At 47.2% G+C, this 144,179-nt stretch overlaps 1 protein-coding gene and 1 non-coding gene across 2 annotated transcripts; one reads left to right on the forward strand and one right to left on the reverse strand.

Annotated features, from left to right (window-relative positions):
• Nucleotides 1-274: 274 nt before the first annotated feature.
• LOC144159198 (uncharacterized) lies at nucleotides 275-110,415 on the reverse strand. The gene is made up of 5 exons (XM_077690536.1): nucleotides 110,298-110,415; nucleotides 100,056-100,173; nucleotides 53,972-54,279; nucleotides 17,348-17,529; nucleotides 275-4,437 (listed from the first exon to the last, which is right to left on the reverse strand). The coding sequence occupies exons 1-5, from the start codon at nucleotides 110,413-110,415 to the stop codon at nucleotides 4,231-4,233; spliced, it is 933 nt and encodes a 310-aa protein (XP_077546662.1). The 3' UTR covers nucleotides 275-4,230.
• Nucleotides 57,696-57,784, forward strand: Trnay-gua (transfer RNA tyrosine (anticodon GUA)). The gene is given in 2 exon segments: nucleotides 57,696-57,732; nucleotides 57,749-57,784. It is a non-coding gene; the product is annotated as a tRNA-Tyr (tRNA).
• Nucleotides 110,416-144,179: the final 33,764 nt, after the last annotated feature.

The following is a 144,179-nucleotide window of genomic DNA, read 5'->3' on the forward strand; positions in this document are numbered from 1 at the left end:
GGGATAAAAGTTTCGGTGAGTTTAATTTCCGAGTATGACCCTTCCCCCACTTTTAATTGGCCGTGGATCTTTCTACTGGCGTACCAGTCAGCGAAGCGTCGCATGTGCGCTTGTGTGGAGCTACTTGGACTTCGAGCTTGACACAGTCTACAAGCTAACAAACTAAAGGCACATTCTTCCAGGCTCAAGCGTGTCATGGCTTATTTTCAACTGAGTGAACGAACTGCGACGACCCGCCGGCGGTTCGCCGACTAAACGCTGGGCCGACTGATTCTGTCGGAGGATCGGCGAGCCGTCCAGTAGCGCAGTCAAGCCAAGTCATCTCGTTTGGACGTCATACGAAACGTCTGGGAAATCGGCAAGGAGGATGCAGAGAGGAGGACAGCCCTTTCGATTTGATTTTTATTCTCAATAAAATCGCGTAAACGCAACGAGAGTGGTCGAAACATGGCCTAGAGACTCCCCAATACAATTTCCGCTAATAATCCGGCAATATTTACAGATCACTTCAGAGTCCCTTTAACACAGCTGTAGCGCTCAGCACACGTTCGCCTCTTCAAATACTGCAGCATCTATATAACTATCACTCCAGGAAACTCGATCTCTTTCAACGTCCCCTTCGGGAGTTTTCGGCCGGGTTCTTAGCTGTGGCAAACTAATTTCATTTTGGCTGTGCTCTTTTTCTTCACTTATCATCCTCATCTGGGCATTGATTTCATAGAGCTTGTTCTTGCTTATTCGTATATGATGTTGATTCTGCGGCGTTAATTGTTGTATGTACACTTATGGCTCACTCTTGTGCGCTACTCGCCTTACGTCGGACTTTTTTAAGGTTCCCGGGCAAGCCAGAGTACCACATTTTTCTAGAATTTTTCGTTTTCTGTCTTTAATATTCACAAATACACAAATAATTTTCTGTATTTGTTTCATGCATTCATGCGCAATTGAAGCATCATGTTACCCCATACTTGTGAAGACATTCTTCTTCCCACTTACTCTATTGCGATGCTTATTGTTAAACGTATTTTGCAAGGGACCAGACATTGCAGTTTTTATTGATTGCGTAATGTTTATGGGAGGACATTAGTTTATTTTCATTCTTGTTCTGTAGTTTCTATAGTTTTTACTGTTTTTTACTCACCATGATTGTTTATTTTTCAGCTGTTGATGTATCTCGCTGCTGCCTTTTTTCCCTCTCAGTGCGCCAGCACTAAGGCTTCGGCTGTTCCTGGGCACTTTAATAAACATTGATTGATTGATTGATTGTATTCCGGATATATTAGGTGTTGAATAACCGCTCGCAGGGACACGGCAGTTCCCGGGATGCAGCAGGGGGAAGAGAAATGCAATGAAGTCGACAATTTCATGGTCCATAAGCTTTTCCTCGTGACTGTGCGTTGGGGTCCTAGATGTGATCAAGGCCTGTTTTTATGCTCTATACTGCAGTGGTGAAGTTCCGAAAGTCCCCATGTACGGAGGTCAACACACTCCCCTGTAAATACAGTGAGCTCTATTTCAGCTGACATTAGCTGTTCTGGCGTATTGACCTCGATTTATACACCACGCACCATGGAGCCGCCTGTGTGTAACTTCACCATCAGGATTCCCATTTATGTCATCTGCTCCACTGCGCATAACTGTGTGGTCAGGGGCCTTATGTTGTAACCTCCGCACATGCTATCCGCACGGTTTGAATGCAGAGGAATAAAAAATGAGCCTTCCCACAACCGTGAAGATGGAAGCCAGCTAAGCTGCATTTATGGATAACTATAATGAGTTATGTATGGTGACTTGCTATATTGATCGAATAAGGGCGCACATAACAGCGCAATTCGAGAATTTGCGTTGTTGCCCCTGAGCATATTCTATCTTTTACTCTAATCGCAGGCTGGGAATCGCCGCTCAGCAAGTTCGCAACCTTGGTCACGCTGATTTAGCGTTCTGTAACGTGGTGAGGTCTACCTGCGGGAATTTATTAGAGTGTAGATTATAAATTTCGAGCGGAAGCTTTTCACTTCTCGTTGTTTACACAAGAATCGCACTTCTGGCGTTAATTGCCAGAAATATTCTGTGACACTCGAGAAAAAATTTCCGGCTCGTAAATGTGCGCGGAGAAATGTTCAATCGTCCTATTGCATAGCTTGTGAAGTAACTGTAAGGCAATCCCGTGGTTCACCTTCACCGCAATGCACTCGGGTTACGAATACATGTCGCCAATACATCAAATTCGCTGAATGACTGCACCGTGCACCATTGAAGTAAAAAAATTGTCTCCAATCCACGCTATGGAAGAGGTTGGTAATCAAAGCTTTAAACGACACCCACAACAATTGCCCAAGCGACGTTACTTCAATTCATTCACGTGGCTCTACAAAGAGTGAAACCAGAGATTCTGCCAGCCTTTACCTGGAATTCGCGGGGGCCCCGCACGAATGCAGCAGCGTCGGGCACGGCCCAACTAGAGCAGCGCACGCCGCTGCTGTAGCCCGGCCGTGCGTCGTCAGAAAGAAAACAGGTAGGAGCGTCTTTCGAACGGTGAAACAGCGCAACCTAGCCATCCTGATGTGCTAGCTCGGGGCTACACCACCGCGCGACACAAGCGAGACACCAAAACAATTTGGCATGTGAGCTTAGTGATTCCCATTTATACCGATTTAAGCTAGTTAGTTTAGTAAGTTTGAGAATTGCGAGAAAGCTGAGGGAGCTTTTATAATCGCTATTTATAGATCTAGTTGTTCCTTTCGCCTTTTGTAATATTTGTTAAAACACAACCGAATTGGTATTCACCAATTTAGAAAACGGAGTCTCATTCGTGGCAAGCAGTGCGCAAAAGGTAGCGTTTCCCTAGCGGCCAGATGCCTGTATGTGGTCTCTACATTTTGTTTTCCCGTGCTGCAAACCAATCATTAACGTATCTTTGCGGTACGCTCACTTAATTCCGTCGGGTCCGGGTTACCCAGCAGGTGCTGTCGAAGAATTTAATAAAGCCGTTCGAAGAAAGCGCGCAACGGACGTGAAGCAGCGCCAAAACAGGCCAAAACAACTGTCGCTAAAGCAGACGACAAAGCCGTCCCGCCAACGCGCCCGCCGGTGCGAGCAGTCCCCTGCGTACGGGGAACGCTGGGTAATAGCGCCCTGCCGCCGCGCCATCTACACTGCGCTCCGTGAGTGAAAAGCGCCCTCCCCAACACCAGCCGCGTTGGGAGTTTCTTGTCCCGCACGCCACGAAATAACCGTTGGTAGGTAGATGTAGAAAGCTTTGCGTTAAAATGCGATTTGCGTTGTGGCGTGCGCAATGCAGAACGTCGTCATGCTTGCATTGCCTGGTACCGCAGCGCATACCGAACTTTTGAGTCAAATCGTATGCTCGACATCGTTATTTGCCGAAATTGTATTGTTAACGGCATGGAGTTAACGGCATGGTCCATCGAGCGCATTGTGGTGAAGCTCGACCACAGGATTGCCGTAGTGTGTATAAACAAGAGCTTATAAAAAGTGACGAACCGCCAACCAGCGCACCTTGCGTCATACAGCCCGTTCCGTGCTGGCACTGTACAAGGCCAGACGAATAAAAAAGGCAGCGCAATCTTCATTATGGACCGTGCGCTTTTCGACCTCAAGAAATGGTCCACAGCAAGCAGTAGCCATGACAAGACTGCCATTTGCTGTGTCGTTTGTCGTGTACTTATTTGTGTCCTTCACCGGTGGCCCTGTCCATTTTTAAGACAACAAACAGCACGGTAAGTGTATGGTGGCCACGCAAGCACAGGGCATGATTCGCCATGAGCGCCGCAGCTTTGGCCGAGCAACCACACGTGTGGTCATGCCCGGTGGGTGTGCCATCACGTTCTGCTCCCAACCTGAGCATCAGGCCTCTGCTTTGTATAGCCGATGTGAGACATTACACAAAACCGCTCGTTATCCCACTAGGCTGCACGTTACGTAATGTGTGCAGATGAGCGCCCACAGCTAGGCGGCCCTTCGTGCTGTGTTCTAAATGTAGCCGGCCGTTGCACGCGCACGATTCTCCACCACCGACGTAAGACACTCTTATTTATTGACGCTTCGAGCCAGTCGTGACCTCTGACGATGGCGGAATAAAGAGCTCCCAGAGGCGATTCTGCCCCTCCTCGCGCGGCTGTAATGTCCAAAGGCACTGAACACTCTTTCTAGTCCTTGGCAGCGCACACGGGTGAGCTGTCGTCGAGCGCTGGTTGCCGGGTGCCTCGTTCAGCACCAGCGGGTCGGGCCGTGCAGCGCCGGGTGCGGCAGCAGTGAGGCGGCGCAGTGCTGCCACGAAGAGGGCGGCATCCGCGCCTGCTGTGCGGCCGGTGGAGGCGCAGCCAGCACGGGCTGCTCGCCGGCGTCGCCGCGCGCCACGCGCTGGGCGCTGCGCTCGTTGCGACGGAACTTGGCTCGCCGGTTTTGGAACCACACCTGCGCGCCACACACATTACACCAGGAATCAGCTCCGCTCCGAAAATTTCTTAAAGAGGCCATGAAGAAAAATACAAATTTGGTTCACAAGAAATACTGCTTTGTCCCGATAACAGTGATGATAGTTTCACCACAAACTTTGAACGAATTATCGAGATATTAAAGAAAATATCTGAAACAGTGCCGACTCCCAGCCACTTTCCGGCGATTTTCTATGACGTCACAGGATCTTGTTTGTGCAAATCCCGGCCGCCGACTTACGCCACCGCCAAGAAACAAATGACTGGGGGATCAAAAGTTCCATCAAAATGAGATCAAAAGTTCCATTTGATCTCATTACTTCAATGCTAACGTGCAGATAACAGCGCACTGATAACTGGTTTTATTTATCGCTCATACTAGGTCCCTTAAGTTTAAAGAGAAAAGCGGCGCTAAAGACAGGACAAAGGGAAAACTGGACACACACCCTTTGTCCTGTTTTTAGCGCTGTTTTTCGCTTTAAACATGGTGTACCAACTGGCCCGCGTTACCCCCCTTTGACAGCCCATATTACGTCACTGTAGCGTGAAATATCAGTTATTAATATTTCTTACGATTTTTTTTTTCTGTAAAAAAAATCCTGCACTCCTCCGTCTAACGACGACGGTGGTTGAACCATGCAGGTTGAACGCGAAGCTTTCTCGTGAGGGATTCCTCGGTTGTCGTCTGAGTTTGGACTTTCACTCGCAGACGGTTTGAACTTTGACTCTCTCAGCTTTTACTTTGACCCGCACGCAGTTCGGACTTTTGATCGCAGCGGCTTTGTCTTTGACCCTTCCCCATTTGATTCCGCACGAAGAAAGCCCCGCGTTCAACCATCGTCGTAGTTAGACGAAGGGCTGCATGATTTTTCTGTCTAATTTTGCACGTCCATGCACCCCTCTCCAAATCCAAACTGCTTTGGCCGTGTAGGAATGACGTAATCGAATAGACGTCGGCTTTATAGTGCGAGGGACCAAGGTTCGATTCTGACCACGGGAAGCGTTTTTTCTTACCTTCACCCAAGATCATCATCATCGTCAGAAAAAGTTGGCTTTCCTGCAGTGCGTTTTTGGCGCTCACGGATGAATCAGTGAGGCTTCGAAAGCTTCGATTTAAAGAAAAATTCTTTCGTGGCCGGAATGGAGTTGAGTGGGTCACCAAAGGCTATAGTTCTTTTAAATTAAACAAAGTTGTATTTTGTCTTTATGGAAACCATGACCCCTTTAAAGACCTGAGAAGACAAGAGCTACTGAAGTACTGAAGTCCTTCTGGGCCTTTCCTGTTTAGCCTTTATTCCCTGACAAATTTTCGAAGCATTATGCACCAACTGGTCCATCCACACTCAGTCTGCCCAGTTACTCCTAGCAACATGCCCCGTCAAAGGGCAGCTCCGGCCATTCTCTGATGTCAACATTTCTGGACAAAAGATTGCGTAACATGTTGTTCATCGTCCTGGCGGTTATCCCAGCAAGTAGCACAGATGGGTAAATATTTTTAATGCATAAGCATTTTTTGCTGAGTGCAGCAACGGGAACAAATTGCCTTGTGTTTGAAGAAAGATACGCAATTAGCCAATTTGTGTCATTCATCGGTATAATAATGTAAATTTCATTACAATAAAAAACATGAAACTAAGCAAAAAACAAAGAAAAACAAAATATCACCAAGCAGAACGAAGTCATACGATTTGGCTCTTGATAGCCAAGGGCCCCAGGGCCCTATTCTCGACTGCACAAAGTCCCAGGCAATTCGCCATGTTTTTTTGCGTAAGCACGACGTAAGCAATCAGTGACGTGTTGCACATATAGCTATGACGACGTGCAGTGTAATTTAACGCTTCACTCATAAAGATCGCAACCAAGGTATCTAATATTGCGCATAAAAGATATAAAAACACGCACGTACTATGAAAATTAAGGCGGTAGCTGAGGCTGACAAGAGAAACACATTTCTGCAGGTCAAATTTGGCGTCAACACCACAAGGCGGTCGAGTAACGTTGATCCAAAAGCGACCGAAAGGCAGATGTTGAGCTAAAAAATATCAAACAATTTTTTTACCCTATCTATTTATTTCTTTTAGTAACATAGTTGAGTTCTCTGCTTCAATACAAGCTTTGTTGCGTTGTCACCTTCCCGGCCGCCACCGCCGCCACGCTATCTTCTGCTGCTATGTTATAAGTTATGGCGTTATCACAGAAAAGCGTTATCGCTTGAATTCAAGCGTATTCAAGCGTTATCGCTTGAATGACACACAAGAGCAGCGAAGCGCTACGCCTGATAACCGCGGAGCGCACCGATGTCTCCGATTCACTCATTCGTCAAGCTGGACTTCAATATGCGCTGTAATAAACAAAAGACTCACTTTTCTTTGTTATTTTTCTCTTGAGTTCGATCATGTGACCCGGCAGCGCCATGCATCGGGTTCTCTTTGTCATGGAGAGGCTTCTGGCCTCTTATGTTGCGGTTACGCAAAACAAATGATTTTTATTTTATTGCCAAACATAAAAGCAAAATACTGCATGCCATTTGTATGCTCCGTGATCGCTGACTTGGAAACAGTCAAAACTATTAATTCTTTCGGTAGAAAACACGCTTTAAACCGCGCGTCATGCGAAACTGCGCCTGCTGCAAATTCCCAGACATTTCGCGGCGCCGAAGGTCGGATAAATTTTTTGCCCTATTTCGCGGCAAAAGCAGCCGCCATTTTCAAGCGGTTACGTAACATTACTTTTACGCAAGCTGAAGTTGCCAATGTGTGACGTGACCGTTCCCGCCAACTGTTTAAATTACGTCACGCCTTCTCAGCCAATCACAGAGAGAGCGTGTATTACAAGCATCATTCTTGTTGAATAGCAAAGACAGGCCTACGTTGTCATGTCCAGTGCATTTAGTCTAGTTTTTCATTGCCGGCCAAGAATAATGCGTTTTCAGTAAAGAGAAATAAGGCAAACTTTAGAACTGTTGACAGTAAACGTCGTGAAACGTCAAAATGACGAAACCACACACAACCGCTTTGTCAACCGGAAGCACGTGACCAAAATTGAAAACCAATCAGAAAAGACTTCGTGCCAGATGGGTAAACGCTGTCCGGAATGAAAACTTATCTCCGAGTATACAAAGAGCTTGATTTTTTTGGAACCACACTTTTCCATGGCTGTGGGCCATGTTTGTAGCCGAGCAACATTTTTTTTTTGGAGACACGGAAACACCCGTTTGGGAAGCGCGCGAGCAAACAAATCCCGTAAAAAATAATCGCCATCCCGCCCTGCGAAAGTGGATGTCCAGCGAAGTTGTTGTAAACCACTGCAAATGATGATTGGGGAGAGTATGAAATGTTTTAAATGCAGAGTATTTCTTAGCCTCGCCTCTTCCTGCGTCGGACAGCGTCCACAGCTCCGCGTCCGCAGCAGGTGCGCCTCTCCTCCTTCCCTCCTCTCTCTCAACAGCAGCTGGCGCGCGCATGCGTCGTAGTCAGCCCGTTACGCCGAGACCGTCGCGGTCTCGGCGTAACCGGTGCGTGATAGCAGCGCGGTGGGGCGTGGAAGGGCGCGCGCTGCTTGCGCATGCGCGCTCTCCCCCATCGTACTGCTCTCCCTCTACTGCGCGCGCTGCAAATATAAAGCGGCTAGCGGTCGCTCGTGCTTCAGTCACTGCGTTGCTCCTTCCTTCCTTGGTTGACGCTCGCTCTACCCTAACGCGACTTTACTCTCCTCTCTCTACCCCAAACCAACACCAACGCAACTACGACCCAACTACCCAGCCTAACGCGACTTTACGCGGCGTTAACGACCCCCAATGCTCTGCATTTACTCGTATTCCCCTCGCGGGAAGGCGCGGGAATTTTTCGTGTTTTAGGCATCATTCAGCTGTGGAAGCTGGCTTATAGTTTCAGATCCCTTCTATATTTCGATTCTCGATGTGCAGCAAGGCGAAAAATCTTGTGCTGAAATTCACGATGCTGTTTGCATTGATTGATCTCCGCCCGCATGCGGTTTGTTCCCTTCAAAGAGAGCGATGTGATAGCCGAGACGCTGGCTAACCAAAGCTGTTTTTCGATATCGTACGAGCAGGTAGCTTTTTCGTCGTCTCAGCGGGCTTTTCGCTTGCGCTCGGCTTCTGTGTCGGCAAATGCTGGGTCCAGCTGCCTAGCCTGACGCATGCGCTTGGCGTCTTGGGCAAGAACTGCTTTATTTAGGGACACTAGTACTGCCTAGCCTTCAAAGATAATCTGCAAACATAACCTTTACTAGGAACACATGGAGGGAGGGGGGTGCTGTTCACAGGCGCCTGATCATCCATAATGCGGTTTCGTGGCTTGTTTTGTGGTTTCCTTAAACGCATTACGAGCTCCATGCTGTATGCCTGATCAGCCTGACGCATGCACTCGGCATCTTAGGTGAGAACTGCTGGGTCCTGCCTGGGATTTTTTGTTTACGACACGAAATTATCCGACACTCTAGAGGCTAACAGCTTCGCTGTAAAAGATAAACCTGTTATCTGAGCGGTGCAGCTACCAACCCTGCAGCTACCAACCCTGCTACCAACCCTACCAACCCTGCTGCCACAATGCACTCGAGTAACCAATTCTTGCCGCCAATGCAGCAACTTCGCCGAGGGATGGTGCCCATTTGGCAGAGAAGTTCTGTCTGCATTGCGGCGTCACGCAATGGAAGCGTTACGTTCCTCATTTTGCAAAATGTGGCCCACAAAACATGGTGTAAGTTTTCTAAATTATTATTTGAAAACACCTGGTATTTTGGCAAGCAGTTTGAATTCACGTGATGTAAAATTCGTCAATAATTGAAGCAACTTAAAAAAGAAGCATAATAATAATATTAATATAATAATAATAATCTTAATTACAGAAAAAGTACGTATGACATTCCAGTCTACTTAAGCAGTGATGCTTGCGAGCGGGCTGGGTAGCCCAACTTCGTTCACGGGGCCCATGCCTATGCCCTTTACAAAATATACAAAGATAAAGAGGAGGGGGGAATTTCTTCTGGCAGAACATTATCGTATGCTATACTCAGTTCATTCTGGCTTGCCTGCCCCTATGTGAACCCGTCTTTTTACGTGAAGTTCATGGCCCGTGATCATCTTCAGGCATTGCATGACGCGCAACAAATGCTCCGCTAGTATTTCTTCGGCACCCTGTACTTGATTACACACTGTAACGACTTCATATGTGGTAGTTTTGTCTGAACGTGCGTGCGTGTTTGTGTATGTGTGAGTGAGTGAGTGAGTGAGTGAGTGAGTGAGTGAACTCCTAGGAAGTGCTGGGACTTTTCATGTCACCTTCACCCCCATCTGGCGTAGCAATCGGGCATTTATCCTGGCTAACCACTCCGGCTTATTATGCAGCTCTCTCTCTCTCTCTCTCTCTCTCTCTCTCTCTCTCTCTCTCTCTCTCTCTCTCTCTCTCTCTCTCTCTCTCTCATAAATTACCAGTTGTCATCCACGTGGGCTTTTAGTCAACGCACCTAAGTGGCCAATAATAGTGATCAAACGAGAAAATTAAGAAACGATGACGGCCAGCATGCGAAGTAAAGGTCTCGGATCTCCTTTAACCCCCGCTCCACTATCTGCGCTGGTGGCTGATTGTTTGATCTTTCCTCTCCTTTCTCTTTGTTTACAGTATGTACTTTCCCCTTACGCCCTTGCAAGGTGTCCTCGCAAGGAGCAACAGTTATTGCCTGGGTCAAATCATAAACCTTCCACTAAATAAAACTATATGCTATTAGACTCTATTAGAGTCTAATAGCATATAGTTTTTAATTAGTTTTCTTTATATAGTTTCTAATAGCATAAGTTTTTAGTTTTTAATTAGACTCGAAAAAACTGGGATCGACGCTGTGACATTACGCAATGCAAACATAACTGTTTCAACTGCGCGATTTCAGAGCGCAGTTCACCTTTTGCGTCAGATGGTTTATCTGTCATCGCAATAGGGAGAATTCGTTCTCTAGACGAAGCGATCGGTTACTAAGGTGCAATCTGGCGAAGCAGACGCTAAGCGATATTTTAGAATGTATAGCGCTCAAAACCCACTGTACGGAAGTCTATGCATTTTCCGTTGCGTGAAGGTCCAAAAAACTGACGTACTGCACAAAACGTAAAGTAAATAGATTTTCTGTTAGTTGTCTTATTCTTTGAAAACGCATTTTAGTTTGAAACACAGTCAAAATCTGAGTGGCGTAAGAAGGTGATTTATGTTTACTTATCAGCACGCACTTATAAAAATGTGTGTCTCTTCACCCCCATGCACAATGGAGGGCTGTCACTGCGATTTAAGGCGGTCACTCTTAATAAAAAAAAGGACGTAAAAGTGTAGTAACGGCCGTATTTACTAACTCATTACGAACCTACCCCGCGGTACGGTACGCTCTGCCACTAGCAACTGCATGGTTAGGAAATTAACTGGGTGTAGGAAGTAGTATACACTAGATTAAGGTCGTGCTTATGACTAGATTGTGCATGGCCAGTTAGTAAACGCATGTAGCTCAGAAGGGTGCTATTTCTAAGACTTTACTAGTGAAGGTAGTGGTGATTACTGCCTGCCTCAGTCAGTAACCCTGACTAGTGCTGCATTTACTACCTCCAGTTACTAAATGCCTAGTGTATACTGGGACGAGTAACTTGTTAGTGTTCTGTTAGTAAAGGCCACAACCTTTTTTTTAAGAGTGTAAAACAGGCAAATGGCGACAGCCAGCAAAAGATCTGACTTTAAAAATATTGGCCAGCACTGTGACATCGCGCAAAGCAAGCATGGCGATTTGTATGGCGCGTTGTCAGCGCGCAGACCACATTTTTTTGAGCCAGATCATATGTAGTCCTCCTTTATTTTCCAAACACTCTTAATAAAAAAGGTCGTAAAAAGGTAGTAACGGCCGTATTTACTAACTCCTTACGAACCTTACTACCCCGCGGCTTTGTACGTAGGCTCTGCCACTAACAATTGCATGGTCAGTAATTTAACTGAGTGTAGAAAGTAGTATGCACTAATTTAAGGTCGTGCTAGTGACTAGGTTATGCATGGCCAGTTAGTAAACGCATGTAGCTCAGAAGGGTGTTATCACTAGGACTTTACCAGTGAAAGTAGTGGTGCTTACTGCCTGCTTCAGTTAGAAACCGTGCCTAGTACTAAATTTACTACCTCCAGTTACTAAGAACCTAGTGTACTGGGACAAGTAACTTGTTAGTATTTCATTAGTGAATGCCCCGACCTTTTTTTTAAGAGTGAATTTGTTCCCTTGGACGCCGCGATTGCTCATGCAGGTGCACTGTGACAAAGCAGATCCACGGACAATTTTAGAGTGCACACTATTGCCGCAATTGAAGTGGGGATCGAACGGAGGCGAAAGGCATGACCAAGAACATTCATGCAGCTGATAATACAAAAGGCAAGAAACCATGGGATAACTATTACGCCGCGCGCGAACAAACTCCAAAAACAATGCACTGTAAATGGCATACGCTTGAAAATACGTATGTCTGTTTCGCCACACCGAACCTGAATGACCAGTCATCCAGGTCAAGGGAGCAAGTAAACCAACGGCGAGGCGTTGCAGATGACTTAACCCGAAAAGCGGGGTCTGCGCGTTGACATTAAGCTATCCAAAATGACCTTTTGCATTGCGTGATGTCGCAGCGCAGATCACATTTGGGCCAACTCGCATGTGGTGCGTCGTTACTCGTCAAATGATTGACCTCTGAAGTGCACTGCGGTGAATTAGACCCACGGAGTAGAGTGTAATTTACTCAGGGAAATGTCTCAAGCATGCAGTGCCTCAATGTACATTGGGCGGTATTCGACGTGTCACGCATTCGAGAATAGAGCACTGTTAATATGCTCTCTCTATGTATTTTTGATTTTTTGTTATTTTTAGCCTGACCGTGGCGTACATATAATCAGAATACACAAACAATATCAGTATCAGGTGCAATATCATCAGAATGCACAAACGTCTGTTCCTACATAACTTTGCGCTAAAGCAAGGAGTGAAAATCATTTGCATTTTTATGGTGGAATGGCGTCTAATCAGCTAGTATTTGGATAGAATAGGTAACCCCTCATTCGAGCATTATTTTTGCCTGAATTAGACTGCAAACATGGGCTATGAGCAAACCAGTGCTGCGTGGGGTTTAAGAGTCCGTCCTCCCGCCGTGGTGGTTTGGTGCGCCTGAGGCGCTATGCTGCTGAGCTTGAGAACGGATGTTCTCGAGCTCAGCAGGCAAGAAATCTGAGCCCGAGAACCTGAGAAAGCTGAGGGCGAAAGCTGAGCCCTGATCCTGATCGCGGCGGCCGTTTTTTCTTTTTTTTTTTTATGGAGGCGAAAAACAAAAACGCCCGTATGTCCAGATTTCGGTGCACGTTAAAGATCCCGAAGAGGTAGAAATCAATCCTAAATTCTCCACTACGGCGTGCCTCATAGCCTATAGGTGTGTAGCTCGGGCGCGTAAAACCCTCAAAACTGAAAAAAAAAAAAATGGGTCCAGGAATCTCATCGAACGCAGTTTCATGGAACGAACTTTCAAGGGACGTAGTTTCAACGAACGTCGTTTCATCGAAGCCGTTTCATCGAATGCCGCTTCATCAAATCCCGTTACATCGAACGCGATTTCATCAAAGCAGTTTTATCGGACGCCATTTCTACGAACGCTATTTTATCGAACGCCAATTCATCGAACGGATTAAGCGCTTTCATCAGTGCTTCAGAAGCCTTATCTCGCAAACATCTGCCTGATTTCGAGGTGCTCTAACCGAATTGCTGACAGCATTTCTCCCTGCACACGGAGCACACAATTACTCTCAGAATCACAAAAACAGCGCTAAGAGTCATGACATGTTTTTATAGGGGCCTCGAGTGCGCTCAAAATAATTGGGAAATATTGCCTTCGACTGGAAAGGCTGCAGGAAAACTGCATGGATATAATATCCGTCGCGCAAATGCTAAATCTTAAAAAAAGAGAGAAAACTTCTGGAGCAGCAGGGGCAGGCTCACTGGCGGCAGTCCTCTGCAGCGCAATAAAGAATTTTTACTCACTCATTGCAAAGACTTGCTGTCAGTGGCACTGTTTCAGAAGGGTTCTTATGTTGTTTTTATGCAGCGACATTTTTGTTTACCGCTGCCCTGGCTGTTCATTTTCACCATTCTGCACAGTTAGCGGAATTTCAATATTTTCGTAATTTATTTCTTTTTAGCCCCCTGTCTTTCCTCATACTTGCGCTTTATTATAAACCACGTGACTTCAGTTTTTACCAATAGTTTCTGACGCCTAAGTATTATTCCCGCTACATTAGTGTTTCTCTTATCACGAATTCTGTACGTTCTTTTCGACTAAATGAATCTTAAGGATTTACGAAAAAAAAGTCTGGGCGTGGTTGTCCCGCTTCTTCCCGGATGAAAATCTGTACGCCACATTGAAGGGTGACTTGTACCTGCTGGAACACCCGCTGATGGAGGGCAAGCTCGAGGCGATGTCGCATTAGTTAGGAACTCCACTTTCTATCTTTTATGTCTATCCTCCTCCGAGTCTCAGTCTTGATCGAGGGGCCCTCAACCCGAGAGGCAGTTTTCGGCTCGGTCATTTCACCTTTCTCTTTCAATGTAGCAACACCCGCACACACCTTGCCAAAAGGGAGCCACGGCGGCCAGGAAAGTCAAGATTCCGGTGACAGATGGCTGTTCAATACACTGCGTAAGGGCCATTGTTCGCCGCTTCAGGCCCAACAGGCGTACTCGCGCAACGACGCAAACTGGCCTAAGCGCGTAAGGAACCGCGGCGTACTCAGGCGTTCGCCGAATACATTGCTACGCGCTTGTTACGCCCAAGCCAGAGCCCGCCAGACATCGACGCAAACTTTCGGGCGCACGGTGTTGACGTAGACCCCTGGCGGTGATGTTATCTGGCGGTCAGGTCGCATAACAAGACAGCAAATTGATAAATAAGCTAACTTTATAAATAAGCTAAACAAGTAAGCACACTAATTCTTAACGTTTTTCGATGTCCCAACAACTGTTTTAGTTTCCGTATTATATATACGCACTTTTGTGAGAATAAGCATTGTTTGTTTTATTTCAGTTAAACTGTAGTTGAATTGGTAGCCACAAAGCTGAGTTCGCGGTAGTCTAGCCACACTGCGCGGCGCATTGGTGTACGCTGGGTTTGCGCGCGCGTTTTACTCGCCCTCTCCGGCTGCGGCGTACGTCGTTGCGCGAGTATGTGGATTTTACGCGTGCATGGGGTTGGGCCATCACTGAACTACAATAAGACAGTAGATGAATTCACAGGTTTCTGTAAACGAGTGAGTAAATTTACCGTGAAAAGTGAACGCAAAGCGTTGTGAGTGGGGCAGCGGGGGAAAGTATGCTAGATTTAGGGAAGTGTCCCCGAGGTCTGTCCTCACTGATTTTTGCGAGTGCCGGCTTCTAGCGACTTCCTCTGTTGGGGACCCCCTTCCATGTCTAGATATGAAGGGCTGTTAATCCCGCACGGGCCCAACACCCTTTTAATAGGCGTTACTAGCATGTATTAGTATTATTGTCTATTCCTCACGCCAAAAGCTTACAGTGTCCAGTCAGTGTGTGGCCGCCGATAAAACTTGGGCCATCAAATGCAGCCATCAGCCACAGACTAAATCTGTAGTGGAGCAAGTATCAGACACCCCCAGTGGGGTCTTCGAATTTTCTCCGGTGGGACGCAGAACTCCGCTCACCCTTAATTGTAAATCCCCTGGATTCAGCACGTCCCTTTGCAAAACACAGTAGCATTCCGACCTGTACTCAGGCAAGCGGTTCCGGAATGCCCCCCCCCCCCTCCACACACACACACACACACACACACACGCACATACACACACTTTCAGGTGCAGCAGCATTTTGTTGCCCACAACAACGATGATTTGTTGCCGCAGTTTCGTGAACCGGAAGTCGATGAACGGGAACCCTTAAAACGGAGGAATCCCCCGTCCCCTTGGAAGAACATCCTGGCAATTCTATCCGGTTAATTTTTTTTTTTTTTTTTACGCCGGTTTGCTGGGAAACTGCGAAAGGTTATACGCGCATTGCCACTTCAGTGTGGGTCGGTTTTAGGAACAACGCAGGGGCTGGGGAATAAACCGAGAGCGCATGTCCCGACATCTCCGTAATCGGCGGCCCGAGGACTTCCGGTGGCTGCAACCGCGCGCCAGCCGTAAGAGCACGTACAGAGGGCATAGCGCCAGCCGAACTGCGGGCCGACGGCGCCCCAACCCCGGCAGAGCCCTGCTTCGTAGCCGGGAGGGGAACGCGCTGCTGCCAGGGCGTCGGCGATGCTTATCTCCCCGCTCGGCACCGACGAGGTCCGACGGCGACAACGAGGCGTCAGCCACGGCTCGGGACCTCAACCGCGGGACCAACCCGAGCCGCAGTATTTGTGGCGCTTCGCTCCTACATATCGGGTTGCAGCCGTGAAAATGCGGGGGGAAAACGAAACCACACTCCCGCGCTGTTTGCGCTACGTTGCGGATAGGGTGGCTGACTTCGGGGACGTCGGCGGTTGTGTCAGCGGACTCTTGCGCCCATCGCGCTGTGTCACGGCTCGTTTCCGCTCTCGGGACGGAACGATGCTGGAAGGAGGCCTGCTGGTGGGACAGGCCCGGACAGATGGAGTGCCCGACACAAATGGGCCATTTGGCCGCGTCACGTGCATGTTGTCAGCTGATAGACGGTCCTTGGATGGCAGCGAGGGCGTATGGTGGACCTATTCCTGAATTTCTAATCGACCAATTAAAGTGACACTGATCTGTAATGCATTTTTTGCATGACACGGAATTGTGCATGCCTTGATCTGGGGCTATTTACATTACGAATTAGTCTAGGATAATTACCGCCAGTTTTTAAACGTAGTAATGAAAAATAGCGGACTTGTCAGAGTGCTAAAAAAGTAAACTGTGTGTATTCTCATTACACGCAAAATCAAGAAAGATAAGCGTGGTGATCGCTGCTCTTCTCGCCACATGTTCTTTTCTACCACGTGCCGTTGCTTGCTGTTCCGCGCGATAATAGACAGCGTTGGCCTGTAGACTTCCTATTATTTTTGTTGTTGAATGATGATCTGTGCACGCGAAAAACAAAGCACCAAAGATAAGAGACCAGTTGGTGCATATGAACGATAATTTTCAGATAGACTTGTTGAACCATAAAAAGATGATAACATAAATAAGGGTATCGTAAGGCCATTTCCCGCCCTGTGATTTCTGACGTCACACTACAGGAAAATGAATTTCCGATGCTTGTAAAATTCCGAAAAGAATCGGCGTATGTGCTCGCAAATGGAGATAGGTACTGGTAGGTTGCATCATGCAACTTCTTGTAGGTTGCATCACGACTACTGCTAGAATGTGCCTATTCACAACATGATATCAAGACAACACGGGTCGCAAAGGGGGAGAGGGATGCCCTCTGTATTTGCCTTTTTGGAAGTGCATTTACTTACCGCATGAACGCAGCTCCAGGCTTAAATTTACCTTTGGTCTATGCATACGTCACAACCATCTTTTCATGCACTTTTTAACTTTGTTTTTTTAAATTATCTGTGCTGCTATTTCGATCAATTTTTTGGGTTTTTTTTTTTTTTTTTGCAATGGCTCTCCCTATCCTTTCTTAACTGTTGGAAGGCACGTGACCAGATGCAGCACGGAAAACAAGCGGATGGGCGTTTTAAAAACGTGCCAGGATAATCGGTGTGGCTTTTGTTAATAATTGCGAGACCTGTCTTGGTATATTGACTGCTTGATGAATTCTTTTGTTTGGAAGAGGAGGACCGAGGGTTGGTGGTGCGGGAAGAGGGCGCCTTTTGCTGGAGGCAGTCGGCGCGCAGGGCGCGCGCGGGGTAAGCGGCTCACCTGGACGCGGGCCTCGCTAAGGTTAACCCTTGCGGCCAGCTCCTCGCGGGCAAAGGCATCCGGGTAGTGGCTGCGCTCGAAGGCCTTCTCCAGAGCGCTCAGCTGCTGCGCGCTGAATGCAGTGCGGCTGCGGCGGGCCGCATCCGCCCTGGCCCCATCAGCCGCCTCGGCGCGGACGGCCACTGCGAGCGCAGCCGGGAAAAGGCTTTGGAACTTGGCGAGGGTAGTTCGGTAGTTTTTCGCCCAAACATGCGATGACTCCCTCCGCCCAATTTTTAGTTGGTCTACAAAAAGAGCCCTCGTTTTAAACCACGACGGCCAACGCCAAGATAGACAGAAGGGCAGGGTAACGCCTGTTGCCACTTTTGTCAGAATGAGGAGGAGGGGGAGGAGGAGGTAGTTGGTCGGAAGGAGGATCACCGCAGCTAGATCTCAGCGGAGGGAGATAAACACAAGGGAAATCGGTATTGGCAGTGGTAAAACTTTATGTATGATGGGTAGCGGTATAATGGATAATATATGCGCAAATTTCTTTTTTGTGGTACAGTGAGGCGTTATAATTTGTTTTAGTTGCGGTCTTCCGTACCAAAATCCCGTAGCATAGTTTCAAATAAATGGGGCACTATATAAATTTTGCTTAAACCATAGTGGTATTAAATGGCCGATTCTATACAAGATACCCATACTGTTAGAGAGTTTAGTGGAAACGTGAGCAATATGGGTATTTCCAGGAAAGTTATTCCGGAAACCAGACACCTAAAAACTTCTGTTCTCTCACTCGGGTTAACTTGGTTCCATTAATCGGAATTGTTTTCTCGACTTTTTTATTGTACGGTCTAAATATCATGTAAGCTGTCTTTGTGGTGTTTAAGTTGTAATTTGTTATCCAATAGCCATTTTGACAATTGTTCCAAATAAACAGTTACCACGGAGTGAAGTTTAATTATGTCATCAAATGAGAAGAATACGTTATTGTCGTCCGCACACAAAACAAGTTCTTGCGGACCTTCTATATTTATGATGTCATTTACATAAACAATAAACAATAATGGGCGTAACCTAGCCTCCTTGTGGAACGCCTGGTTTTAGCTCCAATATGTCATGAGAAAGGCAGTTTAGTTGAACAAGCTGTTTTCTCTTAGTCAAATAGCTTTTTACAAGGTTACCTACCACACCACGTATTCCATATCTCGCCAATTTATTTGGCAAAATATTACGATTGATCGAATCAACCACTCTTTTAAGGTATAAAAACATCTCAATTGTGAACTGCCGCCTGTTTTCAGTATTCACTATTAAAGCGAAGCTTTAGTGTCCTTACTGATGCCGTTGTACGCCAATATGCCCTGCATGAAAACCACCTTTCTCTGACGAGGGTGATGAATGATCGTGGGTGAACCGTGAAGTGAAAGAAACAAACAAACGCTTCCCGTGGCCGGAGTAGAAGCTGGGTCCCTCGCGTTACGAAGCCGGCATCTATCCGATTGCACCTTTTTTTTTCTTTATTACATCGGAGAATACGCTTAGACGTGCCAGTAAAAAGGACTAGTCAAGCAAGCAAAAGAATACACTGAAGTTAGGGGAAGCACAAATACATCGAAATGCAGGCAAACACACACCAGCGTTCAAAAGAGGGAACCAGACGGGTGGTTGGTCAAAATAATTATACACACTATGTACAAACGCCACAGTTTCTCGGAAATATGACTTTGTTGATCTTGATGGCTCAGCATGCCTATCACGTAAGCGACATCGTCACAGACTGTACAAACCAATCAACACAAACATGTCACAGGGTGGCTCGCCAGGATTGCCGAATGGCAAAAATCGGATTGAGAAAGGCGTGATATTCATGTCTTTTCTAAGCATTCGCTGCAAAATTTCCCAGAAAAAGGCAGCATCTCTGCAATCTACAAAACAGTGATCAATTGTCTCTGGTCGAGAACAGAGGCGGCAATCTGTCGACCAAGCTATAAACAGACCCCGGTCGTTCATCCAAGTTTCAACAGGGAGCGTACCAGTGTGTAATTTAAAGAAAAATGTTTTAACACCTGGCGGAACACACATTTTACACACACTATTGAGAACATCCTGGTACGGACACTGGAGGTACGGTACACGGTATAATGGCGTAGGAAAAATCTCAGAAACCTGGGCATCGAAAATACTCGCGCGAAACATTAAATATGTACTCAAGGCTAAACTGAGCCTGTAAGAAGCGAAACGTGTCAACCATTTCTTTGAGGAAACCCTGCAAACTTCGGACTGGTTCCACAGACACCGAAGACACAATAATATCAGAGAGACAACGTGCAAGACATGTTTGCATTACAGCTTTCAAAAAACGGATGTTGAACATCTCGAAAGTAGAATAAACGAGAAACGAGCTGCCAAACAGAAAGATGAACCAGCCCAAGGCGCTCTCGCACAACCGGAAGAAAAAGGTTATCTCGACGCATAACCTTTCGCTCACTACGCGAACACCAAATGAAGGTTGCGAAAATCCGGTGATAAGTCTTTATCCCGAGGCGAGAGCAATGTAACGCCTATTAGACGGGTCACAAGAAATGTGTTACACGCCCGAGCACGAGAAAAGATGGACAGCTGCCGTCTACCATTCACTTGGCGCTGTACCTTCACCGCTTGCTCCGGCCAATGCGAGTCAGTATTGAGAAACTGTGAGAGGGGAACTCCTAAATACGTCAGGTCACTATTCCATTTGATTCCGGCGAAGCAATCGGGCGTCGTTCCCCATTCTCCCAACCAAAAGCCGCAGCTTTTCTCGAAACTCAGGGCCGCACCTGAAACCTCAAAAAATTCTCGTGTAATGACAAAAGCATTCTCCACACTTGCCTTGTCAGTACAAAAGAAAGCGACATCATCGGAAAATGCTAAGATTTTCACGTCGAAGGACGATAGCATTAATTCTCTAACAGTATTGTCCTGTATTATGCGCATACATAATGGTTCCAGTTATAAGCAAAACAGGAGTGGTGATAAACGTCACCCTTGACGAACCGATGAAAGGAGGTGAATTGGTTGGGTTAGTCGATTGTTGGCTATCACTCTTGTCGAGCCATTTGCATAACAAATCTGAATACCTTCGGTAAGCCAAGATCCTGCGTTCACATTCTGTACAGCACGAAACAGGAATTAGTGACTGACACGATCGAATGCCTTTGCAAAATATAGTTGTACTAAGGCTACTTGGGCTGAAGTACCCGAAATACACTCAAGTATAGACCTTGCTATGTGAATTTTAGTTTGAATACATCACCCACTGATGCCACATGTCTGATGGTCACCAACTAGTAGCTCAATTACATATTGAAGACGGTTGGCCAAAATCCTAGCGAAGACTTTATAATCTACATTACATAAGGAAATGGGACGATATCCTTCTACTTTACGCAGTTTGTCAGGATCATTACTTTTGGGGATTAGAGCAGTGTGGCCTTCGTACAGCGTAGGTGGAAGAAACCCAGTCTTGTAAGCCTCGCGGTAAACCTCAAGTAAAAAAAAATTGGCTAGCGATTACTATACTCCCTAATGCGATATTTGGGCGCAGTTGTTTAGCTTTTTTGACTGTGCAAAATGTGTTGAGGCAAAAAATTTCTGACGGACATATTTGTATGGTTACAGAGAACTTATTGTATTTGCAGAGACTGACGAAGCACATGCACCGCTGGCCTCACTCATTGTTCAGCACTCGCTCGGGGTTCTGGCGTCGGCGGTGCTGAGCCTCCACTCTGGCAACTCGTTTAGCTGCAGCGGCTGACGAAGCGCACGACCGGTTGCCTCACTCGCAGTTCAGCACTCACTCCTGATGGCTGCAGTGCGCTGAGGCAGCACTCACTCGTGGGTTCTCTCGACGGCAGCTATGGTGAGCCTCTGCGTCGGCGGCGCGAAGTGCGGCTCAGGAAGGGACCGCGAACGCACATCATCGTCAAGCGCACGCCCCCCTCACGTTTTCGCCAAGCGTCGCGCCGTCGAGCGTCTCGTACGCGCACAGCATACTGCCACCCCCCCCCCCCCTCTCCCCGCACACTTTCGGAGAAGCGCCTCGCGCCGCCACGGTGAACCGCCCTCCCCTCACAATTTCTCGAAAGTCTCCTCCTCTGCTTTCTTTCACTCTTCGGACTTGCCATCGTTCACTCGATGACACCGAGGGTAACGCCCCTCTGCCCACGAACGGGCGCCAAAAGGCTGCGCTTTAAAATAGAGCCAGCAAAGAACAGAGTATACCTGGTAAAATTCTGCGGTGAGACCATCAGGTCCTCGGGTTTTGCCTTTCGCGAATGATTCAATGCCAAACACCAATTCTTGAATGCCCATCTCCTGGTCAGTAGATTCACACTCGTCCTGGTTTATTTTGGGCAGAATAACTAATGAATTAGTAAGTCTACCCCTCGCTCGCCGCTTTTTCGGGAGCTTGGAATAGAGCTCCATAATAATCGGCGAATGCCATAATTATTACATTAGTGTCATGAGTAATGTTTTCTTTGTACTCAATTTCAAGTACTTGTTTAGAGAATACATGACGGCGCTCATCGCCTAGAGACCGGCGACAGGGTTGCGCTTCAGCAAAGCGCAGTGATCTCGCCCGTAGTGCTCCCCAGTATTTCTCAACATCAAACGCCCGTAGTTGCGCCTTCACATTCCGAATGTCATCCATTATTAGCCAGGAAATCGGCTTTCAAGTTCATAAAGGTCTCTAAACAATTTATTCAAGTGATTTATGCTTTTTTTTTCTTTTCAAACGCCATCACTGTAGCCTCTTCAGTCGCATTGACTTTCACTTCTTGCTTAAATAATTCCCACCGTGCGATCATAAGCAGATCACAGCGGTTTCTTGCATTTTGCATAATTTCTGGCACACGATTTAAGAATGGATGATGGGATAGTAAAGAATTATTAAATTTTTACAATTCCCAGTGCAGCCGACGACTCCGACACTGCTGGCTACGATGCGCAGCAGATGCAAGGTAATGGTCGCTAAAAACACCGGATGCACAGAATAGCTAGAGAGAGAGAGAACACTCTTTAATGAAAACTGGCGATGTCAGCCCAGCTAAGATGTCTGACTTGCTACGCCAGATGAATGCGATGACGATGATGATTATAATGATGAAGAGGAATACATATGATTTTAACTAATTACAGAGTCTGATCAAGGCTTGTGTCTTTTAGGTATGCCAATAAGGCTTTCGTTGCACGAGCGACACGTTTGGAAGAGTTCCAAGGACCTAATACGTCCCTCAGTTCTAGTTTTGCGGACAGCGGCCGGCCCAGGGACACTGCGAGAGACACTCTTTGTGTAGTAAAGCGCACACAGTCACATATTAGGTGTTGGAGGTCTTCACGCACACCACACTGTGGGCACAGAGGCGAGGAGGACTGGTTGATTTTGTAGCAGTAGTATCGCGTGTAGGCGACGTTCAACCGCATGCGGTGCAGTACTGCTTCATCATGCTTGGATAGTCCAGGTGGCAGCTTAAAATTACAATGCGGGTCGATAGAGTAGAGGGCGCGTAATGGCGGGATGCGTCTGCCCAAAGCGATCGCTGCATGCTCCATGCCACACTGGATGCAAGGGCTGAAGCATCTTTGCGAGAAAATGGCACCGGTATTTTTGATCCGCGTTGGTCATGCGCTGTGGATGCGGCAACGTCCGCCCAGTTATCCCACAATGGGCAGGGAGCCTCTGAAGTGCTATTTGATGGTGCGTAGTCGCACAGTAGTGTATCTAAAGAAACATAAATACGATCTAGCCTAGCGTGAGAGGCCCCCTGAAAATGTGTAAAGCGATTTTGCCGTGGGACATTTTCTCCGGTGTCAGAAAGGTGAAAGTCACGAACAATATTTTGCAATTTTATTGCACTAAAGTCTGATCTTTGGTGCTCACACGACCTGTCACACGGGTTACACACACAGTTAAAGTCCCTTAAGACCATTTAGTGGCGCTCACTACATAGGTGAGTCCGCAATGACAGGAAATAGTCTTCCCGTTCACGAGGTTGAGATGGTGTGTAAACGACAATAAACCTCCATAAATGGCTCGGGATCATTAGGTCACCTACGATTAGCGCCCCTCCCGATCAGTGACTACAAATTTTACACCGCCTTGGAGGAGCTTGTTCAGAAAGAGCATGCACCCAGCAGATAACCCTCTCACGTGACTAACGCACACTTCGTACTCTGATTAAAAAGGAGCTGCAGCTTTCGCAGTCCCTTCATCCGACTCAATTTTGGTTTCTTGAATGGCCAACACGTCAAGCCTCAAACCCCTGCATGAAGTGATGAAGCAAGCCTTGACGCCTATTGTTACGTAAGCCACGGAGATTTAACGTTCAAAACTGAACGGAAAGAGCGCCCACCATGCATGGAACCGTACAGCAGTGTACCGTCTCTCCCTCGCCTACCCACAGTTCCACCAGGATCTGGAGGCCAGGCAGCTGGACGGCGACCAGTAGTTGCCCTACCTTCAGCCGGGGAGGCAGCCAAAGCTGCCCCTGGTGATGATGCAGGGTCGACAACTAGAGGCGCCTCTGAGCCCATCAGGCCTGTACCAGAGGCGGACGTGGCGCCCAGCGTCAAAGCCGTGGATGGCACCACCGAAGCAGCAGGAACAGGATCCGAAGCATCCCTGACAGGAAACGCCTTCGCCTGATTCATCTCCGTGACCTCTGGTTTGTCACCCGAAGCCTCCACTTCATCAAGGGGCGCAGGTCGCTTTTTGGTACAAGTGTCAAGTTACATGTCTTCCTTCTCCATCGACGGTGGTCGATCCCATTAAGATGGCGACTCGGCCCATGTTGCAGACAAAAGCGCAACGTTAGCGCCACCTCCATGGTCCTCGGGTGGTACCAAACGCATGGAATACACGGTAGACGGTGAAGACATCGACCCCAACGAGCTCGCTACTCCAGGATGGCTCGATGTGAGACGGAAACCATCTTCGTTTATGGCTGCCAACCAAGCGCCAGTCACTGCTGCAATCTCCCAACGGTCGACCTCAGGCTCCAGTCCCAAGCATGGCCAGCGCTCTCCTAAACGTCGAACCGCGACGGCTCCATTACCAGCGACCGATGTGAAAATAATTCTTCGACCACGCGGAGGCCTCGCCCTTGCTACAGTATCTGCAGCGGTTTTGGCCGGCACCATTCAACGGCAGGCTGCATTACCAATGATCCCAGACGTCCAAGTGCGAATACACCCGGTCTCCAACTTTATCGTTGTGAGTACGCCCTCTGAGGACCGAGCACGATCCTACGAGAAGCTCGAAACCCTCCTCCTCAATGGGAAACAGTATCCCGTGAGCACACACATTGCCGTACCGGCGAACACCGTCACCGGCATCCCGGCGCAAATAATGGACCCTGATAATAACCCTGACCTCCAAATACTAGACGCCAAGCGTCTAAACACTTCGAACATCACTCAAATTCTCTTCCATGGCACTCGAGTTCATTTTTGGATCCGCTACCGCTCCACCACCTACCGCTGCAGACCCTTTCGCCGCAAAACAGAGGCCAGCACGACATGCTGGCGGACAGGCCATCACCAAGATGTGTGTCCTAACACGAAGAAAACCCCACGCTGCCCCACGTGCGGACTTCCCAACGCCCCAGAAGGCCACCCCTGCTCTCCCAAGTGCATTGTATGTGAGGGCCCACATGTCACCGACACAGCTGAGTGCCCCCGCCGCTATCAACCTCGATGCCAGCCTCCTACTACGTACGCCCAAGCCGCCGCCCGGTAGACTCACTGCATCGGATGTGACTGGCACCCCGTCTGCTGATATTCCTGCCCTGCCGACCTGTCAGTCGCAGTTGAAACGTCCCCCTGACGGCAACAACCAAGTGAAAACGAAAACGCAAGCCGTTAATTAGTCGACCAATGTGCAACACCATCAGCAGGTGAGCACCCAGCGTTTCTCGCCCGGTGGGGCACCGTCTCGATCCTCCTATCCACCCCTTTCCCCAGACCCTTTGTTTGAAGTAATGAAGGAGCTTCGGGCCCTCTGCGCACAGGTCGCAACCCTGAGCCAAGGAAATGCTGCCTTTAAGCGGGAGCTCCAGCTTGCTAAGCTTCTTCCCTCTCATACCCATAACAACCCGCCTGATGCCTGCGAACCAGCCGGTACTCCCCCTACTCCTCACACAGTTGACAACTCCGACTCTCCTCCCCCTGAGCGCATAGCGGTCTCTATCAATGACTCACGATGTGCGATCGCATGTGATGAGAAATTTGGTATTCTGGAACGTTCCCTAGCTATAGTCAGAGGGAGGAATACTTGCACGTACATAACACCCTCCTAGCCAACCAAACGGTGATGCAATGCACTTTGGAAACGATCAACAATTACCTTCGGCATTTCTTCCGAGCCCTGGACACCGCTCACAATGTCCCCCTTCCCTGTAACGATGGCAACGATGAATAGGCATGGCAACCCCCTTGTCGCGTGGCAGTGGAATTGCCACGGTTTCGTCTGTAAGCGCCAAAATCTTCAACACCTAATTTCTGCTGAACCCTTACCTCCAGCTGTTATTGCCCTGCAAGAGCCTGGAAGAGAGGTCAAGCTCACTGGGTATCAAGATTTCCATACTCCTGGTCGTAACTCAACGGCGGTTCTGGTACAGCGTAACATTCCCGCTGAGCCCCACACATTTGCCGATATTGCGATACCACATGACATCGTCACCCTGTATCCACAAAAACGCTCTGCCTCTTTCCTTCATGTACTTAACGTTTATAGTGGCCCTAAAGCTTCCAATTATACATTTAGCACCCTTCTGACTCGGTCCACAAAAGCGGCAACTGGCCACCCCCTTCTTATACTTCGGGACTTTAACGCTTTTCACACAGCCTGGGCTACAATCGCGTCACTAAGAAAGGCCGCTTACTTTGGGAAGCAATTCAGACTCGACGTTTAACAGTAGAATCGGAACCCTGTATTCCTACCAGAATAGGCAACAGTGTACATGCAGATACCTCTCCTGACCTCACACTTTCCTTGCGCGTTACTGACATGAAATGGCAATGTACTCCCCACAACCCAGGAAGCGATCACTTCATTATTCAGTCCACTTTGTGACTGCATTGGGCATTTACTCCAAAACTGCGGCAGTCTCACATCCCAAATTGGCCAGCCTTTCGGCTCTCGTGTCAAGAACAAGCACCCCCTACCGATCATACTCCGGTTCAGGATTGGCATAAACACCTACTCGAGATTAAGAAGGCCCACGATTCGTCCCTAGACCCCGACATTCATTCGGAAACTGTTGACACTCGCCTTCAGCATCTTTGGACAGCGTACCAGGGCCTTCAGAAACGCTGGCACCGTTAAAAGCACAATCGTCGTCTTCGACTGCGCATTGCTCATCTCGCACCACTATTGAGAACTAAGTGGCGGAACTGGCTCGTGCGCAATGGGGTCAGTTCTGCGACAGCATGCGTGGTAACCTTAGCATGCGGCGCACCTGGGCCATTCTTCGCCATGTGATTGATCCTTCTCATTCGAAATCAACCAGTCGCAATCGCCTTACCACCTTCTTACATAAATTTCCCGGTACAAGCGATCAGGTTCTCGCCCGTCTAGGGGAGCTTTACCTTGTCCAGGGCCCGCAGGAGCCCCTTTCACCATACACCGGCCAGCCCAATGAGAATGGATCGACCTATCTCCACAGTTGAGGTTCACGCAGCCCTCTTAAAATTCGCCCAAACTCAGCGCCAGGAGAGGATGGAACAACCAACAAGCTCCTTCGAAATTTAGACGATCAGTCAATAGCGGTCCTAACAAACTATTATAACAGCCACTGGAAGTCTGGGGAGCTCCCACCCGAATGGAAGCATGCTAAAGTCTCTTTCATTCCCAAGCCGGGTAAACCGCTCGCTCTTGAACAGCTTAGACCCATTTCCCTCACATCGTGTGCACGTAAGGTCCTCGAGCAAATCGTAGATGCCCGTTTGATCCAATATCTGGAGAGCAAGCAACATTACCCGCACACAATGTTCGGATTTCGAGCCGGCCTTTCCACCCAAGACGTCTTACTGCAGCTCAAGCATGATCTTCTCCTTGCTCCCCCTACTGCCGACTCGTCAGCTGTTCTAGCGCTAGACCTCCAAAAGGCCGTTGATCGGGTCTCCCACCACGCCATTCTGCGCCATTTGGCTGCTCTGTTACCTGGAGCACGCACCTACGGCTTTTCTCGCTAATCGCGCGGCCATCATTCAGATTAATGATCTCCGCTCCGACGTCATTCCGCTCCCCTCCGTAGGCACCCCACAAGGAGCAGTTCTCTCCCCACTGCTCTTCAATATCGCTATGATAAATCTCCCTCCTCTTCTTGCAATATCCCCTTGCTTCGCCACCGTTTTTATGCCGACGATGTCACGCCGTGGGTTCCAGGCGGCAGTGACGCACATATTGAAACCACCCTCCAGCAGGGGGCAGATTGTGTTGCTGCCTATGCTCGTGATGTCGGTTTGACTTGTTCGCCCAAGAAGGCCGAGCTGCTGCTTCTCTTGCCCAACAGTCTCAAACGCGCCCGCGCAGCTCCGAACATTACCATCCGGCTGGATGATCACCTTGTTCCCGAGTGCCACGCCTTAAAGTCCTAGGCCTCAATATCCAATAGAACTGCGCCAATACCACATTACTCGCCCACCTAACATCCCTAGTCAATCAAACCATCAACCTCCCCCGTTGCATCATCACCCGCCACGAAGGGCTCAAAGAGGCAGAGCGATTGCGGCTGATACAGGCTTTCGTCATAAGTCACATCACTTTACTCTCTTCCTTATCTGGCACCGTCCTCCAAGGAACTCAAAAAGGTGGATTGCCTAATTCGAAAAGTGTACAAGACGGCGCTGAGGATTCCGCAGAGCGCTGCCACCGCTCGTATAGAATCGCTTGGTGTCTACAACACAGCATATGAGCTCCTCGAAGCTCATCTTGTTAGCCAGTACGCCCGCCTTACAACGACCTCAACAGGTCAATCTCTCCTCCGGCGACTTCCACTCAACTTTCATTTCGCTACAGAATCCTCTCTTGCCATCCCTAGCAATATCCATGACCGTTCGGGCCAATATAGTTCGGCCCATTCCCCGTAACATGCACCCGACGCACAGTCCAGCCCACCGGGAGCAGCGTGCGCGGGCCCTTACGAAGCGATACCCAGTACATCCGGCAACTGTTTATGGTGACGCGGCTAGCTACAGGCACCACGACGCGTACGCGGTCGCAATCATCAACGGTCCCAGCAGTCCCCCTCTTACCACCCTCACCCTTCGCACTTCTTCCCCCGCGACTGCGGAAGAGGTGGCTATTGCTCTTGCATTCAACACTACGGCCTTCACCTGCGATTATAATCTCCGATTCGAAGGCGGGCATTCGGAATTTCGCCCGGGGCCGCATTTCTCCACTGGCACTCAAAACCCTTCTTCGAAATCACCCTGACTCCCCCACCGAGCTGGTGTGGACCCCAGCCCACACGGGTGTGGGAAGGAACGAGGCAGCACACAGAGCCGCTCGAGAGCTCACCTTCCGAGCAGGTCTCAGCCTTGATCCTCCCTTCCATGGAGCCCTGTCAGCTCGAGATCAGCTCCTTTCCTTTCATGAGATTACGTCTCATTACCGCCTCTTCCGCCGTCTACTGCCCCCTGCACACCCGGCGCTCTCTCACGCCGAAGAACGCCTATGGCGCTTAGTGCAAACGTATACCCTTCCTTGCCGCTCCCGCCTGCACCGCATGTACCCCGCTCTGTACTCTTCACCCCACTGCCACGCTTGTGGGGTGGTCCAAACCATGGATCACCTCCTCTGGCAATGCCCCCACAACCCATTCCCTCCATATCGAGACGGTTATCACTGGGCGAGGGCGTTGGGCAGCTCGGATTCGGCGGTGCAAGATGCCATCGTCGCCCGGGCTGCCAAAAGTCACCCGGCACCTTCCGCCCTCGGTCACCACCCCTACCCCGAATTAGCTATTGCGGCAATAAAAGTTTTCTCTTTCTCTCTGTCTGCTGGCCATCTGCCAAGCCTCCATGCCATCACAACGCCACATTTCTCTTGTGATAGACTGAACCGTGCCATACGGTTCCAGTGCTTCTACAATTCGTCGTTGCTCCTTGTGCAGGGAAAGCCAAAGAAGCTTCATTTTGGTGTTTCTGCTCTCAGGATCAGTGACCAGGCATTTGAGGCGTTTGACCGCAAGCTCGCCTCGGTCTACTAGCTTTTGTTTCGCTGCACCGTTGACGCACGTGGCAAGCCACACGTGATTCATCTGATATTGACCACAAGCGAGAATGTCCTTGTTCTTGGTGTCTAGAACGGTAATCAAAGCATCACGAAAGTCCGGGCACGATACGGTCGGCCAGAAAGGTCAGCCTGCAATACGAAGTTTAGACCGCTGTTACCAGGAGGCAAGGGGGAAGTACGACCTTGTAGGTTCCGGATTCATAAGATGACGCAACTTGAGTTCCTCGGTCCAAGGTCGATGCGCTGTTCCCGGCAGAATTCATGGCAAGCGTGGCCGTACACGGCTGTCGTCTTCTTCATCCGAGTGCTCCATTTCGACAAGGTCGAAGCGAACGCCAAGCAGCAGGTACCGATTCGCGCCGTACACACCAAACCCAAACGTTTGGCCTACAGTGTGCACACCCGAGAGTTGCTGTGCGTATTCTAAAAAAGTGGTGCGTACCTCCAGAGTACTAGCACATACTCGCAGTGGGGAATTGGCCAACCAAAGAATCCATCACGAGAAAGCTTCGCGTTCAACCGTCGTCGTCGTTAGACGGAGGGGAGCATGATTTTGTTGATTCAGATTTTTGGAAAGCATGTTGATATTTCGAAATTACATTGTGTTTGAGAAAGACGGTCGATAGTCTATTATAAATTACTTCCTAAAATACATTGGAAAAAACTGTCGGGACCGATACTGGCCTGTAATTTGATACATGGTCCTGTGTTCCACCTTTATAAATCGGCGTCACTCCAGCAACTTTTAGTTCATGTGGAAAAAAACACCGGTGGACATACATAAATTAATAATGTACGCTAACACCTCACTTACTTCTCACTCACATTCTATAAAAGTCCGTCAACTTCTGCCGCGGCATTATTATTTATTTTTCCGATCAGATCCCGTACTTCGGCATCGTTCGTAGGTTTCAAAAAGGTAGAACTGGACAATCGCGGAATGCTAGCCACGCCGCGGCCGCTTTTATCAGTGTGGGTTGGGTGCGCGCCGGCATGAATAAAATGAGCTGCATGCTTCCTACCGACTCTCCATATAAATGCGTGAATTGCGGCTTTGCTACTGCTTTCCTACTTGTTATTTTGTTAACAGTATCCTATATTTTCTTAGGCTGGTCTCGTAAGTTAAAAAATATGCGTTCGTAATATTCTCCTTTCGCTTTCTTTAAATCGCTTTGTAGCTCGTTCGTGAACTTTTAGTACGCCTCGCGGATTTCAGGATCCTTTGTTTTTATAAAACTGTGGAACACATTTTTTTTTCTTTTTTATGTGCTTATACAGATCTGAATTCACCCAGGGTTTACGCACCTTTTTAGTTCTTTTGCTTAAAAGGGCCCTGCAACCCTTCTTTCAACTTTTTTTTTGAAATCTTAAATGCTTGCAGAACGTAGTCACCCAACACACCCAGTACTTAAATTAGGGGGTCGCAAAGTACCTCAGCCAAAAATTACTGCTCTATGCCCGTCAGATAACTTTGAAACTCGCTCAAAAGGTTTTTCTCTCTCTTTCCCGGGCTTGACCTTCTTCGACCGCTCGAATTACGTCACTGAGGCCATGTAGCGGCTGTTGGCCGGTTTTCCTTCAGTTGCAGCAATGAACGCTTTTCGATGGCAACTTTAAAAATAAAGCCGTAAGAACAAAGCAGAAATGGAAGGCGTATCTGGTGCTACGAGCAAATCACACAGTGCCGATCCGTACTGGCGATAACTATAGCTTTCGCAGTGGTTCCAGACGCGAAGGAAAGAGTAAAAGCGCTTATCGAAAGTGTTGCAGGGTCCCTTTAAAATTTAGAGAGGAAAGAGTGCATGGTCGCATTATCTTATGGATTGTAGGAATACATTACACGCGGCATTCACATCGCTTGCTTGGTAAAAGAAGAGCTGCCTCTTCCAAGTTTATATCTATTTTCAAATCACCCATTATAATGCACGATTCATTGCGCGAACAAGCATATACGTCAGTAATCGTTCTAAGAAGATGTAAAATGTTCTTTTGTTACCGGATGGAGGCCTATAAATAACGCACGTAGTCATTTTTCGTGCATGAATGCTAAGCATTCGGAATCACTGGCAATCTCCGACAATGTCCGACGCCTCCGATAATCTCCGACGCCTCTTTTTCACTGGCCAGTTCTCGCTGCGCCCGATACTAGCTGCAGGTGGGCGCTCGCTTCTCGCTTTCGCTGTCGTCGTTTGCGGTTGGCGGGAATGACGCCGTTTCTGCGGACGCCCGAACAATATGGCTGAGGATCCCGGCAGCTGCGGACTCTTAGTGCCCAAAAAGAATAGCTCAATGAACCCAGTAGCGCTATCATTAAAACATTGCAGAGGACATCTACGTTCAGGACTTGAGACGTGAGACGAGATAGCGTTGTTTCGTCGGTGAGAGAGAGTCTTGGAAAGGGACTGCTGCGTATTCACGCCCCTTGGCTCTCCAAGCTCCGAATGTCGGCTGAGAGGGTGAGACTAGCGGCAACGGTTTCACGCGCCGCGGCACACGAAAACCATGACTTATCGGCGTGAGCGCGGACCTGGGGGGAAGAAACTCTCTTTTTATTCTCCCTTTCTTCTATTATAGTCGGTAGGCCTACCGTCGTGCCTCCTCCTTTCCACGCTACAGGTTTGCACTGCATAAAATTTCCCCAATATGGAGTTATGGCCCATTTTTTTGCCATAACGCTGCGAAAATCTTCGTGTGTAGCGAGCAATGCTTGTACGATTTGCAGAGGCTCTATACTTAAAAGCGCAACGGAAATTAAGCCTACCAGATAAACGTGTATGAACTCCAGTATGGTAAGGAATCGGTCAATATATAGTTAATTTTGCATGTTGATCGACTACGCCTTAAGGCCCGTTCACACTGCGACGAAAGCGACGTGAATTCTGTCGCTTTGTCGCGCGACGACAAGAATTGGTCCCTACCATTCGCCAAAAACGGTCGTCGCGCGACAAAGCGACGGAATTCCCGTCGCTTCGCTCGCTTTCGTCGCTAGTGTGAACGGGCCTTTAGGCTACAAGAGGCACAATTTAAAGACAAACGGACGGTGTTGTTGTTGTTCCTGGTGACTTGGCACATACCCACGGGGGGGATTGGCCAGGGATAGGGCGTGAGAAGGGCTAATGCGCCCGCTTAAAACACCGGAAAATTATAAACCTAGAGATTTATAAGCAGAAAGAGAGAAAATAGAATTGGTTGAAAGTTATAAGTAGAGTTTGGGAAAGAACAACTGCAGCTTTTTGGACCGAAAAAAAGTCCATGCAAGAAGCAAAGCTAACAGGGCAGGCACCTGGTCTCGGAAACGTATGCATGAATGGCTGCAGCCACCCCTCGGTGACAATATCCCAGTGATGTGGCCCCAAAAGATAGTAGTACGGACATGGAAATAGGCAGACCAATTCGTCGCAATGGCGTGGCAAGATGACGCTGCCTCAAGTACACAGCACGAGCGCAATGCTCGTGCTGTCCACTTTGTCCATCTCTCTTCTTCAAATTGTGTCCCTCGTGCTGTCCACTTCGTCCGTTTGGCTTCTTTAAATTGTGTCCAAGACGCAATCGATACCTAAAGCGCAATCGATTAACGTGTTTGGACTGCATCTCACGTCGGCGAGCTTTCGCTATCTGAAGCTGTCACGCTTTGGAGGAACGTACCAGTGAGCCGTAGCATCCCGTTATAACGAACAGGGATATAACAAATTAATGCTGAATTTGAATGGCAGTAGCGCTGTTAATATTGAAAGGGTATCGGTTATAACAAATAAATTTTGCTGACCGAGTAGCTAAAAATAGCATACAAACTTGCGTGCGGAGTCAAAGCCTCTCCAAAAAAATCGCCTTTTGACTGAAAAGTAGCATTACACGGTTGATTATGCGGGAACTATATGGGAATACTTTTGTTTTTCTATGAGGGTGCTACATGGGGGTGGGTTATTCAAGGGGCGGGTTATTCGCCAAAAATACAGTATACATTTATAATGTAGCACATATCTTAAAAATAGCGTTATTAAGTTCAATTACATCGTGCACGGTAAGCGCCTGCAGCGTGCAGGGCTCATCTCCCGTTCTATATACAGCAATTTAGGTGCCTACTTTTGTAACGAATGTCGGGAATAACGAATGAATTGTCGCTTTCTGTTTGATTCCGTTATAACGAAGTTTGACTGTAGATGGGGACTTAGCGTTCATCTGCAATCACCATGTACAATCAAAATCACACCAACGTTACTTAGGGTACTTGACGTTAAGCGTTAAGGCTTAGCGTTAGTATATAGCTTTAACGCTGAGCCTCACGACGGGCCAAGCAACGTCGAACTCATTGTACGTCAAGCTGTGGGTACCGGTTGGCGACATTAGATCTCAAAGCGTAACTAGCTTTTACTTAAAACACCAGGCCGGCACCAACGCTTGTGCATACCCGCATTCACCAAGGGACCTTGGCGTTCACACTGCTCGCGCTCCATCTGCTGTGACAGCACCGTAGAATCACAAGTTTGGAGTGGGTCCCGCACGACGGCGTTACTGACGCTGGGACGACACTTCCCCGCGTAGCTTCGTCAATTAAAGATGACGTTTAGCGAAAACGAACTTTGCTACTCAGCTAATTGCTACTTCTGTAATTAGCATGCTCAAATTACTCCTGTAGGCATCATTACATGTCTCTAATACAAGTTCCTAAGTTGAAGGCCACGACGCATTTATTAGTTCAATTTTTAGACAGCCAAAGACAAGCCGTGATGGTGTTGCGGATGTCGGCTAGCCTCGCATTCCTGACGCCCTGGGTTCCATCCCCCCAGTCCAAAATTTACCCAATTTTTCTTTCCAACTCCGCCAGTTTACTTGTACTCCCTCTGCGCTGCCAGCCATTTTGTTTGTCATCTCTCGGTTATGCCGGATTTTGGACATACCGAACCAACCGACGCTTTCCCATTAAAACATTCAGGCTTGTGCCGTAGGGATTGGCAAGAACATATAATGCGCTGGAGATGGGCGTGCTCGTGCACGCAGGCAAACACAAAACAATCCATCCTCCTCCCCCTCCTCCATCTACTCCACGCATTTATTGGCCAATGGAAAAGAGGGGCAATGTTCCCTTTAAGGAACTCATTCCAGTGGATGTCCCTCTCTCATGAGGAGAGGGGTAACGACTCATGATCCACACCGAGAATGAGCGGCGTGCCATACTGCGCTAGTTTCACACACTGCATTCAATGGGGATTGATTTGCTTCTCCCCGACCCTAGGAACGGAGTGGGACGATTGCTCACCGTCGCCTGTTGTGGGGCAACATTCCCGCCCGTCATTTCGCCCTTCACAAACTGGGGGAGCGGCCACTGAGAAAGCACGCTGACCAGTTTTAAATCATTAGTTTTATCGGGAAGAAATAGGCTTTTCATCATATCCGCACCGACATCGACGACATCATCATCATCATCATCTTGGAGTGGGACTCGCTTGCGGAAGTCATTATTGCTTTCCCTCTGCAAACAAGTCCGTTATTATCAACAGCCATAAGAATTGCCATAAATGGGCCACGAAGACCAAACATGACTGTTTAATTTGAAAGAACTAGCCTTTGGCAATTACCTCAGCTCCGTTACGAAAGGCGTTTTTTAACAAAAAAAAAACAAAAAAAAATATTGAAAAACATACAAATTTGGCGCTGTAGTAACGTAATCTCGACAGAAGAGACGACATATGGGCCAGCACTAAAAACACGGTTGTCGGAACGTTAACTGCACGTTAGCATTCCAGCGATGCGACCAGCTGGAGCTGGAGGCCCTGTTGCAATCTCCCAGTCGTGTTTCCTGGCGGTAGCTTAGTTTAGGCTAGCGGCCGCCACACTAGCAAGATTTTCTGACGTAAGATTTTCTGGCGGACTACCGACACAAACGGCAAATTTTCCCCATTCCACACCACCAACTCACAAGGGATGAAGCAACAACGTTCAGACGACTTCAAACTAACACGTATCCACACCGTACCCTTCTTCATGCCATTTATCCGACAGACTATCCAGCCACCTGCCACTACTGCCCAGCGCCCGGTACCCTATACCATCAGGTGTGGGAGTGCCAAAAGACACCGGACCTGCATCCAATCCCCAACCCCTCTATACAACAGTGGACGGCGCGGTTGACCAGCAAGGACCCTACGTTCCAGCTTGACCTGGTGCAAAGGGCCCGCGCAGCCAGCCGCAGCCAGGGGATCCCGGACTAGGGATCCCCTCCACCGGGCGGGTGCCCTAACAACTGCACCTGTTGTTTTTAATAAAGATTTGTTTCATTCATTCTGACGTAATAAAAATGCGCATGTAAGGACGGGACAAGTGAAGGGAGGCAACACACAACACTTGTCCCGTCCTCACATGCGCATTTTTATTACACCATGTCAATACACCAACTAACCCCTCAGATCGCTTTGATGAAGATTTTCTGACGGCACAAAGAAATAGTCAGAAGCTGGCTGGGGAGTCGCCACTGCTTCATATGTTTCCTTTAATAGCTATTATTGTTATCGGGAATAAGCATTCTTTTTATGAACCAAACTTGTATTTTTCTTCATGGCCCCTTACGGGACATTACGGGCGTCTAATCGCCTGGCGATGTTTTAAAGGCGATAGCCTTTCTTGAGCTACTTAAACGCTGAAATTTTGGTCTCTGTCTGTCTGTCTGTCTGTGTGTCCTGGATTTATCCGCCCGGCCAAAAGCTAGAATTTTTGAACGAGATGTTTATATAGGCAAAACAGTTCCAAACTACTGAATCTAATGGCAGTGTTCATACTTGTCAAATTGTTGAGCAAAAATAAAACATTAGGCATGTTTGAGGCACGACATCAATACATAAGCGGTATTTGCAGTGCTCTTTTAATTAAATACACGTGACTGCCTAATTTTTGTGATAGTAAATAACAAAAATACGCGTTGAAAGGGATATTTTTTTGCCACCAAAATACAAAGAGAGCACGCGGCGAGTCTGGACCACGTGGCGGTGTTCCAAGTTCAAGTAACGAAAGGCTCCAATGGATAGCACGCGAGCAGTGGAAAGCGCGAAAATTGCATTGAGTTTAGCAAATCTCCCCCAAAGCTTGTTGTGGGAGGTGCGAAAGAGGAGGGGACGAGCGGGCGGGGGAGAGAAGAGGGTCATGTACGTGGCACGGGCGGCAGAAGACTATCGTCATTCGTCGGCATTTGTAGCGAAGTGAGCAGATACGCGGACAATTTTTTTTACACTTCTTCGGCCCATGACAGATGATTTACTTCCCCGTGATATATGATAAGCTCAACTGCAATATTCGAGAAGCTTACGAACAGTCGGTTGACATTTAATTGCTTACGGAACATCCTATCCAAGTCTGAAATCCGACGAAATCACCAAGCTCAATGTACTAATACGACAAGCATTCAAAACATCTGGGACTTCCTCCGAAAACCTCGACGAAGTAACTCCAATTAGGACTATTTAGCACCTGGGAAGAAATATGTGAGGCACATCAGACTTGCCAACTCCGCAGCCTACGCCGAACCCCCGCCGGCCGCTCCATTTTATCTCAACTTGGCTATCCTGTTCCTTCCTAGCAAGACCAGAAAACACGCTTCTCACCCATCATCCGACAGAACATACGGGTAGCACCCATCCCCCGTAATATGCACCTTGAATACGACAAAGCAAGACGCCAGGCGTGAACCGGATACATCCGCAAACGGCATCAACACCTGCTGACCACTAGATACACAGACGCATCGCCCTACCAGGACTAGCCAGCTCACTCGGCCAGCGTAATCGACGCAGCAGGCAAAGAACTATATATGCGCAGCGACCGTACTAACAAAATCAACAGAAACGGCAGAAGCCGCCGCAATTGCCCTCGCGGGCACCACTGAAAAAGAGTACATAACCACCATCACGAACTCACAGACGCCTGCCAAATACTGCCCGTAGACAGGCACCCTATACCATATCGTTTGGGAGTGCCCCGACGCGCCGCAACTCAACAAACCCCAACCCATCCTCACAGCAGTGGGAGGGGCTGCTGACCAGCCCTTACCTCACCGACCAGCAAACGTTAGTGGAGAGAGCGAAGAAGGCCGGTAAACTCTAAGGGGCCCTGGACTGAGGACCCCTCTCACCGGTTGGGTGCCCCTGACACCAGCACCTTGCTGTTTAATATAAGTTTACTCCCCCTCCCCCGTCACCACATTTACTGAATGTTTCGAAGCAATCGGTATACACAACAACCCCGAAGAGCTTCTGGAGGCCATCGCCTTCCAGAGGAGAAACGAGTGTTCTACGCCGACGCCGCAGAATACCCAGACCGAGCGGCCATGGTCATAGTGGCAGTGGACCAGCAGAGTATAATTCTACTGCCTCTGGGTCAGCTTGAACAATTCACGCAAACACGGGGGAACGGGGAATGAAGTATCCATTGCGCTTGCCATATCCCCCACGCCCGCAAAAATAATTGTGACAGACCCAAAAAGAGCGATTAGGAACTTTGAGAAGGGTAGAATTTCACCCCAAGCGCAGCGCCTTCTTTAACTGTTTGCTGGGTCAAAACTCCGCGAGGTCGTCGTTATATGGACGCCAGCACATTCGCTCTTGCCAGGTAGCAAGCATGCTCACGAAGCGACCCGAGGTTTCATCTACCGAGACCGCCTTGATGTTGATGAGCAATCGCTTCATATGGGGGCAGGGACCGGCTTATGACATATGGGGACATAACCGCTCACTCCCGCTTGGGCCGCCTCATGGCGATACTTGCAGCCGAACACCTTTCTTAACCCCGTAGCCTATAGCCGGCTACATCCATACCTTTACAAATAGCAATGTAGATGGTGCCCGGAGCGAGCTAACCTGCAGCATATCGTATGGGACCGTCACAACACACATTAAAGACGATATCGATAAGGACCCTGTAGAGAAATGGGAGGCCGTACTTGCAGCTCAGCTCCGACCAGGAGACTCAGCGTAGCCTTGTCCAACGTGGCCGGAGCTCACAGGCTCCTGGCTGCCACCTGACTCACTCTCTTCGTACCTTTGCCTAACCAAGCTTTGGCAAAATAAAGCTTCATTATCATGACTGGAACTGCGCACAAAAAAACTGGACCAAGGGAAGAGAACACACACAACGCAGTTTTCAACTAAATTTACTATCAGAAAAAACACATATATAAAGGCTATGTCACATGATTTCTTGGGGCACACATGCGCACGGGGACTCCGAATACATGTTAAACGTGCGTTGCTAACAGGCCTATATATATGTGTTTTTCCTGATAATAAATTTAGTTGAAAACTGCGTTGTGTGTGTTCTCTTCCCTTGGTCCAGTTTTTTGTGCGCAGTTCCAGTCATGAACCATTTTCAACTAGCCCGGCTTTCCACTTTGCTTCATTATCATCATCATTATCCACGTGATATGAAACCAACTAGTGCATGCGGCGCGCGTGTTTGTGCGTGCAGTCGTGTGTGTGCGAGTGTGTGTGTCAGACGCGCTGCTTTCAAACGAGCAAATCTGATGAATTCGGCATTTATCAAAGATGTGACCTGCGCTTTAACGTCTTGTAATCCAAAGCATCATACTAGCATTTCTTTAATGTAACATCGCAGACCACATTTTTTCAATCATACCGTAAGGTGAAGTTCGTCATTAGCTTACTTTGCCACTTTGATCCCAGTTATTACTGATTCTGGTTGTCATGGTGAAGCACGCTCACGCATGTTTGCTAGGGTGGTTTGTTCATTTATTTCTCCTTTATTTCTGCGGCTGGTTTGTTTTCAATGAAATCTATTCATTTCTATACAGGACTGCGCTAACACTCGAGTAATGTATGCGGTGCTTAGTTATTGGTGAAGTTTGCGCCGTCGGACAAGTTAGCTGGTTAGGTGTGCTGGGCTGTAGCTATGCCTATTGAGTCATGGAAGTTCAAAACATGGAGTAGAAGGAAAGAAACAAGTAGACAGGAAGGAAGGAAGGAAGGAAGGAAGGAAGGAAGGAAGGAATGAAGGAAGGAAGGAAGGAAGGAAGGAAGGAAGGAAGGACTCAGATGAGAGGAAGAAACAGAGATAAAAATTCAATTTAACGCCCCCCCCCCCCCCGCCTAGATTGCCGTCTAACGTATAATGACAAGTTGAACTGGCGCTTTAAAAAAGGCATTGTAAAAATACTTGAAGGAAGAAAAAAACGGCCGAAGATTTAAAAAATGGTAGAAATTCGCGCGTTAGAATTGTCAGATATTGCGAAAGCATTCTTCCCAGGGACTAAAATCTTCCCACTTGCTTATCTCTACGTAGGTTTGCCTTGGATGGTCTAAAGCCTTATTATTAAATACCTCATATGACTCATGTATAGATTTGTAGCGCATCGTGTCACGGTTTGCGGACTGACGGAAGGAGGGACGCCAAAGAATTCTTAGGCATAGAAATTAGCAAACAGCTATTCAGAAAACTACAGGCCTTGTTTGACACGTTGCCAAAGTACCTGCAATGCGATTAGTATAGGATGTAATATGGTGCCGATCTTAGACACAGCACTCTCGTCTACGGTAAATAGAGTAACACGTAATCTATGCGGCTCATTAATATTGCATATTTTCCTATCACCGCCGTCTGCGTCGCCCGTGCCTATAGACTTTTTCCGTCCGTCTCTCTGCCAAGCTCGGAAGCTTCTTGCACGACATACTCACCCAAACACGCAAGTTTTAATAGCGTCTAGTCATGAGAGTGGTGACGTGCAGAGCCGAACAACTGCGATCACCTCATCGCCTAACAGGAAGTCCAGTCTCTGGGGATTATTTTTTAAAGCTTATGCGGTGTTTATGGGCACTTTTTGTGGTCGTCTTTCAACTACGGTATCAGTTTGGCAAGCAGCCACTATACTGCTTCAAGGTAAGACGTGGCATTGACGTCAATGACAATGACGCCACGACGACCACAAGGGTAACAGAATGGCCACCAGCAGCTGCTTTGTGGTGAGCTCCTTTAAACCTGCGGGTCGGAGGGTCCTATTTGCAAGTCCGAATTGCACGCCTTGCTGCGGCCGGTCTCGGGAGCGCGTGCTCGAGAACCTCGGGGAGGGGGACGAGACCGGCCTTGGCCGCATCATCCGATCGCCCATAACGGACACAAGCAGGTAACATCGAAGTGCCCTTGCAATGGCCTTTAAGCACTAAGGCCTCACGAGGCAGAGCTAACGTGATCTATAGATGGCAATCGCATTAAAAAAAAAAAAAAAAAAAAACTGGCGAAGCTTGTACTAAGTCGCGCAAGGATTGAACCATAACGAAGCTGCAGGATTTCTTTCTACCTGAGCCCTCGACGACACATCGCGACGCATTGGTATAAGTTTGAAATTGTTTATTTACTTGTTCCGTCGTCGCTTTGCTAGTCACCGTCATACGCATCGATATCGCCGTGATCCTCATGCCAAGCATTACATGCGCGGTAGCGCTTGACGACAGCTGGGGAGCAGCGGCGGCGCGTATGTGCACGACGCGTGCGCGGCGTTCCTGGAGTCGCGTCGAGGTTCCGTGGAGCAGGTGTTGCGCCAGTTGCGGCGTTACTGGTTGCTAGGCGCCTTGAAAAGCTCCTCGGGTTTTTCGCCAGATATTTATTTTTTGCTAAAGCCACTGCGCGAGCCGGGGACACTCGGTGGTCACCGTGAGGCACGCGCTCACGGGCGCTCGGTATTTTCTTGGTATTTATAACACGTTACCCGCCACACATTACGGCCAGCTACAACAGCTCCACTGTTAAAAAATTGGCCGCATTTATTTGTTTGTTTCGCTGGAAATGACGACAGCGTTCCTGGCCCACATGCCAGGTAACACCCCTGTTCTTAATTCGGTTGTCTATTTCGCATAATTCGCAGACCATTCGAGGATACGAAACCCGATGTGGTGGCTCAGTGCCTAGGGCATTGTGCAGCTGAGCCCAAGGATGCGAGTTCGATTCCCGGCCGCGCAGCCGCTTTTCTGATGGAGGAGAAAAGCGAGAACGCCCGGGTGTTCGAGATTTATGAGCACGTTAAAGATCCCCAGGTGGTCAAAATTAATCCGGAGCCCGCCACTACGGTGCGCCTCATCACCTGTGTAGCGTCGGCGTGTTAAACCTCACAATCAATCAATCAATCAATCAATCAATCAATCAATCAATCAATCAATCAATCAATCAATCAATCAATCAATCAATCAATCAATCAATCAATCAGTCAGTCAACTAATCGAGAATTCAGGCTACGTGCTGCCGCAGTGGGCCCCAGTGCGACAGCTCTGCAAGGACCGCAGCGAACTCTGCATAACGTAGGCACGCTCGCTGGTCGGTGCTTGTACTTCTGCAGGACATTCACCAGTGGCTTTGCTGCTTACCCACTAGTCACCGATCCGGCCGTAGCACATCTGTAAGTCTCCGGATGGCCACCACTGGCGGCCCGACCAATTGCCAGTGAGTCATCAACAACCATAACCCCCAGTGGCACACACACGCACGCACGTACGAACGAACGCGCAGTCGTGTGTGGGTAAGACTAAAGCACATACACCAAACACAGACCGACAGACAGACAGACATACAGACAGACAGACAGACAGACAGACAGACAGACAGACAGACAGACAGACAGACGGACGGACTTTACGGCGTAGCTCAAGAAAGACTGCCGTATTTTAAATTTGGAAGAGATCGACACCAAACACACCTGAAGTTAATTTAGTATGGCGTGCTGCAGCTAGTTCGTTTAACAGGGCGCGATACAACTAGTAACCCGACGTTTGCACTGACGACGAAGAGATCGGAAACCAAGACAAGCGGTCTAGGCGCAAGAGACTTCGCCGATCTGAACTGTTACAGATTGCTGGCAAGGTAATCGGGGTTCCGCGTGAGTGATCTGAAATTGCGATAGTAATATGAAATTGCGAGGAAATTGTTTAGCCTACGTCTGTTCCATTTAGTGTAATGGAAAACTTTGTTGGGTCCTGTCTACATCCCATCAAGCAAAACCTGGGACTATTGCTTTCCAGAAATTCGCATTGTAGGCGCCTTTTATTACCGTTTACACGAGCCCGGTGGGGAGAGGTGGCGTGATGTCATTCAGCTGGCTGCTGTTAGGCTTATCATTGTAATAAATGCGATAAAATTCACCGCGGCTCTAGGGACTACTTCGTAGGGGAAAACGTGGTGCGATTTGTTTTGAACTGCTTATATAAAAACGCGAACTACAGGCGTTTTATGTAACAGTACTTGACCTTTACGAACTCACAAATGCAAAACTGTGGAACGCACAGCGATTTCCAGCTGCTTTAAAAAATCCACTGTGGAGTAATAACCATAAGCAAGTGACCCTCGTCGGCACTGTTGTGGAACAGTCTCAGCGGCAAAACGTTGTAGTCTTTATTAAAGAACAGGCGCAAAGGCTCGAGTAACACCACCTTCCTGGCTAATCTTGAAAGCATGTATATAAGCGCTATCCAGCATTCTACCATCATTTCTCAACTTCATCGAGAAATAGCGGTCAAGACTAATTATGTGGTACACACCTAGTTCATGCTGTCTTCCTATAGCAGAAAAAAACATGATTTATTTTAAGACAGCTGCCCTACAATACAAGCTCTTAAAGCGGCTTCGCAGCCGGGTCCACGAAACCCAACTCAAGATAACAGCACTAGGTTCAGCAGTATTTAAATCTCAGATAACCAAAAAGTAAGTAGGGAACGGTATTGCCTGCTACGTATTCTAGAGCGGTTAAGACACTAAAGAAAAAAATGCAAAGCAGATTGGTTTTCTTGGGCTGCTTTGCCAAGTTCGAATGCTTCGTCAAGGATGACATGAAATAGTAACGTACAGTACGCCCTTATGCGCTCTAAAACTATTTGATAGGATGTAAAGGCCAAAGCCAAGGACCATGAGTTCTCAGCATTGATATTGCTTTCCTTTGTTGCCCGATATTTAGCAAACAAGAATTCATTCTTGTAAATTTCGGTGGGCGTTACGCGCCGAACCGACAGCTGGATTACGAGGCGCGTGGAAGAAGAGGGTATGCATAACGTGCGCCGAAATCTCGATACACAGGCACTTTTGTATTTCGCCTTCTCCAGAAAAGCGGGCGTCGCGGCCGGGATCGAAGCTGCGTCCTCGTGCTCAGCAGCACAACGCGTTAGCCACTCACGGGCCCACCGGGGCGGGTAAAAGGTGGAGCTAAAGGAACAGCTGGAAACCATTTTTGCGCGCTAATGTAACAATCATCCTCCGAGGGATGAGGAGGGGCATTCGATGTTACAGAATTGGTTAGTTAGTCTGGCCCGGGATGGCAGCAGTAGCCTCGGGCCTAGGGTAATTCTGACGAGCGGGCGCCATTCTCTCGCCGCTTGCTTACATTAGTGAGTTTGGACCTGGCGGCATCCTGCCCGTGGCACGGGCGTTGGCGCCTTCTTTTGTCTTTTATTTTTCCAAGCGGAGAGAGAGAGAGAAAGGAGAGGGGGAATACGTATATCTCGGGCAATCGAAGGGAAGCGAAAGCAAACAATAAGGAGAGAGACATCCTAGGACTACTCAGGAAATGCGAAACACACAGCAGTCGCCTAAGACGTCTGCGGTGGATGGTCACTACTGTCCTTTACTAAAAGAAGACCATGTGATATGAGAAGGTGGTCACTACTGTCATTTTCTAAAAGAAGTCCGTGTGATATGAGTAGTATGAGTTTGTTACCACTAGCTTCACCTCACGTCGCGGCATCCCTGAGCAAAACGAACGCAGACTCATGGGCGAGTAGAATACAAGTAAACGGAGGACCGACTGTATGCGTATAGCAAACCGCCTAACGGTGCGCCGCAGTCACTATAGAAGCAGCGCAGTGGTCACGCAGCCTAGCTGGGCCACGTCAGCAGCACTGCTTATGCCGGCGGCAGCAACGCACAGAAGTTCCTCTTTTCATTTTTTCTCTTTTCATTTTATCTGTTGTCTAGCTAAACCACACAATCGCCGTTATCGGCACTGCTACAGCCGACAGAGCGATATCTTTTTCTTTTTTTGTGTGTGTTGTCCTTATGTTGTGTTACCCCTACTTTTTGTGTTACGTGTTATGTGTTTTGCCAGTTTTTTATTCGTTTTCGTAATAACTCACCAGACGTGTACTTTCCATAAAAAACACGGTGGTATTCTCGGTTGTATACTTTTGTTTCGCCCCAAATATGCCGAGGGCTTACTTTGTATTAAACAATGTTGTCATGTAGAGCAGTGTACCCCACCAGTGGCAGTAGTAGGAAAATGTCTTGCCTCTATACATCCGTGTCTATGCCCTTTTTGCAACGCTATACGTTCTCCCGAAGCTGAAAACGGCTTAAAAAAAGCGATGCCAAAAGATCGAGGCCATATAACCCGCCGGAGATCGCCAAGACGTGCTGATTGATTGATTGTAGGGTTTAACGCGCCGACGCAACGCAGGCGATGAGGTGCGCCGTAGTGGAGGGCTCCGGATTAATTTTGACCACCTGGGGATCTTTAACGTGCGCCGAAATCTCGTGCACACGGGCGTTTTTGCTTTTCGCCTCCATCAGAAAAGCGGCCGCCGCGGCCGGGAATCGAACCCGCGACCTCGTGCTCAGCAGCGCAACGCCTTAGCCACTGAGCCACCGCGGCGGGTGCCAAGACGTGCTTCCCATGTAATAATGTAACCAATGTGAAACTACGAATAAGAAGCCATGTGTTATGAAATTAGCCCGTACGTGCGTGTATGCTTCAGTACTCATTCTCAACGTTGAACTCAAACTCACACTCCAAACAGTCTTAAATCATTGTTTTGAGGAGCTAGGAAGGAAGTCCCCGTTGCTCACCTATATATATATGCGAAGCGCGTGGTCACCTTCGCGGGGTGTGTGGACGAAAGACAAGCACGGAAGAGCAAAACGCCGCCTTTGGTTACCGACTCTGCGGGCTCGTAAAAATCCCGACGCACTCCCGACATCTGAAGCCCAGCTTTCTGGGAACGGATCGGCGACAGCGGTACGCCTGCTATTCCGCGCAGGCGGAGTACGACCTCTGTGTTGGCCTAAAGAGGCTGGGAGCTAGGTTTTCCTTAGCTGCACGCACACTCTGTTCCGTAGAGGTCTGTAAGGTCTGTTCCGAGCCCATTTTCAGAGTTTTTTCGCCGTGCGCACACGCCGTCAGGAACGAAAAAAAAAAAAAAAAAAAATAGAGAGAAAGAAGACAGCAAGAAAGTACCGTCTCTCTTGCACCATCCTCAAACGTCGACCGTGGCGGCAAACACGCAGGTCCGCAGTTTTACAGGCTATGAGCGTTTTTGTCTATTTATTTCAAAATACTGCAGATAATATTTTGCGGACCAGACATGCAGGACAATGCACTCACCCGTAAACAGTAGCAAGGGCATACAAAATGAATGTTACCGAGTTTACGGCAATAAAAACACGGTATAACTATTTAAGGCCTAGTAATCAAGCCATCGAAGTTAGGTGTAAGTTTTTAACAAATGGTGTTCAAGAGGTTCAGTGATATTTGTGGCCTAGAAAACAGCTTCCGGAAGTAAATTCACATTTAGTATTGCAAAAGGGAACAAAATTGGTTTGAATGTTTTTGTCTTCGCAAAAACTGGTTGTAAAAAAGTGACAGTATCTAATGTGGATGGAAGTTTTTGCGTTTTTATTGATATTTAAGACAAATTATCAGCAGGCGAGCTTTCTGTGGGCCTCTGGAAGTAGAATTTGGTTATGTCATCAACCTAGACACGTATGGTTGGCTAAAACAATACAAAATGTTTTTCCGTGAAGAATCTCTAGTATACTTGTGTGTGTGGATTCCAATGGCTGGGGAATACTCAAACTTAGGTTTTATGTGCGCCACACTGGAAATTTCATATGAACGGCCGCATGTCTCATTTTCTTTTGAGAGGTACGACCTTTGGAAAGGTTCATCAGCAAGTACCTGAGACGTCATGTTAAATAGTTGGTTTACGTGAGACCTTAACATTTATATTTTGAACCATTTGAAATAATAGTATTCGTAGACGATAATTACATAGACTCAGATGTCTTTCCACATGAATTTCAATTCAAAAGTGTAATTCAGTTCTAGGTCCTAATGTTTGCAAAATACATCGATTTCTGTATTAGACAATGTTTATAGTGCGGCATTGTATTCTTTTAAAGCTGTGTACTCGTTTGTGAAGAACAGTAAGTACACACCAGATCAGAAATCACCATTGATAAGTCGTTGTCACTGGGCAAAAAAAAAAAAAACAACAAAGCGCGCATGCTGCCCTTATTACCAGCGGCAAGACCCGACACACACACTGGTCGACAAATGGTTCTGTGTGTTTTAAATGTAGAGTTATCTATTTTACGACAGAGATGACAGAGTATGTAATTTTTAAACTGGTTTCTGATGCCGTAGTTCATCGATAACTTTACACAAGTCTAAGAACATATGTCTGTTTCCATAAGTTATACAGGAAGGTGAAACGCGTGTGTTATTGTAAACGCCCGTAGTTGAATCATGAAAAATGGAGAAAGTGAGCTGGTTTAGTGCCTCAGCAAAGTTTTGTTTACTCGAGAAATCTAGCATCGCACAATGGGAAAGCAAAAAAAAAAAGCACTGACGATTGCTCTGCTCCCTGATGCGAAATTGGTGCGCAGAGCTGCTGCGTCTCAGGAAGTGATCGTGTGATCTGTTATCTGCTGTTATATCGCAGCGCGTCGCCGCCGCCGAGCATGTTGTTGCAAATAGTGTTTGAACCTGCCGCGCAAATGCCACGTGGTTCAGATGAGCCACAAACGCAGGAGCAGCGTCTGGAGAAAGTGTGAAGGGGAAACAGTGAAAAAGATGACGCCATAGTAGCGCGTGCCACCCTCCCCCTCACGCTTTCTCCAGGCGCTCCGACGAGCGTCTCGTGCGGGTTCAACATACTGCCCTCCCCCTCACACTTTGGCCACACTTTCCTCCGCCGTTTTATTTCCGTCTTCCCATCGTTCTCTCGTTTACGTCGCCGACGCCGGTGTCAAACCACAGTAGCGGCCGCCGAAGGGCTGCGCACTAAAAACAAGTTTCGGAGCCAAATGTTGTGCCTGCATGGCCTCGTTACTCACTTCATTTGCTTCCTTAGAAAGGGTGACTGGTCATTATATACTGCAGGTGCACTATGGCGAAGCTGATAGGAGCTGTTGTTTCAGCGACGACATTCAAGCCGGGGTATAAAGTCCAGGTTTCGGCAGTCGCGGCGTGTCTATACGTGTGTGCCCCCTTTAGCTGGCGTAGCTACAGGGAGCAGTTAAGTGCCACTTCGGGCAATCGCCAGCGGTGCGAACAAGCCGGTAGGGTGCTCGATAGCAGCGTGGATCGCAATCGCGCGAGCATCTCGTAGTCAAGGAACTTTGTGGAAGTTGACCAAGGGACCAAATCATGCATCACAAAAGAAAGTTGCAAAATGCGAGACTCAATGAGTCACATCAATACTATACCAAAAATACTACTAAGAAGGCTCACTGCTGTCTGAGCGTTTCTATTTGCTCGACTTTTTAGCTTATAACATTTTTTCAAGGTAAGTTTAGAAACTAATGATAATATCCTTCCCAGGTGCACGTCAAAATCATCTGTTGATCCTGCCTTGTACGTCACACATTTGCATAATCCTCAATAATAATTACAAGCAGGGAAGTTCACATGTCCGCCATCTAAAAGACAACCTTGATTCCGCCACAAGCCATCTAGCAGCGCCGGTGGTTGTTTCTTGATGTCCGGTGGTCTCTTTTACGCTGCAGTCTCCCTGTACTGGTCTCCTCTTAAAAAGAAATGCTAGAGTTCTGGAAAGTATGCAAGTGCAAATCCTCAAGGCCTGTATTGGCGTTTAGAAGGCAACATCTACTGTGAAAATTCCGGCACGCAGAGGCGAGCTGCTTCGTTCGCTACTGGGGATTGTGGTAAGACAGCGCGGTTGTTAATATCCCTGCCCTAAGTACTTCGCCGTAGAACTAGTCATAAAAATATAGAGCCCACACTCATCTGTACACCGATGGCTCTGTGTCAGCCACCTTATCTACAATAGGGATGTGCCTTTCTTAATCGTGCACCCCCTTCAGCGCTACGCTAAGCCACAGCTAGGACATCTACGACTACTGAACTTGCCGCACTGCCTACCTGCTCCTTTAGCATTTTTTACCGAGAAACCAGCACGCCAGTGGGCTATCTTTGCAGATTCTCGGGCAACACCTCTGTGTTTGGCGTCTCACCCGAAAGGCTAGCTCATTTTCTCCAAAATGTCTTGCAGCTACAAGCTTCACAGGCGCACCGTCATACACAAGTTCGGTGGCTCCCCGTTCACTGTGGTATAATTGGAAACGTCAACACAGACGTATCGGCATCGATCGATCATAGCCTACACATACCGGAATTACCCATCACATTCACCAGAAAAGTTGCGTCATTTCTTGCACCAAACGGTAGCCTAGACAATTTAGCGATCTACTTTGCCTGTCGCGCCATATCTGTGCGCGCCCTTTCAGGCATACTTTCTATAATTAGACACGTCGTCCAGAACTTGCAACAAAATTTTGGAAAAGAATTGTGTAAATAGACCGAAGTAATATCGATAGAGTGCTTGGTAGGGCCGAATGAACCAATATCATTAAAATTTAAACGCTCAAGACGTTCCTATAAATCATATTTCAAAACTAGTATGCAAGGCTACAAAATCTTCATAGGGAAATGTAGCTAATGCACCGGTATATAGCAAATGTAAGTTTGCAATGAAATAGGTTAATGAATCTTCCTACTAAAATATGGTATGTTACTTTAATTGGTAAGGGGCGGTACACAGAACGTCAATGCGAAGCATTAGTCGAACACCTTTGAAAGAATATTGGATGAGCCTCTGGCTGGGATTTATACACCCCCCCCCCCCCCCCCAAAGGACTTGGACACCACCCTAAAAAGGTTCCATAACCACGAGCACCCCACCCAGGAATTTATACACAGCCCCCCAACATCCACACCTCAACACCCCCCAGAAGAATTTCGACACTCTTCCTCAACATCTAAATTCTGGATAAACCCCTGGCCTTTGGTTGTGCGTCTCAGCCATATTCTCTTGAGGCAGAGGGAGGTAGGACTCCGCCACAGCCTCTTATGCCGGGATTCCTCTCCTCAGTCTGCTCGTACCTCTTACGAGGAGGTCTACAACAACAAAATCCCGCCGTCAACAGCAATATTAAGGACGCACATTCATTAGGCCTCACCGCTGCCCCCAAATCCTTCTCATACCTTAGCGACTGAACATTAGAAGCAGAATCGGGTTTAATGGATGACGCCTGGTCCTCAATAACCTGCTCTCTAAGAGAGATTCATAAGAGAAAACCCCTCAACAGTCTTCATTGCTTTTTAGCCTCGGCAGCCAGAGCCACCAAGGAGGGTGAAGAAGCGGGGTGAATTGTGGTAGAGGGGAGGTTAGTGTCGTATGCACGTGGGGACAGATTATTCGTTGGAGGCATTCGACGCATTCTAACAAACAAAAAGTCGCAGATGGTCTCACAGGGCGATGGTATTAGCCTAAATCGTCTCAGCGACACTGATGTTGTGGGGGTCATCAAACAATGCGGCTGAGGTGAGGGAGACAGACATGGCCCAAGAAGTGCGAGTTGGGAAACTGCGGTTGAGGCACTCGATCTTCTGTGAGAGGTCGTTTCTTGCCTGGTTGTATACAGGGCACTCCACTAAGATGCGCTCAACGGTTCCCGGCAGTCCGCCGTTGTCACAGTAGGGGTTCGAGACCACAACATTCTTATGCGGCTATACGCGTCTAAAGTTATTTCTGCTTGAATAGGAAATTGTTTCAACTTTCGTTAAAGAGTAACCGTATACACACGCTTCGATAAGAGACCGATGCACCCTGTTCTGTGCTCTACGCTAAGCTGCTTCATGTAACTCTATGCGGTAATGTGTACGCGGCGAATCCTATATACTCGCTTTCATAGAGGTAAAGCTAAGTGTAACTAAAAATAAACGTCCGCGGCAACTGCTTGTAGAAGATCATGGTAAATTGGTTGCTCAGTTGCACAAAAAGACCTCGCTTAATTTGACTGATATTTAGGCCACCTTTCACTAATTCAGACAGCAAATCGTCTGAGGAAATGCAGAGTGAAAAAGGAACAATGTACGCGTGCTAAAAATTTTAGGGCGAAACCTTTAAATGGCCCATTGAGCGAAAAAGCCCGTGTCTGAATTCGGCGTCCGTAACAGAAAACCGGCCACTTCACGAAGCGTTCCAAAGCGCGAGCTTCAAATTCATGACAAAAGCGAGAGGCGGTCGTCCACTCCCGTACACCGCATAGGAAAAAAAGCGGAACAACAAGCAGCGAAATTCACCATCGCGGTCAACCCTCTCATTACACAGTGGAATGCGAACAGCGGCGCAACGTGTAGGAGACAGATAGAAGCCATTCAAAATCGGTAAGGTGGGTCCCAAAGCAGAGCGTATCAAGAGGCAAGATTACAAAGCCCTTTGACAACGCGAGGGGGAAGCAAGGCATATCAGGTCTTCTCGAGGTGTTCAATCGTTCAAGGCGTTAAAGAGCTCAATCACAACCCATAAGAAGTGCTTAGGTGTTTTCAGATTTCTTTCAATCGTTCAAGGCGTTCAAGAGCTCAATTAAACACAAAGGAAGTACTTAGGTGTTTTCGGATTCCTTGGATGTCACACATACTTCTTAAAGAAAAAGCGGTAGCCATGGTTCAGGCGACGCACCTTAATTAAAAACTGGCGACATTATCGTTATACAGCCACGGGAAATAATTACGGCTGCAACAAATGTTTGTTACATTTTATTTTGCTTTTTTGGTAGCGATTGCACACCTTTTGTGACATAAGAAAAATAGCAATCATCAACAAGACCGGCACATTTTGTCTTCGAGCCGTGCTATGAAAGCTTTAAAAAACTAGCATGCCAAAAAAGATAGCATGCACAAATAGCATGCAGAAAAAAATTTTTGAATCACTGGCTGACGCACCAAAAACGAAAATGTTCGGTGTCGCAAAATTGTTTGTGCAGTCAAACAAAGGCGAGACATGCTAGTAAAAGAAAATATGGTGAGTTTCGCTATAGAAGATGGTGAATTTGACTCTTATGCTCGCATAGGTTGTACAAGTTAGTCCGGGATATATTTGATGCTTCTGCAACTCCGTCTAGCATCATAAGTAGCCGTGTTACAAACCTAGAAAGTCACTCAGTAGTAGCCAAAGCGACGTCGGCACCCAAACTAACCGACCACTGGAATTTTCCGTCTCGCGATAAAATGCTTAAACATCCTGCATGCACCAACACCGGCAGGCCGCAAAGCATTCATGCGGATATACAAAATCACAAAAGGGCTACGAATGCACGACGGCTAGGGCAAGTAGATTCAAGAATATCTGCTACACACACACACACACACACACACACACACACACACACACACACACACACACACACACACACACACACACACACACACACACACACACACACACACACACACACACACACACACACACACACACACGCACGCACGCACGCACGCACGCACGACACACACAATTCGTATGTTTGAATGTTTCCTTTTTTCATTTTTTTCGCCCGTTATCATGCTTATAAAAACAGTAAATCCTTCGAAATTCTACGGGGTATTTTCTCAATCACATCCTTCAGAATTCAGTTGTCTCTTACTGAGACTGGATAGAGCTAATTTAACTATTTGTAATTGCTTCAAGGATATGAATTTTGGATGAATTGGATGGCAAACTTTCCTTCAAAGAATGAACTTTGCAGCATGCTGCATGGTCGCCCTGTTGTCTCATCTCACACCTGAAGCGTTTATGCGCCATATTTACTGTTCCGCTGGAGAATATTGCAGGCAGTTGTGGTCGATAAAGTTGCTTGGGTAGCCGGGGTAGGCTACATAAAGGACACTATAGCAGTGCGAGGAAAATGCTATACGACATCAACCCCCCCCCCCCCCCCCAACCCCCGCCCAGCTACTCTTAAGCAAAATGCAGCATATCTACTCTCTTTAACTTTGTATGCCCCTATCATCTTCGGGTAAGCTAGGCGCAGCAATCCAAATTGTTGGCTTAGTCAACAACCCAAATGGGCTCATAGCGGAACAAATGAATTGAAGAGGGGATACGCGGCATTCGTATTGAAATGTTAGACAAAAGATGTGACCGTGGCACGTGGTCACCATGAACAGTGTGCTCCTTAATAGTATGCCAGAATCCTTCATAGAGTTCATATATCTAAAAGATCCTTAATTACAGCTCAACGGGAGCACAAAAAAGTTCTGGTTGGACGAAGTTGGAAATTTTCCAGCTTAAAAAGTAGGCACCGCTTTGAAATATAGCAAAGATATACATCTGCTAGCATAGTTCAAGCGTCCGATCTCAAAACTGATCCACGCCACTGTTTGCTCATTGTTCAAGTGTGGTGATAGACACATATTTGCGTATTGTGCAAAATCAGAAGCAATAAAAGGGGTGATATGGAATTATTTAAAAGAGTCCTAACTCTGATGGCAGAAGCATTTCCGCTACTTTGTCTCGTCGTAAGTTTATGCGCAATAAGGCTTTCACCAGCTACTTCTCCGATAGTGTCTGAGCATGTCCAAGCAGAACCTCCCTCTTGCAGAACCTCCCTCAAGGCTGATGCACGTTCCAGGGTGCATCAGCCTTGCAAGCTAAGAGAACCTCGGATCAGCATCACTCCACAGGCCTCGAATTTCATCAAAACACGTCGTGGTCCTGCGACTTTATTCCAGGCGCACGAATATTCTTTAAGTGAGGAGATTAATACAGGCTTTCAGTCCTCTGCGAAACATTATCCTTTCGGCCACTTACGTTCGCTGGCGGCTTTGGTGTTTCTTCTCCACTCCAAACGCACTAATCAAACAATGGCCGTCGAAGTGCGTCCGTTCACTGTAATGCGCAGTTCAAATTATCCGCACCGGAACAAAGTTTCGTGCGAGAGAGATGGGTTTTCAGTGCATGGACCCCTAAAGAGGCGTGACCCGACCGCGGTTGCCATTTCAAGTTGTCTAGTATATCGAACTAACCAGATGTGAATTGACGACTATCCACTTATCGTCGTTCGAGAGCGTACGCATCTACTATAATCCTGGCGACGAAGTCTGAGTTTGGCCAACTGATTGTGCGCAACCCAGCTTGCCTGCGTAATCGAATGTCTGACGTTACTGCAGCTTAACCATGAGCAATCGCGGTTTCGCGTAATGCCTTTAGGCAGGGGCAGTTGAGAAGCGTAGTGCAAAAGACGGCGGACCGTGGGCAGCCGAAGGTGAAGGTCGACTCGGCGGCGTTCACTCTCGTGCCCGACCGGCCGCTCACCTTGGGGAGGCCTGGCGTTGCGCTGCGCGCTGGGCGCCTGGTCGAGTAGGCGCTGCACGGAGAAGCCCTGTGCTGCGGCCTGGTGCTCGGGTCCCATGGAGGAGCTCTGGGTCTCGCTGGCGGCCCAGCGGCAGACGGCCCCGCCCGTTTCCGTCTCTGGTAGGCCAGGGAGGAGGGGCCTCCGGAGCCGACGCCGCCAGCCCGGCGCCCGCGGCCAGGAGGCCCCGCCGCCCAGCAGGCACCTCCCGGAAGCCGCCGAGGAGGCTCCTTTCGGCTGGCCCCGCGCCTCGACGCTGGGCGACGCAGCGCTGCTCAGGTCGGATGCGATTGTGTGCCGCGTACGGTTTCGCTTTGGCCCACCACAGCTCTCGACGAGCGGTGGAGATATCCAGTGGTGTCACTCACGGCCGTAGCCGGAAATTTTTTTTCGGGGCGGTTGTGGTTTACCGAAGGGAGGAGTTTTGCCGAAAGGACCACTAAATCTCCCATATGCGCTGCCTGGAAAAAATTTCGGAGGGGGTTGAAACCCCCAAACCTTACCTCTGGCTACGCCCCTGATGTCACTTGTACTCCCACTTAGCATTACGAGGCGAAATTCGGCGCGTACGACACCTTTGCAACAGTCTTGTCCTTAGTGACGCATAAAATGTACACCTGACATTCCACGCGAACCTCATTACCACAGACGAAACTTGAATTCTAAGAATTCCCGATGCTAAAAACTAACGCCCTCGTAACTCGTATCCATTATATATATATATATATATATATATATATATATATATATATATATATATATATATATATATATATATATATATATATATATATATATATATATATATATAGGCAAATAAAGGCCGGAAGTCTACAACGCCAAAGGAGGCACAGGGGAAGCGGGTGTTTTCATGCGAAGCGTATGTGGCTAGGGTCCCACGTACTTTTTAAGTCCCAAAACAAAGACTCTCGAGGTTCCCCGTGTCTTCGAAGCGCAAGGCGTCGGAAAGCAAACAAGCCTGCGGTCCCCACAAAAGACACACACCGTTCAAACTATGACTTTCACCGTTCAAACCCCAAGCTTATACGACTTATCACTTGGATTTGCATCTTGAGTAGATTTAGTTGATAATTGGCACAATTTGAAAGATCAAAACATGACTGAGGCCTCAAGCTTATACTACTCATCCCTTGGATATGCATTTTGAATATATCAGTTATCAACAGACAGCATTTTCAAGATCAGTATACGGAGTTAAAATTAAAGTGCGTCCATTTATGTGTCTTTCTCAGGGCTGACCGCCGTCAACGAGCAAGCGAAATAGAATTCACTCATACCTTTTACCTAAATTCTGCGTCGCCACTATGTCGGGTGCTAACACGCTTCGCTGGTCTTCCACTTTCGCAAAATGAAACGGCTCATTATTTTGAATTCATCTTTATCATGTTCCAGAACTTTTGTTCAACATTTTTTCCTAAGACTTCAAAAATGTTATCTTGATTGGAAAAACATCATAAGTATCCCCCTCCATGGTTTCCTTTGCATCCTAGACATGCTGGCTTAACATTTTTGTGTTTATTGAACGAGCCCCTCATTACTAATTATTTGGGGTGGGCGATTGATCGATTAACCTTCCGATTAATTGATTAATACTTAAATTGCAATTAACTTTTTTAAACGGTTAATCAGTCACCGCATGTGAGCAAAACGAAGCGGGAGTTTCATGTTGAAATTGTGCACAAACGTGTCGAGGATCATATTCGCGTTCAAATAACCACCCTTATAGCGTCACAACAGAAAATGATGCAAGCATGGTCAGAGATGACAGTGATCAAATCCACAAGCTGATAGCCAAGACAGACGAGAAATTTTGTGCACACCGTGTATTTTAGTAAAAATGTACGGTGTGCAGAAAACGGCAAACGGGAAGTAACAATGTTTTACCGTTGTATAAACTCACTGTGGCGTAAATAGACCACTATTAATTGGCAGTCGTGCAATGACGGTGAGTACCGATGTTCCTTATTATATAAGTAGTGCGAGTGACGAACGCGGTGATAAGCGCCTCACCCTCATCAGCGCCATAATGATGATCTGCTTACCTGATCTGGAATGTCTGTGACCAGACCGACGAGCATATTGATATTACTTTTTAATATTGTATAGCTATGATTATGATTAAAATATTATTTTTATCTTTTTTTCTCAAACCAAAGCAACCAAATAATGGATCAATTTACCGATTAAAGGGTGCCGATTAATCGGCTTAAAATTTTAATTGACGCCCAGCGGTAGTAATTATATTAAGCTACATGCATAGAGAGCGCCCAGGTTCTGGTAGCCTTGGTTGGTGGAATAAGAGAGTTACTCGCAAATTGACTGCTCTTGCTAGGCTTTGCACGTGCAAACGCACCGAGGTTAAAAAAAAAGGTCCTTGTCACCCCAAGCTGTCGGAGTGGGACTGGCTATCACTGAAAACCGTAGGATGCAGTTATGTATACATAAATACCCCCCCCAAAGTGGCGGAGAATACAGCCAAATCGGCAGCCGAATCGGGAAGGCATCGGACGCGCAATTGGAAGGCTGTGGGGTCGGTTCCTAGCAAGGTCGGTGTATTTTCTCCCCTTTGTTTCCTAACATTTAAAAAATGGTTACCTTCATTCCGATCGAAAAACAGTCCTCGTCTTATCTTATTTCTTCGTCTGTCATGAACCAGCTAGACAGCAACCAAGTCCTATTTAGTCGTAACTGCTCTTCCCTTATGCTTTCATTTGAGCTGCAGATTGCTGGATTTCCTCTTTTTGTTATCAAGAGGGCCCCTCACTCGTAAACACACACACACACACACACACACACACACACACACACACACACACACACACACACACACACACACACACACACACACACACACACACACACACACACACACACACACACACACACACACACACACACACACACACACACACGCATGCACACAAACGCACACGCGCATGCACACACGCACACAACCACACACGGACGCAGTGTATGTTGCAAAACATTCAGCGTATCTCAAGGGTTTTCGAGTTGCTGTTAAGGGCCTGCAGAACAGGATACGAAAAATATCCAGAAATACTGCGTGCTATATATTCTGTTCAGTTCTCTCCTTTTGAGTAGCCCGAAAATTATTTCGGGTTTAAAACAGCCTCGTGAGCAGTTACGCTGCGCTAGCTGCACACACTTTTCCGTAGCCCGGAAGGAAGAGACGCAAATACGATGTAGCCTTCTTCTTCTTCTTCTTCTTCTTCTTCTTCTCTGCTGACTTCTGAAAAAAAAGCCTCCTTTTTTTTCAGAAGTAATATTTCACAAGTAGTTTTATTCTTCAGATAAACGGATTGCAAACATGGTGTATAAAAATGGAGGTTCCATAGTAAAAGGTCATCGGGATGCATCGCCAGGCTTTCGCTTCCAAAGTACGTAAGCAGAATTAAGTGCCCGAGTAATTTTACGATAACACTAAAGGGCGTGCGTTGCTTTTCGGCGCCCGGGCTGGCTGCTTGAGCACAAAGACCTATATTAGTAAAATATTTCCCACAGGATGTGGCGTGTACATGCTCGTTTTTGTTCTTCTAAACAGAATAACACAAAATTTAAAAAAAAAGCTGTAAGCTGAAACAGCGCAGGATTGCAACATCGGCGATGGATTTCAATTCCACGGGTAGCATTCATCCAAAGCTCGTCCCGTCGATAGCTCAGTTGGTAGAGCGGTGGACTGTAGAGGCTACGCTGTGGATATCCATAGGTCGCTGGTTCGAATCCGGCTCGACGGAGTGTTTATTTTTCGTGATCTATATTAGCATTGGACGGGAACGTCGGCAAAAGTTCGCGCCAGTGATCCGTGGCCAGATAGTGACAAAAAAACTGACAACCGCAGAGTGAGTACGGAGAAGGGTGACGTCCAGCCGAACCCCGAGCCGGCGGCGGCGGCATGGGCAGCAGTGGCGCTGAATTGTCACCTCTGGCGCTGCGCGCTCCAAAGTGTCTTTAAGACTCTATAGCCTAGGCAAACAGGAGTTGGAAGAAAATTTTTACAGTGACAGTAAATGGAGTGCGTTGGTGTCAAGGCCCGAGCTGGCTGCCTAGGGCGACGACTGATGTTAGCAATCACTCACCACACGACGAGGCATGTCTATGCAGCGGAGGAGATACGGAAACAATCGAACACAAAGTAATGGAATGCCAAAGTATCCATCGAGCTTGAAATGGATGGAAAGTCCACCTTCCCGACGCACTGGGTTTTGCGGCCGAGGGAAGCATTAAAGCAAAAATTAAAGCCGTTCCACTCAATGTGAAAGCTGTCGGAAGTGCAGCGCAGTGATTCGCCATAATGGGCTGTACCGCCGTTATCCGCTTACTGCTACCACCCCATGCAATTCAAATTTCCCGCCTTCGCAGTGATCGCGCGCCCCCTCCCTGAAACTGTGCCAGCGGGAGTTCTGTTATCTTTGTGCTTTTCTACCCCCCCGTGCCGGCGTTGCTCTGCCACATTTTGCGTTTACTATCGTAAAAACCAACCCAACTAAAGGAACGCGGGCGCTGCCGGTTAATTACGTATAGTATTTTCCCTCAAATGTACCTATAGTTTTCTTTGCGCTAAACAACGGGAAGATGTATGACAAGCTCCAGCGTTTCACGAGTTTCGAACGCTTATGTCTATATAAACCGCTTGGCTTTCGAAGCCTCTGGGGTACGCCGCGAACAACAGCGTTACTTCGGGACGCCGCCTTGGTGCTCTATATACTTGGGTCGAGCGAGCGAGCTAGGACGACAAGGCGAGCGACTAAAGTGCTCTGCACTTAAAAAAAGCACGACACGAAACGTTTAGAGTACTGGTGGAGGAAGAAACAGGGAAGGGGCCGCCCGAGGGCAGTTAATCACGACCACAGTTAGCATTAGAGCTTAATCTAAAGCGAAGTATGAGTCAGAGTTCACACGAAGTTGCAGATGCGTACCTTACACAGGTGAGATACGTCACACCAACCCAAATGGGAAGCCTTGAGTCATCGCCATCAGTTAACATTACTTTAGATTTATCCTTACTTATTTTAACCCCGAGAATATGCTTCCTGAGTATATTCTCTGAGACATCCTTTGTAGGTCTCCCAATTCACTGAACAAGACGATACCATCGGGAAATTTAAAGTGGTTCAAATATTATTCGTTTACTCGCCTCCTGGACTTCTATCAAGGAAGCTTCCTATATATTCCCCGTAGACTGAAGAGAAAAACTTCGGCAAGGTGGTGGCCCCTTTTTGGCGCTCCTCCTGATAGGGAACTTCCCTCTCGCCTTCTGAAGGGTTCTGGGCCCGTGCATTCGGTGTATCTGCCCTTCAAGTCCCTTACTCCCTGTTCTGTCAATGCTTGCATCACTGCGGCAATTCCTACTGAATCATTCACTTTTCCGTGATCATTCACTTTTCCATGTCCTGTAAAGGGGTTTATTACACTCCGCGGATTTTTTGTTGCCGGGTTGGGGGCATGAAATTCACCAATTGTTGAGCAGACTTTCCTAAATGTAGCCTGTTTCCTCAGTTGTTCGAAGTATTCAGGGTGTCACACTCATGCGCTTAAAGGGGCCCTGAAAGGCGTTTTGAGCACACTAAATGAACTAGCGCAATCGTTAGATTGGGTCGTCAACGTCATCTGTGCCAAGTATTACTCTTTTACGCGCAGCGGAAAGCTCACACTTTTGTTGCAAAGTTTGTCGCTTTTTTCTCACCCTTCCCTTCGTGTTTTTGGACGCCGCCATCTTCACATGTCTACATTATCGATTCCCAGATGTTCGTCATGAGCTAGACGTCCTGCTATTGGGCGGCTTTTTCACGCACTTCCGGCAAAGAGTTGAGTCATCTGCACAGCGTCGGCTCGCCGGCTGATCTGCCAGCGGAGTGCCGAAGTGCTTGGACATTTTATGACAAACGAAACAAGTGTAAACAAACGCTTAACCGTTTGTATTGAATGCAACACGGCCATAACACGACATAGATATTCTCTTACCTGAGTACGTTCCATAAAGAAAGCGTTGAAGCCCCGTGGCACTTCTTTCGTGCAATCGCAGAGAACGCCCTGAGCCGAATGCCCGGGTTTGACGCATACATTTTATTCAACTTCAAAACAATCCAGAGATGCGTTTCGAACGAACACAACGTCACAACATGCGTTGAAAGTCTGAACCGCGATTGACAGACGATGGGTTGCCTCCTCCTGCCCGTCGTAAATTCGGCACTCACCTGGCGCGCGGTTTGCGGGGACGAACAGCAAGTCACTTAACTCTGGCGCACAATCCGAGATGGCTTTTAGCCACGCACACTGCACATACCCCATGCGAGGTTTAGTCGTATGTCGCTCGAGAAAGATAATCCAGACCATGGGAAGCACTATCCACCCGCAGTAGCACAACGTTGCATTTCATCGCAAAACAAAAGTGTCCACGACACACACACCATCGCCTCCTGTAATGCCAAACGCATCTCGCACTTCCCAATGGGAGTGAGTGGTACGCCTGCAGTGCCCACATGTCGCGAGGTGGGGCCCCAAGCTGAACCGGGATCACGCAACCGTAACTGACTTCTGGAGCGGTTTGTGCCTTGTTGCCAAGGCAACCGATGTTTGAAACTGTCAAAGAAATGACGCTCTCTCTAGCGCTAGAAAGCTCAGAGCCGCGCGGAGCATGTTGTGCCAATGTTGCCGCTCTCCACCACGCGTCGCCCCAAGCTGAACTAGTCACATGATTGAAGAGTTTTGTGCACGGGTTCTGTATCGGTTTAAAATGTCTTTTTCACATACCACCGGCAGGAATTACCACCGCCGCAAAATAAGACCCGGCCGCTAGCGGGGCCACATCCGATACGTCGCTTTTCGGATAAACAGTGCGCGGAGCATCGAAGGGAACGAGCGCACGATCCTCCCCGTGCGGCTGCGAGTTCGCCGCCGATAAAAAGTCACGTGCCGCCGATAGCAACTGCAGCAACGTACACCGCGAAAGGGCAAGGCCAGGCCGCCGCACACATGCGGCGAGATTTTTCGTTCGCTTTTCCAGCCTTGAGCGGAGTGCGGAATTCATGGTGTCAACAAAGCTTGCCCGTAGCAGACGGCAGTCTGAGCAGCGCAATAGCGGAAGTACGTCACCGCTGAGGAGCGCAGCATCATGGTAGGAAGGCTAACGCGCCGTCAACAGCGGAGAGTAAGTTGAAAGAAGGAGGAAAAGGGGCACGACGACAATGCGCGGTTTTTCATTTACGATTTCTCAGCTAATACTCATCGCTTTAACAAAATTCTTGCGGGAGGATATTGCTAAAACATTGCTTTATTTGGTTGCATGTACATCCATGCATCGGCGGAAGGTATTTCAGGACCCCTTTAACTTCAATCTTGGTAAACAACTTGCACATAACAGAGAGTATTGTGGGTTTGGAATTCTTAAGCTCCTTTCAATCATCGCTCTCGCAAATGAGAATTTGGCCGGCATTTCTCCGGCTAGGGGAGGAGAAGGTGTTCTCTTCCCGTCTTCTCGCCCCCCTTCCTCAGTCGTCGGAAGAAGTCCTTTGATTCTAGCTGCGGCCTCGGCCGTCCGGGCGACCCAAAGTTGTACTTCCGGGTCGGGACTGAGCAAAGCTGTCTCCCCCAGCTTCGTATTCGCCACATGAAATGATGAAATGGTGCAAATTATTTAGCTGTAACGTTGAGCGTACGGGAACGCCCCGTGTCTCTCCTCTTTCCGGCCAGAAAGTTGAAAAGCTGAACAAAAGCGGTATAAGCCCTTCTTTTGTTTGTTTTCAGAAAGAAAAGAATAAAAGAGGCTGCCCTAACTGTCTCACCAATTCAAAAAGAGGAGGCTGTAGTGGGGAGGGGGGGGGGGCGGGCTGCAAAAAAAAGTGTTTGAAAAATTCGAAATAGCATAAAATGCATTATTCGTTAGTTCCGATAGTGAGGGTTTAAATCCGAGGGGGGGGGGGGGTGGGGGGAGGGGGCTTTCCTTTACTGAAAACCTGTCGATGGTTATCGCAGTGAGATGCGTGACCTTACAACAGTACCTGGTGTACAATAAAGTAAGTATCCCAGATGCGCAGTAAGAAGTTTTCGGGGAATTTAGCCATGAACGTGAAGGAGAATCAGTGCTTGCTTGCAATGTCTTTCCCCCAAAAAATGTCTAAGGGGAATTTAGACCTTCCACCTCACCGCCACTTTCTGTCACGGCCTTTCAGGATGTCTGTCGCGGCCTCCCCAGTTTTGGCGCGTTGAATTGTTGCGATTCTGGGATTAAATAACACAGCTCTACTTCGGTGGACATCATTTGATCAATGGTAAACGTGCACCATTTTTTATGACACGGTACGCGATTTGTCGCTCGCACGGGGGATTTCAAACGGGTGCAAAGCAGTGTGTTATATCTGTCTTTAAAACAGTTGCGGCATTGGATGCTGCGTTACCGTGGCCTTTGCAGCACGAGTACTAGAGAGGGTTTTTTCTCAGAAATGAATTGGCCTTATATGACCCTCATGGAATCGTAATTAGACTAGTGTATTAGAGTATTTTTTGGTACAAAATTAGCGCGCACGTATAGGTACATAATTTTGGGCCCCAAATTAGGCGGTTGTTGAGGCTTCGTTCGTGCAGCACCCACATTTAAGCATTTCAGGAACTTCATTAATGTATTAACATTGTACGGTTGACGCCTCAGGATTTTTCCTTTGGTGTGGGTCCCAAAACTGTCCTCAACAATGTGGCAGAGCGTAAAATACCTGCTCAGGTGGGCTGGCTGAAGTGTGCTGGCCCGGGATGCTTTTTTTTCTGTGTTGCACCGGTGAGGGAGGTGTGTGTCTGAGTGTGTGTGTGTGGGGGGGGGGGGGGGGGGGGGCGGGGTGATGGCCTGACGTTAGGCTTAACGCTACGGTCTGAGGCCTGACGACGTTAACAGGCACCCGCAGTTTGACATATAATTAGTTTGACGTTGATTTGCACGTCGTAACGCTGAATATCAGGACTACACACTAAACTTTTTTACACCCTTTTAGCCAAAAAGGGTGTAGCATAAGTGAAAAAAGAGTGTTGGGAGGCCTTTACACCCTTTTTCTTGAATCTCAACATCCTTTTCAAATCAAATCAAATCAAATCAAATTTTATTTTCAACAATACAATGTTGAAGGTCACCCTGGCATAAAAGCTGCTAGACGCAGCTTGACGGGGCCAGGGGGCCCAATATAGCTAGCTCTACACCCTTTTGTCTTAAAAAAAGGGTGTTGATCAACTTCAACACCCTTGGTTTTTCTTAGGGTGTTGATTGGGTGTGGAAAAGTTGTTCAGCTGTTCATTGAATAAGGCCATGTTTGGATGCATACTAGCACTGTAAAGAACAAGACATCCCCTCATATACACCTCTACTCGCAAATAATTTTCAAACGCAAAAAAACCAAATAATTTCTCGTATGCAATGATCGGTCGTTTCGATATGCGGTGCACCTCATGCCCCAAGTCTAGCTTTGGCACGTAAAACACCAATTGGTACCTTCAAAATTAAAAAAAGACTATAGTCGTGCGGCGAAAAGGGTGTTTACCGACTGCAACGCGCTTGGCTTCTGTAGGTTGTTGAAACAGTGTGAAATTGAATTGAATTGAATGAAATTTATTAAGATGGGGCGGTGTTCAGTTGCAGGTGTTCAGTTCAGAACACCTGTTCAGAACAGGTGTTCAGTTCAGGTGTTCAGAAGTAGGTGTTCAGTTGCAAAAAAAGAGCAGCGGAGCTGGGGGTCGACCTAGTTTCTTCTGGTGTTGCTATGTTTCGTTTGTTAAGTTTGCTAAGCTTTGCAATGTTCTTGCTAAGCTAGGCTGGCCGCTGAGGGGTGAGGCCAAGTTTAACCGGATTTTACAAGGCTGTTCCAGTGTGTCCCCCCCCCCCCACTGCTCGGGGATCCAAGGGGGAAACAAGCTAGGTCGTCCCCCAGCTATGCTGTTTCTCCAGCCTTGCGCCACTATTGCAAGCTGCGCCAATTTTTCTGCCTTTTAGAATCCAAAAAACACTTGTACCTTTGAAATGGTGCGTACGCCCCTTGTGCTCATACTCTAACAAGCTCGATAGCCGACTTCGCTGTTATAATACCTATTATAATACCTTTCGCTATTATAATACCCTATCTGCGGTGGTGCACCTTTTACAGATGCCGCAGTTCTTTTTCTTTGTATTTTTTCGATAACGCCACCGAAACTGTCTCAAGCTTAAAGAGCTTCACTGGCAATACATTACGCCAATTCATATTGCTTTAAACATCGTGAGGTACAAAACACCCCCCGCTTGTAGAAAATGTTCAGTCCACCCGTGTGAACAGGTACAAAATGCCTCCAAAGTTGGAGGTCTCTTCACCGTTTTTCGTAACTGGTGGTCTTTTCTTACACCCTTTTTTACACCCTTTTTTTTACGCCCTTTTTCTTAGTTTCGAACACCCTAATTTGTAGCTTTACACCCTTCTCTAAAAAAGGGTGTTTAAATAATGAACACCCTTTTTTAATTAAGTGTGTTGAGGTGGCGGGAAAGATTTCTTTGCTATTTAGTAAAATTCTATAAATTATGGAACACAAAAACTACCTCGGGAATAAAGAGGTTTTCAAATCCGCGTGTTGATTTGTATATTCCCAAAATAAAATCCATACTTCCAAAATCAGCGCTGAAATATGTTTTTTGCGACAAGCCCACCGAGTCGATCGAGGGGCTTTCCTCTGCTGGATATAAAAGCAAGAACAGCACATGTATTACTAAGCAAGTATGCACTCCCTGTACCGCTTGCATGCCGTTGGTTTTCTGGCTCAATTCATTAGTCTTCCAACTGTAACTTGTGCGTATTTGACTGTGTTGAATGCTGCGCGCTCCGCCGATTCACATTGACACTGCACATGCCATCACTTTAAAAAAAGAGTGTGAGGCTCAACACCTTTTTTTAGGGTGTTGAGCATCCTCAACACACTTTTTAAAGGGTGTTGAGCTCAACACCCTTTTTTCGTCCGTACACCCTTTTTTTGCCAAAACACCTTTTAAGGGTGTTAGCCATGGGACAAATTTTTTACACCCTTTTCGGCCAAAAAGGGTGTAAAAAAGTTTAGTGTGTACCTGAAGTTGCGCTAAGCCTGTTAAAGGTGCCCTGCAACACTGGCGACAAAGGCTTTCTTTCTTTCCTTCGTGCTTGGAAGCACTTTCAAAGCTGTAGTTACCCAGCAGCAGTTAATGATTTGTTCGTCGCAGCAGATGCCTCTTGTTGTCTCTGCTTTGCTCTAATTGGGTTTGAAGTGGCTACCGAATGCGTTTATTCCTGCAACTGAAGGAATCCGGCAAATTGTCGCGATATGGTTTCAGTGACGTACTCAAGAACGCAGACAATCCCGCACTAAGAAATAGAGAAACAACATTGTGCATAGAGAGTAATAGTTGGCTGGGGTACTTCGTGGCCACCCAACTTAAGGGATTGCTTTGCTTGTGATTGATTGTTTGAAGGGTTTAACGTGCCGACGCAACGCAGGCGATGAGGCGCGCCGTAGTGGAGGGCTCCGGATTAATTTTGACCACCTGGGGATCTTTAACGTGCGCCGAAATCTCGTACACACGGGCGTTTTTGCTTTTCGCCTCCATCAGAAAAGCGGCCGCCGCGGCCGGGAGTCGAACCCGCGACCTCTTGCTTTGCTTGTGGACCACGCTTTAAAAACACTTCAGATATTTAAAAAGTTGAAAAAAAACTATTCAAAAGACCCCTTTCTTGAGAAGTATTAGGTAATTCCTTGCGCCACGGCCGCGATTCACTACCGCTATGGAATAAGACACATTTATTGCACTATTTCTCACATTGGCCCGAGCTCGTTTTGAGAACCGCTGTCTTCGCCACGCCCGACTGGCAGGCACCGCAACCTAGTATTCAAGAATGGTACTAGAACTCTATAAACGCGGCTCCGTCACCAGCGCGGATAGCGTGGCAAACTCCAGTGACGTCACCTTTTCGAAGTCAATGTTTTGTCCAGAAAATTCGAGGGCTGATTCGAGATTGCTCCCTACACCTGGCATCTCGTTCTACGGTTTTCAACGAACGGTACTCAAATCGAGCAAAGGCGGAGTAGAGCCCCTGGCTATCATTGTGTCAACCTTCGCGCACATGTGGTGAACGACGCGTGACGGGACACGGCCAACGGCGACGACAGCTTCATTTTCGCACTACCTCACCCTGCACGGTTGCTATGATGACCGCCGAAAATATTCCCCACGCCATCTGTCGACAGCTAACGCTGTTAAACAACATGGCGCCGATCTGGCGCAGATTCATTCTAGGTGTGCAAGCGAGACTCACCTGGTTCAGTTTCGTCATTAAGCTGGCGCAAAGGGATGTTGCTTGTTCTTTAAAAGTGTGTGCATCAGATTTAGCACCAATGAATTCCGCCTTAGCGTTGGCCGTATATATCTCTGCTGATATATGCTACTCTGTAGGTATGTAATAGGCTTCAGAGTACGCACACGGCTTTCTTGTGGGGGACACTCCTGATTATTGCGCACTAATTTATAAAGCGATTGGCTGAACCTGTTGACTGGCTGAAATTATTGAGCGTTGTATAATACACCTCTGGGGGCATGCGCTTCCCCTGGGCGCGTGTAACACTGTGTACGCTTCATATTGCGCGTACTAAAAGGTTTCGCCTGAAGCCATGTGTGAGGAAACAATGTCGAGCAATGGAGTCCTTAAAAAAAGCATTTTCGTCACCGTAGTACCGCACGGCGCCGCAGCAACGCATGCAGCAACGCAGCAACGCAACGAAGCAACGCAGCAACACGCCGAATAGATTGATTGTGGGGGTTTAACGCGCCGACGCAGCACAGGCGATGAGGCGCGCCGTAGTGGAGGGCTCCGGATTAATTTTGACCACCTGGGGATCTTTAACGTGCGCCGAAATCTCGTACACACGGGCGTTTTTGCTTTTCGCCTCCATCAGAAAAGCGGCCGCCGCGGCCGGGAATCGAACCCGCGACCTCGTGCTGAGCAGCGCAACGCCTTAGCCACTGAGCCACCGCGGCGGGTCAACACGCCGAATAACGTCTTTCAGAAGAAAAGGGACGCGTGATTCGCGGTAGCATGGCGAGCAAATGCAGAAATCAATCTACGTGGTCGTAAGCTATTTGCGAGGAGCTCTAAGCTAATCTTCGAGCGAAATACGCGTGCTACAAGGGTACAGGTGCCCCCAAAAGTAAACGGAGCCCGAATTGGAGGTTTTGAGGGGATTTCTCCGCCATGTAAGTGACTTTTCAAGAAAGTCATTCTAAAATAAAATCGGGTCGCACATATCCTATTTGTGCTGGGAGCCGCATAAAATAGAAATTATTATGATTTCACGAAGCCGTGCTCGGTTTACGTTTTCGGGCACCTGTACACATCGTAGGCTACAAATATGCTCGTTCCTACCCCCTCGTGCATGTAATACTTTATATTAAATCATTTTCGTCGTTCCTTGCCGCTCACTTGAATATTTCTTGGCTTGTGAAGTAAGCACACTTCAAACCCATGTATTTACAGCAGGCAGTGGACTTTTCCTGCACAAAAACCGCAAGCTCCACCATAACGTGCAAGCCTACTGAAAGTGCGTTGGTTGTGCATTCCAGAATTTTTTTATGTTCGAAATTACCGATACAAATACGCATGCAGAAGTGTCTGTTCTTGTTATTTTTCATTAAAATGAAAATGTAAATTGCACGGTCAATACGTATGTCATTCGCAACAACTGTTAAGGTTATTTTAAGTTCTATAGTGTTCCACAAACAGTAACTTGTTAATTGGGGTAAAACAGGGGAGCTATGCTTATAAGGTATAACGCATCTTCTGGGGGAATTCCAGGGAGGCAAACACGTTATACCAGTGAAAAAACCGTAAAAATACAGGCTGCGTTGAAAAAAAAAAAGACACAGAAGGCCGGAACCCAAGTTACCTCTCTGCGAATAGCACCCGGGAATCCCATGCAACGACAGATATAGTACACTGAAGGCGTCGACAAGGTTGTAGTTGAAGGCTGCCACGCTTCCTTCTGCAATGAAATAGCTGACGGCGACAGGGCTTCCTTTTGCAATAAATCCTCAAGGGCTTCTAAAACGCTGACGCACACGTTTACTGCCTCAAACTTTCATAAACGGGTTGGGGTCCGAGTGCTTCTCTGCGCATTAAAGTAACGGAGGTGGGGTTGCGTTTAACAGACATACTTACTGCATTGACGTCAGTCTCGTGGAAAATTTGTTAATGCCTCTTTTGTTGAATAACGTGTATCGCTATGTACAGTGCTCAGCGATTGAAACGCGATACTCGGAGCGCGTGGCTGCCGGTGCCTGTTGCGCCACAGGTGAGCGCTTGTGAAAGCTTGCTGGCGCATTGTGGTATACGATGAGGGTGAGAGCGTCCGTGGCGCATGCTTAGTGCATCCAGAAGACAGCCCTTCAGTGTGTGGTCCTTGGCCGCGCCATAGGGGTGCTACATGCCATGGCTTCAAAACGCTGCGCCTGCGTGCCGCGCCGCGCGAAGCTGGGTGAGCTGGAACCGCGCGTTATGAAGAATTTGAATACGCATTTATCGCGATGTGTTATCGTGGCGCGGACGGCACGCAGGCGCAGCGTTTTGAAGCCATGGCATGTAGCACCCTTATGGCGCCGCCAAGAACCACACACTGAAGGGCTGTCTCCCGGATGCACTAAGCATGCGTCACGAACGCTCTCACCCTCATCGTATACCACAATGCGCCAGCTCGCTTTCACAAGCGCTCACCTGTGGCGCAACAGGCACCGGCAGCCACGCGCTCCGAGTATCGCGTTTCAATCGCTGAGCACTGTACCTACAGGACTGTTGATACTGATATTTTTTACTCAAAACACCATGTTAATCGAAGAACAATGTGGGTTTCGCAAGAATTCCTCTGGCACTCTTCCCTTGCAAGAATTTCTCCTGAGCTTCTTTTACGATTTGGCATCTCATGTATATGAAGGCGGGAACATAGATGGCAGCTTTAACAGTGAAGCTGTTCTTAGTCGAAGACTTCATGGGACGAAACGTGGTAACGCGGTCGCAGCCATGTGAAGATGGCATAGCCCAGCGCGGAAGAGAGCAAGCGCCAAGCACACACGCAGCAAGTTAAAAACATTCTTGAACGAGGCGTTTATATAGGCAAAGCTTTTCTAAACTACTACTAAATGTGGTGGCAATGTTTACACTTATCAACATTGTTGATAAAAGGAAAACACTAGACATAGTTGAGGCACGACATCATTACATAAGTGATATTTGCATTGTTCTCCTAATTAAAAATACATGGCTGCTCGATTTTTGCAATAAAAAAAATAAAAAATACACAGTAAGAAAACAAAAGGCACGCGCGGCGCTCCCTCGTGGCAGTGGTCCAAGTTCAAAAGTAACAAAAGGTTCCAGTAGATGGCGCAAGAAGCGGAAAACAGCAAAAATGATTTGGTGCGAACGAAAGTCGGTTTGCTGGCTTTGGAAAGTTCTATGACGCCTAGCCTTGCGATTAGGGAACACCAGACAGACTCACTGTTAACATCAGCGTTCGAGATGTTAAGTCAGTGAAGCTGGACTCTTTTTTTAGATTTTTCAAAAGCTCTTCGATACCGTTTCACAGGGACCTCAACTCAGCGAGCTTGAGTCTTTAAACCTGGATCAGCATGCTCTATAAAGATCAAACACGCAAAAAATATCATTAGAAATGTCTAAATTACATTATCCAGCAACTGTTGAAGTCAATAAATAAAATTAACAAAGCTAATCCTGTTTTTAATATACAGTAATAATTGTTGTTGATTCGTTTAACAAAGTCTATGGAAAAAGAAACTGACTTCGTTATAAGCGGAATTTTTTTGTCAAAATCGGGAGTGATTTGAGGTCCATGCACCGGAAGGCTAGAAAAGACTTCGAATAAGGCGAGAATAAGAATAAAACAATTTTGTTATAACGATGGTGTACGGTGTTTAAGAAGTGTTGTCCTAACCGAATGGTAGCTACAGTCAAATCCCGTTATTGCAAACCTCAGATTAACGATTTTTCAGATTAACGAACATTTTGAAAATCCCCCACCAATTCGTCTGCCAGCCATCCGCATGCATCCCGATAGCCTTATCATCAGTGAACAGAACCGGCCTGGTCCCCCCGGTTTTTTGCCAAGATACCCTCGTTCTCAGCATCCCAGCCTCAACGTCATCGTTTCCTTGCTTGGCGGACCACATAAAAGGGCACCCTAGCGGCCACCACGCCAGTGGGCATGGATGCACGACAACAGCAATGTACTCACCGTTATTGTTCGTTGCGCAGGTAACAATGGCTTGTCTGGCCCATGTATTGTCTGACGCGCCTCAACAGAGCGCTGTACACCACACCCGTTTTGCGCTGCACGAACGGTGCTTTGTGGCCTACCCCGCAGCCCTTACGTCTGCTTCGTAATGAAACGTTTTTTCTTTCCCCATCCGGACAGACAGCACTTAGCTTGATGGGCACTGAAAGAACAACATCAACGCCGTATCGCTTCTCACCCTTCTTCAGCCCGTGTGACGTATACGGTGCCCACTTGTGCACGATCGTCTGCCACGGGCAACTCGGTTGGTGTTAGTACTGTCGAACCCCTTTAATTTGAACTCGCTTAATTCGTCCTTCTGGTTTATTCTAACTGACGTTGCGGTCCCGGCAAAGTTGTGAGTATTTAAATAGCTTTCGTTAATTCGAACTTCTTTTAATTCGAACCAATTTTTGGGCCCCTTCGAGTTTGAATTAACGAGGATCGACTGTATATGTGTATTCAATGTATTCTTCAATAAAATTTTAGTTGTGCGTCCGTGGTCGTCCTGTTGTTTCTTTCTTCGTCGTTAGTCCGCGAGCACGGTTAGGATAGACATGAAGCAACACCCACTTGCCCAGTTGTCCTTTATATTTATTGATTGATTTGTTTTTGAAATCGCTGCCGGAATATTCCCAGCCCGCACGCGGAGAAATTTTAAGGCGGGTTTGGTGCTGCTACGGGCGTGTTATGTCTTTAAAAACCGAACAAGAAAATACGCAAGTACGCGCGGGGGCACTTAAATATAAGGGAGCCTAAGAAAATCAGAAGCGATCCCTACGGGGGTTGCTCAGGTGACACGAAGCATATAAATAATCGCGTAAACACACTTTCCGAGAATGATTATTAGTCTGTTTTAACAAAACTAGCCTGTGTGAGATGACAACTGTGAGTTTATTTCTACGAGCCCCATCTTACGTCGAGGCTTGCTTCAACCAACCGAATGCGTACGCATAGGCATGTAAAATACAGTCAAACAGAGGAACGACCGTCGCTCCTTCGCGTAGACAACGCATCCGCTTACACGGCATGGATACAAGGCCCCATCATCGTTCCCTCCTAGACTTCACCAGCGAAGCGAACATTTGCATGAAATATAATAAACGTTTCTCATCATCCACTCATACCCTCTCATCTGTGCCCTGCGACAAAATAAACGCTCTAAAAAATTTGGCAGACTATTACGATACTACCTAATGCTAAATCTGTGCGCAGGGTGAGCTGCAGTCCTCTGGGTAACGGCGCATACCCGCTGCGTCTCACGAAGTGATCGCCGCATCAGCGAACGCACGAAGGCACGCGATAACTGTCGCGTTGTCTCGTAACACGTCGCTGCGGGGGACCATGTCTCGTGCCTTTCGCCATACTTTCATCCTCCGCTTTCCTGCTCGCTCTGTCTTCGGTGGCCTCCTCGTTCTCTCGGTAGCATGCGCTGGAGAGAATAGTGTGTTTTAGCATGCCGTGAGCTCCGCCCGTTCCGTTCGCACCGTCAGTACCGGGACCCGACTGCGCCTGCGCGCGAGGGCACGGCGAGCAGGACGCACCCCACCGTAACGAATGCGCGGGCATGGCGAGGGCCGGCCCGCGGAACTAATCCATTCTAGCGGAACGAATGCGCAAGTGCCCTGTCGCGTCGCGCTCAACACGGTACGTACGGAAGACACAGAGCCTACGGGGTGCTAAAGCTCTCTAATGTCTCGCACCGTCTCGGCATACCGCCCTCCCCTCACACTTTCGCCATACTTTCCTCCTCCGCTCCTGCTCGTTCTATCTCGTTTGTCTCCGGTTTCCCCTTCGTTCGCTCGGTTACAACGAGGTACGACGGCACCGTGAAACCACAGGAGCCGGCGCTTAAGTGCTGCGCACTTGAAACCGTCGCTACCAAAACCGTCGAATGGTTTGCTATAGTCACTAGCAGCAGCGCAGTGGGCCACGTAGCGTGGGCCATGTCCGCAGGGTCGCCCATACGGTGATCGGCCGTGGTAGGGCGCGGAAGTTTCTCTTTTCTGTCGTTTTATTCTAAAAAACGGGGGCGGGGCGGGGTTGACCGGATCTGTGCGTTCGAGCCGACACCGTGGGCCGGGGTCCTTTTCTTTTTTGGTTATTATTTTGGTTTGGACGCCGTTTTGAGCACTCCTATTTAATACTTCCGAGTAAAAACAAATATAACGTGCATTTTTAATTAAAAAAAATTACACCATCTCCCCGAAGGGAACTATGTGGTGATGCAAAGCAGAATTGTTGGTGTCCATTCAGCTCATCGGACGGTGCAGCGTGTCTCAACCGAAGCAGCAACTGAGGAAGCGGCGCGCGGACAATCAAAGATTGCAACGAACCGACTGCCGCGTGAGCCGCGCTCGTGCTCCCGCTGGCTGCGCTCGTGGCGCGCTTTGTTATCTTTATTCAACACACTCCAGCGGACTCCAAGTTGTGCAGGCACTTGTTTCAGAAAACATCCGCTGCGCCGGTCGCTGTATCTTAAGTTCTGATGACAGGCGGAGTGAACACGATCGCGCAACTTCGTCGCGTCCGGCAAACAGGTGAAGAAAGCGGGCAAGCTGCTGGAAGGCAGGAAGCGAATTGTCCTTAAAAAAGACGCCGTCTCCTACTCTGACCTTGTTTGGCTGCTGCGCTGTCGTTTCGCGAGCGAATAGAAGCAGCAGGAGGTATTCCCGTTTCGGACGGTGCCAAAGACGACACTCCTCCATGGCTTGACGGTGGTGTGCGTGTAGGCACAGATCGCTACCTGTCAACAAGACCTCTGGAAGGCTGAGTTTCTGCGGGAGGCACGTGTTTATTTTGCGTAGCCATAAATGCGCTGGGGCAAGCGGGCACGGCTCCGCTCTTTGTCACAGGCTTTTCCGATGCGAACGTGGTGACATTGTCCGCACTCAGGACGACGCCGTCTGAGCGTTTCCACTGCGTACCGAGCACTTTCATGATGTATGGGTCACCTTCTTCCTTTTCGACAGCAAGTTTCTCTTTCTTGAACGGATCTCGCAAGGGCGAAAGGTTGGAGATGTCAAGTTCTGGCTCATGATTGAGGATGATCACTTGCTTCCGGTCGTTTTGCCTGCGAATCCCACGTTCGAACTGTTGTACGGCGAGGTCGTTGAACACGAAGTTTCCCGAAGTGCCCTGAATTTCGATAGGTTCCTGGCGGAGCGTGGACGAGACAACGCCTGCGGTGGTATCCTCGGAGGACGATTTCTCAAGCTAATTGGGGGGCGAAAGGGAACGAGGAAACCAGACAAAAGATGGCAACGAACCGCCTGCCGCGTCAGCCGCACTCGTGGAGCGAGCTCCCGCTGGCTGCGCTCGTGGCGCGCTTCGTTCTCTTTATTCAACAGTGCTCTCAGTTATGTACCTGCTTTGTTTCGAATGTGCCCAAGGTTGACTTAGCTAAGGCAGAAGTGCTTTTTGCAACGATTATGTTTCTACGGGAATGGGAGCTGAAAACAGCTTAAAAAATACTACGCCAGAAAATGGACGCCAAAAAACTTGCCCGGGTTCGCCAAGACGTGCTTCGCATATGCCCAGTCGGGTCCCGGTCAACACGGTACGCACGGAAGACGCGGAGCATACGGAATGCTAAAATTCTCAAATTTAAAACTCAAATCGTAAACTGTATCAGCGTTAGTTAAGCAAAATATCCATAATTTGCCTTACATGCAGTGTTGGCAAGGCTAGGCGGAGAAGAATGCGTTGGTCCGTCTGCAGCGAGCGCAAACAGCCCTCGTGCAATTTTGACAAGCGAGGAGTCAACGACGTCAGCAGCGCCTCTTCTTCGTTTTACTTTCGTTGTTATACTTTTTTTTTTCACTCGACGAAGGCAAGACGTTTACGAAGGCTGGCATTCATTCCATCTCCCACCTCCGTTTCTGAACCCCCGTCCCCATGCCACCGTCTGCCCCGCCTCCGAACTCCCCCCCAGAAAAATCTTTTAATCTCTTTTGTGTTTCTAGTTCTCAGACGCTGCCAGCTACTGTTTGTGCTGCCTCGCTAGGCAAACAGAAGCCAGCAAAGAGCAACAGCCGCTTGGCAGGCTTCGGGCATCAGCGACTAATCTGCGTGACAGTTACGCGTCGCTCTGCGGCAGTTGTGCGAGCTGTGGTAAGGCTAAGGCGAACGTCGCTGACGTTTTGTTTGGTATGTTGTCAGCAGCGCACTGCCCCTCACAGGCGTGGCTCAAATCGCAAACACCAAGCGGCTTCTGTCATGCACCCTTCTCCGGAAATGCGCTTCGTTTGCCCCCAGCTTGACAGCAATGAAGCACCGACAGCAGAGTTTTCTTCTCTGCTTTGTAGCTGAACATAGCAGTGAAGCCTCACTTTATAGAAAAATGCGACGTGTTTACGATAACGTGTAGATAGTGACGACCTCTTGTCGTACTCGTTGTCAATTGGTAGTATTCGTACTGGGGCATGTTACCTTTCTCCATGGTTAAAGTGTACGATTAAAGACAGATACAGCAGAGGTGGCTGATTAACAAACATGATGTTTTAGCTTTCGTGCAAAACTATATGGTGTACTTAGATGGGCGACAAGCGAGCGGCCTATTGAAACCTGACCGCCTTGTGGTTGCTGAAGACTCCGAGGCACTTCTCTCTGAAAGGCAGGTTCCATACTTTGGGTTGCGTGCAACGTGCCGAACGATACCACCAAATCCATGGCCTAGAAGGACGCCATGAGGCGAGGGGGAGGGCCTCAGGTGAGTGGGTGGTTGGATTTAACACCTGACGGCACCGATGGGGAGCTCGAGTTAAACGGGTCCTTGAGTTCCTGTATATATATATCTCAAGGGGAGAAGAGTTTCGCTTTTCTCCCTAATCTTGAGTTCCAAATTCCAGGGTGCTAACATATTTGCCACCTCGTTTGATTTCTTCATGGCCTACTTATTTTCAACCCTGTGACTGGACGTTCTCTATACACTCCCTGGCTGCTTCTTTGCAGGCCTTGTCCGAACTCACTCGTCCGAAAATATCAAGTGACTGAAACATTCTCCCTGTAGTTGTTTTCCTAACTTCTCCCAATCAACCCTCCTGAATAATAACTCATCTAGACAAGAGTGATGTTACCTAACAGGTAACGTCTCACCCTAGTTATGAACGATTATCGTGCCCGTACGTGGTGCATATATTTCCTCTAAGAGCCCCAGGAAATCTCCTCAACACACTTGTCTCTCAATTCTCTCTTTACTGCGGCAATTTTCACCGAAGCAAACATTCGGAACCCGAAAAGGCCACTTACACAGGTTTGTTATACTCCCAAGATTTCTCGATTAACTGGTTATGTAACCTTTTTTTCAACCTTTTACGATTTCCGCCGGTTTTCTCGGCTTATGGAAATCCAGGAAGTCGCTTTTACGGTTAATTACTTTCCGTTTAGCGAAGAAGGTAAAATCGAGGAGTGATCAGCTGTTTTAGCCGCGTCATATAGACACCTGCACGAGGAGATCTTTGGCGTTGCAGTTATTGTGATAAGGGCACACCACGGTGCAAGAGAGCAAGTGTTCGTTCTCCTGGCGTGTCGTATGTGTGTTGTGAATCATTAAAAACGTGGTTGGCGTGCCAGGGAATCCGCCCAAGGTGGACCAGCGAGCAGTGTTCCGGTGCCTAGCTATTGAAGGGTGTCGACCAGTCGAAATTAAGGATATAATATAATGGAGACTGCACGTATAGTAACAAATGTGCATTAACTGAATGGGTGTGAGTGCTTAGGTAAGGACGTGAGAAAACAATAGAGCTCCCGCGGCCGGGCCAGGTTCATGTTACTGCGAAAGACGGAGCCATCGATACAAGTGATTAGTTCAGCAATACGAGACGAGCTTCCGTTGGAATAAGAGGAGGGAAAACTTTATTGAAACAATAAATATTTTTTGAGGGTGCGGTTCTCCATCCATGCAAAACTTCGTTGGCCATAGCGAACATCTTCGACCTTTTAACCAGGCGTATATAACTGCCCGTCCAAGCACAAGGCTGACTACCCCCCCCCTCCCCCCCCATACCCCACTGCTCGATCGTCGGGTTGGGAAGTAGGTCTAGTTCTGTGTAGCATTGGCGGCCCACACCGTGTGATATAAGGTGAATGGTAGACCAGAATATTTTCACATAAAGACGTAGATCGCATGGTCTGTAGTATTTTTTAATATCTCGGTAGGTGGTGAGAGGCTGCGCGACCCCTGCGGAACCCGGCTGGCGAGATATCGGGCTTACATTGGGATACGAGATTTCCACGAAAGGGTGAATGAGCTGGCGTCCAGACTATCGCCCCCTTAGGACGCGAGCTCGATTCCCGGCTGTGGCGGTGGCTTTTCTGATGGAGGTGAAAAGCAAAAATGCCCGTGTGTACGAGATTTCGGCGCACGTTAAAGATTCCCAGGTGGTCAAAATTAATCCGGAGCCCTCCACTACGGCGCGCCTCATCGTCTGCGTTCAGTCGGCGCGTTAAACCCTGCCATCAGTCAAATAAACTATCACCCCCTTCCTCTTGGCAGATGCTGAATGAGGAAGAGTGCGGCCTTGGATTCTTCCTGAGATGTATGAGTGGCATGCATAATGATTGTTGTTGATTTAGTCTAGAATATAGTTAGCACTATATAGTATACCTCTTGCGCCGCGTGGTGGGTAGTAAACTTGGGAAGCGTGACGCCTGAAACCAAATATGTTTGCGTGGCAGCGACTGCAGACGTGGCGTGTGACCGTGCGAAGTCAGCGGTGTCCGTGTGGACTGTGCTTGAATCCTGTCCCTATCGCGTTTCCAGCGCCCGGACTGGGAGCAAGCGGCGGCTCTCACGGTATTGTGGATGCATGTTTCTTGGAAGCAGGGGAACCCAGTGTCTGGCTCTGATTTCATTCGATACGTCTGATTATCGACCATCTCGGGGAGTGGACTATCCAAGTCTTTGTAGTTGTAGGCCATTTGGGGCGTTAGCGAGGCGGACTCATAGGGCTGGGACTTGGGCTTCCACTAGCTCATCCATGGCGTCGTGGAGGCCTGCTGCGAGATGGCATTCTGTCGAGGGGCTTGCTGGAGGGTCTAGAGCTTGTTTATACGCTCGTCTATGTCGAGGGTAAACACAACACAATAAGTGAACTGGTGGAAGCCCACCTGTCCAACCAAAGAGTCAGGCTCAGTCAAACCAATGCGGGAAGAGCCGTCCTAGCCAAGATAGGATGGCAGGAAGCTTATCAATAAAGGAATGGCCCCATACCCAAGAATTGGGCCGAAGTAATTGAAGCCAAACCACTACCCCGGAATATGAAACCGGACCGCAACGAGGGACGAAGAGGGGCCAGAGCGAAAGCCCTAGCCAAAACTCTGGAAGAAGAAGGCGGAATCTTGTATACGGACGCCTCGCTGCCCAAGTTTTCAACGAAGGCAATGATCGCCGTCACGAAACTAGACAAACTAGTCACGTGTGCATCCATTGCGTCACCCTCCCCCGAGGAGGCCGAAGAAACAGCGATAGCCATTGCCCTAACCCAACCTGGCACAAAGAAGATAATCACGGACTCCCAGGAGGCCTACAGAAACTTCAGGAAAGGATGGGTGTCTCTAGCGGCGCTGAGAATCGTCAAAAAGAAAACGCCCCCAAATCATAAGACAAAGCTAGTATGGGTACCGGCACACTCAGCGGTGGAGGGCAATGAATTTGCCCACCAACAGGCCCGAGAAATCAATCTCCGGGCTGAGGGGCCAGAGCAACAACCCATCACGAGCTACAAAGATATCCTAACTCATTACAGGGACGGCAGAAAACGCTTCCCCGAACCACACCGCTCCTTTAGTAGAACCAGAGGTAGAACCCAGCAAGCCATTTATAGACAGATCCAAGCCGGATCCTTCCCGCATCCATACCTCCAGAACAAAATGTATCCAGAGAGACACAAAAAGGAATGCAACTTTTGCAAACAACCTGGCACACTCCGACATGTCATAGGAGAGTGCAATTTCTCGAAAACTTTCCTACCGCCCCTCCCCCTACCCAATAATGCCCTTACCGAGCGATGGGAGATCTTGCTGTCCAGCCCCGCCTTGGAAGACCAGCAAACACTGATCACCAGGGGCCAGGATGCACTGGAAGCATATGGGGTACCCGAGAAGAGGGAACCACCCCATCTAGCGCTTAAGCGCTACTATTAAATGCTCAATAAAGTTGTTCCTCCTCCTCTATGTCGAGCATCTTGAGGTAGGAGAATGGCGCTCGGGGCAACGCACACTATCGTCGAGATGACGAAAGGCTGGAGAGAGAGAGAGAGAGAGAGAGAGAGAGAGAGAGAGAGAGAGAGAGAGAGAGAGAGAGAGAGAGAGAGAGAGAGAGAGAGAACAACTTAATTTTGTTCATTGGGTATTGCCCCTAATCCAGGGCTCCAGTCTCTAGGGCGCCGGTGGCTGCTCTAGCGATCGTTCGGCTCGGCTCGCCGTAGTCAACGCTAGACAGTGCCTCACTCCACTGCTCATCTGTTCATCTGTTAGGGTATTTGTGAATTTTAGATGCCACGCATCTCATTCACCCGCCTTGTCCCTGCATCCGGCGTCGGCGTCGTCGTCGTTGTTGTCGGCGTCCACCCCTCCCCCATTCTCCTCGCCGCGCCAGCTTCGCTCTCCGCCGCTCACCCCCTCTCCTCTCCGATAGCGAACGCTCTCTCGCGAGGGGCATTGGATTGGATTCGATTGGATTGGATTCGATTGGATTGGATTGGATTAGCTTGGATTGGCTTGGATTGGATTGGATTGGATTAAAGTGGATTGTGTTGGATTGTGTTGCGTCATAGCCGTGGCAGACGCACTGGCGCCGGCGCGTCCCCTCACCGTTATGCGCGCTATAAAACGCGGTGCCTGCGCCGCTCCGCTCCATCGTTCCAGCGCCGTTCCTCCGCTGTCCAACGCTGCAACGTGAACACCTTATGCGTCGCATCTGCACAAGGGTTCCCGCGAGGGGAGGTGGGAGTTTTTGTGGCACCTTGCTGCCGTATGGTAGAGGGTGGCTACTTGGTTGCACTTGGGGCACAGCTTCGGGTATTGGGTTAGATAAAGTTTGTGTAGTCGGGAGAGGGGAAAGAAGGTGTTCGTTTGGATTGAGCAGAGTGCTGTTTGATCCTGTCTGCAACTTGGGATGAGGAGGCGGGAATTTAATACGGGGTGCTTTGTATTAGCTTAAAATTTCAGAATATATGGGCATAACAGGAACAGGAAACTCTACTTGGGGGCTGTCAGCTCGGGGAAGGGAGGCGCGAGCCCAGGCGTGAGCCTGTTGATTACCCCCTAGAGTTTCATGGCCAGGGGCCCATATGATTTTGATCGGAATATTTGATTTGTAGCCGACTGCTAACCTGTGGGCTGTTTTGCCGCTGCGCACTCCCGCCCATTGCCCGCAGGTGTTTCTGGAGTCGGAAACAATGTGCATTCGTGCATCCTGTTGACCTGAAATGATAGCTAGAGTGATTGCCGTTTCTTCTGCTTCAAGAGATGATGATGTCCGCACGCTAGCAGTTATGGTACCTATGCTGTATTGAATTGTACGCACAGATGGCGGCTATGCCACCGGTACGCGTAATGGCAGCATCTGTGCACCACGTGTACGGTGAATTCCCGTATGTTCTTTCGATATTACGGCATCTCTCTAACCTTCTGCCGATATCCGCGTAGTATCCTGTTCCCTCGTTCCTTTTTGACGATTTGATTTTCCGCGGGGTATGCGCATGGTTTTCTAGCCTTGCCTCTAGTTTCTCCGTGGTCAGTGCACTTCGAGTGTTTGCTAAGGGGGTCACGCCAAGGACATTGATTATCTGTGGCAAGTATACAGTCAAACCCTGTTATAGCGAACTGCAATATGCACCACGATTAGCTCGATATACCCAATAGTTCGATATAGCCAAGCCCGACTATAACGAGTTTATTGTTACGAGTTCGCAATACGCAGGAATCCCCCCGCCATGCCCACAGGCAGAAACGAACAAAATAAAGTATGCCATTACCATACTAAAAAAATCGATTTATTGCAAATAATAAAGCTACTTTCCGCCTTAACTGCTTAGTTCCAAAAAAAGCGGTGATTTTTGTTTTCCTTTTCGTTTCGACAGCGTCAACTAGCGCAGCATTCTTTACACGAGACATTGTTTGCACCAGTTCGAGCCCGTGTCCTTCAATATCGAAGAAATATTGGCGAAGGACATCGACTGCCGAAAGCACTTCATTAAGCGTCGGACGGCTTTCACTCGCGACATCCTCGGCCTCCTCGGTGCTTTTCATCAGCATTACGACGGTGCTTGTGACGGTTTCCGCGTCCGAGGGGCTTACAGTGACGGTAACGTCGTCGTCGACACTAAGGAAATCTTCGAAGAGCACTCCTTTCGGCACAGCGTCGGGAAGGTTGGCGAGCTGCCGTCTTGGTCCAGACTCACTGACTGGGCGGGTTCCGTCGTGAGTTCCGCGCGTCGGAAACAGTTACGAAAGTGTCGGGTGTCATGTCGCTCCATACGAGGCGCAATGTCTGAGTCGCGGCCTTTGCTGAGTGGTCGCGCCCAATCAGCATCTCAATCACCGCTCCGAGACCATGCATTTTGGCGGCCATTCTAGGCACGCCGAGTTCGATATATCAGACGTGAAGTTCGTTATACGGAATATTTTTCGCGTGTATTTCCGTAACTGATTTATATTTGTTCGATGTATAACAGAATTCGCTCTATCCGGGTTCCTTATAGTCGGGTTTTACTGTATATCGGGACTGCATCCGAGGCGATAGCAGTGATGACTTCTCAGTTTCATGCTCTCTTCTCTACCGGGAGTTCCGATTTTTCAGGGGCGCCAGCAAGGTGGTATTGTCGTGCATGGGTGGGAACAATGTCTGCTGCTTGCGCTCGTTAGCGCAGGAGTTGGCGACGGCGTTTGGAACTGTTCAAGCTATTGTTAATGAATAACTAAATTATGGAAGGTGGGCTAGGAATAGATCCCACCGGTAATTAGTGACTCCCCTGAGGCAGACCGACGCAATGGTTCAAGGAACTACTACTGCCCTTTTTCGCGAACGGTATACACTTTCTCAAGCAGCCAGATACATGTCTGAAGGCGTTCGGTGACTTCCTTAAAAAAAAAAAAAACATTGGTGCATCTTGCTTCCTTGAATAAGACTTTAGTTATACCGCTTTTGCGGATACACTATTTTGTTCGTCTTAATAAAGGCACACGAACGAGTTTCATTTAATCCCACCTCGTATTTCCCCCTGCAAATTCATCGATCAGCAATCCACACAATTCCATAGTTCTCCTACTTGCTTCTTTAGCGTTAGCCTCGATTCACGATTGAATACCGGGTGTTCTTTTTGTTCAGTAGCGATTGACACCCTTTTCGAAACTGTCAACAGCGTCATCTTCGTGGCTAGCCGTACTATAGGTTTGCACTACCGTTACCTCTTGTTTAGAAATGATCGCAACGGTCGTCGACATTTCCAGTCATCTCTTTGCAGATCAAGAATCCCACCTCCCGCTCTTTCCTGCCAGGTTGCCCCCAGTAACACAGAACATACCCACTGTTCAAAGCTCTATTTCCTTCACCTGTCCTTCTAATTTGGTTTGTCCCTAGGACATCCCATTTGATTTCCGAGAGGTCCACTGACAGCACAGCTAGGCTGTCCTCAATCGACATAGTTATAGCGTTAAACGTCGCTAGGTCCAAATTCCAGCTCTCGACCAAAACAGTCAGTGACAACTTCAGCATGCAGAGGCACATAGCTCTCAAAAGGAATTGTATACACATCGGGCGAGCCTTTGGTATGTTTTAGTTTCTGTGGCATCGTTGACGTAACGCTACATGGGAACAGCCGCTTTCAATATTGCGGCACTCGCCGCATCGAATACTAGTGATGTCGAGGTCTAAAAATGATAACCGCGTTTTTTTCAGCGAAGCTGTTATGGCTAAGCTTACGTGGATTTTTCGTGTGCGCAAGAAAAACTCCTGCAGCTCCACGTGTGTTTGCCGCGCGAGGCGTTCGTGTGTGCGCGTTTGTCTTTCAAGCGCGAGGCATTCGTGTGTATGCGTTTGCTTGTCTGTTACTTTGCGTGCTTGCTTACTTTTATTTGGATCCTTCACGCCTGTCCTCCCCACCAGATGAAAGTGTCACTGACTGTGCCGGTGTCTGCGCCGTTCGAACGATGAACTAAATTGTGGTATACACTTCTTCATTTATTTCTGCGCCAGAAAAAAAAATATACATTCAGAAAAACAAAAGAAAGCCCCAGCCCGTGCCTACTACTGTGTAACCGGTGAATGTTAACATAGTCACTGCGCATAGAATGCTATAAAGTATATGTAGATATCTCTGAGTACTACATTCAAGAGCGAGATCCAGATGGCCATGTCAACACGCCCCGATTGGGTCAGGGATGGCAACACCGCGCCAGTCACCGTCGTTGGTGATTTTGACACGGAAATCTCCATACCGGACAAAAAGTGGTTTACGCGATTTCTGTTCGAGTGCTTTGGTTTTATGCGGCCTATAAGTTACATGAACCCCACCACTCACCACCGGCCGTGCATAGTTTTTACTGTGGTTAAGAACGTGCCTAAGGTTGTTTCCAAGCCGATCAGAGTGTACCACAGAAACCGCAAGGTCATCGTCACCACTACGACGACTGGAATAATAATGATTCACAAACCAAGAAAATAAACGTGTGTGCGCATCTTTCGTCATGGTGACCCCCAATCAGGACTATAAATGAGTTCTGTACACCTTTGTTCAAAATTCTGTCACCTTAGCTTTGCTGGTATCATCCATCTTCACAGAGGGGATTGGTTCAGTTTTTCTCACCTACTGTGGTCGTGCATCAAGAACATAAAGACGCCCCTATTTTAAAACCCTCCCCTTATGCTGCAGGACATTTTTTTGGCATAAAAAGGTGCACAACAGCCGTTTGTTCTATATACGTGTTGCTGAGTGGTACACGCCGTCGCTTAGTTAAACGTGTAATCGTAGAATAGGCCACTGCGTCTCTTTAAAGCATACCGTTATTCCTACCAATTCGTGGTAAAGTCATCACCCGAGCTGCAACTATCAGAATAAGGGGTCTACAGGAGAGAGCCAAAGACATTTATTCTGCTAAGAATTTCTTTTGCTTTTGAACCTAGTTGTAAATAGGGTGAAATATTTTTCTGGGGGTCTAAATATTACTGCCTCTGATTTCTTTCAATATGTTTTCAAACCGGCCGCTGGTAAGACATCCCGTTTGTATCTTGCCTGGCTCTACTTGCTTCCGGTACTATGTATGTAGGGTTGTTGGTTTTCGGGTGGTATAGTTTTTTTTTAAATCGGAGGGGGGGGGGGGGAGTAAAAATCAGGTGTTATTTTTCGAACTGATAATCAGGGAGAAATCCTGTTTTTTTTCCTAAAACCATTCCGAAATCCGGGTTGTTTTGGGTTCAATCTACAGATGTATTAAGTAATTACTCAGTTTATTTTAGGAGGTATCATAAGCTTCTTACCTCTAACGCGTTGAAATTGGTGTTTGTTTGTTTCAAGCTAGTAATCGATGGGACATCGGGGTTTTGTAGCAAATACTCTCCGAAATTGGGCGTTTGTTCGGAAATGAATCAGTAATGATGACAGTAAAGAGCATTCATAACTTCTAAAAAAATGAAACATTTTATTCACGCAAAGCTGGTCATCGATGTTTCACACATCCTTGTTTACAGTATCATATGCATGCGCAACATGTCGGTCTCCATTCGAGACCTGTCCGATCGTTGAACGTCACCAAGCTGGGCGAAGGTTATCTCGACATCACAGCATCCGTTAGCTAGGCACAACAATGCCATTGCAGCATTTCCCATCCTTGGGTAGCGAGCGGCAGAGTCATGCCAAACTCAATGAGTTCGGAAGCTGTGTTTGGGGGGCTTGGCTCCGCAAGTGCTGGCGGACAATGGCGGACCGTCAGCGCACAATTGTGCAGATCGCTACTTTGAAAAAGTCCATTTCGGGAGAAATTGGGTTTTACCCGATTCTCCCCGATTTTCGGGGAGAATCGCTGTTCGATGTTCGGGGTTTTACCAGAAAATCGGGTTTTACCCGAAAACGAACAACCCTATATATAGTAGCCGACCGATTTTTCGGACCTGCGGGGGAACGAAAAATACTCCGAATGAAAGAGCAGTAAAATTCCGACTACAATTTCCGACTACACGTAAAATTATGGCCTTCACGATCAAAGCTTGTTACCCCGGCGGGAGTCAAGCCAATCCCCATCCATCCAAAGCTAGCCAGGTAGATCAAAGTTCAAAATAACGTCGTCCTGCCACGGAACAGTGGCTCTGTCGCGGAAAGTTTTGTCCGGAAAATCAAACTTTTGGTTTTATTTTGTCCGAAATATCCTTTTTTTATATACATTACTCCTATGGGACAACTGGCAGTTCCTCGAGAAGATCCGGAATATCCAGCAAGTCTGAATTTTTGGAGTCCGGAAAAACGGTCGGCTACTGTATATGTTGTAGAATCAGAGGAAAATTAGGAAGGATCTATCATCTACATATACTGAATAATTCTCAAATTCACAATATCATTGACACTAGGTGAATTCAAGAGAACAACGCCAAGAATGCTGCCGTGGGGTAGACCGGCTTTAATTAAACTGCCGAAGAAAGGCTGGCACTCGTTTACTTTGACTGAGCAATGAATGAGTAATGAATGAGTAATGAATGAGTCATTACTATGAAAACGTAGTTAAGTTTCATGAAGTATCATGATTTATACTGTCCAAAGCCCGAGAAAAATCAATGAATACACCCTAAAGTATTTTATTTTTAAAGCAGTGGAAAGTAATTTTTTCTGGCTAAGTACCGTGATGTAAGTTTATTTATGTCTAGTGAAATGAAATTTGACATCGTAGAGTAACCGACGGGCTTCACAGAACGAAGCCATGCCGATCTAAGGCAGCTTCTTGAGGCGCTTAGAAATTACCGGTAGTACGCGGAGGCCGGCCTATATTTCGAGGCGCATTTTCGTCGCCTTTCTCCAAAAGCATCGAGACTTTAGCGATTTGAATAACGGCGCGGGAATTCGCTTGTCGGGATTCGTAGAGTATAAGTTAGTCAACACCGCGACTGAGATATCTGTTTCGTCTTTTACTGGGGTAATCTGCACATCATCACGGTCATGGGATCTGCTATTTCTCATCCTGGCAAGTACAGGGAGTCCGCCACAGCTAGGCGCTCTGCTTATGCACCTGTTATGATGATTATAAAAAAATATTGTTCTTAGTGAGTGGTATATAGTATTGGTTGATTGACGGATACAAAATAGTCTTTTAATGCATCCCAAGTTTTTGTCCAGTCAAGATTTCCCCCTGTAATTACTTCTTCAGCAAGGGTCACGCAGTTGGGGCTGAGGATGTGTGTATTTATTTTTACCCGCAATTATATTTTACCCGCAATTGTTTTAAATCTTCGACGCAAGAGTAAAAAATTTGAATGGATGTACTTTCTTTCCTTCCTTAATTAGAAGTTTTATTTATTTTCTGTATCATAATTCACTGCCAACGCCCGATGTAATCGCCCTACAGGAAACAGAAGTTCCGGCCAAACTCTCAGGGTATAAAGCGTATCACTCGACCGCAGCTGACACAGCCGCCCCACAGAAGCAGCGGGTAACAACATTGCTGCACAGAAACATCCCCGCCAAACAACTGTATGTCAACAGCCCTGGCCCTGAATACGTATTTTTAGAAATTCTTCCTACGTCTGCTCGGCACGTCCAGAGATTGTACATTTTAAATGTGTACAGCGCACCTAAACAGTCGCGCAACCTCACGCAGCTACTACACCAAGCCCTCCACACGTCCCGTGGACACCCGTTGGCCATTTTGGGAGACTTTAATGCTCCACACCCCGCCTGGGGCTACACAAGGCCAACTAAAAAAGGGCAGAAAGTGTGGGAAGCCATACAACAACTCAATTTGAGACTTCTGACGGATCCGGCACACCCAACGAGGCGAGGCAACAGTGTCCAACGAAACACCGCACCTGATCTCACACTCGTATATAATGCTCCGAGCGCTACGTGGACAAACACCTTTAAAGACTTGGGCAGTGACCAGTTCATCTTGGCGACTACGCTTACAGCAGGACCGTCTAAATCCACCGGCCGGAAGCACAAGATAGTAAACCGGGACACGTTCCGTAAACTAAGGCGGGTGCAGGACACAGAAGAAGAGGACCCTACCATCGATGACTTGGGCACATGGGTGCAAAGTTTACAAAATGACGTTGACCTGTCCACACACGTAGTACCGGAAGAGGCTAGTCTTGAACATATAGACTCACGACCTCTGCACATGTGGGAGGCCAAAGACAGTATACAGAAGAGGCTCCGCACGAAGCGGCATAACCGCTCCTTGCGGAGAAGGCTCGCTAGACTCAATAAGGAAATCGAAAAACACGCCGCGTACCTTACCAACCAACAATGGAACACTCTGTGTGATCGGATGGAGGTGCAGATGAATGCCCCCAAAACATGGCACCCCATCCTCTGCCTATTAAACCCAGACAGATGACGCGTTGCTCAGCGTAACAACCTACCGAGTATTCTACACGAGGATCAAGGAGATGAAACCGCATTACTGCAAAAGCTGCGGGACCTCTACATTCAGACTGCCCGCTCAGAACCAGCTAGGCCATATGCCGGTAAACCCAACCTCGAGCTGGGCAGACCCATCACCAAAGCAGAAGTGTATGAGGCCATCTCTCATCTCAACACGCGATCTGCACCAGGCCCTGACGATATTACCAATCGTGCAATCCCCAACCTTGATGACTCGTCCATACAGGCTCTTCCCGCCTACATGAACAAGGTGTGGGACACGGGGAACCTTCCCCGCACGTGGAAAAGCGCCCTGATTAAGCTCATTCCCAAACCTGGAAAGGCTCTAAAGCTAGAGAACTTGAGGCCTATTTCACTGACTTCTTGCCTCGGGAAGCTGATGGAGCACGTGGTTTTGACCCGTCTCAACCGCCACATGGACACACATAAGCTATGGTTTCCGGTATTCCCTATCTACGCAAGACGTGATGTTACAACTTCAACATCAAATAATCGACAACCCGGGCGTGTCCCCACTTGATTCTCGAGTCATAATGGGGCTTGACTTGACTAAAGCCTTTAACTGTGTGGCCCACAGTGCTATCCTTAATCTCAGTGACTTAAATGTGGGCAACAAGGCGTACAACTACATCGCCGACTTTCTGTCCCAACGGACCGCCCGAATAGCGGTACAGGACCTTAAATCTGACCTTATAAGTCTGGGTAGCCGTGGCACCCCACAGGGGTCGGTCGATCTTATCGCCATTTTTATTTAATGTGGCCATGATTAAATTACCTCCCCTACTACAACAAATCCCTGACGTGCATCACAGCCTCTATGCTGATGATATAACAATCTGGACCACAGGAGGCAAGGACGAAGACATTCAAGAAAGACTTCAAGAGGCTGCCACGATTGTTGAAAACTACGTCTCCTCACGCGGACTCACGTGTTCGCCTCATAAGTCAGAGATCCTCTTCTTCAGACCCACCACAGCCGGTCGGTGGCCAAGAAATGATCCGGATATACAGGTTCAGCTACAGGGAAGATGCATACATTGAACAGAGTGTATACGGATTCTCAGTCTACGCATACAGGAAACGGGGACCAATACGGTCACAATGCAGGCCCTGCAAAACACGGCTACTCAAATTAGTAGGCTAATTGCAAGAATAGCCAACAGACACCATGGACTCAAAGAGGGCAACATCCTACGTCTTGTGCATGCTTTCATTATAAGCAGAATTACCTACGTCACTTTGTACCTCAAGCTCACTCCAACAGAGAAAGAAAACGTTGAGCGTATAATACGCAAAGCCATCAAGTTGGCAGTGGGCATCCCAATCTCGGCCTCTAACGAACGACTGATGGAGATGGGCATACACAACACCCTAGACGAACTCGTCGAAGCCCAGCGCTCAGCACAGTACAACAGACTAGCCGGAAGCGCCACCGGAAGAGCGATCTTAGATCTTCTCCGCATCTTCTACGCAGACCAACACGGAACAAAAATTTTGCTTGGGGACGAGTTACGCGCGCACCTCAGTGTGGCCCCTTTACCAAAAAATATGCATCCGGAGCATCATCAAGAGAGACGGCTGGCCCGAGCCACGGCACTTCACAAGCAGTACCACTCCGACTCAGAGGTCTGCTACGTTGACGCGGTGGACTACCCCAGACGACGAGCGGCAGTGGCTGCTGTAGTAAACCAGCAGGGCAATGCTCCGTCACAGAGGCTAATCCCGAAATTGGGGAAGAGGTAGCCATCGCTCTGGCCGTTGCGGGCACGTCGGCCATGGCCAGTATCTCCGACTCCAAGGCCGCACTACGAAATTATGCACGAGGAAGAATATCCAAAGCTGCAGCCAAGATAATTCAAAGTAAACCAATCCTGCCCTCACGACATATCCGTTTGATATGGACACCAGCACACTCGTATCTCCCGGGAAACGAGATGGCACACGAAGCGACCCGAGGATTCAGCTACCAGGCCGACTTCGAAGACAACGTGCCGTCATCGACGGGGGGACAGGCTGGCTACATATCAAGAAATTACCCAGCATTATAGATTGGGCCTACGGGGCAGAAACTATAAAGATTCACTATATATAGATTCACCTACTACTATATAGATTCACCTACGGGGCAGAAACCTGGAGGCTCACTAAGAGGGTTCAACTTAAATTGAGAACGACTCAGCGTGCAATGGAGCGAAAAATGATAGGTGTAACATTAAGGGACAAGAAGAGAGCGGAGTGGGTCAGGGAACAAACACGTGTTAAGGACATATTAGTGGAGAGTAAGAAAAAGAAATGGACGTGGGCAGGGCATGTAATGCGAAGGCAAGATAACCGCTGGTCATTAAGGGTAACAGAGTGGATCCCTAGAGAAGGCAAGCGTTGCAGGGGGCGGCAGAAAGTTAGATGGGCAGATGAGATCAAGAAGTTTGCGGGGATAAATTGGTCACAGTTGGCACAGGACCGAAGTAATTGGAGAATAATGGGAGAGGCCCTTGCCCGGCAGTGGGCGTAGATAGGCTGCTGCTGCTGATGACGATGATAGATTGGGCCGACGCACACTTCCAGCCGCTCCTCGTACACTTAGCAGAAGGCAATCGGTGGCATGGCGCAGAATACAATCGAACACCTTCCCACACCCCGCCCTGTGCCACCGCAACTTTCCAGAAACATAAACAGATAAGTGCAAGTGGTGCGGCGCCGCAGCCGCCACGCCCCAACACATGGCTTTGGCGTGTCCCAGTAAACCGGAGACACCCACACCAGGTGTACGCATTACGAGGCACGAGCAATGGGAGGCCGCGCTGCTTAGCTCCCAACCCGACGTATAAACAGCAGGTCGTCCAGCTGGCGGAAGACGCCGCCAGGGCCCATGGGTTTTCCTGACCGCCGTCTGAAGGGACGAGGACACTGCCACTCCCAAGCAGTGATTCCGTCTTAACAGAGACGACTATAATAATGGTTTTTCATAATCATTTCTTTCCATGGCCGATAAGTTGCTCAACATGTTGGTGCGCCGCGTACGAAGAAAGGACCTATACATCCGGTCTTTGTGTTGCGTTCTCAGGACTATAGGCTTGGCGTATAGACGGTATTCGTTGAAAAGTTTCGACGCAAAAAACTCGACGCAATACTTTGTGTTCGGCGAAGACTTCGTAACGTGAAACACAGCCATGTGTTTCACAGTCGTGCTTAGCACGAACAAGTGCCGCCATCCCGCGGAGCCCGACGGAACGAGTGACGGCGCACTCACACGGTTGCATGGACGAGAAGAGGGGGTGCCTGATCTTCGGGCCGTGCGCACAACGTCGCCTAGCAACAGACGCTTGGCCACAGATATGGCGGCGCACACTTAGTTGCGTGCATGCATTCCACGCAATTGAATACCGAGGATATAGTGCCTTCTTTTCTCGCTTTTCTAGGTCGAGCATGACGCCAAACACGACTGATCAAATCCCCCAAATAACGAATTATGCGCCTCATTCACACCAGTCATGTCTATATTGCTGCCCCTATATTGCTATACCTATATTGCTATAGGGACCGAGCAGCTGGACGGGTGGCGCCACCACTCGGCGCACCCCTCGTCAGTGGAATGAGCCGGTGCATTGGACTACACAGCCTCCCGTTGTTTTTGTCGTGTTTGCTTCGGTGCTTTGTATGTTTTGGTGGCGTTGTGAGCAGACATGTGAGATTAAACGAAGTCTAAACAGATGTGTTGGGTTCTTAGATGCAGTAATGACTACGTAAACTTGTCGGACGCGTCTAAAGTTGGGTATCGGCTGCAATGGCATAAGCGCTTTTTGCAGCGATCTGCGATTGTCTCCGCCTGTTCTGAGTACGAATAAAACTACTATTATTAGTATTATTTTCTTCTTAAATGCACTCACGGCTGCGCAAACTTATTGGATGCTTGTAAGGCTGGGGAAGGGCTACATTGACACGAGCGCTTTTGCAGCGCTCTGCACCTGGCTCCGCGCGATCTGAGTAGGAATCAAACTATTAGCAATATTAGAATTCATTTCTACCACTTTAAATTATCTTCTCTGGTTTGAATGACTACGGTTTCCACGCCAGCCTTAGCGCTGGAATACCTCGATACGTGTGCTTTAAATAGAAAGGCACCTGCATACGAGATGGATTACCGTGTAGCCGTAGAAATGTTGCGGTAGTTTACACTTTCTGTAACCGTGAGCTTTGTACCTTCGGTTTTGGTGAGCGACACGGTGACAGTATGGGAGCCTGAAAGCCGAAGTGGAAAACCCACGTTTCTGGTGGTCATTTTATCAAGAGCCAAAGTTATTCACCAACTCAACAGCCCAAGCTACAAACCATCCCTCCTCCCCTTCGCGTTTTACCCCCTGCGTAGAATAAAGGCTGGCCCCGATAGTTAAAAAATGTGGCAGTGTTAACGTCAGCCGGTGTTTTTTAATGCTTAAGTATTCTTTACAGAGTACCTAAAAAATCGTATAATGCCTGGTGAAGACACCAAAAACGCGCGATTAGTTGCCTCAAATATGGGTGCATGAGCGCGAGTCCTCAACCACAGACACATTTCCGACACGCTGGAAAAAGTTTAGATTTGGAGAGGGGGCATGGAAGTTCAAAATTGAACAGCAAAATCATCTAATGATTATGATGGTTGAACAAAAAGCTTTCGTCGTGTGAAATCGAATGGGAAATGGTCGAAGTCAAAGACGCTGCGACCAAAAGACCAAACTGCGTGCTGGTCAAATTCGACGCTTAACTAGTCAAAGTTTAAATCCAGAAGGCAACCAAGGAAACCCATACGATAGAGCTTTGCGATAAACCATCATCGTCGTTAGACGGAGGGGTGCATAATTTTTTAAGCGTATACGTGGCAGCTTGTAAACCGACCGCAGCATTCAGTTGTGAAGCTGAGTACAGGTTTCGGGCACCCTCCTGTCTTGCGTTCTTCAGTCACGCAGGAATTGGTTTTTGAAAAACCATTTACCAACTAGCCAGAAACCATTGCAATTCTTGTAAAGCAATGCTTCTCCACGACAAGTAATAACATTCTACTATCATGCGGTATTTATTCTATCAACGATTCCCGATGACTGTAGTAAGAGCATTTCTGTGAAATTAAACACGTTTCAGCCGTAGGTAATGAAGATACGGAAGCGTCATCCGTCACAATATCTGTTTTGAGGTAAATCTTCGAAGACACCCTCCAACTTTGTCTTTCGCTTGTGCACGACGTCGGCGCCGTTTCGTCATCAACTGCCAAAGGCCTGCGCCGCAGCATTCATAGATCGGTTGCACACACCGGCTTTGTGGGAGCATTTAGCGGGAATATACTTCTCGATTCGCAAAACTGCATGCAGGCATGAAAAAATTGCATGAAGCAACGAACTTTCACTTCCAGCTTGACTTCCAGCTTGGCGCATTGAGCGTCGTCTGCTATTTGTAAATACTGAGTATGGGCGTAAATAACACACATGGCATACCTTGTAAATGTCACATCCACACTCAAGATTTACCGATCTGAAAAATGCACGTGGGTTTACGTTCGCTTTGCAAGCCGCACCGCAGAAAAACGACAGAAAGCCATGCACAACTACGCTGCGCTGACCGCCACCGGCATTCCACTGACGAGCGGTTCGCCACGGGCGGCGCTGTTCGCTGAAACGACGGTGGTGCCATACAACGGCCGCCCGGTCCCTATACCTATATTGCTTCCCCTACAACAAACTATATAAAGAGAAAGCTGTCAATAGCTCATTGAGGGGACTTTTTCTCGCCGTTTGCGCACGTCACGGTGTACGCGCCGCGGTGGGTCAGTCGCGATGGGCATCAGTTTGTAGTACAGAGCCTCGGCACAGCACCACGTAGCAAGAAATCCTTGCACGTTCCACGCACTTAGAACGTTGCCACGTCAGTCTTGTCAGCCTGTGCTTGCGTGCAAATTTTTTACGAAGAACTTCTCAGCTCAACTCTACGACACTTATTTTAAGTTATTTATATTCCTTAAATTATATTCCTTAAATTCCTTAAATTCCTTCCCTCACCCCTAACCCCAACCCTACCTATGAGCAGTAAGTGGAGCTGCTGACCAGCTCCGACCTTCCACACCAGCGACGATTGGCGGAGAGGGCACGGGTGGCCAGCATAGCCCAAGGCATCCCGGACTAAGGAAGCCTCCCACCGGGCGGGTGCCCTAACATCAGCACCTGGTCTCCAATAAAGTTTATTCATCATCATCATCCTTAAATGATTGAATTTTGTAACAATTGTTCCAAAGTTTCTCAACGGAGCTGTATTAGGCTACCCTCTCACAGATATTTCATGTCCGTGGCCCAAAGCTCCCAGCGCCCAAAGAGAATCAAAGCGCCTGGAGTTAGTGCCTGTCCTCGTATATCGCGTCCTTTGTATGAAAATTTTTGCACTTATCGGTGGTTGATCATGGAATATCAAGGAGCTACACAAATAATAAATAAATCTAATGCATTCAACTAATGGGTCCCTGAAAATAACAGTATAGTATAAATTTCTGGCGCCTTGTGGTCACCTCATTATAGGGAGGAAAGAAAAAATAATTGAACCTTCAAGGAAAAAAATAACGGAAAAGTAGCCAGAATTAACGAAGCAGTTTGGTGCAACTGTTTTTGTGCCCATATGTTGAATATCGGTATTTGATTTTTATTAGCCCTACTAATTTCTGGCATATCATGCGCACCTCCTTTAAAAGGGGAAGCTACGTTATCCGAAATTTTAAGAGGAAAAAGAATAGGCAAATATCGATAATAAAGGCATAATCCGACGCAAATGTTCTCCGTTCATATACGCTTAAAACGACCTTCCGGCTTTTTTGTTTCTACTTGCACAGTAGAATTAGGCAAGGCCAACCTAAAAAGAAACAGGGACAGTTGTAACGAAACGTAACAATTTAGAAAGTTTAATAACTTTAAATAATTTTTTTAGTCGAGCTGGGAATGAAATAGTAAAAAATTGGCACACAAACACTACAAAAAAACTGCCGTGGCAACGTTCAAGGTGCGCCGAACGTGTAAGGATTTCTTGCTATACGCGGTGCTGTGCGGCGGCTCCGTTGTACAAACGGATGTGTGTACGCCCCCGGATGTTATGCAACTCCGCTGCTCACCCACCTTCGCAGGGCGGAATGGCCTCAACGTAAACATATTTCCAAGCCTCATCTTCAGGTGAACTCAATTCTGTCTGCTAAAAAAAATGGAAGAGGTAATTGTGAGGGCAGAAATGCAAACCATATGATGTCACACTGATTCCAGTTTTGCTTTCCAATCTGGAAGACGACGGTTACAGCGAAGATGCAGCACTCTAAGAAATCGGCGCAAGTGGGCTTCACGACAACGCCCCAGAACGACCATTCAAGGGACCCCGAAAAGCTTTGTGAAGGTGGCAATCAAATGTATTCAGGTGGGAGAACACATAACGGGGGATTTTTGAGCCAAGTGTGAGCCCCATACGTTGTACAGATAATTTGTAAACAATTTTTGAAGATCGCCTTTCTCAGCCGATGAGCGCGACGCCGCAGCGAGCCGACCGCGGGTGACGCAACGGCGACCGCGGGTGACGCAACGGCGATCGCTGCTGACGCAACGGCGAAGGCGCCCCCTGATTCGCCCAATCGCCGGCAAGGTCGGCCGCCGGCGGCGTCACTGCCATTGGCTTTCGGCTGCTCTTCCTCCTTCCTGCGCGATCCCGAGGCAAAGGCGGGTCCGCAGTGATTGACGCGAGCCTAGGCGCAGGAATGTAGCTAGCTGCTTTGAAGGAGGCAGAGAGGGAGGAGGAGTCGATCGGCAAGTGGGGAGAGGTGCATTTAATTGCTTCTGGCGCAGCTAATACTGAATGTAGATCAATAATTCCAACGGCATTGCATCGCTATATTGGTGCTACGTGACAATACAGGCCTTTTGTAACTTTTACAGAAGGCTTTTCTGGGTCCCTTTAAAGGAGCCATGAAGAGAAAACACAAGTTTGGTTCATTCAAAAGACTGCCTCGTTAGAATCATACTGACACCACTTTTAACGTAAACTTAGCTCAAATAAGCTACATAATTAGGAAAAAAGGGAATGGCCATGCGACCCACTAGCTCATTTCCCGCAACAGAACCTATGATGTCATTCGAGCCAGTTCTGCGATTGGCGGAGGCCGGCGAAAGTAAACGCAAATTAGGCAGAGCTTACAAGCTTGCCGAATGAGCTATTTACGCTTAAATTTAGGGCACATTCTTTTTAAAGCCGTAAGAATGGTGGTAAGTGTAAGTTACGAAAGCACATGTAAACATAGAAGTACCGCTTCGTACTGTTGCTGTTGGTACTGCGCGCACTATGCTTGTTTAGCTGTACAGAACTGCGGGGATTTGGGGTTGTCTCAGACGACACTGGCCGATTGATTGACGCGACGGTGTCTTACGTGAACATATTTGTCGAGCTAGCACTATGTTTCACGAAACCGTTTTCTCCCAGAACGAAAAAAAAGGCAGAAAACGACACGCCACGGTATGGTGGCGCCATCTAGGTTCAGTAACGTAAACAAACGCGCGAGTACCTCATTGCCAGCGTCAACGTACAGGGTGGAGACACCCTTTGAACGGTCCCGTGCCGCTGCAGTTGGGTAACGTGCACAACGCGTTGTTCTCGTTTCCCACGAGACCCAGCAACGCGAAACAGATAAGATGATTCAAACTTCGCCAGTCAACCCCGTTGCGGGGATAATTTTAGCGCGGTTTTGATACAATGACTTGTTTCGGTAGCGAGCGAGTGGACCAAAATGGCGGCGCCAGCGCATACGTGTCTCCACCCTGTACGGCGGATGCGTGAATCGAAGGACCCTAGGCTGCAGAGCGGTCGGCTCCTGTGATGTCATTTGGGACCACGAAAACGCACGATTGAGTGGGAAAATCAAAATTTTTACCTAAATTGATTAGTTTCGTAGTGAATAAAGCATCGTTTGCATTCGGACAAGCGCTGGGGGCACTATAAAACACGAAATCTTTCGAATAACACAAACTTGCATTTTGTCTTCATGGCTCCTTTAAATGTGCGAATTTGGCGAATTTCGAGGCCCAGCATGCGATTAAACTAAAAACTAGGATCTGCGCTGGGACAACAGCGCACACGCACGCCTTGCACGCCTCGCCAAATTCGCACATTTAAGCACGCTGAATGGTCGTTCTGGGGCGTTGCCGTGAAGCCCACTTGCGCCGATTTCTTAGAGCGAGGATATCGGTGGCGAAGGCAAAACGTCTATGCACAAGCGAGTTGGATAGATTTCATTGTTGTAAACCGCCGTCAAGATGCCCGGGATGCAGTCGTAGCCGGACGCCGTGGACATTAGGGTTAAAGATACGAAATTGAAAACTGGCTTGCCATACTCCGAAGTGGTTAAGCGTTATTATATTGCGAATGATTATATCTTCATCGTAGCGGACGAACCTAACGCTTTTTTTGTTTTGTTGTTTCAGAGAATACGCGTTTCAATTTTATGGCAATTTTTTGAGCTCTGCGCTGCCATGGAAAGGCGGCGTCAGGACAGTTTCTTTATAAAACTGCTATTATTGATATACAGGGTGATCAAATTTAAGTCGACAGGTTTTTTTTTTTAATTAGGCGCTTTGATTTACGTAAAGACCACCTCCACAGTGAGGTTATACGCCCAGGGGGACATATAATTAGGAGGTAATTATTGAGTTTTGTGGCTTAATTAACTAAAATTGATTAATTAACTTTTTAGTGGCTACAGTAACCAGGCATGTTTGCATTAGAAAGTTAGACGCAATCGTGTTTCTACGCCGTTTCATTTGGCAGAATTCTTCCAGCGCATCAGTACTACGAGATATCAAACTGCGAAGATTAATTGCCGTTCGCATGATTAAGCATGCAAGGCAGTCTGTACCGGCGCAAAGCTCCTCCCTTCTGTGACGTGCATGCTGTGTAGGGTGTTCAGTTCGACAACGGGGTGGAGGCATAGGTAAAAATGATAACTTGCACCCATTCAGTATTGGCTGGCGTTATCGCAATCTTCAGTACTCGGAACCACTATCGAAACTCAAAAGAAAAGGGAGGAGCTATGCGCCGGTCTTGACTTCTAGCATGCGTAATCATGGGAGCGGCAATTAAACTTGGCAGTTCGATATCTCGAAGTACGGACGCGCTAGAAGAATTCTACCAAATGAAACGGCGTAGAAACACGATTGCGTCTAACTCTGCAATACAAACGTGCCTGGTTACTGTAGCCACTGAAAAGTTAATTCATCAATTTTGGCTAATTAAGCCACCTACATCAATATTTATCTCGCAATTATGTGTCCCCCTGGCCGCACAACCTCACTGTAGAGGGGGTCCTCACGTAAATCTAAGCGCCTAATTAAAAAAAAAAAAAAAAACCTGTCGACTTAACTCTGATCATTCTGTATATATTGCCGTACATGTATAGATAAACATCTTTGCTGTTGAGATTTCTCAGCGAACAACCGCGGGGTAAACTGTAATAAATAAATAACTTGCATTAGAATTTGAGTTGCTGCTGATTGGCACACTTATGTTCTACCGTACGACCTTGTGTATTTAGAACGGCGGGACACCCTGTAATGACGAAAATGTTTTTACCCCTCCGTCCTTAAGTAAGCACTCAAGCTAAATAACAGAATTTAGCCACGATTCTAATGTTAAAAGATTTTGTACATCACATCTATAGGAATCCTAATTATGGTCGCCTTTCGCTACCCTATTCCTCCCAAGAAGCCCATGCTGCCTACACCACGAAATGTTTTCGCCGTATTCAATTCTTTCCCGACACATGCTGTACTTGTAGGCACAAAACAGATGTGCGCCATGCACTACTTGATTATCGACTTTATGTCACCCACTCGACTCCCTTTTATTCGCATAGGTTGGGCCCGTCGGTATTGGTCAAAGCAAGAACAAAGTCTACCTTGCACGGATGGAGTTCTTTGACGCAACGAATACTTGTGACATGTAGTATGTCTACTCACATCCACGTAATCTGTTTTGCTGTGTATAGGTACACGTGTGCGCACTGCGCTCGGGTACATCATTGCGCATATAGGTGCACTGTATTGCATTGAAGGAAGGAAGGAAGGATGTAGAAGGAAGGCAGGAGATTTAACCTGGCTAGAGCCTACTTTGCTATCCTGCACGCGGGAAAGGGAAAATAGGCAAGAAAAGAGAAAGCAAAGACTGAAGAAAAGTTGGAGCGGACAGGTATTCCCAGCGCTGAAGCACTGAACGTTCAAGTTCAGTGATTGACACAGGAGGATTTCAGTCTACAGTCTGGTGTTCGTCCCCCGTAGAAAGCGTAAGAGTACCTTAGTCGCCTTCTGAGTGGATGACAGAGAAGGTCAGTGACACGGAATTTTCTCCTCCGAAAATGGCCGCTGAGAGTCCAGGTTCCTCAGTCCTGACGTCAGCTTCTTTCGTTAAGGCGAGTGGCGTACACACTCGCATAAAACGTGGCGTATCGTCTCCGGCGTGCTGCACGTTTCGCACTCCTCCCTTGTTGCCATCCCTATCAAGTATGAGTAAGCATTTGTGAATGACACCCGCAGCCAGAGAGGGCAAAGACGAGTTGCGTCAGACCGTGGGAGGCGTAGTGGAAGAGGACGTTGCAGGTGCGGGTCAAGGGCACCAATACGTGCACATGTGAATTCTTCTGTAGACCATTGAGAGATGGTGTTGCAAGAATTTGTGCAGAGGGCAAGACACTTTTCGTACTTCTAGGCTTCTGCGACCTTGGCCTGGAGTAATTTAGACAGAACTATATACAGCACCATTCTGAATCCTAGGCCGACTACTTCCAGTAGTCGCCAACATTTGTTTGAAGAGTATGTGTCAGCCCTGTTCAGCTATAACCAGTTGAAGTATAAATCGCTGCTACAGACAAATTCCGTGCGCACTGTACATATATACATATTTTTTACTCCACACACATGTATATACTGTATGTAGCAGTTCATATACAGAACTCACATAGCCCTTAAGTCTTCATATTATCATATCGAGTGTATATTTCACCCCTCAAATAACTGAGCAGTACAAGTGCACCCTTTCTGATACTACAAAGCTTCGAGTTGCCAGCGCCTTCATTGGTTTGGTTGAAAATCTCCAATAAATCAGTATTTATTTCCGTCAGTGGTAAAGAATTAGAGATGTGGAACTCAGCTAACTCATGGGGTCATAGAAAAACTGGGCCTATTTTTGGACGTATAGGCCACGAGGTAAAAGCGCATTACGGAGTCCTACAAGCGCGGACTTAATGGACCAGATACCCAAAGAACGCTTTAATAAAACCGAGTACGACGTTCGCTAGTATCCTTGAAGCAGTTAAAAATATGCCCTCTTGTTCTGCAGCGTGTGATTGAGTATGGCTGAGTAAACCGTAGCATCGGTTGAAATGGTGTCTCCCGATGTTAAATGATCTTTCTCCGCGTTTGGAACATCGCAAATCAGAGGGGTGGTACCATATGTACCATATTGTGAAAAACAACTGAGGAGAGAATTCACTGTGGAGGAGGGTTGGCGTGCGTTTCTGGGGAATTTTATACAGCGTTGGGCCAAGTACGGGGCAGAGCAAGAAAAACCGGTGCATGAATATCGTTCACAAGCACATATTCTTCGTTTAGAAACGCAAGCAGAGATGACAAAGTACTCAAATAGATGTGCGACACAGTAAAAGCATACAATGTTTTTACAAATGCAGAGTGTGCTCCGTCAGTGCTAGGGCCTGGTTGGAGATTCATTCGCGCAAAATTATAATATTGGTGTCCAAGATGGCCGTGAGAAGGATGCATCGGCTGACCGGGAGGAAAAGTGAAGAGTAAATCCGGAAAAGGGGAGGAGGGAGTGTGCATGTGCGTTCAACCGGCACAGCAGATTAGGTGCGCAAGTACAGCGAGCCAGCGACGACAGCTGAGCGCGCGACTGCCGCAGCGGAATTTTCCCGTTGCAGAGTGGCGCAACCCTTTTGTTCTCTCTCTCTCTCCGCGCGCGGGGTTCATCGTACCCGAGCGGCGAAGCCCCGTTTGAAGCCCAGCCTGGCCGACAGGCGTCGTCAGTTGGCCGTGGTGCGTGTGTGGTAAGGCGCCGAGCCCACCGAGCCCGCGCCGGCAGCGACAGGGCGCGTTCCAAGGCCGCGGAGACTTGGCGGGGAGAAGCCGCGCGCGACGCCTCCGCCAGCTGCAGGGCCCCGTATCGTCGACTGGTTGCGTAACCTGCAACGATCGCAGAACGTCACGCTGCCCCTCCGAGCTCCGAGCGACTGCTTGCTTGGCGCGTGACGTCGCACGCGTTGCAGTGCAGGGAATGTTTCACTCGTCAACGGGAGGCTGCTCTCGCTGTCCCGAGCGAATCCTTGTGTCGTGAACTGTGGCACGACAACATTTTGAAGGCTATTCTGCTTTTACCGCTTAATTTTCAGACACCTCCTGGCTGTTTGGACTGCTAGATGGCCCAGTATTCGCAAGGGCAGCTCATATGAAAGACAAAATAAAAGGACCGTTGCTTGCGCCCTGCCACAGGTGACCACTGTCAGCCAATCCAGCAATCAGTCGTCAATCGATCGATCTATCGATTGCTTGCTTGATTGACTGACTGACTGATTGATCGATTTATAATTGAGAGCCCGAAGTGTGCCAAGCCTGCTGAAATATCTTCATTACCGATATTTAATGACACTACACGCTGAAACAAAGGTTATATATCATATACAAAAACAAATAGAGTGGTAAACATGAAAGCCAAATTAAGGGGACACTTTCGCGCTAAAATAATCGGTATCTCGCGCTGGTGCCCGCCCTTGCTTTGAATTAAAGCATGCAACAGTGGAACCTCATTCCGCAAAAGGAATAAAAAAAAAAAAGGTAAGAGCACCCGAAATTTGTGACAGGGTTAAATTAAAATAATAGATTATGTGGAGAAGGTTTGCATGAAATTCGTTATTTAAAGTGCTTGCTGTCTGAGAAGAATTGGAGAACGAAGTGTACGCACTTATAATCATGCTTAGTGTCATGTTGGGCGCATCGCCTGTTACGCGTTCGACACACTAGCAGGCTAGTCCTGCTGAATCAATCCATACATGTAGCGCTGAGCTGCTGGAGGCGAATGACAGGCGTTCCGGGGAAATGATAAAGCACAAACATTAGGAGTACCCCCGTCCGCTCTCCCGAAAATAGAATAGAATAAAATAATATATACCAGGATGACCGGAAGATCTGGTATTTTTGTTCGGAATGCATATGCACGCATGTTTTTGCCACCACCTTTTCTCACCAGTAGGGTAGCCAACTGACTTACACTCGTTATCTCCCTGTCGTTTCTACTTTTCGTTTTTTGCCATCATATAAACGCTAGTGGGTATGCTTCAACAAATTGCGCCCGAGTGAAGAATCATATTTATCATTTTACTAGAAGTGCTACAACTAATTCAGGGATATCACAAAGGGGATGACATGAATAATCCATATCATGTAGCCATTAATGCAACAATAAAATCTAATGAAAACAGCAAATTATAAGCATTTATGAGAAAATTCTTTATGAAACTGCAAGTACAATGTTCTAAACCTAAAAGGCACAACAAACAATGCCAGGAACAAATTTAACCTGGTCGGGAATCGTCATTGGTCGATTTTCCTTCCATATACGGCAGCAAGCAGTAATGCGTCACTCATTTATTTAAATAAAACTGCCGCACATGTAGGCAACTGTTGCAGGGATGTTCCGAGTGTAACAACAAATAGAATAAACACATAAGGGCAGCGAAAACAACAAAATTAATACAGTCACACTTTGCTATTTGTGGAAGCCATTGGTCAAACAAACTAAACAAAAGAAAAAGCGGCGATCTACTTAGCGCTTATCGGGCAAATTTTTGTGTAATCTTGACTGCACTTGAATGGAACTCGGAGCGCACGGCATTTGCTGCTATCAGCGCTGCGTATAGCCTTGTGCGGAACCAACGCAAATGCGCCTTTGGGCTTCCCATGGTGTGGAAAACTGTGCCATATTTGAATCACGTTAAACCGCAAAAAAGAAAAAGAAAAAAGGAGCCTTGGTGCCTCCCTTTGCGTAGTTTTCACCCAGTAGAAGAGCAATGAACGCTCATCGCTTCCAAGGAATTGGAAGAAAGGAGCGGGGATGGTTGCCAATCATGCATGGTGGGGGCAGTGGCGGATTTGAGGGGGGGAAGGGGGGGGGGGTGTCGTATAGTGTTCCCCGCACGGCCCTTGGGCTGTTTTGAACGTAGAGAATTCCAAGCGCTCCTGTGCTCCTTTTAAGTATGATCCGGATAATTGATTGATTGATTGATTGATTGATTGATTGATTGATTGATTGATTGATTGATTGATTGATTGATTGATTGATTGATTGATTGATCGATCGATCGATCGATCGATCGATACACCTGGGCTATGAGGCGCGCCGTAGTGATGGGCTCCGGATTAATTTTGACCACCTGGGGATCTTCAAGGTGCGCCGAAATCTCAACACACGGGCGTTTTCGCTTTTCGCCTCCACCAGAAATGCGAGATTGAATTCACGCCCTTGTACTCAGCAGCACGATGCCTTAGCCACTGAGCCACCGCGGCGGGTTGGTCCAGCTTACGTAGTTACCTACCGTGCGTTTGAAAGGAGCTTGCTTCCACATTGCAAGCTGGCAGCTGTCGTGCAGCACGCCGCAACGATGCAACGCAAGGCTCGTTCGCGAGTACAAATCCTTGTCGAGATGCTCATCATACTGCACCACGTTCGTACACAGTAATTTAATAGCGTATTTTATTTACTTTCACTCTTCAAGGATCTCTGTAGGGCGGGAAAAACATGAATGGGATACAAGTGGTAGGGGCGGCACTGTAACACGTGGGAGGTGTCCTACAACCTTCATAATTATGAAGAAAATGGTACATAAAAATGCTTACACGAAAAAGAGAACTTGAGGCCAAAGATGGACAGAACATAACTGTCATCACGTCCTAATAAACCTAACAACAACATATGATAAACGAGCAACACAGTAGTAGTAATACGTGTAACAAGCAAGATTAAAAAAAAAAACATTAGTATACCATGTCAAAGGCAATACAACATGCAACAAGAGAATGCAAAAAAAAAACACTTCTTACGCAGGAGATGGCAAAGCTGGCTGCGAACAATGGCGAAAAAATTATGAAAGGCGCTAACACAATAAATTATAATGATTTTAATGATGCTTTGAAATGATAATTTGGATATATCAAGGTTTCTCGCTATTACCCCGTGAGAGGAAAAATTACGGGATTTTTTCAGGTTCCGTAAAAAATTATTAAATCATTGTGCAAATGTGTTTTTACGTGGGCGAGGGTATGACCCGTGTAGTTCGCTACACGGCTTGACACATGCGAGGTCGACATGACGTAACAGTTTGGTGATAATACCTCACAAAATCCTTGGAAATACCAGTCTCGCTAGCTTCCTCGGAAGGTTGAAGGAAGGAAGGGCAACGTGCGATATGAGATTTGTGACGCTAGTAAATGCTGGGTAATTAGATAAAGTGAAGCCAACTGCGGGGTTTTGAATACTTTCTACGTTATCAATAAGGTAATTCTGATGAAAGTCCCAGATGGAGGTGGCCCGCTCTGGTTAAAGGCAAATGAATGTTGTATAAACTGGTATTTTTAGCAAAAACAGACAAGCTTGCGCGTTGACCTCGAGCCTGGTTTTTGAATTCATGGCAACCTAAACGTGGTACAGTGAGTACCCTCACGGCCAAAACGTACTTACACTTGACCCCGCAGGGGCTACACAATTGAGCACGCAGTTTTGTATAGAGCAACCCATACCCACTTCAGGGATGTTTTCTGAAACACATGTCCCACGTTATTCGTTCCATTTCTCAGTATTTTAGACTTCGGCTAAAATGACTGGAGTTGTTGCTGCACTATAAAAATTTACGGTGTTCCCGACGACGATGGCGTATTACATGGGACTGGGGCGGCCAGTCCCATGTAATACGTTCGAGGATCTCGCCTAGGCTCGCGATTTTGCAGCGGTGAGCAATAAGTGAACCTTTAAAGCCCAAGTATGCGCAGCCACGTTGACTTCCGCCAAAGAAAAAATAAGACCTCCCGCGAAGGTTCGAACGAAACGGCCTTACTAAGGGGAATATTACATACTCAAGTAAGTCCATCAGCGTATTAGCGTCTAACGGCCATACTAAGGGGAAGATTACACACTCAAGTAAGTCCATCAATGTATCAGTGTCTAATGGCCACGGATATATAGTTACGTGACCTGGGCACCAGTATATGTCTATAGCCACAAGTGTCTGAAACGTATTTGTGATATATTGCAGGGTCATAAATTTCTGATAGAAGATTCTTCCACACAATGCCATGTAATAGTGTAAAACCTTTGAGCATATGAATCGAACTCAGATCACACAGGTGTTCAGTGTTCAGTATACCCAACAGTGAGCCGCTGACCACCAATGGTTCTCATCGCACGCACGCACACGCGCACGCACTCGCACGCGAAATTTTTGTATTTCTGTCAACAATAATTAGATTAAGTCTTGTTACGTCTTAAACACGCAATAATTGTTAGATGGCAGTTGAGTCCCAGGCCACGCTGAACACAAGGCCCATACCCATGCGAGCGGTAAACCAAGGCTACGTGCTGGGAATACCAGCCAGTTTGTTTCCTCGCTTGTGGCCTGGCTGTGGGTTTTTCGAATGTGGCTGAGTTTGCAGTGTTCCTGAGTGTGGTCTCTCTGTTCGTATTCGATGCAGCTCGGTGGCTGTAATCAAATAGAAACCATGAGACCGAATATCTGTATCTTAATTAGGTGCTGGCCACCCACAAGTTTGAGCTAGGTTGTGCAAACACAGCGTCGTCTTGCGTAAATCTTAAATGGTGTCGTCGATGCAGCTGAACGACTATAATCAAAGTGAAACTCGAATCGAAATACATCCTAATTATGTGCTGGCTTTCTCCAAGTTTGAGCTAGGTTGGGCAAACACAGCGTCATCGTATGTAAATCTCCAATACCTCATGCTTTCCTCTTGCTGCAAAAGAGCGTCCACGAAAGAAAACTGCGCTTTGAGCACTCTGTCATACTGCCGCCGCATAACCACGTACTTCCTCAATCGTATGTCTATGATCGCGGCGAAACCAGCAAGATAGCCCTTACGGCTATGATTTTGCGTGCCTTAATTATACGGCAATGCACGTGAAGCTCAGTAGACCGCTATATGAGGAGAAAAAAAAAGTAATGTCAATGGCGTGTAGGATGGCCCCACGCACGTAAAACTTCTACGTATGCTTTACGAGGCCGCATGCGTGCTTTTTTAGTTCTATGGAATTCAGAGAACAAATCGACGGCTTTGTTTTTCCGACTTTGTTTCTTCTGGTTGTTGCACGCACGTATTTGAGTCGCTCCTTGCTTTTAGGCGCCACGTTTCCCGTGACACTGCTGTATGCGTCGATGCAAATTTAGAAGCGTATAAAGCTAGGCTCTTTTCGTATATTTGCATGCGGCGAGGAATCAACCCGTTTATTCCAACAACTACGCTCAGCAAAGAAGTTGAATTCAAAGCTTATAAAGTACAATAACACTAATACCACACGACGACGCGCCTGCTATGCATGGTAGTTGGTATTCGGGGCTGCCAAAACGCCGCGCACAGCGTCATTATTCAACCTGCGGCGTTTCCGCATAATTTCGAACTCACTGCTAAGCCTTGGGTCTAGTCGAAATTCCCCGACTTGAGGTGGTCCGAACAAACTTTGGGAGATTCGATCACCTTGCACGAAGAGCTGAACCGGTGTGTGCTCAGCCACAGCGTACGATGCTACACACACACACACACACACACACTCACACACACACACACACACACACACACACACACACACACACATATATATATATATATATATATATATATATATATATAAATATATATATATATATATATATATATATATATATATATATATATATATATATATATATATATATATATATATATATATATATATATATATATATATATATATATATATATATATATATATATATATATAGGAAGGGACAGGAAGAGAGCGGAGTGGGTCAGGGAGCAAACTGGTGTTAAAGACATATTAGTAGAAATTAAGAAGAAGAAATGGATGTGGGCAGGGCATGTAATGCGAAGGCAAGATAACCGCTTGTCATTAAGGGTAACAGAGTGGATCCCTAGAGAAGGCAAGCGTTGCAGGGGGCGGCAGAAAGTTAGATGGGCAGATGAGATCAAGAAGTTTGCGGGGATAAATTGGTCACAGTTGGCACAGGACCGAGATAATTGGAGGATAATGGGAGAGGCCTTTGCCCTGTAGTGGGCGTAGATAGGCTGGTGATGATGATGATATATAATATATATATGTGTGTGTGTGTGTGTGTGTGTGTAGCATCGTACGCTGTGGCTGAGCACACACCGGTTCAGATCTTCGATATAATATATATATATATATATATATATATATATATATATATATATATATATATATATATATATATATATATATGTCGTCCGAACAATTCACTTCTGTATAGACGTGAGGCCGAGTTTATAGAGGCAAGTTGCCTAAAAGAGCGGCTGGAAAGGATGTATACGCATTAATAGACAACTGTCACAATTTTTTACCATTTGTTGTAGAATGTTACTGGTATAAAAACGCAGGCACAATTTGCTTTTCCCGGGCGTGAAAGGAAGCTCCATACCGAAGTCGTGGTCGGCGCGATTCCTCTGTTGCATCTACTTACGCGCTCTGCATGGGAGTTCAAAGCAACCACGAACTCAAAATAAACCGTGAACTTGTTTTATTCGAAAGCAATACCCCGCAGGACGTTGCATTCGCGAAAAATGATAATAAATATTAGAAAACCTTCAAGTCTAACATTACCCAACGTAAGCGGTGACGTAATGTGGGAAAACAGATTTATCAGGTATTTAATTTCATGTTCCCCAAATTTCACATTCATAACAAAATTTCGTAACCACCAAATTTCACAAACCTGATTTTTAGTTGCGTCTTTAGTCGGTGGCTGCAATCACATAAATAAGACTCTGTGACGTCACAAGGGCCATGCAAGAAAGTGCCTATTGAACAGAAACAACTTCATTTATTTTCACGAATGTGTAGGAAAATTGTTTAAAGTTCCCATATGATGGACATCATTCCCACTGAGACAAACCCATCTTTTGTATGAACCAAACTTGTATGTTCTTTGAACTAGAAACAATTTTTTTTCACCCTTAGCTATAGTTAATCGTTCCGAACCGGTTCACGAATCGGTTTGGTGTGTAATTTAGTCGAACCGGAACTCAACCGGAATGAAATTATTTCACCCGAGCCCGAACCGTAACCGAACCAGTATGTTTTTCGGTCCGACACCGTGATATATATATATATATATATATATATTGTGACGGGGATGTTCGGCTATGTACTGAGCCGACGGGTATGCGTCAGTTCTGTGCTGGAGAGAGGGTCTGATGAGAGCTCAGCAGCTAGAAGAGGAAGTCGACGACGATCGCTCTCGACTTGGTTCGTGCGTGAATCTGGACACTCTGCTCTGGCTCCCCCTTGTTACCTTTGGTTAATACAATACCTTCCCCGTAACATTTTTGGTGGAGGTGCGGGGTACGACACGCACAGCACGGAGCTCCGCAGCGGACGGCAAGTTCCCCGACCAACGATGGCGCCCGAGGGAGCTACCGCGACTGCATCCCCATTCATCGTTATCTCGCAGCAGCGTGACCCGGGCACGTTCTGCGGCACAGATGATGTTGACCTTGAAGACTGGCTGAAGACGTATGAGCGCATTAGCGCTCATAACAGGTGGGATCCCACCATCATGCTTGCGAACGTGGATAATTCTCTGAGGGGAGCGGCCATACTTGGTTTCGAACTAACGAGGAGACGGTAACAAGTTGGGGACGACTGTAAATCCAAGCTGCGCGAGCTGTTCGGGAACCCTGTAGACCGTCAAACCGCTGCGAAGAAGGCACTGACTTCCCGTGTACAGACCCCTACCGAGCATTATGTGGCGTACATTCTGGACGTGCTATCCTTGTGCCAGAAAGCTGACGACCAAATGGCGGAAGCGGACAAAGTCGGGCATATCCTCAAGGGAATAGCGGACGACGCTTTCAATTTACTCATGTGCAAGGACTGCACAACCATGCAATCAGTCATCAAGGAATGTCGCCGGTTTGAGCAGGCAAAAGGATGTCGCCTGACTACTAATTTTACCCGACTTCCAAACACCGCTCCAACGTCGTCGTGCGAGGATCGTTGTCTTTCCGAACATCGACCCCCGGAGACTGACATGAGCCCAGCTACGACGGCAAGTCTGACCAGGCTTATCAGACGAGAGCTCGAGGCTATGGCCCCCACGACGCTTCCCCAATCGGAAACGTGCCTTCTGTCCATCGCTCTGATCCAAGCGGTCGTTCGGGAAGAGGTAGCCAAGCTCGCCTTTCAGCCGGTTTGCGCTGTGAGAGGCCCAGGCGTTCACGCGCCTCACCTTTCCTCGAGCTACGGCGGCCGCAATGAATACCAACCGTCCACCTATCGTAGCCGCTACCTTTCGGAATGGAGGACACCCGACGACAAGCCGATTTGTTTCCACTGCCGCCGAGTCGGGCATGTTGCACGGTACTGCCAGAGGCGTTCACCATTCCCATTCCGGCAAGACCTTTCCAGCTACACGCACCCTGATCAGATGCCTCGTCGCTTTACTCCACCGCCTCCGCCGCAACCAATAGACGTCAACGCTCCGTTCCGCCGGTACAGCCGATCGCCGCCGCCCCAGCGCCGTCAGTCCCGTTCGCCACAGCCCCGGCGTCCACTCTCGCCGACGCCGTATAACAACCCCCGTCCGGAAAACTAAATGATGCAGCTCTCAGAGGTGATGCTGCATGTCCGACGACCACCGAAAATCCTCTGTTAACGCTTTGTACACGGAAAAATTTACTGAAGATTCAAGTTGACGATGTTGCCGTTACTGCCTTGATTGACACGGGTGCACATATGTCGATTATGAACTCGGAGCTTCGCCGCCGCCTTCGCAAGGTGCTTACGCCCCCCACTTCACGTGTTGTACGAGTCGCTGACGGAATTACGCCCACTGTCGCAGGGATGTGTGCAGCGCGTGTTACTATAGCTGGCCGACAAACCGTCGTGTTGTTTACTGTGTAGACCAATGCACTCACGACGTTATTCTTGGCCTCGATTTTCTCGCGGACCACTCAACACTCATCGATTGTTCGGCTGGAGTCCTTCACTTAGAGCTGCCTTCTTATCACGGCCACGACGACGTCCGCAGGCAGCACTTCTGTTCCTCAGCCGACGTTCGTTTACCACCCCTAGCCACTACACTCGTGTCCTTGCAACTGTCCCCCCTTGTCCCTGATGGTGGTTACCTCGCTTCGCCTCTTGCTGACGTACTCTTCGCGCGTAATGTGATGACGCCGCACGCTGTCATAACGATTTTGGATGGTCGCGTCCGACTGCCGTTCACCAATTTTGGCTATACACCGCAGGTTATCCCAAAGGGAATGTCGCTAGCTACACTATGTACAATTTCACAGTGCGAGGTGAATGCATTAGCCGATGTCACTGGCCTAGACTGTCAGCGCGAGGCCAAGCCCACTTCACCTCTGCCGCTCGATCTCGAACCCATGATAGCCTCTGATCTGCCAACTGTACACGCGAGGCAACTTCGTGATTTATTGTCATCGTTTAGAGACATTTTTGTCCTTGACGATCGCCCTCTGGGACAGGCCACTGCTGTTGAGCATCGCATACACACAGGGGATGCCAATCACCTTCGCAGACGGCCTTACCGGGTGTCCATGACGGAACGCCAAGCCATTCAAGCGGAAGTGGACAAGATGCTTCGCAAAGACATTATTGAGCCTTCCACTAGTCCATGGGCATCCCCCGTTATCCTGGTCAAGAAGAAGGATGGTACATGGCGCTTTTGCGTAGACTATCGTCACCTCAACAAGGTTACTACTAAAGACGTGTACCCCCTTCCTCGCATTGACGACGCGTTGGATTGCCTCCACGGGGCCAAGTACTTCTCTTCCATTGATCTCCGAACTGGATATTGGCAGATTGCCGTTGATGAGCTCGATCGCGAAAAAACAGCTTTCGTAACGCCGGATGGTCTTTATCAATTCAAAGTAATGCCCTTCGGCTTATGTAACGCGCCAGCCACGTTCGAGAGGATGATGGACTCCCTGCTCCATGGCTTTAAATGGTCTACTTGTCTCTGTTACCTTGATGACGTCATTGTTTTCTCGCCCACGTTTGAAAGCCATCTGGAACGACTTGCGGCGATCCTTGACGTTTTCCGGCGAGCAGGACTCCAGCTGAATTCCAAGAAGTGCCGCTTCGGGCGACGCGAGATCACAGTACTCGGCCATCTAGTTGACGCCACTGGAGTCCGCCCCGACCCTGAAAAGGTTCGGGCTGCCAGAGAGTTCCCTCAACCTCGCTAGCCCAAAGACGTCCGAAGCTTCGTAGGCTTGTGTTCCTACTTTCGCCGCTTCATTAGAAATTTCGCGACTATCGCCCAGCCAACTCACTGATCTCCTTCGCAAGAACGCTACCTTCTCGTGGGGCCCAGAACAAACGGAAGCCTTCCAAACGCTCACAAACATACTCACTGCTTCTCCCATTCTGGGACATTTCGACCCGGCGGCACCCACTGAAGTCCGTACAGATGCGAGTGGACACGGCATTGGCGCTGTTTTAGCGCAACGACAAGCAAACGGCGACCGAGTCATTGCTTACGCCAGCCGTCGTCTCTCGTCGTCAGAGCGGAACTACGCTATCACGGAGCGCGAATGTCTTGCTCTTGTATGGGCCGTAGGAAAATTCCGTCCCTACCTCTACGGGAGGCCGTTCACAGTTGTCACCGACCACCACGCCCTTTGCTGGCTCTCCACCCCCGAGCACAGGAAAAAATTACATTGACATAAATACCCCAGAAAGTGGAGGGGAAAAATAGCCCCGCCGGTAGCGTAGTGGTTATCGCACCAGACCGGTATTCTGGAGGTCGTGGGTTCGGATCCCACCTGGCGGGCATTTTTTCTCCGCTTTCTTTCTTTCTTTCCAAATTCTTTATCTGTTTCAATGACCTACCACAACCTCCCCTTTGCTTTCCGAGGTTTTCTTGACTGCCAACCCTTATTTCTGTGTTATTTCTACGAGCCCCTCATTTCCTATTCTGATTCGCTACATGCATAGCGAGGGCCTCTGTTCTGGCAGTCTTGGTGCCATAGGGAGCTTAAGAGGGTTCAACGCTGGTTGACCACTCTCGACATGTCGTAGACACTCGACTCACGGCGCGGGGATTAAAAAGAAGGTCCCCTTCACCCCGAGAAGTGAGAGTGGCGCTGGCTAAACGGGGGGGGGGGGGGGGGGGGAAATCGCCCCGCCGGTAGCGTAGTGGTTATCGCACCAGGCCGGTATTCTGGAGGTCGTGGGTTCGGATCCCACCTGGCGGGCATTTTTTCTCCTCTTTCTTTCTTTCTTTCTTTCCAAATTCTTTATCTGTTTCAATGACCTACCACAACCTCCCCTTTGCTTTCCGAGGTTTTTTTGACTGCCAATTCTGATTCGCTATATATATATATATATATATATATATATATATATATATATATATATATATATATATATATATATATATATATATATATATATATATATATATGTATATATATATATATATATATATATATATATATATATATATATATATATATATATCGGAGTAATCGATGAAGACTCGTCCTCCAGTCGAAACGTCAGTAAACCTTTGTGCTATTGGTTTTTGGGACGTGCGTCGGATATATATATATATATATATATATATATATATATATATATATATATATATATATATATATATATATATATATATATATATATATATATATATATATATATATACTGGAGGACGAGTCTTCATCGGTTACTACGATGACTGGTTCTCCAGTCGGAACGTCAGTAACCTTTTTGTGTTTGTTTTGTTTTTTGAGACATGCGTCGCACCCTACTTTTTGATATTTCTTCTGGAGGATTGGAAACTTTTTTTCCTCGACCACATATATATATATATATTCTAATGACGAGGCGGCCATTTTAAAATGGAACTACGCAATAGTGAGGCAAGGGTGTAAGTCTGCGCGGGCCATTAAAATAAAGAACCAAACGGCTGCTCGATTGTTTCACTTAAGTGTGTGCACCGCCATTCTCTGGCCATTTTTTCCTTATGGAACTGGAATTATGTAGCATGCGGGAGTAAAATTACGTATGCATGTAAATTTTTATCACCGGACGGCATCCCATGTTCTCCTGCATACCCTCGCGCACACACGTCGAGCTGCTGCCTTCCTATTTTCCAGGCCTGGTAATGTGGGCTCGGGCGGGCCGTGCGCATCTACTGAGAGCACTCGAGGAACCACAGGGCGACACAATAACGTGTCATCACGATTATTAACTCCCCTTTTGTTGCTGCTTTGACTCGCTCGCTGCTAGTCTCTGAAAGGAGCCGCACAACAGCACTTCACGTCGTGTCAGTCAAGCTTGTCCAGAAAACGCAGTGAATGCTCGTAAGCTTCTCGCACGAAGCAACAGTCGTCCTGTCTGAAAACGTGCTTCCTTGTTGTCCATCAAGCGTCGGCACCTTCCTTTTTTCTCCCCCGGGATTATGGCGCGGTGACTGCTATAGGCGCCCGCTTATGATTACTATGTTTTTTTGTACCGACCACCCGTAATGGAGAGTGAGCAGAAAAGATAATGAGCTGACAGGCTCAACAGCGGAGAACACAAGTTAGGCCGCCAGCGCAAGGGGAAAGTTGGATCTGCAGTGGTATACGCGAAGGCAAGCCCAGGCGGGGCTACATTCGATGGCTGTACGGCGTCTCATACAGTCTCACAAATGGGTAGTAACGTGGATACCATTGAGTAAAGTTAATCCGGACGCTCGGGATGCTGCATAATTTGGTTTCATTTGCAGAAAGTTGATATAAAGGGGACACAAGAGCCAATACTATTTCACACAGAACAGCTAAGCGTAACCTAGATACCATTGGGTAATGTTAATTAGGAACACCCGGGATGCTCCATAATTTGGTTTTAGTTGTAGAACGTTGATATAAAGGGGGCACAAGGGCCAACACTATTGCACGCAGGAACAGCTAAGCATGCAAGTGTAGTTTTTTAGTCTTCTCTTTAAGTAATTTTATTACCAGGGAGGCTGACACCATAAAAGTTGCGGCGTTCGTGTACAACCTTATAATACTTGCATATATTCGACGGCAAACTGTGCTTAATACTCTGAGATAAATGGGTCGAGGAAGAAGTTTGCATACAACTTTCAGCAGAAGTGAATAATTCAGTGCACAATAAATTTATACCTCGCTTAATTTCGGACGTAATAGTACAGTTAAGCGTGCACTCACCAATTATTCGTGCAATTAACAGTGCCCTTGACGTATACAGGCACGTTTGGCCTCATTCTTCACACCCAGGTACAGTTTTAAACTAAAAGGAAAAGCAGGAACAACTTGAAGTTTGAGGATCTATAGAATAAGGTATGTCTGAATAAGAAAGCTGTCTATTTTAAGGAAACCAGTGCTACGATGACTTCGAGAGTTTTGGAAAAATAAATGACAAATCGCAACCCCGCAGGCACAAAACAAAAATCATTCAAATGGCGTTGGCTCAAAGGCATTTGAAAGTATCCATCCGAATTGCGTATAACGGTGGCCCGCACCGACTGGCTGACACCGGTAAAACGAAATGCAAATTGAAATGGCGATGGTCTTGCGAAGCTAGCAGGGGTAAAAAAACGGGGCAAGGGATTTTGTCATCTGTCAATACAGCCACCCACTATGATTTCAAAAATTATGCACGGTCACTATGAATGAATGAGAACTCCCCGAGGAGCGGGGGCTTTGGTGTCGGTCTTGATATTTTCATACTTTTTTAGTACCCGGCATGTTTTTCACTAGAATCCGTTATTGAAGGCCACGGGAGCTCGCCGGTACTCTTTTGGGGGAGGGCACTCGACAAGCTAAAAGAAGGCGTGCCGGGGCAATCGTGGCATGGATAAATCTGTAACCAGATGTAAAGTTTTGGAGAATCAAGTTAAGCTTTTTGCTTTTGCTTTGCGTCGTTTTCCCGCGGCCACCATATGTAGTAACTAAGGCCGCCGTAGCGCTTAAACGCCTTCAGCGTTCGGCCGGACTACTGTTGTGGAATTATAGTTCAAGCTATATATACAGAGCGGGACCCTCAATGTTTGTGAAACAGAATTTCTGGTAGCGGGTTACGTAGACTCTGTGTTGTAGTAGGCACCACTACAGGTTTTACTGGCGACATCCCAACCAGCTGGTTCCGCGGGACCACTCGCGAGCTGCCATTGAGTTTACACACAGCCATTTTTAGGCTCACTGTTATTGTCATGCGTCATTTGAAGGAGGCAGACGGATCGAAATCAAGCCTTAATACAAATTTCTAATTAATGACAGAATATTTCATGGCGCAAAACCGCCCACCCAGGTTTGAGAGGTTCAGTCTTTCGAATGACGCACAAACACGTAGTACCGAACACTTTCCTTCTGTGGAGGCTTAGTTAGCCATTACTACAAATCATCTTGCTTTGATACGTAAACCGAATCACTGACGAAACCGAATCACTGACTGTTGATAAACCGTTTCCCTCATTTATTCATACCTGGCAGCAATTCGAAAGCTACAGTTATCGGCAGCACAGAGCAGCACCGCGGGGTTTGCTTGTAGCAGCAGATACCTATTCCACTGCCTGAATTGCTTCCGTTGCGATTTCGCCTTCAGTGGATATCGTATGTGCTCATTGCTGCAATTGAAAGGAAACCAGCCAATAGTCACGATATAGCTTGAGTGACATCCCTCAAGCCACCAAACCGCGACAAGACCGGGAAAGAGGGAAAATTGTTTCAGGCGATTTTGGCGTGGAGCAGTATTATGCTTGGGTACTCTGGGGCAACCTAATATAAGCATGGACGCGCTTCTTAGGTACGTGCTAAAAAAATTAGTATTTTGAAAAACATTTGAAAAAAGTGTTGCGTAAGACATTTAACGACATATGCGAGCCACAGCGGTCAGCTCCATGTTCGGCTGTTCCTTGAAGGAAAATGCAGGAATGATGCGCGTCTGCAGTTAAAAATACCGAGAAAATGCCGGGCACACGTGGGCGGTGACCACCCAGCGTCCCCGGCGCACGGTTTTCAAGCCAAGCATACGCACTTACGGAGATTAGCCGAGACTGACAAAAAAAAAAAAACTCCAGCATTCGCCGTAATTGTGGAAACACTAGCTTGGAACGAGACACTCGAGCGTTAGCCGTAATAGTGGCAACACTTGCTCGGAACAAGAAAGACACGTCATAGCGTACGCCCCTCCAAGGTGATGTCCAATGATTATCACTTAAAAAAAATGAAGGGAGCTCACACTAATAGCAACAATGATTGAGTAAATTGCGGCAGTGATTGCGGCAGTGAAAAAGATGCAAATCGGCCGCAACTGTGGACTTAAACCGTCGTGATGCATGGTCGTGAAGGTTGCGTACAGCTTCGTTACCTTGAAGGCTTACTCGTTAGTGTGAGCTTCCTTTATTTTTATTGCCGGGAGGAGGATTTTTTAAAAAGCCTCGGGTAAGGGATGGAAAAGGGATTCGGAAAGGCGTCACAAATCAGTTGTAATAAATGTGACCATGTTATGTTCAAGTGTTCATATCAAAGTAGTTGTCTCCCGAGGTCCCATTGGCGTTCCCCTGAGGGCAGGGGGTGTTGAGCACGTTATGGTTGGTGTAGCAAGATGGAAACGCACTGAGGTTCATTTGTTACTGGACGACTAAAAAATTCCGGCCCTGCGAAAGTGGATGACCAGCGAAGCTTTTCAGCACGCGACATAGAGGTGGCACATAATTTATGTGCAAGGTACAATGAATTTCATTTCTCTTGAGTGTTGCTGGCGGTCATCCTTAAGAAAGACATATACATACACGCACACACATTTATTTTAACTCTATTTTCTTGAAAATGGTGGCAAGTGATCACACGTATAGTGCCTATGTTCAGTGCCTCCCTCCTTCACGCCGTCTCACCTCAACCCCGCAGCGATCCCCAGGAGGCGGGCCTATCGAAGCGGCTGCCTCCTGGGGCAGATGTCCACTCCTGTGGTACGGCGGAGCGACGCCATTGACTGCACTTCATGCCGCTATAAAGGACCACTCTAACCAGTGTGGGCCACTCCAGTCTCCTTCCTCCGCAACATGCGACCCGCCTGTGGACCCGGATTGCCACCTGGCCCCGAAAAAGCGTGCATTCAACCGAACACCACAGGAATAATCCGATTCTGACACATACGTGGTTGAAATGGAGCAGGCAGCATTCACCCCTGTTTCTCAACTTCTCCAGGTCTCTAACGTCGCTGGTAGAGGTCGAAGCTTGCGGGCCCGTGCATGCGCGCTACCCTAAACGGATTTTTTTCAGACTTGTCTCGGCTTGTGATGTCTACTAATGTCACCTAAACCCGCGATTTCTTATTTTTATTTAAAAAAATAATCCTTTGCTATGTTTTTGAAAAAAAAAATAGTGTGTGTGAAAACGTTTTAGATTCGCTTGAAATATATGTTTGCAGTTTTGCGAGCTCCCTAATCGTCACCGCTATCACAATCAAATGACATTTGTTTTGCCGTGTAGACCTGCACGGCCGAATCGAATGTCATTAACAGCTAATGTCATTCACTTTAAATGACATTAGATTTGCCGTGTGACAGGGGTATTACTTAGACAAGATTATTTCCACGTAGCGAAGAATCTGCATAACCACACTTTGTATGCCTCGCATTAAAGTCACCTCCTATCAGCAACGGGCAAGGTAAAACATCACGGAGAGCTCCAATCCAGTCCATATTGGCGGCTGCATCGGAGTCCAATAGAAGCCTCCCCCTGTGGGCGTATATAGACTGACACCACAGTGAGGCGCCGTTTTCCAATGACCACGCTGACAGCAACAACTTCGCGGTCGGGGGAAGTCAGATGAGACGTGTCCATTTGGGAAGCGGGCAGTTGTTTTTTAACGAAAACCACGGCTGACCGTTTTGAGGAGTTGTGCAGTTATGGGCTTGAAAACGAGTTGAATCCTGACAAAGTGCGCTGCTGCTGAAGGTTCGTTTCCTGCGTAAGAAGCACTGAGGTAGAAATTTTACGAAGCCACAAGCTGAGCTCAGGAAGTTACTGCGTTAGTCCACGAGAGTTCCACTGGATGATCCTAAGAGGAGAATTCATGTCTGCTTGTGCCGTGGGTTTGCGTGGACGCCAGTGCAGACTCTACGATCTGGTACGATCTGGGGTAAGTCGAAAATGATTGCGCAGAGCGCCTTGATAACGGGATGTTCCTGCAGGATGTCGTAGTTGGCTTCGAAGGCGATGCGTGCCAGCCTAATGGCCTCGTAGAAGTTTCTTGAGCATAGGTTAGACTCGGATGTGTTCTGACGGTGCGAGGTGTCATTGGTCGGTTTGAAGTTGCTTTGTTTTAGTGTGTGCTTGCGCCTAGTAATGTACTTTACATATTTAGCAGCGTTGTGGCTTGTGCTACGAAGGTTTTTAGCAGTTGCCGAAAGAATGTTGCAAGTGTTGAAAGCGAGTCAGTAGATGGCGCTAGAGGCTTTCAGTTATGTACCATTTAGGAAACGGACTGTTGCGACCTAGGTTCAAATCCCAGACCCACTTTGTTTTTTTTTTTCTTTGCTTTAATTCTGTTCTCACCCTGGGCCACTTTTCCACCCATATTTAGGTCAAGCCGACGCCGGACACTGTATTTTTCTTAACAGACATTTAATGCATTCGCCTGAACATTCGTGTTGGTACAGGATTCGAACCCGGGACCCATCGCCTATGTAGGGCAGTCTCTCCACAAACTGAGCTAACCGTGAGGCTACCCGTCTGTAGCGCGAGAATGAATTGATCGACTACTCGAAGCCAGAGAGCAGTGTTTTAGGGGAAACCCCCTAACCGGAGTAAGTTTCTTGGTAGGGAAAATTTGACGTCTGCCTCAAATGCAGCCGTACGATTGCAAAGGAATGACTGCTTTCTCGGTTTCTTTCTTCGCATTGGGGGTTTTCTTGAGCTGGTCGACTAACACTGGCACTTCACTTCGAGTTGTCGATCAATTCGCCCTCGCGCTGGAAACGGGTATACCCTCCGGGTTAGCTAGCTGGTAGGACGACTTCCCCATATAGGCGGTGGTCCCGGCTTCGAATCCTGGGCCAGGACAAATTTTTCTTTATCTGCGAAGTTTTTAGGAAATCTGTATAGCTTCCCTTTCTAACCGTGCGGCTGCATTTCGGGTGGATGTCATTTTCCTTTCGAAGAACCATGATGGGACGGTAGATCCCTCCACTCAGTCAGATATTGTGAATTCTCATTACCACGCTTCCTCCTTCACGGCGCTACAGCATACAACGTCACCCCGGCGTTACAGTTCCGTGGATACCTACGCTCTGCGGCATTTGGGCGACGAGAAAGCTGACGCGGCAGCTCGGATAGGACTACCATTGCGAAATGTGAGGAATGTTTCTTTTTACAAAACACAGTGCCCCCGTTCTGGCGAAAAAGCTTGCTTTGAGAGAGCGAGACTACCTACCCCTGGTATCTTCCGAAAAACCAGCACCCCCTTTTGCACCATCTAAATCGTTGTCTAAGCATGAGGCTTCCGGAGCGACTTCTGCGGCAGCTAGAGACTCTATACCATCCGTTTTGCTTATGAACTCAGCGCTCATAAATCCGCACCGTTGTCTTCATGGCGTGAACGTGACTATAACAACTTCCGATCTGCGCAAACAATTGGGCATGCTTTGCTAGAGTGTACCGAATATAGCGAAGCAAGAAACCCTCTCACACGGAAGATACAGTGTCAACTCAGGGCATGAAACTTTGAAAGCCATTCCTAAATAATGGCTGTCTCCCTGTCCTCAGCGAGAAGCAGAAGGCACCTTATTCCATTGTCTTTTTAAAGACCGAATATCGTCGTCCTCTTAGGACATTTGGACTGATCATGTCACGCGCTCAAAGCAACATGCTAACACCTCTGTTATCTCTTCCTTTTTCCCCACTTGCGCCCTGCTTTTTTTATGGGGGCGGGGCTTTATTCAGTCCGAGCCCAATCCGCACAGAGCAGCGTGTCGGCGACAACATACCGAAAGACCTGTCTGCTCTCTTAAAATATATAGCCTTCCCTCTGTCCCTCATGACATGACACTACAAATGCTTTCGTGCAGGGTAATGCGTAGTTGCACAGGCAATGCGTCATTCGTTGATTGATTGATTGATTGATTGATTGATTGATTGATTGATTGATTGATTGATTGATTGATTGATTGATTGATTGATTGATTGATTGATTGATTGATTGATTGATTGATTGATTGATTGTAGGGTTTAACGCACCGCGGCAGCGCAGGCGATGAGGCGTACCGTAGTGGAGGGCTCTGGATTAATTTTGACCACCTGGGGATCTTTAACGTGTGCCGAAATCTCGTGCATCATTCGTAAACCACAATCTGTCCCACAAAGTGCACGCAGCACCAAACGGATTGTCCAGAAATACTTATTGAAACAGTGCAGGCGGTGGCGCAACCTTCTTTGGTAGGTAGTAGTAGAATACCTTTGCTTTTCACCAAGTTTCTCAACCGTGGCCTCTTTTGTTTCAGGTATTATGACTTCTCGTGAAAGGAGACCACTCTTGGCGAAGTGACATTGTAGCCATCACGGCAACGCAGTGATGCGCACAGCCGCCGATCAACCACGAGGGGGTGTTCCATGACTGCTGCCGCTGTCGGGCATACCAAGCACTCGTTGCGGTGAAGACAACTTCCCTTTCTCGCGTGCACTTAGAGTACCCCCGTTTTGCTCAGGTATTGGTGCAGAGCTGGTTATCACCTTTTAAGGCAATAAATGTCATGGCCACCGACTCCTCATAAAAAAAGACCTCGTTTCTCCGTTTGCTGCAAAAGCCGTGACAGGGTACCGAATCCACTTCACAAGCACGAACTCGCTGCACTGCTCACTATCGGCAAGGAGGGGTAATGCAATGTTCAGGCAGCTGACGCAACAGGCATATTGTAATCTGCAGACGTAAGAAACGGCGTTCCGGTAATTGGGTGGGCTGAGGCGTGAGGTGACGTCATGGTTGAAAAATATGACATGTGTGATAGCAGTCAGAACTGGGCGTAACTGCGAGGATTTTCCGCGAACGTTTTTAGCGCGTGCATGGAGCGCGGCCAATTGAGTTGCCCAGAACGAATGCCCATATTCACAGGGAAATACAAACAGGTCTCGCGTTCGGACTTATAGCGTGGTGGTTTTCTTTATATTTTATTTTATTTGGAGGGGAAGGTGACACAGCGGCCCAACGGAGTAGTGAGCAGAACAATGAAATTAAACATGGGCGGTGGATATTCTTTTTACACTGATAGTTGTTAACACATCGTTATGTCCAGATGGGGTGCTTCTCGGAGAGCGTCTGCATGTGCATGGTTTTGTGTTCATCGCCGTGTCTGTCGCCAGTGTGGTGGTACATGCGCTGCCGAATACACATGTCAAAAACAAACCTTTCGACTCATCGAAAGTTTGCGGTGATTGAACTGAGGCCTCTTTGCTACTGAAGTGTGGCTCGCAACCACCACTCGGCCACGAATCCCTTTTGCATTACATGGAAGGACAGCCTGTAGCAATATATATATATATATAGACATAAATAAGGGTTGGCAGTCAAGAAAACCTCGGAAAGCAAAGGGGAGGATGTGGTATGTCATTGAAACAGATAAGGAATTCGGAAATACAGAAAGAAAGTGTGTCTTTCCAAATTTCTTATCTGTTTCAATAACATACCACATCCTCCCCTTTGCTTACCGAGGTTTTCTTGACTACCCACCCATATATATATAGATTAAGAGTTGGCAGTCAAGAAAACCTCGGAAAGCAAAGGGGGGATGCGTTAGGTCATCGAAAGATATGCAGAATTTTTTGAGTCAGAAAGAAAGTGGTGAAAAAATTCCCGCCGGGTCGGATCCGAACCCACGACCTCCAGACCGGTATTCTGGAGGTCGTGGGTTCGGATCCCACCCGGCGGGCATTTTTTCACCACTTTCTTTCTGACTCAAAAAATTCTTCATATCTTTCTATGACCTCACGCATTCCCCCCTTTGCTTTCCGAGGTTTTCTTGACTGCCAACCCTTATTCTGTCTTAATTCACTGAGTCCCTCATTTCCCATTTCTGATTCGCTACATGCATAGCGAGGGCCTCTGTTCTGGCAGTGTTGGTGCCAAAGGTAGCTTAAGAGGGTTCAACGCTGGTCGACCACTCTCGACATGTCGTAGACACTCGAGTCACGGCCCGGGGGTTAAAAAGAAGGTCCCCTTCACCCCGAGTAGTCCGAGTGGCTCTGGCTACCACCTACAAGTGCAGGAAACAAAAATACCTTAACATAAATACCCGAGAAAGTGGTGGGGAAACAGCCCCGCGGGTAGCGTAGTGGTTATCGCACCAGACCTGTATTCTGGAGGTCGTGGGTTCGGATCCCACCCGGCGGGCATTTTTTCACCACTTTCTTTCTGACTAAAAAAATTCTTCATATCTTTCTATGACCTAAAGCATTCCGCCCTTTGCTTTCCGAGGTTTTCTTGACTGCCAACCCTTATTCTGTCTTAATTCACTGAGCCCCTCAATATATATATATTACGTTAAACATTCATTAACGAGACAACGGCCAAAACGAGCAGTGTTCGAAGCTAAAACTCGGGCAAACAACAGATTGGTCAAGCAGGCTAATCCAGTGACTGGTCCATATGCCTCATGTAATGTGTGCTGGCCGGCGTGCTAGCATTCTTGGTAGTATCATTCTTCCCAAGCTTGGACCGTATTTTTAAAACGGTAAATACGTTGAAAGCACATCCTAAATAGTTGGGCTGAGTGTCACAAAAAGTGTACGAACGCGCAATAACATGACTAAAACGCATCTGAGTAATCGGTGCAATCAGATATGGTCAACCTATGCGTATAGTTGTATATAGGACAGCCGCTTAGCACATTTTCGAACATCCTGTTGTGTGTCTGCCCTTACCTTCAAACAGGCAGTTTTGGGCTGATTAAGGAAAAAATCATCATTTGGCTTTTTAGGCTTCTGAATGAGTAATCTGTAAATGCAAAATATAATTAGACGACTTTACAGGCCTTAAAAAATGAAGGATTTGTGATAACGCGCTTAAACATTTTTCATACCCTTGAAGGGGCAATTTCGAAAACTTCCGCCTTGTTCGTCTGCGCCACGGAAAGCATGCCCCCTCCCAGGTTCGTTTCAAGGCCCAGCGGTTTGGGCCGGGTGATGCTGGGTGTGCCACCCAGCCAGCCAGCCACGCGACCTATCTTTAGAGACCCATGTCGTGTTTGTAAACAAAGGGTGCAAAGCTTGGGCATTCGCCTCCTCCGGAATGCGTACAGTCGTGAAGCTACTGCTCTTGAAGTTGTCATCTGCTTTCGCGAGGAGCACACCGATATTTCTATGTTGATGTTAACGCCCCTTTGTGATCACTTAATTGGGTTATGGCTCTTGCGTTTTATTTTTATCTGCGTTTTTGTTATTTTAACTGCAGTCGCTGCCGACTGGATCCGCTCACATCTCTATGGGACGACGCCCAGGGAAGTAGATGTACGAACATAGATTTGATTCGCTTCTATTTTCTCCCTCGACACAAGCAATTTTCTGCTGCTCACGTTATAAAATATCAAGAGAAATTGAGCACGTTGATTTACCAGTGAAATTCATCGTGTGCGAAAAATATTGAAATGAATCTTCGACAAAGCAAGCCAGCAATCAAGGAAAACAACATCAAGCAAACCTGCGTTCTTAGCACACATCATGCAATTTTCATACGTTCTTGTACAATTCCCAGCGCTACCTATGCGGACGTGAGTATGGGCTTCTCTAGTTTTCTTTTCGGCCAAGGATCAGCCCTTATTCGCATGGGTTTTGGTCATAGGTGAGTATGAGCATGGATGAGCAGCGGTTTTATCTTGTGTTGACATCGGACGACTCTCTAGGTGCAACTGATAGCGGACTGCTTTCCAGCTTTGCTGCTCCCATTGGCGGCGTATAACCAACAAATCAGGATAGAATGTTCTTCCGCATCTTAAACATTATCGCCCGCCCGCTTGTGTAGGAAACCCCGCAGTTGTGCTTCCTTGTTATTGTTCTTGAAAGCACGTTTGTTTTCTGAGTACTTGCTTAGGGTTTTCACTTCTGCGGACAATTGGAAGTGCAATTTACGGGAATAAAGCGTTAATTAACATGTCCGGCATATGTGCATTCCCGTATATATTCAGACATTTTTCAGCGAACTGCACACGTTTACTCTGCCTGTTAAAACATGGCTTCAGTGGAAATAGCCGTCAGTACCACGTTTGCTTATGGTGTACTCACACGACCGGAGGGAAAGAAAAAGAAGACAGTGGTTGATGGGGGTTGAGGCAGTTGAGGGAAGGGGAGACAGAGGCCCGTAATTGAATAATTCAGGTCACGGACGTTGCGTGACGTCATGCAATGTCAGTGTTTCGTGTGCTCGTCGGTTCGTTTCTGGACGACACCCTGGGATGAATTCTAGCGGAGGACCCCCGCTTATTTGGCAGACGACTGCGACTACAGATCGTACCCAAGCGCTAGGTTTTTCACTCCCGGCTAGCGCAGTAACTTATTTGCGCATGCAACCTCATGCCCGGACAAACCCACTGCCACCTCAAACAAGCGCCGTTCACTCCTCCACCTCCAAGTGACCCATTAACTGGCCCGGCCCATTAGCAGGCCCGCACGTGCTGTCCCCCTCGTGCACTCTCTTGAAGCGGTATCTCCCAAATTTGAGGCTGTCACCACAGTGGGACAAGCTTCTTCCGAGGTCATGGCGCAAGTAAAAACAATGAGGGTTATGAGCAGTGTATGATGCGTTATTATCCTAACAGCGGATTCTCAGTGGATAAAAAAATGGCGTTGAATGTGTTGGCTGCGCCGATATACAATACTTAAAGAATGAGCCGCATCAGTGACTTCCCTTACACCGTCTTCGTGGCTACCCACGTTTAAAAAAAGATTGATTGGTTCGCAGTTTTATATTTATTTGTACCATTGTACTTACTACAGCGGAGCTGTTGTAAGCTTACACCCTCCTTTATTGCGTGAATAGATCGAGAAAATCCGCTCCCTTCCTTCTCACTTTGGCCCATCCTCTCCCTTCGGCCACTTGTTCGCTTCCGGCGCTTGTTATTGTGATACAAGATGGCGTATACTAGCCCTGTGATACGTCTTCCAACGAATGCATTTGTGTTTAGAAGTGAAGGCGACTTTAACAAGATCAGTGTCAGCTTTTGTTTTTTTTTTTTTTTTTTGTAATCTGACTTCCACACATTGTGAGTGCGCAGTGAAGCCCACTCATAAAGAATAGGAGGCAATGGGTGCGAACGTGGTCGAAGGATACCACTGACGACGATCTGGCTGCGGACACCAAGCGTACGCGCAATGCAAGGCGGGACCCAGAGTGCCTCGAGGCGGGAAACGCAAGACGTTGGCGTGACTACAATCCCGCTGAAGGCACGGTTTGAGCGGTAGTTTGTGGCCAACCAATAACCCCAAAACAGCTCCGCTGGTCCTTCAGAGAAGAGAATGGCACTGATTTTTTTATTTGGATAGTAATTTGGTCCCCTTATTTATCTATTTATTTTTTGCTACTGCAGGCCATAATTTAGGCCCAGACAGGAAGCGCAACAAAACAACAAAAAAGACCAAGCAAAACTAGACTAGCATCGTCACAGACAAGGCAGGAAGCACATCAAGTACATCAGAATACATAGAAGTACAACACACAATAAAGGAAAAAACCAGGCACTTTATAGTCAGGCTGCAATCCTAAGAAAACAAGAAAAGACGCCCTAGTGCTTGCAAAAAATTGTCGGACTAAGAAACACCAGGCGGCAGCAAGTCCCACCCTGGAACTGTGAGTGGGAAAAAGCTGTTTTTAAAGCAGTTATACGAGCGGAAATCAGTGTTAGAGGGCACTTATGACTGTGTCTTGTGGTTTTGGTAGTAAGGGGTTTCACAAGTTGTGGGAGAGCTATTTTCAACTTTCCCGTTATATAATCATGTAAGAATGACAGTCGACTAATTTTGCAACGAGCTTCTAATGTGAGAATGTCTTAAAGCTTCATCAATGATGTTGGAGAATCCCACCTCTTGTATTGTGAAAAATTAAATCTTACCGCCTTTCTTTGAATGTTTTCTAGCTGTTAGGAATCTTTTTTTATTGAAAAAGTCCTACACAACTGCTGTATATTCAAGTTTTGACCATATACATATATTTGTGAATTTTTAACTGCATCTTAACCGAGCTTTCAGGGTGGGGTTAGAAAGATAGAATTTCGCCTTTTTTTACGGAGGTAAACTTTATTTCGGATACAGCGCTTATAATCCAAGGACATTTGTATGTTGAAGATGTCGATGTGAATTACTAGTTTTTAATTCGTTCGAGAACACGTCAAATGCGTTCCCAAAACTACTTCGGACACCTCGTTCCCGTCACTACTTCAAATATTTTAGTCTACTTCCCCGGAGTTTATTGAGGTCCTGTTTAGTATTTCAGGCCTGCTTGGGTTAGAATTCTTGAGACACAAATTAACGTGAGTCGCCTTTGAGCAATGTTAACTTTGGCAACCTATGCAGTCTTCGATGAATTGTGGTTTGATAAAAAAAAAGGATGAAATAGAGTGGTAGGGCCAATAGGGGGGAGGGGGACGGGAGAGGGCATGCAGCTTGTTGACGTAGTTTGTAATGATTCTAGTTAAGAGCGTTCTATATGGTGCGAATTTTGCGGACAAGCTTCGCCCAGCGACAACAGCTGCCGGGCCGCGGCGCAGGCTGTTCGCCCCTCTAAACTCCACATATTCTAGTTCAGTCTACAACGGAGACAATAATACTCCAGTCAATGTACCTAGCAGAGCTAGTTCACCGGCGAACTGGTGGATTCGCGCCATGTATGACGGGCTTGAGTTACGACGAAAACTCAAATTAAGAACAAAGGGTAATTATTATGCAAATGGCAAGCTTACTTCGTCCTGTTCAACGGCGCCGATTTGCAGGCGAATTCCTTAAATTGCCCATTGAGCATGAAAGCTGGCGTCCGGCGTACGTAACAGAATCAGAAGCGTTCTAAACCACCAGGCTTTCTATACCGCGAGGCGTTCTCCAGCGCGAGCATAGACTCAGCAGTAGCGAGGGGTGGCCCCTTCGAAATTCTTCCATAAACCGAGCTTAAACTGGGCACTGGCGAGACAGGGTCGAACACGCAAGTGCACCACATGTTGAACAGGAGAAGAGCGCAGCCGAACGGGCGAATGGACAAGAAGATGAATTCGCCATCGTCGTCGTCAACTCTCCCATTACACAGAGGCAAAACCGAACAGCCGCGCAACCTTTACGAAGCAGATCGCAACCATTAGAAAGCGTTAGGGTGGACCGTGAAGAAAATTGTCCCAAACGGCAAGATTACAAAGCCCTTCGACAACGCGAGGGGGAAGCAAGACGTATCAGGCGTTCAACTGGACAATCGTGCTTTCGCATTCACAAACCATAAGAAACAGTTGTAAAACTTTTTCTTCTTCTTAGCATCGCGTACAAACTAGCCGGCCTACGTTGGCTCGAGAAATGAGCAGTTCTGATGTCACATGAATGTATTGTTCTTATATTTAGGGTAATACAATGAATATTGTTTCAAATGCGGTAACAACTATTTTTATGATCAGGGTGACGATCAGTAAATTGCACCAAGCTAAAAGACATGAATCATGGTGAAATTGTAAGAACACGAATTCTTCATTTGTCATAAATGAAAGATCGGCATGGAGCTGCTTGGTTGCGCGTGTAAGATAAACATCACTGAACCGCCGTGGCGATCAGTGAGCCGGTGGTTGTGTTCGGCCTGGTGATGATTTGGTATGACGAACAGAGGGTCATTGCATGAATACAGCTGAGCCCCGGGAAGACAAATCGCCCAAAACATTATGGTACGAAAGGCTCAATAAATTTATTGGGCTATCATAATGTTTTCATAAGCGGCGGATGTTAAAGGAGCCATGAAGAGAAAATACAACTTCGTTTAATTTGAAAGAACTAGGATTCAGTATCTCACTCAGCTCCATTAGAGCCACAAAAGATGTTCTTTTAACGAGAAAAAAGCAAGAAGTATTTAAAAACTTTCAAATTTTGCGCCACAGTGACGTGTAATGAGCAAGAATGACGTCATACGGGCCAACAATAAAACACAATTTTCAGTGCGTTAACTGCACGTTAGCATTCAAGTGATGCGGTCAAATGGAACTAGAGGCCCCATTACAGACGTCCAGTCATGTGTCGCCGCGACAGGTCAGTTAGGCGGCCGCCAATCGCACAAACAAGGTTCCGTGACGTCATAGAAAAGTTGCGGGAAATTGGCTAGGGGGTCGCCACGGCTTCACACATTTTTTTTAATATCTCCGTTATTTGTTGGAAGATTGCGATGATATTGGTGTCATTGTTATCGGGACTAAGCAGTCTTTCTAATAAACCCAACTTGTATTTTGTCTTCATGGCTCCTTTAAGAGTAATTGACCGGTGGCGGTGCACTTTAAGACGGTACTGTGGTTCAGCTTCACCATAATGCACTCAATTCACCAGTCAATACAACAACGAAATTTCGGCGAATGGTTGTACTGTTTTCCCTCCAAAGTTCGGTCAGCACGCTGTGGCATCACGCAGTGCAAGTATGGCGTTCTTCATTGCGCAGTGCCGTAGCGTAGATCACATCAGTCAGATGGTGTTCACATGGCTCTTATTTGCCGAATTTGCCTTGTGGGCAGCAGGGATTTATCACTCGAGTGAACTGTGGTGATGCTGAGATACGGGATTGCCTTAGAGCGTGGTTTATCAGCTACCGATTAGGAGCGATATAAACCGCGGTTTAGTTAAAAGCAGAGAAACCCCTCTCAAAAACTTCAAATATTCAGAGTGAATTCCTGCTCAAAGAGAGAAAGACAGGCTCTTTGAAGTCGCGTTACATTGTAAATTAGATGGAGCCATCTATGGGTATCTTTCTTTCTTCTGCGGCATTTTTTTTTCTTTGCAAGCGCACGACGTAGTAATTTCGTTGTGCCCTCCCTTGCCAGAACGCGATGTCAAGTTCTCAAGTAGACTCCCGAGATCAGCCATGCAGTTCACACCCTGGATGACATAAGAAGCTTTAGCTGAGTATCGACCTAGTTGAGCAATGCGACGCGACGTCTGTTGACTCGCCAAACTCAGCCTGCTACCTTCTTTCGCAAGGGTGGTCTATTGGTTTTTGGTTTCGTCGTGTAGACAAATATTCACCAGGGTGAGTCTCTCCTTCGTTATTGTAGTTCAAAGTGCAATGTATCGACTGTTTTCGCAAGCACGACATTCAATATCTTCGTAAAACTCAAAACAATAAGTGTGGCATCACCACTGAAACTTCCTAACAGGAGGATAATAGAGTGTCACAGTGAACTGAATTGTACTTGTTTGTTTTATACTGTGGCAAAAACATGCACCGCAAACTGAAAAATTATTTCGTCTTATTTTCCAACAAGTCGATGAAAAATCTGAGGCATTGCGGCGCGCAGTAATCTAATCACGGAAGTTTACCACTGGTTAACATGCGTTCGTCTTAGGGTACCAATTCCGGAAAATTGAAGACAAAGCTAAGACGATATTTTGCACGGAGATAGCCTAAACGCGTCAGCACTCATTGCATGCTCCCATAGATTCTTGGAATGCCCACGAACAAGCAGTGTGGGCAAGGTACACGCGTGGCGACGTCCGCGGAGGCCCTCAGGCGCGAAGTCGTAATCACGCGCTGTACATGAGTGTGTCGCAATTCGGCCTTGTGCCGAAGCCGCTTTCTCTATTTACTGGTAGTTTACCCTTCACAGCCCGGGCACAGCGAAGGCATGAGGTGTTTAGCAACGAAGCGAGCGTAAAGGGCCGCGGGACGGCTACCCAGAGCTGTGCGTGGCTAGGAAATCTTCCCTCTGCACCATGCGATGTATACCAAGACGGATGGAGTGTGTCTGTCGTATACTCGTCGCTAGCGTTCGTTCAGCGAGAGATGTGCGGGTTCGTTTGACAGGAGGAGCACCCAAGTTCTTTCTCACACTAGTCGCGGAGGGAGGTGTGGACGTGCTCTGAAATTTCAACAGTAGCAGCGCAGAAGTATTTCACCACACAGGAAAGAAACGGTGTTGTTATTTCATGCCGGGTTTGCGGTGCGAGGTCATTGCATGAGGACGTTGCGGTTTCGCTGCGCCAGGTAGAAAGGGCTTGTTACAAGAATTTTTGTGTGGCCAAAATAGTTGGGCTTCTCCATACCTGAACACACAGAAATCAATTCTTAATTGGAACATATTTCCCTTGCTTTTTTAAAAGACGGTTGATTCATCACGTTTATGAAGATATTGGTCTGTTGTGCGCAGTTTTGAGGAAACAATTTTCAGCTGTTCTTTCTCATTTTTCTCAATGAGCTCGAAGCAAACTCGTCTTGTTCGGCAGTTGATGCTACAGCACACATTTTACCACTCGTATACAATGCACAAGTTCAACAACCGGCCCACTCCAGAGGACCAATTCCAGTCTTAGGGCACTCGCGAAAGACACGTTTTTGATGCAATAAGTTTAGACTACCATACTTCACACGCCTTGGCTTCGCATGCCAGCCAAAGGGGTACAGAGCGTACAAGGGGTACAAGTCCAAAGGGGTACAGCGCGTGGAATGTATGTACTCCTGGGCTGCGCCTGAGAGCTAGTGCTGCACATGCACATGTTAAACTTCCGCGCATCTGACACACGCCGGCGTTCTCACATTTTCGTATATCAACGTCGTCTGCTCTGCGATGTAACGCAGTGCAACACGTCATCCTTGCATTGTGTAACGCCAGTGAGCAGATCCGCATTTACAGGGTCACAGTGCATCATGGGCCTCTTCATTCACCTACTTTGCTTCTTTGCTCGTTCATTAGGTGCGTGATATAGCCTTATTAGTTAACTGCCACAAATACCGTTATGTAAGCACATCGTCAGAATCCACTTTGTCCAAATACATTTTGCTAATTATATAGTGAAGGGTAACGTACGTAATTTGCTGCAACTAATGTGCACCGGGCCCTATTGACGACTGGAAGAAAATCCACTCATGTTGTCATAGCTTTAAAAAAGTAAGGTCTGCAATAACTTGCAATAACCTCTATATCTGCGTACGTAAGTATCAACCTGCATATGTGCGTACCAATGGCTTACGTAGGGGCGGGGGAGAGCACGAAGGGCCCATGGCACCTCCCCGAAAATTTTGATTACTGCTGCTACGCACAAACTATGTGCGGCTTTGATGTATGCCCTCAGCATGACTAACAGCCATTTTACAATTTCACTGGGGAAAAAAATGAACAAAACGTTCGAAAAGTTGAGTAAACTACGGCAACATGGCGAAGTATTTTTAATTTGAATAAATTCCTTGCTTTTGCTTTCTAATTTTATTTTTCCTCTTTCACGTTCATCCTTTCTTTTTTATTTGGGGGGGGGGGAATGACACCCCCTCAAATAAAATGCCACGCACGCTGCTGCTGCGTACGCACGTCACTACGCTAAAAATTATACGGGATCTCTTGGCCACAATTCCCCCTAATGACCAATCTTTACGTAGGCAGGGAGCAATTTTACCGCACAAAAAAGAGAGCTGTATGACTTCACCCCAAAACGCCATCTGCGCTGCGATGTAACGCAGTGCAAGACGTCATTCGTACATTGCGTAATGCCAGAGAGCAGACCCGCATTTACAGGGTCACAGCGCATCATGGGCCTCTTCATTCGTCTACTTTGCTTCTTTGATGGCTCATGTATGTATGTATGTATGTATGTATGTATGTATGTATGTATGTATGTATGTATGTATGTATGTATGTATGTATGTATGCATGCATGCATGCATGCATGTATGTATGTATGTATGTATGTATGTATGTATGTATGTATGTATGTATAAGTAAAAAAATCCCGGGCCATCTCCACTAACGTGAAACCTGGGGAGGGGCGAAGCATGCAGTCTGTAAGTATTCTTGGCGCCTTGGCGTTCTTTTCCAACGGAGATAAAACCCTTGGAACGTAGGGGTATACAGATTTGCTGTAAAAGTATCTTGTCTTTGAAGCACGAAGCTCTCTAGCGCGAGGCGTAAACGAGTGTCCCGGTGTTTTTCAGTTCGCGTTACGAAGCGCTCCAGCGCGAGACGTAAACGGGTGTTCCGGCGTTTTTAAAGACGATAGTCTTTCTTGGGCTACTTAAACCCAGAAATTTTGGTCTGTCTGTATGTCTGTCTGTCTGTCCGTCTGTCTGTCTGTGACTCGATTCAGCCACCCGGCCAAAGCAAAACAATGCCTGCGCAATAGTCTTATATAGTCACAGCTAAATCTACCCGTCTACGTCCGGTGTAGTGTTCATGCTTGTCAACATTGTTGAAGAAGAACAAGACATTACGCAAATATGAGACAACAAATCAATACAGAAATGATATTTGCAGGGTTCCTTTATAACAAAATCAAACATGCTTGACTACTGCGAAATTAAATACTTCATCAACTGCAGAAAAAAAATTCACTCCGCCGTCGCCTGCTGTCGCCCGCGCCATATAGCTTCTGGCGGCATTTGAAGAAATCAAGTGGCAAGAGTTACGAAAGGTTCCACTAGATAGGTTCCACGTTCTGCTTGGAACGCACGTGGAGTAGGGAAACGCGGTTCTATAAACGTTGAAGTAGGGCGCCTCGATTCACACGCGTCTTCGCCGTACGGCAGCGTTGGCATCGAGACAGCCGGTTTGGAGCAGTGGAACGCGGGAAATTTAAAATGATTTAAGCAAACCTTTGGCGTCTTTACCTTGAGAGGAGCGCGACGCAAGAGGAACAACATGAGATGTGAGCGGGAAAGCGAAGGGAGGCATTTACTTCGCAAAAGCCGATAAAACTATCGTCTTTTGACGGCATTTGCAACGAAAGGAGCAGATACGCGGCCAATTTTTTTAGTACGCGTTACGTTGTAGCGCGAGGCGTAAACGATTTTCCCGGTGTTTTACATGAGACGACGTGACTACATGAGACGACGATTACGACGACCACAGCAGACGCCAACAGCCCCAGCCCCTAAGGGGCTTCGCCCCTAAAAGTCGGAGACGTGTTGAAACAGGCAACAATGTTTACTTACATCTTGGACATAGAACTAGCATTCATCACAATGACGTAGAAACTGAAAAAAACTGCTTAGCATGACAGACATGGCTAGGGAGAAAAAATGCTGGGGGAATGGGTTTATCTCTATATCCCTGCGGCGAAATGATTATTTATACATCCGGACAGCAAAGGAGACGGCATTACATGCGGCAGGGCACGTGTATACATGCATCACTGCGGCGATGACGAAAAGAAAGAGAAGAAAATAAAATGAACGTAAGCAATACAACGAGAGATTATACCCACGTGTCAAGGGCAAGCGCTTTAAGGTTGGCTAGTACTACAATCAAGTCTGGCTGCAAAAAGTACAAAAACAAGAAATAAAAGGAGAAGGCACACACGTGTTTGAACACTTGCTCGACACTGGCGGCATTTTGAAGCGCGGTTTACAATAAACCGTAAAAGAGGCACAGGCAGTCTGAGAGTTGTCTACTAATGGGTAGTCATTCTTACGACGCTTCTCCGTTGCACTGACATTAGGTTTCCTTGGTGGCATTCAAGTAACACATCAACCCACTCAGAATATTTTTTTTTAGTTTTTTTTATCTATTTCAGTTAATCGGATGAAGGGCTGAATTAAATAGACGTCCGTGATTTCGTGAGTTCCATTTTAGTTCCTTTTTACTTTTGTTTTGCTGTGTTATTGGGTTATTCACATGATGGTGGTGAACTAGATACATAATTGGGATTACGTTAATTAATTTTCAGTTTGGTTTCTTTATTATATTTTGTGCTCTTTTAGTTAAGCGCGGAAGGGCGCTAGCTTTTGCAGACCTTTGCCACTTCGATTAGTTCGTTTTTTAGCATTTTTTCAGTTTTTTTGTTTTTTATTGTGCTCCAGCGAACAATGTTTGCCATGTCTGTCTATTAACAGCCAAACTGCGAGATTTAGCGAGGTTTCGCAAATTGGGCCACTGGTGGTTTTCTTGGTTATATTTTTTTGTTCTTAATTCAAAAGCATTTCATGGCATATTGAGCGACAAAGCTCGCATCGTGTGCCTAACTGCGAAACTGCTACGAGACCACGTATCCTTGAGGCATTACATAGCGCGTGGCATTCCATAGAACGCGCGTAAGCTACAGTATCGAAGGGTTTCCGTTCACACCAGAACACCGCAGATGACGTAAGGGAGCGGAAAAACGCAGCCAAGCGAGAGAGCACACAGGCAGTGAAATCCACCATTGCCGTAAACTTTCCCAATGCGTACTGGCAGGAAGGAGCAGCGGCGTAATTAGTAGATGGCAGATCGAAGACATTCGAAAACGTTAAGGCGGAAGTGGATCGCGAAGCAAATGGTCCTAAGCGGCAAGAGGACGATGCTTTTCGAGAACACGGGACGGAAGCAAAGCGTCTCAGGTGTTCAATTGGGCAATAATTCTATTCTAGCCTGTAATTATATTTTTGTTGTTTTCTAACCAAAGTCTACGGTTACGCCGTCCGACGTAACTTCGCCAACTACGCCTTTTTCTGCAGATACAACTCATTACACTGTTTACGTTGGGGTTCTCGGAGAAATAAGCGTGCAGATTAGATAAAAAATACAAGGGAGACAAGAAAATCATGCACCCCTCCGTCTATCGAGGGCGATGGTTGAACGCGAAGCTTTCTCGTGATGGATTGGCCAATCCCACGCCAATCCTCGTGATGGATTGGCCAATCCCAATCCCTTTGATTGGCCAATCCCACGCCACTTTTATAGAATACCAACAGCAACTCTCAGGTGCCACTGCGTAGGCCTAAAGTTCGGATTTGGGGTGTACGGCGCGAATCGGTACCTTCGGCTTGGCGTTCGCTTCGACAATGTCCAAATGCAGCAATCGACTTTTCGTGAAAGTCTACGTTTTTTCCCGTGTCCGTCTCAGTGTTCTTAACAAGCGCAACTTACCCTCAAAAGAATGCTACACCAACTAGCCCGTCATCAAGCTTTACTGGAAATCGGATAAACGCCGGCTTCATAACGCGAGGAACCCAGGTCCAATTGTGACCACGGGAAGCATTTTTTTTGTTCTTTCATTTCACCCACGATAATGAATGATCACCGTCAGAGAAAGTTGGTTTTCCTGGATGGCGTATTGGCGTACAACGACATCAAGTGAGAAGACTAAAGCTTCGCCCTAAAAACACACAAACACATGCGCTCATATACAGGGGCCCGTACAGGATGAAAAATTCCAAAGGTACAACGTGAACGCAGTATTAATTCTGCCCAATACGGTAATTCCATCCACTCAGATTAGGCTGTTGAAGCCACTATATTGCTACAAGTGCGAAGACGAAAGCAACTACGGGAACGAAAACGAATCAGGCGATAAGCTTGTCAGTTTCTCGCAACTTTAATATTGATCTCAAGCGACGCTTGCTTAAACAAATTTCTGGCCGTGTACTATAGTACCCCGAGATGCCCGGGTGGGCAAATATATAGATAGATGTATAATTCACGTTAAATTATTCGCCACCACCTCACCATATGCTTGACAAAGGGGAACAAGTCAAGTGGCGCCTGCTCCAGACTAACGCCTATCCAACACCATCTAGACTGAACCTTCTCTACCCCCAGGCCTACATGTACGAACTGTCAACAGGCCTGTGGCATGCACCATTAACCACATGTTCCTGGCCTGTCCCAACCATCCGACAACTCGCACTACTACGAGACCGTTCCAACCCATAAGAGACGGCCAACAGGGCCTCTGACGCCGAGGGTCAGCGCCAGCTGAAAACCTGAGGCTTCCAAGATCAATGGGACCCGGACCGGCCCAGGATGAACACCCGGAGTCATCTCTTATAGCTGCAATAAAGTGCATTCCTCATTCTCCTCATTACGTGTCATAATTATTTATACACAACTGAAGCTGTGCACAGCGTGGAGTTGTGCACAATTAAGGATCCTCGCCTGCTGTCAGTATACCTCCGCTGCGCTTAGGCGGCACCCCGCTCAGTAGTGTTTCGCGTCGGCAATCGGTGGCTTCGCTGGCGTTCACAACGTGTCTTGTCGGCAGTTTTTAACGACGACAGCGTTTGTTGGGATATATAAACGCGAAAGAGTACCAGAATTCATTTGATTGAAAATACACGTTGTATGGGCTTTTCGGATAGCAATTATGTAAAACCCAGAAGTTGCGGTTGGGGTGGGTTCAGAAACCAGATTCCAGAATTATGACTTCAGGATCGGGCGTGCTCACATGCTTTGAAAGCGGTAAAGAAGGGCGACTTTTTTAAGGACAGCGGTGATCAAAAACCGAATACGAAAGGGTGTTTCAATTTGGCCCATATATTGTAGATCTGAATACGGTGCATTCCAGAAGGCGAAAAACATAAGCGGTGTCACAGTTAAAGTTGGTTGTATCTATCCACAGTAGCCTGAAAGTGTGCTGGTGTGGTCATTCGGGAACGTACCTTGCAGCGTGGCCTGGTAAACGGCTCTTAACCTTTTGTTTGCTTCATTTATGCTGCATTTATTCTTCAACTTATGCTTCATTTACTTACAAAATTGCCGAGATTCTCATTCCGTCGGTAGACAATGCTTTGGGGTTTCAGGAAATACGCTCTTTATCGGTCTCTTTGAGTGAGGATATTGTGACCCGCCGCGGTAGCTCAGTGGCTAAGGCGTTGCGCTGCTGAGCACGAGGTCGCGGGTTCGATTCCCGGCCGCGGCGGCCACTTTTCTGATGGAGGCGAAGAGCAAAAACGCCCGTGTGTACGAGATTTCGGCGCACGTTAAAGATCCCCAGGTTGTCAAAATTAATCCGGAGCCCTCCACTACGGCGCGCCTCATCGCCTGCGTTGCGTCGGCGCGTTAAACCCCACAATCAATCAGTGAGGATATTGTAACGCTTTCTTAGTAGTGCTGACAGTTTTGGGGCAGAGGCTGAATGGGTTAAGATGAGCTCTGTCTATTAATCAAGGTTAGACGCATTTTTCTGTAAAATGTCGGGTTGGCTCAAATCGTTGGCTCGCGTAATAACGTCATCGATTTACATTTCGCTTTAAAGATCTGGATATTTTTATTGGAACGCGTCGTTTAAGCTCTCGACAATTTTAGTTCAAATTTGCCTTATTCGGTAGAATTTCTTGGGATTGGGTGAGTCATATTGACTGCAAATTTCAGCTTAAACGAAAAACAAGGGCAACATAAAGAAAACACAGGCTAGCAACTGAGTAACACCTGAATTTACTAACGATAAAGCGCACGTATATACGGGAACCATTGCATAACGTGAGCAGATTTAACTAAAACGATGAGCTTGAGTGCAAGGTATTTGGGTTTTACAGTGCCCAACGTGGCTATTTAGAAAAAGCAAATGTTGCTGTGTACCTGTCGGTTTTCCATAAAACTTAGTTTGAAGTCTGTTCCGGGAAATTTATTGTAAGTTATAGGAAGCTCAAAACATGGTCGGAATAGGAGTGCGACAGAGAAATACTAGGGTCAGCTAGATTAAAGACCCGAAAAAAGTTTTAGAAGTTCCGCTTCACTGGGCTGCCAGATCATGAATACGTCAGCAATAACCGCTTATAGTGTAGTGGCTTGATATTCTGAGGTGCTAGAAATTCGAAGAGTAACAGAATCAACAAGTTTACCACACGACTCCTCCTACGCAGATAGCAGAACACTGATGCCACCTGCATGCGAAATGTTGGTGTACAGTGACACACCATTGATAGTAACGAGTAAGCAGTTGCTGAGAGCAGTTGCAGATGTGAGAGGAAAAGTAAGTTATATCCTTAATGAAGGAGAGGAGTCTGGTTAGAATATTGCAAGTAAAGATCTCGGCGTATCGTGAGAGGTTCTCGGTAACAATGCCAATGACAGAAACAATGTGGCGATGAGGGTCGTTTTCCTCGGGAATGTTCGGGAATGGCAGAATCAACCGGCTATTGGGCTTAAATGAATGAGGGAGCGAGTGGTAGTTCTATCAATTTTTCCATCTTGAACTTTCTCTCTGAGGTTATTTTTGACAATGAGCTTACAATCGAGCTATAATCGATGAACTTAAAATGGCCGCAATGAAGGAAAAATAAAACCGGTGTTACGGAAATGACCCTTGTCTTGACCAAACAAAACATTTTGTCTCTCGCGAAGTGTTCCGTTCTGGATGAGCCAAGTTCCCCCCTCCTGGCGGGTTCATGGTGTTCACTTTTTCGGGGGGTCATGGGTGCCGGGGTTTTTATAGGCGAAAATCTTTCACGTTCGCTATCCGGCTGACAGCTGTCACCGATATTCATGTAAAATAAAATAGAGCCTCAAATGCGACATTCTCACAAAGTTCGGGCAAAAACGTACGAGCCATTTTTAGATGCGAAGGCATCTCATTCACCCGCCTTGTCCCTGCATCCGGCGTCGGCGTCGTCGTCGTTGTCGGCGTCCACCCCTCCCCCATTCTCCTAGCCGCGCCAGCTTCGCTCTCCGCAGCTCACCCCCTCTCCTCTCCGATAGCGAACACTCTCTCGCGAAGGGCATTGGATTGGATTGGATTGGATTGGATTGGATTTGGATTGGATTGGATTAAAGTGGATTGTGTTGGATTGTGTTGCGTCATAGCCGCGGCAGACGCACTAGCGCCGGCGCGTCCCCTCACCGTTATGCGTGCTATAAAACGCGGTGCCTGCGCCGCTCCGCTCCATCGTTCCAGCGCCGTTCCTCCGCTGTCCTACGCTGCCTTCAATGGAAACGTGCCGTGAACCCCCTATGCATCGCATCTACACAGGGGTTCCCGCGAGGGGAGGTGGGAGTTTTTTAAACAATGTTTTAACTAGGCTCATTTATTGCGGCAACACTCTAAATTTCCAGTTATATATCGCTACTCGTTTTTCTTCGACAGTAACGCCCAACTTCTAGCCCTGTTTAAAAACATAGCCTCGTGCATCTATTCCGCTTCGGTTCCGTTTTACGGCCAGGGCGGGTTTTCTGTTCACTGAAAAAACTTCATCCGCATGACACCCTTTTAGTAAGCTGCCGAAATAAGTTTTTTTTAGGTCTTGTAATGTGCTCAGCGTTGTGCCCACCTGTTGACCACGGAAATAAAGCTTGAATAAATAGCAATGTATTGGAGATTTTACAGTAAGCATGATAAACAAACTTTTCGCTATACTACGAAGCTGTTAAGTAAAATAGCAGGGAACAACCACGCAATAAGGACGCAGCATAAACCTTGCGCATCTCGTACATTTCGTTTAAAACTAATTTGGGGCGTTTAGGTCAGTTTATGAATCACCTGAGACGTTCAAGAACTGGAGTCTGAGACGTGGTGCAATAAAGCGGCCACTGTTCAATGTTGCGTGCGTTCTGTATGCTTCTTTGCCATCATAAATAAAACTTGCGCTGAAATTTCGTTAGATTTCTTATTGAACTGATTCGAAGTTTGTAAGCCTGGAATTGACTGCAAAACGGGTGATCGGTGCGTGTCAATCTTTCACAGTTGCCCGCTGTATTCAAATGCTACGTGCTTCTTGGCAGTCGCTCGGAAGTAAAATTTATGAGTTCAGGGCTAATTCTTTTTTTCCGAGGAGTTGGTACGAGCGCGGAATGCAATTCAATGTATGTTACCAAGTACGCGAATACACACATTCACGCACTACGTACTACGTACACACCTCCCCAACCGGGTCCTCGAATTGGTGAGGAGTGGGTGAAACGCCCTTTGGGGAGGTGAATATATACCGCTGCTCATAAAGAACGCGTCATTCTCTTGTCATCTGTCACTGGATCTCACTTGGAGCGAGACCTCGCTTCCACCCCTCGTATCTCTGCCACGCTGTTGCCTCTTAGAGGATCACTGAAGCGAATTGGACAAACTCTTATTTGCGACAGCGTACGTAGGGTGTACGCTCTACTCACGCTATCCTTTATTGCCATATTCAGCACAATTCTATATCCTTAGGTTCCGTGCAAAGAAAGGGAGAGGAAAAAAACGCCACGCGTCTTTAGCTGCCGCCTCAAAAACCACCGCAGTGTGCTCACTCATGCTTGCGACGTGGTCGGGTGCTGTTTCAGCCTTCAAAACTACTTTAATTTCCCCTTGTGTTTTGCGGTAAATATCGAATTTTCTTTTCTTCACTGACGGGTCATACGTGCGAAGCATGCTCGCTGTCTGTTTCAGTTCACCCGGCGGAATTATGAATGTGAATGAATTATGAATGAATTATGAATGAAGCTCGGAAAGGAGGATGGTGCCAAGAAAGTTGCGGTCTTGAGTGCACTGCTCTCGTGACGATGAAAATGCGGCTGGCTACTCCAAACTTTAATGTAAGCAAAAAGGTGGCTACCTTAAGAAGGTACGAGGTTCGCGGGAATATGGAAGGTATGCGCGTGAATATGGAGTTCCTCCGTTTTTTCTTCGAAGAGTACACGTTTAGCGCTGCGCAGATTGTTTATTTTCGTTCCAAAATTCCCATAAAAATTTCACTTTTGCTTCTGAATTCTCTGTAATACTATCAATAAGTAACAGTTTGCCTTTGGTACAAAAAAATTATCAAACGTCTGCACATTAACTGGAAGTTGCTCTCACTGTTTCGTGTCTCAGGATCTTGTGAAGACCTGGCCGACCAGGCTTTTTTCTCGCGCTGTAGGCGCGTCAGGAACAAAATGATGCAACATGTTTTTAATGATCATTGAAGTACATTCACAGGTTAACATCTGGGGAGAATTTCAGCAAAATCGAAGAACAGTTTTTTTTTTTAATAAGCCTCTGAACTCGGAGTGTTTTAGTTTTTTCTTCACAATTGTGCGCCATTTACTTTTTAACCGTAGTCTGCACAGACACGATATTTGCAGCCCTTCTTTGTGCTTGCCAGGAGCAGCCCTCACTCAAATTTTAACGCTCTAGCTCCATTACTTACGATAATACTGGCCCGCAAAATACACAACAAAATGCGCTCTGAGCAAGATTTCGAAATTTATTACAAAAAATATATGTTCTTCTAGCCAACGCTATTTTGGGCGCGAAATGTACACCAGGCGTAGATTAAGCATAAAAATTACCATTCCCGCCTGATTAGTATATTTTTTGCTAGACGTCGCTAAATTTGGCCGAGGCGCATGGGCAGGTAGCGGCCGGGGTCCACGCGGGTGGGTTCCAAATTTTTTTTCAGTCGGCCAAAATTTTTTTCGCCGAAAATATTTGTGAATCCGCACATTACATACATGCGGGAATGAGGTAAAAAATTTCAAGCGAATTGAAGAGGTCGACCAGCCATGCTTTGTTCGATCTTATCTGAAATGACCCCACTACGGCGTGGAAAGATCTCACGCATTCTGAGTGAAAAATATGTTATGAACAAAATTTATTTATTTTATTTATTTTATTTATTTTATTTATTTGAATAACAATGAAATATGGATGAAAAAATGAAATGTGGATACTGGTTGCGAAGTGCAGCAAACCCCGAAGACTAGTGTAGCATTACACATACGCACGCACACACACACACACACACACACACACACACACACACACACACACACACACACACACACACACACACACACACACACACACACACACACACACACACACACACACACACACACACACACACACACATAAGCACAAAAACACAACTTACACATGCAAGATATGAACATTACGGTCGTGTACCTTATCAGGCACGAAGACAGGTTCATGACAAAGTACAGACATCTGCATACACTCACGCTCTAATCAATCAAATTGTCGTATCATACAGGAGAAGACAGATATCGCAAACTACATATAAAGCAACACCTACATGCAACAACAATATGCCCATAGCCCGCAGGCACGTTTATAAATTAATAAATTCTACATTTGCGCGGTTTTTAACAACACGGAAATGCCATGCAGTAAATGTCATACATCTGTACACAGACTACATATAGACTACAATCCTATAATTCAATACATAAATATTCATTGCAACGCATAACTCTCATGTATGTGGCTCCCCCTCCTCCAGGGGAATGTACATGCATTGAGTAATGTTCGCATATCTTCGTTGCTTGAAAGAAGTCTTGTAGGGCCTTGAAGGCTTTGTTCCGGCCTCGGAGGTCGTCCCACGGGCTCCGAAGCCCAAGCTAGGGGTGCCAGATAGCAGTCGAAGCTCGCCATTTAATATTCCACGCTCGGTCGCAAAAAAGGGGCACTAAAGTAGTACGTGACGCACATCTTCAGATTGATGTCCACAAGTGCAGTAGGTGTCGCCAGCGAATAGAATACGGTAGAGGAATATATTAGTGTAGGCGCCATCAAGACGGAGGCGATGTCGACGGAACGATGGCGATGCGACGTGCATGGATATTACAGAGACGGGTCCACTCGGTACAATTGAGATATGCGATATTTATCTGAAGGACGAGTTTTCAGAGTAATCTGTCTCCTCAGGTGTCTGAGACAACTCTTCGTATCACCTTCAGCAAAAGGAACGATATGGCCTTTGAACGATATGAACGCAATACGGACTTTGAATTGTTTCAGAAAGCCTGTCAATTTCCCCGCATCCCGATGCGCCCGGGATTCCCCTGATGAGGATTCCCCTCTTAGTGGTCCCTAAATTGAAAAACAAGGTACACATGAATTCCTAAACAATTTTCATGAGTCGCCTTCGACCTTGAGTCATGAAGCAACAAATTCTTTTGACAAAAGTAGAGTTATCGGCGAATGACGAAGGACATAATTGATTTGCTAAAAATCAAAATGGCATATGCCTATTACATTGCAGAATTTGATGAATGAAGATGTTTAGCATACTAGTGGATTACAATATGTGGTCTGCGTTGTGGCATTGTGCAATGGGAACACACCTTTTTCCATGCTGAGCGAAGTTCGAAATATTTGCTCAGATAACTTCTCCATTCACCAAATTCTCCTCTGTCTCCCCGTAGGCAGAGTGTGGTTAAGAACACAGATGAATGTTTTTAAGTGTATGCCAGATGGGTTCGATATCGACCCCAGTTTTGCGAATAGAGGCCAATTGCGCCATCAGGACATGGTGTCACACGTGCCGCCAGCTGTGATCACAGGCCATTCCCACGTGCGAATAATGTTACAAAGCTTCCCCAACGCATTCACCATAACCCTTTTCCTTCAGGTGTTGGATGCGGACTGCTGTAGGGTGGCATGATGATGAGCTGGAAAGTATTCGTATCTTAGTTCCCGGGAGGGTGACCAAAAGTTTCTTCTCAGAAGCCTGACAGCTCGCTTAGGCGTAAATAAATGTGCGCACGTTCGTTCGGACTGGATATAAAAATTAAAGAAAAAAATGTTCGCGTTGCTGGCATCGCTCCGCTTCAGTCGGGCTCCGGGCTCATAAAACGCAGTTCGCGCGTCAGCCTGAGCTAGCTTCACCCAAACATGACAGAATCGATGCCACGAGCCGTAACAGTAATCCAAGGTCGATCAGAAGGAAGTCATCTCTTGGTGCGCTGTGATTAGCCTTGGTAGACTGTGACCCTTCCATAAAGAAAAAAAAGCCGGTATTTTTTTCCTGATAGCTTTCTCGCGCCGAAATATAGCGACCTAAAAGAGGAAAAAAATGGTGTAAACAGAAATAAAATGACGCAAGTATTTCTGCGGCATTCCTAAGGCACTTCAGCTGTTGGACACTGTAGGCGCTGTAGGTAATCGAGTTATGATATTTACAGACTCCACGTCGACATAGCAATGCACATCCGCTGCTGCATTTGAACGCTGACTAGATGTAGGAGCAGTGTGCAATTAATAATAATAATAATAATAATAATAATAATAATAATAATAATAATAATAATAATAATCAATCAATCAATCAATCAATCAACCTTTATTTTTGGTGCCCAGGAACAACCCTAGGGTCTTGGTACTGGTACACCATATACAAGCATTCATAAAAACAAACTAAAATCAAGACAACACAACACAGAAAACCGTATATATGAAAGAAACAATAAGATAAAAATAGTTACAGAGATCCCAGAAAGCAAAACAGCAAAACAGCAAAAAAAAAAAAAAAAGGAAGCCTAGTGTTAGAAGCCATGACACCCGGCCAGCAAAACGTTGAAGGCACGTGAAAAATTGAAAATACACAAGCAAATACTCAATGCACATGACGGAGATAGATTATACACATAAAACAAAGGTTTTGTAACAAAATGTTAGGAAGTTTCAAAATGGAAAAAACGAAGTTCAGCGTTACAAGCACTGACACTTAAACCGACAGAAATTCAAGCAACACAAAATCAGGAAAAGTGAAAAACAAACAAGCAAGATGATGATTTGCATAAAATAAATACGGAACAGAAATACGGCACATAAATGACATAAAGGCACTTAAGTTACAACAGTTTTCAATTCATTAGAGAACAAAGACAAAGAGCTCTGGAATATATCAAGACGATCGGAATATTCATTATATGCACATTGTATTCTGCAGATGGACGAGCATCGTTTACTTAAAGCATCTGTTCTGAAACTTCGAAATCTTCGGAAAAGTTTGTTCGGCAAGTTGACATTGATAAGTGCAACCAAGTCATCACACAAAATATCACCATGAAGAAGTTTATAAAGAAAGATAATGTCAGCTCTCATTCGTCGACACCAAAGGGAAGGAATACTTTTGAGACAAGACGTGCTGCCGTTTGCGTCTTCTTGTACATGACGGAAACGGTGCCTAAAGATAGAAAGGAACTTATTTTGAACCCTTTCGATGCGGTCACTATTGGACTTGCAAGTTCCATTCCAAACAACAGAACCGTATTCGAGAAGAGGTAAGCACAGAGCCGAATACAACTTTAAGAAAGGAAGAGGACTTTTAAACTCTC

Source organism: Haemaphysalis longicornis, unplaced genomic scaffold (assembly GCF_048455015.1).
Source record: "Haemaphysalis longicornis isolate Haplotype H1 unplaced genomic scaffold, Haemaphysalis longicornis Haplotype H1 scaffold_1, whole genome shotgun sequence".
Lineage (NCBI taxonomy): Eukaryota > Metazoa > Arthropoda > Arachnida > Ixodida > Ixodidae > Haemaphysalis > Haemaphysalis longicornis.

Coding starts and splice junctions, on each gene's coding strand:
- LOC144159198 (XM_077690536.1), bottom strand. CDS start 110,415: ATGGCCGAGTACTGTGATCTCGCGTCGCCCGAAGCGGCACTTCTTGGA. Junction 100,174..110,297: donor GTTCCAGATGGCTTTCAAAC/GTGGGCGAGAAA, acceptor CGATCGTTGCAG/GTTACGCAACCAGTCGACGA. Junction 4,438..17,347: donor TTAGCGAGGCCCGCGTCCAG/GTGAGCCGCTTA, acceptor TGTGGCGCGCAG/GTGTGGTTCCAAAACCGGCG.